The 144,179-nt window shown below is 32.9% G+C and overlaps 1 protein-coding gene and 1 long non-coding RNA gene across 2 annotated transcripts; both read left to right on the top strand.

Annotated features, from left to right (window-relative positions):
* Positions 1 to 44,447: 44,447 nt before the first annotated feature.
* Positions 44,448 to 104,397, top strand: slou (homeodomain transcription factor slouch). The gene is made up of 4 exons (XM_075291939.1): positions 44,448 to 46,409; positions 54,506 to 54,785; positions 103,425 to 103,702; positions 103,871 to 104,397. Exons 1-4 carry the CDS (start codon positions 44,880 to 44,882, stop codon positions 104,084 to 104,086), a joined length of 2,304 nt encoding a protein of 767 aa, XP_075148054.1. The 5' UTR covers positions 44,448 to 44,879; the 3' UTR covers positions 104,087 to 104,397.
* A 13,790-nt stretch (positions 104,398 to 118,187) lies between these two features.
* On the top strand, positions 118,188 to 118,993 carry LOC142219501 (uncharacterized). The gene is made up of 2 exons (XR_012717606.1): positions 118,188 to 118,710; positions 118,789 to 118,993. It is a non-coding gene; the product is annotated as an uncharacterized LOC142219501 (long non-coding RNA).
* Positions 118,994 to 144,179: the final 25,186 nt, after the last annotated feature.

Here is a 144,179-nt window from a genome sequence, read left to right as displayed (position 1 = left end):
AAGTAAGCAAAGTCTAAAGTCGGGCGAAGCCGGCTATATTATACCCTTCACCACTATGTACACAAACATTTGTGTTACAATCTCAACTACTTCACATTTGCTGAGAGCTATATAAAGGTTTGCCTTTCCAAATACAAATACTTTTAATTGAGACATTTTTTTACTACTACAAAAACTCTAGAATTACAATTTAAATCGGCTAACGCCCTGGGATGGAACACTATGTTAATAAAAAAGAAGTAAGTAAAGTCTAAAGTCGGGCGGGCCGACTATATTATACCCTTCACCACTATGTAGACAAACATTTGTGTTACCATCTCAAATTTGCTGGGAGCTGTATAAAGTTTTGCGTTTCCACATACAAATACTTTTAATGGAGACAATTTTTTTGTATTTCTACAAAATCTCTAGAATTACAATTTAAATCGGCTAACTCCCTGGGATGAAACACAATGTTATTAAAAAACAAGTATAAACGACCGTAAGTTCGGCCAGGCCGAATCTTTGCGTAGAAACTTCTACGAAAGACTGTCATCCACAATCGAAATGCTTGGGCTGTGGTATCTTAAAACTTCTTAACATCGTTTTCGAAATTGTGAGTTAGTCCATACGTGGTATATATTAGACAAAAAGTTATGTATAGTTAAGTCTACAATTAATTACGAATCGATATGGACTTTTTGCACGGTACATAGAGAGCCAGAATTGAAATATGGGGGTCGCTTATATGTGGGCTATATACAATTATGAAATTCATATAGACCAATTTTTGTGTGATTGGGGTTCGATTTATCTGAGAGCTATATATAACTATAGACCGATATGGACCTAGTTAGGCATGGTTGTTAACGGCCATGTACTAGCACAATGTACCAAATTTCAACTGACTCGGATGAAATTTGCTCCTCCAAGTGGCTCCAAAACCAAATCTCGGGATCGGCTTATATGGGGGCTATATATAATTATGAACCGATTTCGACCAATTTGTGCATGGGTGTTTTAGGACACATATTAACACCACATACCGAATTTCAACCGAATCGGTTGAATTTTGCTCTTCCACGAGGCTCCGGAGATCAAATCTGGTGATCGGTTTATATGGGGGCTATATATATTTATGGACCGATGTGGACCAATTATGGCATGGTTGTTAGAGACCATATACTAACACCATGTACCAAATTTCAGCCGGATCGGATGAAATTTGCTTCTCTTAGAGGCCTCGCAAGCCAAATCGGGGGATCGGTTTATATGGGGGCAATATATAATTATGGACCGATGTGGACCAATTTTTGCATGGTTGTTAGAGACCATATACTAACACCATGTACCAAATTTCAGCCGGATCGGATGAAATTTGCTTCTCTTAGAGGCCTCGCAAGCCAAATCGGGGGATCGGTTTATATGGGGCCTATATATAATTATGGACCGATGTGGACCAATTTTTGCATGGTTGTTAGAGACCATATGCTAACACCATGTACCAAATTTCAGCCGGATCGGATGAAATTTGCTTCTCTTAGAGGCCTCGCAAGCCTAATCGGGGGATCGGTTTATATGGAGGCTATATATAATTATGGACCGATGTGGACCAATTTTTGCATGGTTGTTAGAGACCATATACTAACACCATGTACCGAATTTCAGCCGGATGGGATGAAATTTGCTTCTCTTAGAGGTCTCGCAAGCCAAATTTGGGGGTCCGTTTATATGGGGGCTATACGTAAAAGTGGACCGATATGGCCCATTTGCAATACCATCCGACCTACATCAATAACAACTACTTGTGCCAAGTTTCAAGTCGATAGCTTGTTTCGTTCGGAAGTTAGCGTGATTTCAACAGACGGACGGACGGACGGACATGCTCAGATCGACTCAGAATTTCACCACGACACAGAATATATATACTTTATGGGGTCTTAGAGCAATATTTCGATGTGTTACAAACGGAATGACAAAGTTAATATACCCCCCATCCTATGGTGGAGGATATAAAAATAGATCGATTGTTGGAAATATTTCAAATAAATTGTTATGGTGGTGGGCATTAAAATGGATCGATTCCGCCCATCTGCTGGTCTGCTATTTAAAATTAAGACAATAAAGTGAAAATAACTATCTCCTTTAAATGCTTCTTAGAAACTTTAGTCATTTTCACAACACATTCATATCTCATTATAAATAAGTAAGACCCAAATGCCTTCTCTCTATAGACATAATCGTTCGGAGAGTGAATATGTTAATTAACACTCATCATAAAGTAGCAATACCAATATCAACACCAACAACTACACCTACACCTACACAACAATACGTTTATGCTAATTAAATGTGACACTTATACCATCAATTTATGAACCCACACTTTAAATTACCCCTCATACAATCAAGTTAAACTCATTTACACGATATCATATCTCATAGCACACATCGCACATCACTGTCCACATTATGTTAAAAAGGAGACAAATCGAGGAAACCAGTGACATAGCCATTATATCAGTCGGTTATTTTTTTCATTTCTCTTCGAATACGATAATAACTACGATACTTATGCCTTTAGTTGTCTGTTGTCATATGAGCTTTTATCACCCACTAGGGTATAATATTCCAACTTTATATTCACGATATACAAATACATACATATAGTGATGTTTGTATGTTTATGTGTACCCATTTTAATATGAGTATGTCGTTGATGGTTATTAAGTGAATGCTCGTTATATGTGTGTTGTGTAGTAGTAATTTAAAGTAAATATGGCATACGAGAATACATTATAAATAGCCTTACACATATACATATGAGTATATATATACACCAATATGTGTGTATGTGAAGGAACATATACATAAGTATACGTACATAGTATATGTCAAACCATTTAATGTTCGTTTAATGGCATGTTCTCATAAAAACACTTCCTAAAAATATTTTAGCAGTGGTCGATGTCAGCCATGATAAACAGAAAGTTGTAGGTTCAAGAGCACAAAACGGTTCTAGAGATGCATACACGATTAACACAGCCAATATATACGGATACGTACTCACAAACAAAACGAGTGATGGCATTGCTGCATGTCATGTACTTAAAAAAAGCTAACCCTCTAGGACACTAAAGCCAATTTAACTCTTATTTCATTTCATTGAATTATTAAGTTTTGAGAAATTTTTCTTAGACTTAAATAATTTTTTGCGTACGTTAGCAAAATTAACTAAAAAATTGGAAAAAAAATATACAAAAACAAGTAAGGAAAGTCTAAAGTCGGGCGGGGCCGACTATATTATACCCTGCACCACTTTGTAGATTTAAATTTTCGATACCATATCACATCCGTCAAATGTGTTGGGGGCTATATATAAAGGTTTGTCCCAAATACATACATTTAAATATCACTCGATCTGGACAGAATTTGATAGACTTCTACAAAATCTATAGACTCAAAATTTTAGTCGGCTAATGCACTATGGTGGAACACAATGTTATTAAAAAAATATGGGAAACATTTAAATCTGAAGCAATATTAAGGGAACTTCGCAAACGTTTATTTATGATTTATCGCTCGATATATATGTATTAGAAGTTTAGGAAAATTAGAGTCATTTTTACAACTTTTCGACTAAGTAGTGGCGATTTTACAAGGAAAATGTTGGTATTTGGACCATTTTTGTCGAAATCAGAAAAACAAATATATGGGAGCTATATCTAAATCTGAACCGATTTAAACCAAATGTGGCACGTATAGCTACAATGATAATTCTACTCCCTGTGCAAAATTTCAACTAAATCGGAGATAAAAATTGGCCTCTGTGGTCATATGAGTGTAAATCGGGCGAAAGCTATATATGGGAGATATATCGATTTCAACCAAATTTGGCACGCATAGCTACAATGCTAATTCTACTCCCTGCGCAAAATTTCAACTAAATCGGAGCAAAAGATTGGCCACTGTGGTCATATGAGTGTAAATCGGGCTAAAGCTATATATGGGAGATATATCTAAATCTGAACCGATTTCAATAAAATTTGGCACACTTGACTACACTACCAATTGTACTCCTAGTGCAAAATTTCAACTAAACCGGAGTTAAAAATTGGCCTCTGTGGTCATATGAATGTAAATCGGGCGAAAGCCATATATGGGAGGTATATCTAAATCTGATCCGATTTCAACCAAATTTGGCACGCATAGCTACAATGCTAATTCTACTCCCTGTGCAAAATTTCAATTAAATTGGAGTAAAAGATTGGCCACTGTGGTCATATGAGTGTAAATCGGGCTAAAGCTATATATGGGAGATATATCTAAATCTGAACCGATTTCAATAAAATTTGGCACACTTGACTACACTACCAATTGTACTCCTAGTGCAAAATTTCAACTAAACCGGAGTTAAAAATTGGCCTCTGTGGTCATATGAATGTAAATCGGGCGAAAGCCATATATGAAATATATATCTAAATCTGAACCGATTTCAACCAAATTTGGCACGCATAGCTACAATGCTAATTCTACTCCCTGTGCAAAATTTCAATTAAATTGGAGTAAAAGATTGGCCACTGTGGTCATATGAGTATAAATCGGGCGAAAGCTATATATGGGAGCTATATCTAAATCTGAACCGATTTCAACCAAATTTGGCACGCATAGCTACAATGCTAATTCTACTTCCTGTGCAAAATTTCAATTAAATCGGAGTAAAATATTGGCCACTGTGGTCATATGACGGACAGACGGACATGGCTATATCGACTCAGGAGCCCACCCTGAGCATTTTTGCCAAAGACACCATGTGTCTATCTCGTCTCCATCTGGGTGTTGCAAACATATGCACTAACTTATAATACACTGTTCCACAGTGTGGCAGGGTATAATGAACCATAAAGTTTTACTAAATTCGCATTTCCCGCAAAATTTTTCAGAATTTCTGAAAATTTTCCATCTTGAACTTCATATGGTGCTAAAGACATTCTTGCAATTTTGAACTCTAATTTTTTCATTCAAACTAAAAAATTGTCTTTATCAAGTGAAAACTATTTCTAAAATACTTTCTTAAATTTTTCAAAAAATATTTTTGTGATATCGGCGTGACATCGACGTTTGTAATACAGTCTAGTTAAAATTTTTCATCCGGTGGGTTCACTGTGTGCTACAAAAACCCTGGAAACAAATGCCCTGCTTCTAACAACATTCCATAACCTATGTCAAAACCACCCATCCACGGTGGTGCAATGTATACCATAATTTTTTTTAACGCACTCAAAAACCAGTGAACCCACCAGGAAGCAAAATTTTGGTTAATTTAAGAAAATTTGGCAAAAATTTGGAAAATTTAGAAAATTGTAAATAACCTGTATTACAAACGCAGATATCACACCGATTTCACAAAAATAAGTAGATATTTTTCAACAAATTCAAGAAAATTATATTATATTACAAATTTGGAGAAATTCGGAAATATTTTGTGGGAGAATAATTTTCCCCTTTTTATACCCTGCGCCACACTGTGGAACAGGGTATTATAAGTTAGTGCATATGTTTGTAACACCCAGAAGGAGACAAGATAGACACATGGTGTCTTTGGCAATAATACTCAGGGTCGGTCCCTGAGTCGATATAACCATGTCCGTCTGTCCGTCCGTCCGTCCGTCCATCTGTCTGTGAACACATTTTTGTGATCAAAGTCTAGGTCGCAATTTACGTCCAATCGCCTTCAAATTTGGCACATGTTCCTGATTTGGGTCAGAATAGAACCCTATTGATTTTGGAAGAAATCGGTTCAGATTTAGATATAGCTCCCATATATATCTTTCGCCCGATATGCACTAATATGGACCCAGCAGCCAGAGTTTTATACCGATTTGCTTGCAATTTTGTACAAACATAACACTTAATCGTATAGTCAAGTGTGCAAAATTTGATTGAAATCGGTTCAGATTTAGATATAGCTCCCATATATATCTTTCGCCCGATATGGACTTATATGGCCTTTGAAGCCAGATTTTTGGCCGAATTTGGTTGAAATTTTGCACAGGGAGTACATTTAGCATTGTAGCTATGCGTGCCAAATTTGGTTGAAATCGATTCAGATTTAGATATAGCTCCCATATATATCTTTCGCCCGATATGCACTTATATGGACTCAGAAGCCATAGTTTTATCCCGATTAGCTTGAAATTTTGCACAAGGAGTACAATTGGTAATATAGTCATGTGTACCAAATTTGGTTGAAATCGGTTCAGATTTAGATATAGCTCCATATATGTGTTTTTCTGATTTCGACAAAAATGGTCAAAATACCAACATTTTCCTTGTAAAATCGCCACTGCTTAGTCGAAAAGTTGTTAAAATGACTCTAATTTTCCTAAACTTCTAATACATATATATCGAGCGATAAATCATAAATAAACTTTTGCGAATTTTCCTTAAAATTGCTTCAGATTTAAATGTTTCCCATATTTTTTACTAACATTGTGTTCCAACCTAGTGGATTAGCCGACTTAAATTTTGAGTCTATAGATTTTTAGAAGTCTATCAAATTCTGTCCAGATCGAGTGATATTTAAATGTATCTATTTGGGACAAACCTATATATATAGCCCCCAACACATTTGACGGATGTGATATGGTATCGAAAATTTAGATCTACAAAGTGGTGCAGGGTATAATATAGTCGGCCCGCCCGACTTTAGACTTTCCCCACTTGTTTAGTTCCAACTTTTACCAAAACTATTATTAAAGTCAAGGATACTTTCTCAAAACAATAATTCCATGAACTAAAGAAATTAAATTGTGCTATACAGAGTTTATTAGGTGGGTTTATACCCTTTCTGTAATGATTGTGACATATCTGGGTATGTCAAAGCTTCTCTAAGTGGTTCTAACACTTTACGAAAAGCTCTGGGACTCGGCTATAGACACACACACACAGAAAAACATGTTCCAAGAGAAAAATGTTATTTTTGGATGGTGACCATGTAACATGTTGGTCGCAAATATTTTGTTTTCTCGCCAAACATAACATGATTGCCGAAATCAGATACATATTTTCCGAGAAAATAATATGGTTGCGACAAAATTTGTACATGTCTACCAATTAAATATGATCCTTCTCTGGGTGTATGAGGCCTCTTTTCACCAAACAAAGATTCAGACAACACTTATTGATGGGAGTGAAGTTTACTATCAGCGACATAATGCACTGAATAGATGAGTCTAAACTAACGGGCTGTCATTATAGCTACAGGAACTAGATTATAAAAGACTACAGGGTCCTTAACGTAGCGAGTCGTTCGACCTTGGACCGCTAAATTTCTAATTAACTGAAGAGATGGATGCATTACTGGCAAAAAATATAATTTTACGTTGCTAGGGCTCCCTGGCCACCAGCCTTTGTTCACTTGTCATGGTCAGCTCAATACTGAACATGATGAGCTTAAGGTGAGAAAAACGACAGAAATGTTAAAATTTCCGTCACCCATTGCACACAGCAATCCTTACACTTCATGAACTAAAGAGTACTCCATTTCCATTATCCATTTGTGATATATCCAAAAATTATCCTAAAGGTTATGGCTGCATTGGGCACAGCAACTTATCCTTAAATATTATGCAGTCGCCTTTTAATACCCAGCTTCGAATTCTATAAACAATGCAGAAAAATTTTAATCTTTTATGAGTCCTAAGTACATCGAGAAGGATGCGCTCTGTGAGAGGCACAGTCATTTTTTCAACCTAAGGAAGCACCTGATCGACGATACTAGTAATAAAAGAATCAATACGGCATTGCGGCAGGCGTACAGAAAATCGGTTGATAAGATAATTTCATACAATCAATCGAATATAAAGGGTGATACGGTCAAAATTTGGTCAATATAAACTTGACGTATTTCTTTCAATTTTGCATTTAAAAAACCTGAACACCCCTCATTTTGAAGGTGTGTGTGTGTAGAATGTTACTTCTATTTTGATTTTGGAACTCACTCTTCAGTTGTCAAAATGCCGTCCAAGCAAGAAGACCAGCGTATCAAAATTTTGCTCGCGCATCGCGAAAATCCGAGCTACTCGCACGCAAACCTGGCAAAATCGCTAAAAGTTGCCAAATCAACCGTTACAAATGTAATTAAAGTGTTTGGGGAACGTTTGTCGGCAGCCAGGAAGTCTGGATCGGGGGCAAATCGAAAACCGGAAGCCGCTGAGACGACAAAGAGAGTTGCCGGTAGTTTCAAGCGAAACCCTAACCTCTCTCTGCGAGATGCCGCAAATGAGCTGGGTGTATCGCTATAACCGTGCATCGAGCCAAAAAACGAGCCGGACTATCGACTTACAAGAAGGTAGTGACTCCAAATCGCGATGATAAACAAAATACGAGGGCCAAAGCGCGATCCCGGAGGCTGTACACGACGATGCTGACGAAGTTTGACTGCGTGGTAATGGACGACGAAACCTACGTCAAAGCCGACTACAAGAAGCTTCCGGGACAGGAGTTTTATACGGCAAAAGGAAGGGGAAAGGTAGTAGATATTTTCAAGCACATAAATCTGTCAAAGTTCGCAAAGAAATATCTGGTTTGGCAAGCTATCTGTACCTGTGGCTTGAAAAGCAGCATTTTCATAGCTTCAGGGACTGTCAACCAAGAAATTTACGTGAAAGAGTGTTTGAATAAACGTCTGCTGCCTTTCCTGAAGAAACACGGTTGTTCCGTACTGTTTTGGCCGGATTTGGCATCTTGCCATTACGGTAAAAAGGCCATGGAGTGGTACGCCGCCAACAACGTGCAGGTGGTTCCCAAGGACAAGAACCCTCCCAACACGCCAGAGCTCCGCCCAATTGAGAAATACTGGGCTATTGTCAAGCGGAACCTAAAGAAGACCAAAAAAAAAAAACTGCTAAGGACGAGCAGCAGTTCAAGGCAAACTGGCTTTCTGCGGCGAAGAAGGTGGACAAGGTGGCTGTACAAAATCTGATGGCAGGTGTCAAGCGTGAGCCACGGCAATTCGGATTTGGAAAAGCGAAAGCCTAACTGAATATTTTTCCTTAATTTTATACTAATTGAACTTGAAAAAGAAATTTAATTTGATTTTTTTAAATAAACGATTTCACCGATTTACACGGGTTTTCCTTTGACCAAATTTTGACCGTATCACCCTTTACATATGTATGTGCATGAAGATGATTATACAACAAAAACAAATATTAATCATCTCAAATCGCTTTATAGGAGCCACCGTGGTGTAATGGTTAGCATGCCTGCCTTGCATACACCGGGTCAAACCCAGCTTGGACCAAACACCAAAAAGTTTTTCAGCGGTGGATTATCTCACCTCAGTAATGCTCATGACATTTCTGAGGATTTCAAAGCTTCTCTAAATGGTTTCACTGCAATGTGAACGCCGTTCGTACTCGGCTATAAAAAAGTAGGTCCCTTGTCATTGAGCTTAACATAGAATCGGGCAGCACCCAGTGATAAGAGAGAAGTTAACCACTGTGGTATCCCAATGGACTGAATAGTCTAAGTGAGCCTGAAATATTGGGCTGCCACTATATCTAACCTAACCTAAATCGCTTTATACCTTTTGAAAAATATTCTCCATTAAGATCTATACACGTTTGCATATTTTTGAACCAATCGTTGAAGCATTTTTGCCACTATGATTGATGTATCTCCAAAACACTCATTTTGAACGCATCAGCCGCTTCTTTAAACATGAAACATTAGACTTCTATTTAATTTGTATGGGATCCAACACGAATACATTATCTTGACAATCAAATGTTCATGCAATATTAAATGTATGCTGGTCTAACTAATGCCTATACTGAAAAAAATATTTACGTGATATTAAAGATAACGCAACCTAAATTTTAGGATGCGAAATAGAGGATGTATGTTTCGAGCAAATTGTAAATTTGTCTTCTATTGACAGAAAATGTAGGCGCTCATGATCTATCCTTAGGTCAGATACACAATGCTCGGAAACCGTATACACTATACCATTGGAATACCCTAATAGTTCCGAATATTTGAATATGTTAAAGGTATACAAAAGTCCACTAACTAAAAATGTCTATCTTTGTAAACAAAGCTGTAAACTACAATCACTCCATCACCATCATATGGAGTCGATATGATATGAACCGTTTAATTTTATCCTTTCGCCACTCGCCCTCTGTATTCAAGCTACATGGATATGTATGAATGGATAACCAAGAGCTTCTTACTATCACCATAATCACACAAACATACATGTGAACATGCCTCTCTGCTTTATAATATTCCATATGCAATGCTCCCACATATACACCCACTCTCTCACATCGATGTGCTCAATTACTGGTTGGTCTTTGTGCTCTTGTATGTTATTCACGTCTGTACGTTTGCGTGTGTGTGTGTTAATGGTATTTATATAAGCACGTGCTGTAATGTGTACTTTAATAATGAATAATGACGAGACAAGCAATTTAAATAATTTGCGGTTGTACTATGCGTATGCGCAACATTTAATAATGCGATGTTAATAACATTAAATGACAGCAGCCAGTAGGCAGGCACTCACAATGTGTTGCCACCACATAAGGAGCAATGCCGTATGCAGTGATCTTACAGGCAAAGAAATGTTCCATAGTTCTTTTTGTGAAGCGATTATTCCCATTTTTACATGTTAATAATATATGGGTCTACAGAATTTGTAATTTATCTTTTGAGATGTTTCAACTAAAGTACCACTGATATTATTATTGAGATTCGGTATTTTTCGGTGTTAAAAAACCGGACTATGATCCTGTATCAGTTGAGGTGTTTTTTAAAACAAATAACCGGCAGAACGGTACAACCAATTTTCAAAAAAAAAAAAAAAAAAAAAAAACATAAAAACACAATGTTTAAATTTTACTTGCATTTTTATGTAGCTCTATTAGACTTTAACTCCCAGTTAACAGAAAGTAAAGTGGACGCAACTTTTCTCCGGTTAACCTTAACTGAAAAATTTTTAGCAGTTAAGTTCTTAACTTGCAATATATAGGCAAGATGACAGATTTGTCCATAGTACGGTCTAAAAGTTCGTTAGCTAACGTAGCACTTAAATGTCATAAAATCAATTTAAACAAGTATATACGGCCGTAAGTTCGGCCAGGCCGAATCTTATGTACCCTCCACCATGGATTGCATAGAAACTAGTACTAAAGAATGTCATACACAATCGAATTACTTGGGTTGCGGTAACACTTGCCGATGGCAAGGTATCTTAAAACTTCTTAACACCGTCTTCTCAATTGTAAGTTAGTCCATACGGGGTATATATTAAACAAAAAAAAAAAGACCGATTAAATACGTAAAAATTCAGTTTGACAAAATTTTCTATAGAAATAAAATTTTCTACCACTTCCACAAAAGTTGAAGGTACCAACAATAATCATAAGTTTTGTTGGGTATAGTAATAAAATTTTGACAAAATTTTCTATAGTAATAAAATTTTCTATAGTAATAAAATTTTGACAAAATTCTCTATAGTAAAAAAATTTTGAAAAAATTTTCTATAGAAAAAAAATCTGGGAATCGGTTTAAATGGGGGTTATATATAATTAAGACCGGTGTGGACCAATTTTTACATGGTTGTTATAGACCATAACACCATGTACCAAATTTCAACTGGATCGGGTGAATTTTCTTTTCCAAGGGGCTCCGGAGGTCAAATCTGGGGATCGGTTTATATGGGGGCTATATATATAATTATAATTATGGACCGATGTGAACCAATTTTTGCATGATTATTAGAGACCATATACTATGTACAAATTATCAGCCGGATCGGATAAAATTTGCTTCTCTTAGAGGCTCCGCAAGCCAAATCTGGGGATCGCTTTATATGGGGGCAATATATAATTATGGAGCGATTTTGACCAATTTTTGCATGGGTGTTTGAGGCCATATATTTACACCACATACCAAATATCAACTGAGTCAGATGAATTTTGGTCTTCAAAGAGCTTCCGGAGGTCAAATCTGGTGATCGGTTTATATGGGGGCTATATATAATTATGGACCGATGTGGACCAATTTTTGTATGGTTGTTAGAGACTATATACTAACACCATGTACCAAATTTCACCCGGATCGGGCGAAATTTGCTTCTCTTAAAGGAGCCGCAAAAAAATTTGGGAGTCCGTTTAAATGGGGGCTATACGTAAAAGTGGACCGATGTGGCCCATTTGCAATACCGTCCGACCTACATCAATAACAACTACTTGTGCCAAGTTTCAAGTCGATACCTTGTTTCGTTCGGAAGTTTGCGTGATTTCAACAGACGGACGGACGGACATGCTCAGATCGACTCAGAATTTCACCACGACCCAGAATATATGTACTTTATGTGGTCTTAGATCAATATTTCGATGTGTTACAAACCGAATTACACGGATGAAAAAGACTGTTTTTCATATGTTTGGCTATAAACATTATATGTTTGGAACACAAATTTTTAAACACAATATTTTTGAGTGCAAGCATATAATGTTCATAAACTAGCATAACATGTTTGGGACATATATGTTAATATGTTAGAACATATTATGTTTGTAAATATAATATGCTTGGATGCAAACATATATTAATTTAGAAATAGCCTATAAACATATATGTGTTTAGTAGCTTGGAGCGCTATTTAACAGGGAGCGATATTGAATTAAGTTGGTGGTTGTTGCTTGTTATTACAAAATTAACATTTTATTTTTCCTTGGGCAATTGATCAGCTACTTCTTTGATCCTTACAAACTGTATGGTCCGCTGTTCGAATCCCCGTCCGGCAAAAGGTAAAATTAAAATAAAAAATTCATAAAATTGAATAATTTCTTCTAAAATGTTTGTATTACAGAAATAGGTGCTAATAACTAAAAAATCTCGTGGAAGTGAGAAAGATGTGGGGGAATATACAATTAGGCAGAAACAAAATTTTGAGCATTCAGTTCGAAAACCTATGTTGTTAGCACCTATATTACCTGTTTATTTTCATAATTCATTATGATTGTAAATATATAAATAAATAAATAAAATTTTGAGCACAATATTGTTTGGGAGAATTTTTTTTAAGCATATAATATTTTTGGGTGCAAAATGCTTCCAAACATATTATATGTTCACATAATAACATATTGTTTTTTGGAAGACAACATTATTGAATTTGGATGCAAAAATACAAAATGTTTGGAAATTGACTACCCAAACATATATTGTTTAGACCAATATGCTTTCAAACATATTATATATTGGAAGAGATCAAACATATAAATGTTTGGGCAATAGCCAAAAATGTATATGCTTGAAGCAAAATATGTTTGGGAGTATATGTTACAGAAGCGATTTTTTGTGAGCGTGTACAAAGTTAATATACCCCCATCCTACGGTGGAGGGTATAAAAATAATTCAATAATTTCTTAAAAGATGGACCCAATGTTAGGTTGGTTTAGGTTTAAGTGGCAATCCATTATTTCAGGCTCACTCAGACTAGTCAGTCTATTGTGATATCACAGTGATCAACTTCTCTCTAACCTGTGTGTGCTGACCGAACGGTGTTTCAAAGTTTAAACACTCAGAGATGTCACCAGTATTACAGTCGAACATGCCATTGTGTTTTTTGTCAGCTGATTTTAAGTGGGTCCTTACAGAGATCCTGTAGTGGACTAAACTTGACTCCAGCATCTCTGTAAGAACCCGCTAAACCGATCTGAATAAAACCACAAGTTTTTAAGTCTATCGAGTTTCAATATTAACTAACTTGGTTCAATTGATTGAATATGACAAACTCTCCAATATGAAGATCTGATGGGAGCAGGCCTTCGGGATGTCGTCAATCTGTACATGATCGGGAGCTTGAATCTTCGTTAAGATGAAGGTGATTAAAAGTTTTTGGTTGGCAACTGAATGGCGATTACGTTGAATATCGGTAAATAATTCTTGAGGTAGATGGAGTATTCGGTTCGTAGAAAATCGGTACCTTATGAGAACTTCGGTTCGTAGATAAGAATGTCAGGTCATTGCTGATCGGTAGTAGATGAAAAATTCGGTTCGTCGATGAAAATTTCGATTCGCTGATGATCAGAATTTTACGAGGATTTCGATTTGTTGACTTTTAAATTCATTGAGATGTAGATGATTGGTCATTGCTGTGTAGGTGGTTCCGTTGATGATCGGAAGTTTTTGAATTGTAGTTCTTCAAGATCTTGGATTTTTAAACGGTTGCTATATGTAGTTGATTCTTGTTATAGTCTCACGTTGGTAACAATAACGTCAACGAATGATCGTAAACTAATTTTTGCAGTGTACATGCACTGCCTGCTTAAACGCATCCCAAAAGGCGCAACTAATCTCTTACTGCTGAATTATTTTTTGCTGGGATACTTCCATGTAATAAAGGCTTGGTTTACCAAAGATGCGAAATCCTCAAAATAAGTTATAGCATATATTTGAAGTTTTTTATCCTTTAGAAAAATTAGATTTACTTCAATTTCCAAAGAAACGTATGATAAAATCATTGAAAACAAACAAATTAAAAAGGATCTTTTAATTAAATTATCTATACTTTGAAAAAATTGTTCCCGAAATGGTTCAGAATCAATGAATTTTATATATAACGGAAGTCGCAGAGATGGTCTGTATCAAGCTTTTTTAGGTTTGCGACTGTCAAAAGTTGTAAACATACGCGTCGTAAATGTAGAAAAAGTAGTAAACGTAGTAGTAAACTCAAAAATTACCCATTAAATATATGATAAAAGCGAGTTATAAAAATTGAATTAAATAAGTTTCCTGTGTGGTTAAAATAAAGAACATCTATGGTAGGACATTTTTGATGTGCCTTAAGAACAATTTCCAATTTTTTTTCTATGTAAGGCAAAATTTATTATCCATTTTTACGGTGTAGTGGATACGATGCAGAAAATATATTTTTTTCATGATTTCCATTATGCAAACCCTGTCAAAGTAATCATTCATCAATAGAGACCAATTAAAGTGAGTGCGACAAAATGTCTCGATTGGCAACAAAAAACGAGAGAAAAATGAACGTATACACCAGCAAGGGCACATACAGCATAATAAGGAAATCTTTACACCATGTCATGTAAGTTTAAAACTAATTATAATGAAGAACAACACTTCATCACTTGCCACTGGGCATGATTGTGGAGTGGGTAGAGGAATCCCAACATTAATAATGTCTCTCCATTTAGTGGTTAATTATAGTAAAATGGAATAGCATCAGAGGCAAGGATGTGAATTGGAGAATTGCGCTTATACCAAGGCAAAGAGCTAAGTGAGGGCACAAGGCACACGGAAAAATTATGAAAAAGAAAAACTCTTTATGACTACTTTTACAATTTTCTGGTAAATGAGCAAAAAATTCTAAAGTTGCCTATAGTGTGAGAGTGTTTGTGTATCTCAGTACTTGTAACTTACAAAGACCTTCTCCATACATACCAGTAAGCAATCACGCCCATATTCTCCAGAATATACTCACCAGCTCACTGTTGAACTCCCTCATATTTCTTGGTTCTACTGAACATTTAGCAAAACACTTAAGAGGGGTACGAACAGAGGCGAATGAAAATTGGAAATCTCCCCATAGACACGGCACTTTTCACTATAAGAATGTGTGAGTGTGGAACTCTGTGTATGTGTATCGTTGTTATCTCTATATACGCTCATATATTCTGTCAAACGTTCTCTCTCTTTGTCTCATTCGTTATAAATAAAAAAACAACAACAACAACAAAAATTTTACATATTCATAATCCCAGCAAACAAATTATGCGCAATTTCATATATATTCGAAATGCATACTTTCGTTAGACTAGGATGCCCAAAATGTCCTGAACAAGTTAGATTGGGAGACCAATCTATAGGAGGGCCACAGCAACAACTTATCGATATAAAAAATTTGACTTATCTCTTTATTTATCGAGAATACCTCTAGATTTCGGGAGGTCGGTTTATATGGGACCTAGACCAGCACATGAACGGATACAACCCCCCCCCCCCCCAAGAATTTGAAAGGTAATTTGTGATTTTCCACCAAATATTATTATCGTATTTTTGAGTGGGGGCTAGATGAAAAAAAGTCTGGATACGCTAATGCTGGAGATCAGTATATGTGGGGCTATACAAAAACATGAACAGATACACACCATTTTCACCACACCCATTATTGGACCCAAATTATCTCTAGATTTATACAATCAGGAAATCGTAGAATCCCAAGAAGTGAAACAGGGAAATCTGTCTATATTAAAACATGCACGCAGAGAAGGAATATGATCACCACAACTACGTTCCAAGAGCAAAATGTTACTTTTTCACGATAAATATTTGTCGAAACCTTCTCGGAAATTATGTATCTGATGTCGGAAAGTATGTTATGTTTGACGAGAAAATAATATTTTTGTGACAAAAAATAATATTTTTGTGACAAAAATGCATGGTCGCTGTGAAAAAAGTAACATGGTGCTCTTGAAACCAGGACTGTGGAGTCGAGCCCATTTAGCTTGACTCCGACTCCAGCATTTTACATCAGACTCGACTCCGGGTAATATAAATAAATCTCATTTTAACACCACTAATTTGTAGTTCTATTGTGGGGGTACCGTAAATGGATCGATATAAATTATAGATTTATTTATGCGTGCAACAAGGATCTTAATTTCAAATTTGATGCCAATTGAACTCTATATATCAAATTTAAGGCAATGTCGGTCCTATGTTTAATAAATAAAATAACGATATAAATATCCATCACAATATGAGCAGATATCTACAGTCTTCAGTATAAGTATTTATAGATAAGTAAAGAAAGTTCAATGTCGGACGCGGCTCGTTGTATAATACCCTTGTGGACCACAATTATTGATACCATCTCAAATGCCTTGGGCACAAGGTATGAATAAATATGGGAAATATTTATAATTTTTTAAGCAATTTCGAAAAAATCCATTTTTGATTCATCAGTTGATAAATATTTATTAGAGGTATAGGAAAATTTGAGTCATTTTTAACGTACAAGTTTTCGTCTTAGCAGTGAGCATCAGTAAAAAATACTATTTTGAGAAAATTTGGAATAGAAATAAAATTTTAACAAAATTTTCCATAGAAATAAAATTTTGACAAAATTTTTTAAAGAAATAAAAATTTGAGAAGATTTTTTATAAAAACAAATTTTTGAAAAAGTTTTTATAGATATAAAATGTTGACAAAATATTCCATAGAAATAAAATTTTGACAAATTTTCTATAGAAATAAAATGTTGACAAAATTTTCTATTGAAATAAAAAATTTTTTATAGAAATAAAATATTGACAAAAATTTCTATAGAAATAAAAATTTGAGAAAATTTTTTATAAAAGCAAATTTTTGAGAAATTTTTCATAGATATAAAATGTTGATAAAATATTCCATATAAATAAAATGTTGACAAAATATTCCATATAAATAAAATGTTGACAAAATATTCCATAGAAATAAATATTTGACAAAATATTCCATAGAAATAAAATTTTGAAAAATTTTCTATATAAATAAAATTTTGACAAAATTTTCTATTGAAATAAAATTTTGACAAAATTTTCTATTGAAATAAAATTTTGACAAAATTTTCTATAGAAATAAAATATTGACAAAATTTTCTATAGAAATAAAAATTTGAGAACATTTTTTATAAAAGCAAATTTTGGAGAAATTTTTCATAGATATAAAATGTTGACAAAATATTCCATATAAATAAAATGTTGACAAAATATTCCATAGAAATAAAATCTTGACAAAATTTTCTAAAGAAATAAAATTTTGACAAAATTTTCTAAAGAAATAAAATTTTGACAAAATTTTCTAAAGAAATAATGTTCCAAGAGCAAAATGTTACTTTTTCACGGTAAACATGTAGAATATTTGTCGGAACCATCTTTACTTCTCGGAAATTATGCATCTGATGTCGGAAAGCATGACGGGAAAAGAATATTTTTGTGACAAAAATGCTGCATGGTCGCTGTGAAAAAGTAACATGGTGCTCTTGAAACCAGGACGGTGGAGTTCAGCCAATTTAGCTTGACTCCGACTCCAGCATTTTACATCAGACTCGACTCCGGTTAATATAAATAAATCTCACACCACTAATTTGTAGTTCTATTGTGGAGGTACCATAAATGGATCGATATACATTATCGATTTATTTATGTGTGCAAAAAAGATCTTAATTTCCAATTTTTAATGCCAATTGAACTCTATATTTCAAATTTAAGGCAATGTCGGTCCTATGTTTAATAAATAATATAATGATATAAATATCCATCACAATATAAGCAGATATCTACAGTCTTCAGTATATGTATTTATAGACAAGTAAAGAAAGTTCAAGGTCGGACGCGGCTCATTGTATTATACCCTTCAACACATTGTGGACCAAAATTATTGATACCATCTCAAATGCCTTGGGCACAAGATATGAATAAATATGGGACATATTTATAATTTTTTAAACAATTTCGAAAAAATCCATTTTTGATTCATCAGTCGATAAATATTTATTAGAGGTATAGGAAAATTTGAGTAATTTTTAACGTACAAGTTTTCGTCTTAGCAGTAAGCATCAGTAAAAAATACTATTTTGAGAAAATTTGGAATAGGAATAAAATTTAAAAAAAAATTCTATAGAAATAAAAATCTGACAAAATTTTTTATAGAAATAAAAATTTGAGAACATTTTTATAAAAACAAATTTTTGAAAAAGTTTTTATTGATATAAAATGTTGACAAAATATTCCATAGAAATAAAATGTTGACAATATATTCCATAGAAATAAAATGTTGACAAAATATTCCATAGAAATATAATTTTGACAAATTTTCTATAGAAATAAAATTTTGACAAAATTTTCTATAGAAATAAAATTTTGACAAAATTTTATATTTCGTCATTTTCGAATTTTAAAAGTCAACCGAACTTCTTGTAAGAGTCTGGTCACCTAATTTTGCATTATTACAATCTCTATTCTCCCATTTATACTTTTAACTTATTCCTCCTCAATTGAAGCTAGTGTTTATTTAAATCGTCTACTTAATCCTGGTTTTATTCCTCTTTAAATTCGCATCTCTTCCATTAATTTAAACTTTTAGGGGGATTTTGAAAGTCATTTTGTTGACAAAAATTCGATACTTAGTCATTTATTATTGGAAGCACTTTTAAATATAGAAGAAATTCCCCACTTTCGTAATATTAATTTGAGAAATTTTTGAGAAACAACATTTTTGAGAAAATTTTTTCTCAGTGATCCCATAATATCAATCGGCCAGCCACCTTATTTAGCCCAACATTAGAAAGCCCCAATTGTTCTGTATCTTTGACATTAGAAAATGTTTGCTTGGCTACTACGACTACGGGGATTTTGTTGTAGTATATTCTCGTATAATTTCATAGAATAGAGTACAACTACGTACAGCTTAGATGAACTAAGGGCCAGTGAGGAGATAACTGCTAGTACCATAATTCAAATTGCTTGAAGTCCACAGACCATTCTACACAACTTTTCGTTGTAGTTCATTAAACAAAGTAGATTCCATTTATCCAATGAGAATTTGTATGTATGTAATGTTTGCGTGTGTATGTGTAGATGCCTTCCTACGATAATAATTCCATTTTCGTAAAATGACATAAGTCATCAAGTAGAATGCCAGAGAAGACACTAAAACGAATGTGTCTGTAAAAGTAAAATCGAAATAGAGAAGGTATAGAGAGTTACAGAAAATGGCCATTCTGGAATATACAAACTTGGACCCAAAGAAACCGAGAAAATTTTATATTGTATAGCCTTGAAATATTTTGGATCCTATGTTAAAGGATTGAATAGGAGGCTCTTCCTCATCCTAAAATGTAACAATTGGGTACTCAATTTTTATTGAAGAACTTTCTTCGATGTTCCATGAAAACCCACAGGAATTAAGTTTCAATAATTGTCATAATTGGATTTTACTTCAAATTATTTAGAGAAATTATGTGTGCACGTTAATTAGAAAAATATAAAATAAAAACAAAAACGAAATTAAAAAAAAATTGAAGAAAAGTTTCATAACTGAGACCTTCTTGGACTTAGGACATAATCGTCCTAAGTGTGGCTCATTGAGCAACGATCTGCTCTTAGTTCGCTTCAAATTTTTAAACAAAGTCAACAGTGCCACAACTCTTCGAGCCTACAGTTTTAACACTAAGAAATTTTGGCTATAGTTCACACACTGTGAGCTTCAGGGCTACATGACCTGTGACCTTGGGACTAGAGCTCTGCAACTGAGTCCTTCGCGGGTTTCAATTCCTCCACTGAGACTTTGGAACCTACAGTTCCCCACGGAGACCTTTGATGCCTACGGTTCCAGCACTGAGAACTTGGTGTCTACAGTAGCACCACTGATACATGCTGATACTGAGATCTTCGGTCCTACAGTTCCTATACACAAATATTTGGGCTTTCAGTTCCACCACTGAAACCTTTGGGCCTGCAGTTCGACCAATGAAACCTTTGGGCTTGTACTTCTCTTATGGAAATATTGACCTACAGTCCCTTCACTTGGGGCCTAAAGTTACATCACTGAGTATTAGGTTAGGTTATGTGGCAGCCCGATATTTCCGGCTCACTTAGACTATTCAGTCCATTGTGATACCACATTGGTGAATTTCTCTCTTATCACTGAGTGCTGCCCGATTCCATGTTAAGCTCAATGACAAAGGACTTCCTTTTTATAGCCGGGTCCGAACGGCGTTCCACATTGCAGTGAAACCACTTAGAGAAGCTTTGAAACCCTCAGAAATGTCACCAGCATTACTGAGGTGGGATAATCCACCGCTGAAAAACTTTTTGGTGTTCGGTCGAAGCAGGAATCGAACCTACGACGTTGTGTATGCAAGGCGGGCATGCTAACCATTGCACCACGGTGGCTCCCTCGGAGTATTTAAAGCCTACAATTACACAACTGAGACCTTAGAGCGTACAGTTCCATCACAGAAAACTTGAGGCCCAGAATTTCATCACTGAGAACGTTGGGCATAAAGCTCTACCCTTGAGACCTTTGGGCTTTCAGGGTTGTAGTTTTACTAACTGAGACCTTGAGTATTTTGGGCTTGCATTCTTCAGGTCTTCACTTAAATCACCCAAAACTTGGGTCCTACAGTTACGCCACCGAAATTTTTGAGGCCTAAATTTACACCCCTATAGTTCCATTACAGAGACTCTTGATCCTTCATTTCCACCACAGAGACCTTCGAGCCTGCAGGGTTAAAGTTCCACTAATAAGACCTTCGGGTTTGCAGTTCCACAACTGAGACCTAGAGTCTTTCGAGTCTGAGATCTACGAGTCTTCACTTCAACCAATGATTAACTTTAAACCACTCAGTGTTTGAGACCTAAATTTACACCATTAAGACCTTCGGTGCTGCAGTTTCACCACTGAGGCCTACAACTGAGACCTTGAGTCTTTCGGGCCTGCGATCTTCGCCTCTTCACTTCAAGCGGCGAGAATTTGGGCCCTACTGTTACACCACTGAGTGTTTGAGACCTAAATTTACACCACTAAGACCATCGATCCTATAGTTCCCCTAAAGAGACTCTTGGTCCTTCAGTTCCACAACTGAAACCCTCTGCCCTATTTTGCTCCCATTGAGACATTGTTTTACAGGTCCTCCACCCGTCTGGACTATAGTTCTCTCTGTGAGAACTTGGCCCAAAGTTTTTCCTCCAACGAGATATACATTTACACAACTAAGACCTTCGGTTCTTTATTTCCTTTACAGATACTCTCGGTCCTTCAGTTCCACCACTGAAACTTTTTGGCATACAGTTGCACCAATGAAACCTTCGGCCCTAACGTTTCCCCTATTGCTCTACAGTTCCACCACTTAAATTTTCGGGTCTATAGTTCGCCCTTGTGAACCTAAATTTACACCACTATATTTCCCTGACAGAGACTATGGGTCCTACGGTTCCACCACTGAAACTTTTGAACATACAATACTAACAATGAATTCTTCGGCCCTGTTGATCTTCCATTGAGACATTGATCTACAATTCCACCACTTATACCTTTGGGCGTATACTTCCATCACTAAAACCTGGGGATGTATGGTGCTCCCATTGAGACCTTGGCCTACAGTTTTTCCTCCAATGATATGTACATCACCACTAAGACCTTTGGTCCTATAGAATCTTGGTCCTTTAGTTGCCCCACAGAAACATTTGGACCCACAGTTTCACCAATGAAACCTTCGGCGCTATAGTTCTCTCATTGATCTACAGTTCCACCACTAAAACTTTCGGGCCAATAGTTCTAAATTTACACCACTAAGACCTTCGGTTCTATAGATCCCCAACATAGACTTTTAGTCCTTCAGTTCCACCAATGCAACCTTCGGCGCTACAGTTTCCTAGTGAGACACTGATCTACAGTTCCACCACTTATATCTTTGGGCCTAGACTTCCACCTTGCGGTCTATAGTTCTCCCTTTGAGATCTTGGCCTACAGATTTCCCCTCAATGAGATGTTAAGGTGACAATTCCACTACTGAGACCTTCGACTCTATGTTTCCTATAGCTTCAGTTCCACCTGTGAAACCTTTAGGACTACATATTCTGGCCTGTAGTTCTCCCATTGAGACATTGATGTACAGTTCCACCACTCGTACCCTTGGGCCTAGACTTCCACCACTATAACCTACGGGCCTTTAGTTCTCCTTTTGAGATCTTGGCCTATAGTTTTTCCCTCAATGATATGTTGACAGCTACAATTCCACTAATGAGAGCTTTGGGTTTACAGTTCCTATAGTTTCACAACTGAGACCTGTAGTCCTTCGGACCAACACTACCATCACTGATGGGTTTGGGCCAGTTAAAAATTTAGCATGCAGATCCACGGACCTATTTTTCTATAACTCACAAACCTACCTCTCTCATGTAGATTAGTGAGGAGGTTAGCTTTCATGAGTAGTAGTCGCTAATATAAAAACCGACCAACGAGTATTTATCGACCCGATACAAGCAATAACTACAGCCTATACCGAAGTTGGGGCACAATCACTCCTACGAGGAATCTCTGAGACATTAACAACAATAAAATCTAGTAACAAGAAGCCGTTTGAAAACAGAAGACACCACCAGCAGTTCCCGATCAACTAAAAATCTTCCAATATCTAAAAATCTAACAATATCTATTATTGTCCTAAAAATTTATAGAGTCCTTCACCCAGAGAAGGAATGTGATCAGCTCAAGCATGTTTCAAAAGCAATATGTTATTTTTATCTGGCAAACAAGTAACATGCTTGGAGCCACCGTGGTGCAATGGTTAGCATGCCCGCCTTGCATACACAAGGTCGTGGGTTCGATTCCTGCTACGACCGAACACCAAAAAGTTTTTCGGCGGTGGATTATCCCACCTCAGTAATGCTGGTGACATTTCTGAGGGTTTCAAAGCTTCTCTAAGTAGTTTCACTGGAATGTGGAACGCCGTTCGGACTCGGCTATAAAAAGGAGGTCCCTTGTCATTGAGCTTAACATGGAATCGGGCAGCACTCAGTGATAAGAGAGAAGTTCACCACTGTGGTATCACAATGGACTGAATAGTCTAAGTGAGCCTGATACATCGGGCTGCCACATAACCTAACCTAACATGCTTGTCGCAATCATGTTATTTTCTTGAAAATTATGTGTCTTATTTTAGCAACCATGTACATGTTTGACGAGGAAACAATATTTTTGCGTCAAACGTCTTCCCTGTTTGTCGTCCAATATAATATTTTGCTCTAGAAATAGGTTTGAGTTGATCATATTCCTTCTCTGCGTGTTACGGATACCCAGGAGGCTACTAAGCTTATTTCGGTCGACTACAAAACCTCGGTAAGAGTACACTGTAAAAAATATTTACGTGATATTAAAGAATACGCAACATAAATTTTAGGATGCACAAGTTTCTTCAAAAATTCATTTTCATTAAATTTAGGACACAAATTTTGAAAATTTACGTCCCTCTGTTAAAGTCACATGTCTTTGAACTAAGGCAAATTTTTCTTAAAATAAAGAAAAATATTATTCATTTAAAAAAATCATCCTTAAAATAACTGAAATATTGAATTTTTAGATTTAAGATAAAAACGCTTCAAATATAAGCTAAGATTTATTTTGAGGATCTAGAATCTTTGGTTTAAAGTTTTTTTTTGGAACTAAGAAAATATTTTTTACTTTGAAGTATCCCTTATAATTTGGATTTTTAAACTGTCATTTGTTTCTACGTGAATAGCTTTATTAGTGTATCGCAAAAAGAGAATGAAAATTCGATACATGAGATCTGTTTGCTTTAATTTTATTGATCCTAACATACCTCAGAGCATCCACTACTGGGATTGAAACCCAAATCTTCTGTTAGAATTATCGTGTTAAATTGCTGCCGCTGCCTTTAAGTTAAGACTTTGAGTAGTTTACAGTTCTTATCAATATATACCCATATACACTCAAAAAAAAGTTTACTTGGATCCAAAGATTTTGACCTTCCCTTAAGGATTTTGGTATTGATTCCGAGCCAAAAATGCGGCTTCTTTAAAATAAAGAAATTTTTTAGCGACCTATCTGGCTTTAAATCTAGGACCAATAAAATTAAAATTAGGATACAGATATAATTTATCAAATTTGCATTCTCACGTACAAATAAATGCCAGTTTAAAAGTCCAAATTAAAACGGATACTTCAAAGTAAAAAAAGTTTTATTAATTCCAAACAAACGTTAAACCAAATCTCCTCAAAATAAGTCTTAGCCTATATTTGTAGCGTTTTTATCTTAAAACTAAGGTTTCTATATTACAGTTAATTTAAAGACAAATTCTTTAAATCAAAAATGTGTTTCTTTACTTTAAGGAAAATTCGCCTTAGTTCAAAGACATGCGACTTTTACGGTGGGATGCAAATTTACAAAATTTGTGTCCTAAATTAAATAAAAAAAAATTGAAGCAAGGATTATAAACTTTATTTTAATTAAAATTTAATTATTATAAAGAAATTTGTCCTTAATATTTCGTAAATTTCGCATCCTAAAATTTAGGTTGCGTAATCTTTAATATCACGTAAATATATTTTTCAGTGTACATATCCACCTTTGAAATTTTTAAACATTGAAGCTAAACCTTAGATATTTGACCCGCTGTGTATAACTATCGCTAATACATTGGACTTTTCTGATCAATTACTTGACAAAAGTTAATCCCGTATAATATTCAAACTGCATCATTAGCAGCAATAAAAGAAAATGGAGGAGCCCAACACACTATGCTGCATGCATGCCTTCCTATATTCAAACACACAGACACAAACACATACACTCCATACGAGTGGACATAGTGACTGCAAAAAGAAAAAGAACTGGGTGAAAAAAAGGCATTTATGGCATCAAAAATGATATCAAGCATATAAACCGCAAATTGGAAGCGATATTAAATTGTTCGTGCAACACAAGACACAAAACAGCAACAATAACGACAACAACATGGGCAGCACAACAACGCAGCGTAATATAGGGGAGACAAAATATATGTACATGTGACAGTCAAATGTTTATGGGTATGGATATGTGTGTGTGTGTGTGAGTTTTGTATGCTCATTGCGCTCTGCCATCGGCAATAAATTTTCGTCAACTTAAATGATTTTTCCGACAAGAAAAACAACAATAAAAGACATTTTTGCTGCAATAAGAACTACGGCGACCATCACATATAAATGCAGATATCTCAATGAGTGATATGACCCCCCTTGTATATGTGGGAAAGCGCGTGCGCTATAATGCCCCCTCTAAAGTCGATTGAGATTGAGTGAATGATAAGAAAGAGACATAAGTAGTTATAGTCTCTCGCTTTCTCTCCCTCTCTCTCTCTCTCTCTCTCTCTCTCTCTATTCGATTCAGAGTAAATAGATTTCCTTTTGAGCACTTACTTACTTTCTCTTAGTCTTGTTATTTCTGTTATTGTTGTTGTTGCATTTGTGTGTTTTTCTTCTTCTTGATATCGTTTAGTGAATGAAGCAGAGCAGATTCATAATTGTAATGTATCTTTGGGATTAAAGTGCTTGCTTGAATCCACTGTGTGTATGTAGTGAGTACTTGAACACACATCAAAAATGTTTTCTGTGTGTGTGTGTGTAGATTTATGTGAGGTTGAGGAGTTTATGCCAAGCAATTTTCGTAAAATTGTTCTCCCCAATTTTCTGCAATGGAGTCCGACATGTTCCACTTTTATTTTTCTTGTCGCTTTTCTATCCATCCAAAGTAAGGACACCGATATTAGGGTGTATAGGGTAATCGTATTACCATTGTAGGATGTGCTGTGATCTTGGATAAATATGTTTAATTGTATGGACAATAGACGAGTCCGAGAGGCTTGCCTATGGTAGCAAGACATTGATTTCCACTTCTTTTTTTTTGGAAAATGATATGAACTTAACCAGAGCAATTTTCTATAGTGAAATGCTTTAAGCCAATTGGGAAAAAAACAGTAGTTCCGAATCGCTTTTTCAATAATTCTGCAACTTTTCAATGGATACAGATGAACATAATGACTTCTTTTTGTGAGAGCTGTAATGGCCTATGTTTTGCAAGTTTTATGTGGGTCCCAGCACGGTTGCCACAGTTAGTAAAATGCTAATTTTTGATTTTTTTTTTTTTTTGCTGTTTGGTAGATTGGTACTATTCCCGATGTTTTGACAGATTCATAATAGTTATCTTCAATAAACAGGTGCTGCACAAATGTTCTATAGAAATAAAATGTTGGCAAAATTTTCTAAAGAAATAATATTTTGACAAAATTTTCTAAAGAAATAAAATGTTGACAAAATTTTCTAAAGAAAGACAATTTTGACGAAATTCTTTCTAGCCATAAAATTTTGACGAAATTCTCTATAGCAATAAAATGTTGACAATTTTCTCTTTAGAAATAAAATTTTGACAAAATTTTCCATAGAAATAAAATTTGGACAAAAGTTTCCATAGAAATAAAATTTTGACAAAATTTTCTATAGAAATAAAAATTTGACACAATTTTCTATAGGAATAAAATTTTGTCAAAATTTTCTATAGGAATAAAATTTTGTCAAAATTTTCTATAGGAATAAAATTTTGTCAAAATTTTCTATAACAATAAAATTTTGACAAAATTTTCCATAGAATTAAAATTCAATAAGCAGGTGCTTCACAACATTTCTATAGAAATAAAATGTTGACAAAATTTTCTATACAATTTAAATTTTGACAAAATTTTCAAAGAAATAAAACTTTGACGAAATTCTGTCTAGCAATAAAATGTTGACAAATTTCTCTTTAGAAATAAAATTTTGACAAAATTTTCTATAGGAATAAAATTTTGTCAAAATTTTCTATAGGAATAAAAATTTTGTCAAAATTTTATTGTTATAGAAAATTTGACAAAATTTTCCATAGAATTAAAATTTTGACAAAATTTCCTTCAGAAATAACATTTTGACAAAATTTTTTTTATAAATAAAATTTTAACAAATAGTTATTTCTTTAGAAATAAATTTTTGACAAAATTTTCTATAGAAATAAAATTATAAAACAATTTTCCGTAGAAAAAAATTTTTGAGAACATTTTCTATAGAAATAAAAATTTTACAAAAGGTTCTACAGAAATAATAATATTGTTTATAAAAATAAAATTTTTACCAAATTTTCTATAGAAATAAAATTTTGAACAAAGTTTCTATAGAAATGAAATGCTGACAAAGTTTTCTATAATAATAAAATTTGGACAAAATTACCTATAGAAATAAAATTTTGACTAAATTTTCCCTATCAATAAAATGATGAGAAATTTCTCTATAGAAAAAATTTAAACAAACTACTCTATAGAAATAAAATTTTGACAAAATTTCCTATAGAAATGAAATGCCGACAAAGTTTTCTATTATAATAAAATTTTGACAAATTTTGATAAAATTTTCTATAGAAATAAAATTTTGATAAAAATTTCTACGGGTATAAAATTTTGAAAAGATTGTCTCTAGCAGTAAAATTTTGACAAAATTTAGTATAGAAATAAAATTTTAACAAAATTTTCTATAAAAATAAAATTTTGGCGAAATTTTCTATATAAATAAAATTGTCATAAAATTGTTTATAAAAATAAAATTTTGACAAAATTTTCTATAAAAATAACTTTTTTAACAAATTTTCAATAGATATAAAATTTTGACCAAATTTTCTATTAAAATTAAATACTGACAAATTTTTCTATAATAATAAAATTTGGACAAAATTTCCTATAGAATAAAATTTTGACAAATTTTAATAAAATTTTCTATAGATATAAAAATTTTCCCTATCAATAAAATGATGACAAACTTCTCTAAAGAAAAAAAAAATTAACAAACTTCTCTATACACAGAAAAAATATCACCAAAATATTTCCAATTAAAAAGTTAATTGAAGATACAATTAACTTTTTAATCAAAGTAGACACATTAAGTTAATAAAGTAAATGATTGAAAATTAAAAAAAAAATATTTAAAAAATTAATTGATACAATTAACTTTTTAATCAAATTCGGAAGTCAGTTAAAAAAGAGATGATTTTTTTTTAATTTTTAATTAAAAATGTATTTCAAACAATCAACTGTTATTTCAAATAAAAACTCTAAGCCACTTCAGAAAGAACTTGAAAATAGTTACCTTTTTTAATAAAAAAAGTAATTGAATCAATTAAAAAATTAATTGAAATCTGCTACTGAAATCAATTAATTTTTTAATCAAGAATTGTTTCTATGCCCAATTACAACTGTGATTGATACTATCATTTTCGTGATTGAAGACATTTCAATTAAAAAATTAATTGGATCAATTAATTTCGTGATTGAATCAGAAAAAAATTTGTTTGTGTGTAGAAATAAAATTTTGACAAAATTTTCTATAGAAATGAAATGCTGACAAAGTTTTCTATAATAAAATTTTGACAAATTTTGATAAAATTTTCTATAGAAATAAAATTTTAGTAAAAATTTCTATGGGTATAAAATTTTTAAAAAATTGTCCCTAGCAGTGAAATTTTGACAAAATTTTTTATAGAAATAAAATTTTAACAAAATTTTCTATATAAATAAAATTTTGGCAAAATTTTCTACATAAATAAAATTTTGATAAAATTGTTTATAAAAATAACATTTTGAAACAATTTTCTATAGATATAACATTTTGACCAAATTTTCTATTGAAATGAAATGCTGACAAAGTTTTCTATAATAAAAAAATTTGGACAAAATTTCCTATAGAATAAAATTTTGACAAATTTTGATAAAATTTTCTATAGAAATAAAATGTTGACAAAATTTTCCCTATCAATAAAATTATGATAAATTTCTCTATAAAAATAAAATTTTAACAAATTTCTTTATAGAAATAAAATTTTTACAAAATGTTCTATTGAAATGAAATGCTGACAAAGTTTTCTATAATAATAAAATTTTGACAAATTTTTGATAAAATTTTCTATAGAAATAAAATTTTGATAACAAATTCTACGGATATAAAACTTTGAAAAAATTGTCTCTGACAAAATTTTCTATAGAAAAAAATTTAACAACATTTTCTACATAAATAAAATTTTGGCAAAATTTTCTATAGGAATAAAATTCCAACAAAAAAATTGCCTTAAGAATTAAAATTGTGGCAAAATTTTCTATAGAAATAAAATTTTGACAAAATTATCAAGAGAAATAATGAATTAAAAATGTTGAAAAATTCTTCCACAGAAATAAAATCTTGATAAAATATTTTATGAAGGTAAAATGTTGACCAAATTTTCTATAGATATAAAATTTTGATAATTTTTTTTATAAAAATAAAATGTTTACCAAATTTTCTATCGAAATAAAATTTTGACAAAATCTCCTAAAGAAATAAAATTGTGGCAAACTTTTTATAGAACTAAGATGTTGATAAAATTTTCTAAAGAAATAAGATTTTCAATACCCGTGTAAAAATTGGATGATCCAATCCTATCTAATAATATCAAATTGGATCTAATTGGATCTGTTCAGATACTGGTTCAGACATAATTAGATATGCACAGATATGCTATATATGGTGCTAGATCTGGTTAGATATAATTGCAGATCTCATCATATATATTATAATATCTAATTATATCTGGCATATCTAATAATATATGCTTGGATAGGACCATATATAGCACTATATCTAATAAGATATGGTAGATATAACATCATATCTGACTATATATGGGGTTAAATACGGTCCAAAATATAATAAAAAAAATCATGAACAAGTTAAAAAGATTTTTGAAATACACGTTTACACCTCAATGTCATTATGTCAAATGTCAACGCCGTCAGGGGCATCACTTCTAAACAAATTTAACGCCAGACTAGCTGAGAAAATTAAGAAATTTAATATAATTGTTTTAAATGTGTTCCTTTGATAAAGTGTATATCGTTTCCTTTATTGCGGAGATTATGTAGGTAAGTAGATTGTATTTGTTATTTCCTTAGTAGTCATTTTCATATTGTTTTACTATTTTCTAGATTTGGAAAAAAAGGAAACCTCAGTGGTGTACTGGTTAACATGTCCGCCTTGCATTCAAAATGTCACGGGTTCAATCCCAGTTCCGACCAACACCAAAAATTATTTCGGCGGTGGATTATCTCCTCGCAGTAATGTTGGTGACATTTCTGCTTCAAAGATTCTCTAAGTTGTTTCAGCGCAACGTGAAATGCCGATAGGACTCGATTATAGCAAGGAGGTCCCATGTTATTGAGTTAATTATTGAATCGAGCAGCAGTCTGCACCCTCAAAAAAAATCGCTTCTTTAACATATGTTCCAAACATATTTTGCAGGAAGCACATATATAATTGGATACTGCCGAAACATTAATATGTTTGTTTTATGTAAACATATTATATGTTTGGAAGCGTTTTGAGCCCAAAAATATTATATGCTTGGAAGAATTTTTCCCAAAGACGATTGTGCTCATTCCCTAACATACTCGTAATTTTCACTTCTACGAAATTTTTTAGTTCTTGGCACCTTTTTCTGTAATACAAATAATGTTGAAGAAATTATTCACTTTTATAATTTTTTAAATTTTACCTTTCGCCTGCACGGAGAATCGAACCGAGGACCACACAGTTTGTAAGCCAACACACTATCCACTGGGCTACGTAGCTGTTATAGTCACCAGTAGATAATTATCGTTATAAGTTATATTTATATAGCATAGTTTGCAGCGCCCACGAGCCCATGCAAACATAACATTATTTAACAGAAACATACATTTGTTTGCCACGTGGAGCAGTGGTTAGCATGTCTGCCTTGCATGCAAAGGGTCGTGGGTTCAATCCCTGCTCCGACCGAAAACTTTGTTTTTTTTTGTATTTAACTTTAAAATTTGGAAGGAATTCAAAAACTCTAACAAAAGAAGAACGTGGAGTCGAGTATAAACATACATAAATAATTATATAATACAAACATAAATTTATTTAGGCGTGAACAGTTTTTTTACTAGCATTTAACACCATCGCTCTAAAATGCCTTTATTTTTCTTTAATAATTCATTTTAAAGAAAATAAACTTTTTAAATTGTTTTAGCTGCAAAACTCGAACTTAATGCCCGCTTTTATATTTGAAGGTGTCCGTCAACTCCTCGTGGACTACTTCTTAATAAAGAGGAACTAAACTTTGTTTTTATACATTTTACTGTGTAATTTTTCACTATTTCCTCTTTATTTCATTTTACTCTCCCAACTCTAAAAAGAGTATAGTGCCCTTTCGTTATTTTTATGAAGACCCCTGATTTCTTTTAACGAACCAAGAAAAAAATTGTGCCCATAATAATTGTGCACACATACATAAAATGCTGCTCTCAAGGCGAAAACATATGCTATTTGTTTGTTAAATGACTATTCTCTTGGTTCCGAATGTCTATTCTCTTTATTCAAATTAAATAATATTTAGACTTAAGCATATTCAATTTTTGTCCTTATCATAAAACAGTTTTCCGAAACAACATACAAGCGGTTTCACAGAAATTGTTCTCTTTTGATTCTTTTGCTGTGTTATGTTGATATTTTTCGTCAACTCTCCCGGTTTCCATCTCTATTTCTTTCTCTATACTCTCTCTCTCTCTCTCTCTCTGTCGCTTGGACTAAAATATCACAACATATGTATGTTTAGTCGAAATTTGTAAATTTATATATGTTTGCATTCACACATACGATTTTTATGAAACATTCATGCCCCAAACATAATATATTCTAACATATTAATATAGATGTCCCAAAGATTTTGTGTTAGTTTAGGAACATTACATGTTTGCACTTAAATATATTGTGTTTTAAAATTGTGCACGAAACACATTTTGTTTATATCGGAACATATGAAAAACATATTTTTCTAACAGTGTGTGATAAGTGAGATGTTGATCACTGTGATGTCATGATGGTCTGAATAGTATGTATCAGCCTAAAATAACAGCCTATCGCTATACCTAACCTAATCCCGAATACACTTTAAATGTGAGTATTAAAAGCAACATAAAATTATATGGCAATTTTTATTGCAACTTAAAGAAGAATGATCTAAAACAATACTAATACTTGCTTACATAGTTCAATATATTCCCATATTTGTTTATTCCTATATTTGTTTAATAATTGTTTTTTACTTAATTTCATTGCAGATTGCCTTAACGTTGTAATACTTTAGTCGCGTGTCTAAGTCCAAAGCAGAAGAAACAAACGAAAAAACCCTTGGACAACACTCTAACTCAACTGTCAATACTCTTAAATAGCTTTGATGGATCAATTTAAATTAAACATATTTATTATGCACATACTTTTTGTCTGTATTATTAAATAAAACTATTGATCTCATTTTATATACAAATTATGGGCTTTTATGTGTTGAAAGATCTCGAAAGATACAATTGTATCAAATAATATACAATTATATCAAATTAGATCTGATTAGATGTGTCTCATTTTTGAGATCTGATCAGATCCAATTTCATAGTATTTAGATCTGACCAGATATAACCATTTTTCGGATCTGCTCAGATCTGACCATATCTTGGCTCAGATCTAACCATATCAAATCAGATCCCCCAATTTTTACACGGGTAGAAATAAAATTTTGGTCAAATTTTCTATAGAAATGAAACGCTGACAAAGTTTTCTATAATAATAAAATTTTGACAAAAATTTTTATAAAAGTAAAATTTTGAAAAAATTGCCTATAGAATCAAATTTTCTCTAGGAATAAAATTTTGACAAAAGAAAATTTTCTGTAAATAAGATTTTTTGACAAATTTTTCTAAAAAAGAAAATTTAGGCAAATTTATGATAAAGTGAATATTAAGTCAACATTTGTAAACATTTTAATTCTCGTTTTAGGTCATACTATCAAAGTCCATTATGTGTAAGTTCTCTCGTTTTGAAGAAGTAACAATTTTTTCTTGTTGCTGTAAACTAAAAATATTTAAAACTTCGATACATTTATAATTCAAGGAATATTTATACCCAAATAAATTGTTGCTATTAGGAGTGATCATAACATAATAAATAAACAAAACAATACAAAAAAAAAAATAAAAAAAAAACTTCTAAAATAAAATATTATATATTAATTATATAATTAATATTTTATATTGTATTTTCATCTGTTCAATGAAACATATTTTTCATAATAGTAACAAAATTTTGATCAGAAATAGCAAAATATTTTGTTTTTTGTATTTGGTAAAATTTTCTTCAAATTGTGAAATTTTGGCTCGAGTGGCAGCAATGGTCCCCTAGTGGGTCAACAGTGGGTTGGCTTATATGCATTGAAAGGTGGTCCCCTCGTGGGTATGAAATTTTGTTTTACCTGTAAAATTCATAATTATATACCGATTTCCATGATTTTTTTAGGTCCTTATAACATTTTCAATATGTTCACTGCAGTTAGTTAGTGCACATGTGAAACTTTTTGGAAAAATATCGGCATAGAGATCTGTGCTTTGTATTTGAAAAAAAAAATTATTTTAAAAGATTTCGATTTTGGGATGAGAAGAACCCATATTCTGCCTAACCATAATACAAAGCTCAAAACGTGTCCTAATTTAGAGTTCTATAAGAAACGAGCAAGAAATAGAAAGAAAAAAAACAGAAAGGATACAGGGGATTATTTTCGGAAAAATTGGATTAAGAAGTTTATAACTTTTAATATAAAACACATAGGCACAAAATTTTTGTTTTTTTTTTTTCTCTAAAATATGTAGAAATTTATAAAAAATTCATTTAAGAACAGAAACTAGCATCCCATCCAAAAACGGTCCTATTTTATACGCTATGTTTCAAGCAAAAAAGTCTTTAAAATAAAGCGTTGTAGCCAAGATAAAAAATCAACAAATTTAAAGATGAATTCATTAATTTGGAAGAGATTTTCTGAATTATTAAAGTCATGTTGATTTTAGTCAAACAAAATTTTCTTCCATGTTAAGATACCCATTTTTAAGACGAATCACTTAAATATAAAGACAAAACGACTTCATTGAACAGGTTATCGACTTTTGGACAAGGAAAAGGGGTTTAATTCCTACATGTTTTCTCCATTAAGTGTTAGCATAAAGGACCCAAATTGAATTATCTTTCCCAGCCAGATCTGTACTAAAGAGTGTGTAAAAATTCAATCCTTAATCTTTTTTGTCCATAAAGCTCGAATAATAATTAATTGTAAATTAAAAAGTAGCAAAAAAACTTTATATCAGAGAAATGCTTCTTCTATTCTAAGGAAAATTCGCATTCGTGTTTTAAGGACATGAAATCCTTAGTATCAGTACAATATTTTTTCAGTGGATATAAATGTTGTAAAAAATATTTATTTTTTATTAGCATTGAAGCATTTTTTCTTAATTTGTCTTTAATTTATATTTATTTCATATAGTATAGCACCTTTACAATATGGTTCTTATAATGATTATATAGCATTGTAAACGTATATTAAATTTTCTTTAATCTGCAATTTTACAGACAGCGTAAATAAGTTGGTGAAAAGTACGTGTAAAACGAACATAATTCATTGAATGAATGCTGCATTCGGCCACAGCTAGTTGAGCATAATGAAGGCAGAACATTTTAATGGCATCCAATTAGCAAACGAATGCAAATGGCCCAGGGCAAAGAGACTGATGTACCGGTTATTTAATTTTTTTCTTCTATTTTTCAAATAATTCAAAGTTGCACAATAATTAATTAACATGACATGTCATACTACACCCCCATTGCCATACATCATAAATCTAATTTCTAAGAAAATTAGGGGGAAGTGGGATGCATAAATCGAAAGGAAGAACTCGCAAAGCAAGAACTCATTGATGCATATATGACTAAGAACAAACGAAGCATTAAGGACATGGCCAAACATAGACACACTCAAAGCTAAAAGCTAATGAGTATTCAAAATATACGAAGAATATATTTAAGAAAAAAAAAACAAAATAGCTTAGGTCAGGACATACCGAATATTAGGTACCCTAAATAAAGTTTACGGACTCGCTGCGCACAAACTGAACTGATATAGGGAAAGAGGAGACGCTGGAGGTGCTATTGGACACACACATTTTCCTGAAAATCAGACGGTTGAACCACGTTGTGGCGGTGCCACAGTGGCTCAGCGGTCATTTCGTATAGAGGAAATTGTATCGTAATCTAAAATAAAATGGGCGTTAAATAGCTTTGGATCATTCAAATTCCCCGGACCTGATGGAATTACTCCGGCGGAGTTACAAGCAGTACTGAAAGACTTATCCCCTGGTTGACGGCGATATATAAAGGATGCATAAACTTAGCATATATTCCAGAAAAGTGGATGGAAACAACAAGTTTTCACACCTAAAGCGAGAAAAGCCTCTCACTCGAGTCCGAAGGATTTTTGACCAATCATCTTATCCTCATTCCTACTTAAGACTCTGGAGAGGATGATAGACATTTATCTTAGAACTAGCGTCGATTCAAGTTTGTTCTCGAAACGACAGCATGTATACTCGAAGGGCAGGTTTACTGAGACCGCTTTGCATGAACTAGTCAGCTTTATTGAAAGCCCACTATTTGTCAATGAATACACAATCGTTGCGTTTCTAGACATCGAGAGGGTATTCAATAATGTCAATCCGAGCTCTATATTAAATGGACTGGCAACTCTGAATGTTGATCCAGGTATACTTAGGTTGCTAGACGAACTGCTAATGAGGAGACGTATTTCAGCCACACTAGGACAAGCAAACATGCAAAGGTATGTGAACAGAGGGACTCTCCAAGCAGGAGTTCTATCACCTCTTCTTTGGAATGTTGCTATAAACAACCTACTGGTTTCCCTAGAAAAAGAAAGGATAAAGGTGGTGGTGTACGCAGACGATGTGGCTCTAGCAGTCAGGGGAAAATTCCCATCCACAACCAGAGATGTTATACAGAGAGCCCTCCGGATGACTGAGAAATGGTCTTGGAGTAACTCCTGCAAAAACAGAATTAGTCATGTACTGCAAAGATCGCAAAACTCCCACGGTTAAGCCCATATCCTTAGGGGGCATTGAAATTCCCTTTAGTGAGTGTGCAAAATACCTTGGCGTTATTCTGGACAGGAAGCTGAACTTTAAGGCAATAGGAAAAAAGTGGGGACTAAAACCGAAAATTGTGCATTGGCTATACACGGCAGTGGTTAGACCTACAATGCTATATGGTGTTGTAGTCTGGTGGACGGCATTTCAGCAACCGACGGGTTTAGATAAAGTTCAGCGTATGGCGTGCTTGTGTATCTCATGCGGTATCAGTAAGACAGGAACAGATTCCCTTAATGTCATGCTGAATCTATTGCCTTTAGACATTTTGGCCAAACAGTCAGCTGCAAAAACGGCTGTGCGGTTGCGCGAGCTATCGTTGTGGTCCTCAAAGTAATGCCAGATGTGCCTAACGTTGTGGGTTACACTCTGGCGAAACCACTTTTCGATAAATAGTTTGAAACTAATTCCCAACAGAGAAGTAGTGTACACAGACCCCGGGGAACAAAAGATATATAGATTTCTATACCGAGGGCTCCAAATTGGATGGACAAGTGGGTTTCGGAGTATATTCTAAAGATCTGGAACTTCGAATAGCGAAAAGATTACCAAATCACTGTAGTGTTTTTCAGGCTGAAATATTAGCAATAAGAGAGGTGGCGAATTGGCTGAGAAGTAACAGGTTGGCTGATAAGTCCCCGGTCTGACGCATGGAATAATTTTTATCGATTATCTTGAGAAGGGAAAAACCATCAACAGTGACTATTATATGGCGTTATTGGAGCGTTTTAAGGTCGAAATCGCGGCAAAACGGCCCCATATGAAGAAGAAAAAAGTGTTGTTCCACCGAGACAACGCACCGTGCCACAAGTCATTGAGAACGAAGGAAAAAATTCATGAATTGGGCTTCGAATTGCTTCCCCAACCACCGTATTCTCCAGATCTGGCCCCCAGCGACTTTTTCTTGTTCTCAGACCTCAAAAGGATGCTCGCAGGGAAAAAATTTGGCTGCAATGAAGAGGTGATCGCCGAAACTAAGGCCTATTTTGAGGAAAAACCGAAGGAGTACTACCAAAATGGTATCAAAAAATTGGAAGGTCGTTATAATCGTTGCATCGCTCTTGAAGGGAACTATGTTGAATAATAAAAACGAATTTTGACAAAAAAAAATGTGTTTTTCTTTGTTAGACCGGGGACTTATCAGCCAACCTGTTAATGTTCCAAGAAATGTTTGCATTAATATATACTCAGACAGTCAGGTTATAAAATCCTTGGAATCTATATTCCTTAACTCGAAAACGACATCGAGTGCCGCAAATCTCTAATCGAGATGACTGAGCAGTACTAATATTCACCTAATATGGGTGCCTGGCCATAGGAACATACCGGGGAACTGCGAAGCAGATGAGTTAGCAAGGCTAGGTACTACCTTACATATTCCAGGACAACTAGAATCTGTTGGTATGTCTTTGGCTACCTGCAAGCTCTTACTGCGTTAGAAGGCTGTCATGATGGCAAATGTTAGATGGGAGAATTGCAAGGCTCGCAACGACACCAAGCAAATATGGCCCCATTTAAACTTGAACCGCACACTATGTTAGATATGCTAGTTTTCTCAAGGCGTCAAATATCACTTCTGATATCTGCTATAACGGGTCGCTGCCTGATAGGCGAATTTGCACAAACTATTGCTGCGAATTATAATGACCACTGTATGAGCTGTCATGATGCGGAGGAAAAGGAATCAATTAAACACCTCTTATGTGAGTGTCCTGCATTTTGTGTAAGGCATAAGCGAATTTTAGGGGCATAAAGCTTTAAATTACTGGCGGACCTGAAAAACGTTAACTTAGCAGTCTGTTAATGTTTTTGGAATAATCTGGTTGGTTCAACAAAAGAAAATAATAGAGAAGGTTCAGTGGTTAAAACTAGAAGTGCCCATATGTAATAGGAACTTTTAGTTAAATGTGGTATCACAATGAACTGAATAGTCTAAGTGTGACTGAATCTTAATCGGGCTGCCACTTTAACCTAACCTAACCTATGTTAACCTAAGAATATATACGAGTACTTATATAGTCGGAAATCGATATTTCGATGTGTTACAAACGGAATGACAAACTTATTATACCCCCGTCACCATTCTATGGTGGTGGGTATAATAATAAAAACAAAAGTGATTTAATTGAAGTTTTTTAATTCCTTCATTCAAATAGGCATAACTTATAAAGCAGTGCAAAGGATCCGAAATAGGAATACTGACGCCCTATGACAAGCACATGTAAAATACATTGGAGATGATCCGAACTTGCGCTACTTCCGGATCACATGTTGTGGTAGATCTTGGTACGCAATCCATGGTATAGGATAAATTAAATACGACCTGGCTGAACTTTCGGTCATATTTAAGGTGACCAATATGTATTGCAACCAACTTCAATTTGCTATCAATTCTAAACGACTCGTTTGACAGCTGACAGAATTATGCCAGTGATAGTGTGTTTTTTTTTTACAAGCTTATAAAAGCATTTTGATATATTCCACTCAGAAATACAGTTAATCCAGTATTTAAAAGTGAAAAAAAATATATTTTATTTCACACACAAAAAAATATCAATTAATTTGATTGTCAATACAATTAAAATTATGTTTAAATTTGAGCTAACAACGTAATTTGTAAATACAATTACGATTTTAGTCACTTTAGCAACCAATTTTGTTATATCAACAAAAATTTTATTGAACTTAAAAATTTTCTGTAACAACAATTTATTGTTAGCTCAAAAATTATAATATTATTTTCTGTGCATCATAAAGGGTGATTCTTTTGAGGTTAGGATTTTCATGCATTAGTATTTGACAGATCACGTGGGATTTCAGACATGGTGTCAAAGAGAAAGATGCTCAGTATGCTTTGACATTTCATCATGAATAGACTTACTAACGAGCCACAACGTCGAATTTTCAGTGAATGGGCCCTAGAAAAGTTGGCAGAAAATCCGCTTTTTTATCGACAAATTTTGTTCAGCGATGAGGCTCATTTCTGGTTGAATGGCTACGTAAATAAGCAAAATTGCCGCATTTGGAGTGAAGAGCAACCAGAAGCCGTTCAAGAACTGCCCATGCATCCCGAAAAATGCACTGTTTGGTGTGGTTTGTACGCTGGTGGAATCATTGGACCGTATTTTTTCAAAGATGCTGTTGGACGCAACGTTACGGTGAATGGCGATCGCTATCGTTCGATGCTAACAAACTTTTTGTTGCCAAAAATGGAAGAACTGAACTTGGTTGACATGTGGTTTCAACAAGATGGCGCTACATGCCACACAGCTCGCGATTCTATGGCCATTTTGAGGGAAAACTTCGGAGAACAATTCATCTCAAGAAATGGACCGGTAAGTTGGCCACCAAGATCATGCGATTTGACGCCTTTAGACTATTTTTTGTGGGGCTACGTCAAGTCTAAAGTCTACAGAAATAAGCCAGCAACTATTCCAGCTTTGGAAGACAACATTTCCGAAGAAATTGGGGCTATTCCGGCCGAAATGCTGGAAAAAGTTGCCCAAAATTGGACTTTCCGAATGGACCACCTAAGACGCAGCCGCGGTCAACATTTAAATGAAATTATCTTCAAAAAGTAAATGTCATGGACCAATCTAACGTTTCAAATAAAGAACCGATGAGATTTTGCAAATTTTATGCGTTTTTTTTAAAAAAAAGTTATCAAGCTCTTAACAAATCACCCTTTACCATTGCTCCTGTGAGTGCATCATGACCACAAAATTGGACAATAAAAAGGAGGAACAACACCAGAAATTATGAACAAAATTATCGGGTCTACTTGTCAACGAGTTCAGCTGAGTGTCAGAACTCAAGTTCCACCGAAGAAAATTGATTGGGCCGCCATAACGCTGTTATTTATGACCGTGGGGTCATACTAAGTACCGAATATTATCAAGAAAATTTCCTAACGACAGTAGGGAGATTGGACCTAAGCCCAAAAAAAGGCACAAAACAAAGTTAGACTGGAAAGTGCCAAGAAATGGCTTCGCTTGCACGAAAGTGACCGGTTTTTGTTTTGTATTCTCCGATAGGAATCCATTCCAAAGTGGACAGTCAGAATTCAAGCGCCACCGAGGGAAATGGATTGGGCCGCCATAACGGTGGATGGTCGTTCTCAGCTGGATTTCATCGAGCGTAGGGTGAAACTAAGTACCGAATATTATCAGGAAAATGTCCTAACGACAGTATTCTCTTTAGAACAGGTAATGGACATTACAGTAGTACTCAGCAACATGTCAACCATGAATGCCTTAAAAAGTAGGTTCCTCACTTCATTTCTACCGAACAATGGCCACCATAATTTTCGAATCTCAATCGTTGAACTTTTTCGTCTAGGACAATGTGGCGAATAAGGTTAGAACTAAAACGGCTCTTCCTCGGAAATATGCCAATATACCGCAGAGTTACTATCGTGTGAAGGCTACACTAAAAAAAAAAAAAAAAAGTTTGCTTGTATCCAAAAATTTTGACGTTCCTTTAATAATTCTGTTATGGATTCCACGCCAACTTTTTGGCTTCTTAAACAAACAATTTCTAGGGATTTAACCAGCTCTAAATCTACGGTCTACAAAATTAAAAATTTTAAGGAAATTTGTCTTTAATAATTTGTAAATTGCACATCCTAAAATTTAGATTGCGTAACCTTTAGTATCACGTAAATATTTTTTCAATGTAAATTGTGGGTTGCATAGTTCTTCAAATTAGAATTGGATTTATTTCATAAAGGGTGATACGGTCAAAATTTGGTCAATATAAACTTGACGTATTTCTTTCAATTTTGAATTTAAAAAACCTGAACACCCCTCATTTTGAAGGTGTGTGTGTAGAATGTTGCTCCTATTTTGATTTTGGAAATCACTCTTCAGTTGTCAAAATGCCGTCCAAGCAAGAAGAGCAGCGTATCAAAATTTTGCTCGCGCATCGCGAAAATCCGAGCTACTCGTACGCAAAGCTGGCAAAATCGCTAAAAGTTGCCAAATCAACCGTTACAAATGTAATTAAAGCGTTTGTGGAAAGTTTGTCGACAGCCAGGAAGTCTGGATCGGGGGGAAATCGAAAACCGGAAGCCGCTGAGACGACAAAGAGAGTTGCCGGTAGTTTCAAGCGAAACCCTAACCTCTCTCTCCGAGATGCCGCAAATAAGCTGGGTGTATCGTCTATAACCGTGCATCGAGCCAAAAACCAAGCAGGACTATCGACTTACAAGAAGGTAAACAAAATGATAAACAAAATACGACGGCCAAAGCGCGATTCCGGAGGCTGTACACGACGATGCTGACGAAGTTTGACTGCGTGGTAATGGACAACGAAACCTATGTCAAAGCCGACTACAAGCAGCTTCCGGGACAGGAGTTTTATACGGCAAAAAGAAGGGGAAAGGTAGCAGATATTTTCAAGCACATAAAACTGTCAAAGTTCGCAAAGAAATATCTGGTTTGGCAAGCCATCTGTACCTGTGGCTTGAAAAGCAGCATTTTCATAGCTTCCGGGACTGTCAAGCAAGAAATTTACGTGAAAGAGTGTTTGAATAAACGTCTGCTGCCTTTCCTGAAGAAACACGGTTGTTCCGTACTGTTTTGGCCGGATTTGGCATCTTGCCATTACGGTAAAAAGGCCATGGAGTGGTACGCCGCCAACAACGTGCAGGTGGTTCCCAAGGACAAGAACCCTCCCAACACGCCAGAGCTCCGCCCAATTGAGAAATACTGGGCTATTGTCAAGCGGAACCTAAAGAAGACCAAAAAAACTGCTAAGGACGAGCGGCAGTTCAAGGCAAACTGGCTTTCTGCGGCGAAGAAGGTGGACAAGGTGACTGTTCAAAATCTGATGGCAGGTGCCAAGCGTGAGGCCCGGCAATTCGGATTTGGAAAAGCGAAAGCCTAACTGAATATTTTTCCTGAATTTTATACTAATTGAACTTGAAAAAGAAATTTAATTTGATTTTTTAAATAAACGATTTCACCGATTTACACGCGGTTTACCTTGACCAAATTTTGACCATATCACCCTTTAATTAATTCTAAAAGTAGCCAATTCGAACAAATCTAAACTGAATCTAAAACATGATGTTATCTCCGACAATTGAACAACAAAAAATTTTAGAAATACAGCTCTTTACTTACATACATATCAGCCACCCTGTATATAATATTTTTATATAATACGATATTACAATGGGCTGATTAATCTAAGTGAGTCTGGAATAAAACACACCTAACCTATCATATGATGTCTTAATCCAAGATTTCATTGTGTTACCAATAGAATGACAGAATTAGTAGATCACATTAGGGGCGAAGGCCAATCCATAGTAATACTTGCAGCAATAGGGCCAAAAATGAAATGAAGCAATTTTCATTTTCGATTTAGTCAAGCGTATAAACAAACAAATTTTGCGCTAAATAATTTGACAATTACTCACATTCTCTCTGGGGAAAATGGGAAGGCATAGCGAACGTTCGTGCTTTCTACAATTCTAGGAGGCCAAAGGTTTACTCACTCTCTCGTTGTTAGGGGGGAAAAGAGGGCCTGGAATTAAACAACGAAAATAAGCATGAAGCAGAGACTACAAAACAGCACAAAAAAAATTAAATCATTTAGATTTTGTTATAGATCTTTTTAAGATAAGATGTAAGTAATATTGGAGGGATATAGCCATAGCTATGGTATGCGTAGTTGTTGTTGTTGTTTTTTGTCCTGGGGATATATAAGACCTCACACTCATTGCTCACAATCAAACGCACACACACACACTCAAAGTCACATATTCTTTCCGCAAATAGAAGAACAGAAAAGATGTGTTCACTAAGGCCAGACGTCAGAGGTGGCTAACGAGAACGTTTAAAAGGAAATGGAGTGCTAAGGATTTTATTACAAGCCGAAAAAAGCGGGTCTAACCACAAACAAAAACAAGCATCTGAAAAAGCTAATGGAGCTGGAAGATTAAATCGTTTGGTTGTTTTTTTTTTGTGTTTTTTATATCCAAAAGAGATTTAAAAATAGAAGAAAAAATAAGATCCATACAAAAGCACTCATTTTTTGTGTGGGGGGAGGAGCCTGTTAGATTTTTTAAATGGAGAATAAACTAAAAAATCTCAAAGAGGCGGTCTTTATACCAATGAGAGAAAATACTCACAATTCCTTTGAAATGTAGGAAATTTTCTGGGGTGGAATTATGCTACTCAAAATATGAGCAACATGGATTTTAGGAGAGAAATTTATAATATTGGCTATTTTGAAGAGAGAATATAAAAACCCTCCTTCCTAATACCTCTCTCTCTCAGTTTTTAGACTTAAATATGAACCAATGCATATTGACACAAATACTAAGGGATATATACACCCTCACACTATTTCTCAGCTAAATGATCTCTCTCTCCCTCTCTCAGTTTATACACTCAAATATGAGCCATTACATATTAACACAAAAACTATGATATCTATAAACACTCCCCACACTCTTTGAAAGAGAATTCTCATTAAGTCATCAACACTCAAAGTACTCATTGAGAATATGAGCCATCCACCATACAGGGATGCTGTGAGTATTCTTGACAAGGCTGAGACTTTTTACTGTTCTTGTTGTTTTCCTCTAGTATGCACATTGGATATTTCACAGATAATATGAGAGAGAATTGATTTTCAAATTGGATTTTGTTGTGAGGGGTGAAGTTGGTGACCAAATCATCGTACAGACTCTCACTCTGAAATCAGAGCAACTTCAATTTGCTACACAACAACAACCCTTAGTTGGAGATTAGTTTTAAACAGGATTATCACCGCAGCAGATATCCACAAACGGATGTTCATGGTGTAAACAGTCGATTGGTTGACTTTCAAGTGAACACAACCACCGGAAAAGGCAACGCTAGCTACGGTTATCCCATAAAAAAAACTACAAGAAAATCGTGAAAACAAAAGAAAAACAGAGTGAAAAATATTGAAGAGAAAATTTTTTAAATAAAAGAATAAAAATAAATAAAATTATTGAGAATATCAAATATGGATAAAATTACAAAGTGACACCAATTTAATTAAATTGAATATAAAAATATTTTTTCTTAAAAAAAAAGTGGACAAAAAATTACTTTCAAAAATTACAACTAGAAAAAAACAGTGACCTTTTGAAATAAAAAAAAAATCTCAAAAAAAAAATTTCTTTCAATAAGTGTTTCGTTATTGTGTTTAGGACCTATACCCATAAAAAAGATCATGGTGATGTTACAGTCACCAACAAAAACCTCCACGGATACGGCTCCACAGACTCCGGTGAATGGATCACAAATGAGTCCCAATTCTCAACCGGATTCACCAAAATCCAATACTTCACCCGAAGTAAATATCAAAGCTAATACCGGTAATGAAACCCTTATGACGGCTCCCTCACCGCCTACAGCTAAACCCTTATCGCCAACGGCAAAGATTCCCAAATTTATTATAACGCCACAGACAAATCAACAGGCTGTTGCTAATAACAACAACAACAACAACAACAATTTGAATAATATTAGCAATAACAACAATAGCATTAATATTAAATCCAATGAGGATAGTTTACGTTATTCGATGGAAAGACTTAAACAAATGACTGAACAACAAAAACGGCCCTCCTCACCAAATGGTGATGATCAAGATTCGGATATGGCCAATGGACGGCCCAATAATAACAATAGCCGAAGATCTCAATCGCCGGCGGGTAATATTTCTCAACCACCACACTCGGGTTCACAAGCTCCCACACAAGCCCCACAACAACTGAATTTTATTACCGCCACACCACAACGTAAACTTATGGAATTGAATAGCGTAAGACAATTGGCCCGTCCGGAACCTTTGCAACATCCTCATGCTGCCCTATTGCAACAACATCCGCACCTATTACAAAATCCTCAATTTTTAGCAGCCGCCGCTCATGCCCATCAACACCAGCAACATCATCATCATCACCATTTACATGGTCAACAACATCCGGTATTCCATCCACATTTACCGACGGCTGCTGCTGTAGCAGCTACAGCTTTTCATTTAAGGGGTCCCCCTTTAACGCCCACGGCCACTTCAACTCTGAGTCTACCGGGTCATACACATCCATCACCAGCTCATTCACCCTTATCTCCACCCACATCACCACCACAACATTCCGACCAACAATCGGGAAATACTGGACATTCAATAACCTTGATAAATCCCATGGCCACAACAAATCCTACATCATCCGTTGCGGGATCTTTAAACAATAACAGCAGCAGCAGCAACAATACCTCCCAGCATCATTCCCAAAGTTTGTCAACAATACCCTTGCAACCCTCATCATCATCAACATCATCTGGTCAACAACATCCATCCATGATGGCCACATCTGCAGCCCATTTATCTTTGAGTCCCTCATCATCTTCGACCACAATATCATCGGTTTCGGCCTCACCATCTTCACATGATATGGATTTGGAAAAATTGAAATTGGTTGCCCAGGCTCAGGCCGCAGTGGCTGCCCGTTCCGCAGCCGCCGCCACTCAAGCGGTCAATTTAAATGGTGGTCAAAATATTGCAAACCGTCCCGATTTAAGTGATTATGGTTTTAGAATACAATTGGGTGGTTTAGCAGCGGCGGCAGCAGCAGCTGCTGCCACTTCAAGACAAATTGCCGCCGCTAATTATGCTCGCAGTGATACCAGTGAAGAGCTCAATGTTGATGGTAATGATGAGGAGAGCAATGATGAGGGATCTCAGGGACCACCGTCGGTAAGTTTATGTGGCGAATACATACTATACTATACATGGACATACTATATATATGGATCTACACTAAACAAACAATTTATAAACTCGTTAATACTGACTCGATCTTGATTGGGTTATCTGTACATACACTGGAAACAATATTTACACATTATTAAAGATTACGCAAGCTAATTTATAGAAAGTGCAATTTACCCAATATTAAGGACATATTTCTTCAAAATAATGAAATTTCAAATAAATTCAAAATTTGTGTCCTAAATTTAATAAACAAAATTTTTTTGAAACAATGATTATAAACTTCATGGTATCAAATTTTTTTATTAACCCTAGCTTAGGCACCAATGTTTTTCTACATTATCTGCCACTATTTACAAATGTAAATATTTTGTTTCCTTTGGTATTTTTAACTTCATAACCGCTTTTTATACCCTCCACCATAGGATGGGGGTATATTAACTTTGTCATTCCGTTTGTAACACATCGAAATATTGCTCTAAGACCCCATAAAGTATATATATTCTGGGTCGTGGTGAAATTCTGAGTCGATCTACGCATGTCCGTCCGTCCGTCCGTCCGTCCGTCTGTCCGTCTGTCCGTCTGTCCGTCTGTCCGTCTGTCCGTCCGTCCGTCTGTCCGTCCGTCCGTCTGTCCGTCTGTCCGTCCGTCTGTGGAAATCACGCTAACTTCCGAACGAAACAACTTGGCACAAGTAGTTGTTATTGATGTAAGTCGGATGGTATTGAAAATGGGCCATATAGCCCCCATATAAACCGATCCCCAAATTTGGCTTGGGGAGCCTCCCGGAGCAGCAAAATTCATCCGATCCGGTTGAAATTTGGTACGTGGTCTTAGTATACGGTCTCTAACAACCATGCAATAATTGGCCCATATCGGTCCATAATTATATATAGACCCATATAAACCGATCCCAAGATTTGACCTCCGGAGCCTCTTGGAGGGGCAGAATTCATCCGATCCGATTGAAATTTGGTAACTAATGTTAGTATATGGTCTCTAACAACCATGCAAAAATTGGTCCATATCGGTCCATAATTATATATAGCCCCCATATAAACCGATCCCCAGATTTGACCTCCGGAGACTTTTGGAGGGGCAAAATTCCTCCGATCCGGTTGAAATTTGGTACCTGATGTTAGTATACGGCCTCTAACAACCATGCAAAAATTGGTCCATATCGGTCCATAATTATATATAGCTCCCATATAAACCGATCCCCAGATTTGACCACCGGAGCCTCTTGGAGGAGCAAAATTTATCCGATCCGGTTGAAATTTAGTACGTGGTCTTAGTATACGGGTTTTAACAACCATGCAAAAATTTCTGTAGAAAATTTTGTCAACATTTTATTTCTATAGAAAATTTTGTCAAGTTTTTATTTCTATAGAAAATTTTGTCAAATTTTTATTTCTATAGAAAATTTTGTCAAAATTTTATTTCTATAGAAAATTTTGTCAAGGTTTCATTTCTATAGAAAATTTTGTCAAACTAGATTATATACGTATTTAATCGGCCTTTTTTTGTTTAATATATACCCCGTATGGGCTAACTTACAATTTAGAAGACAGTGCTAAAAAGTTTTACGATACCTTGCCATCGGCAAGTGTTATCGCAACCCAAGTAATTCGATTGTGGATGACAGCCTTTAGTAGAAGTTCCTACGCAATCCATGGTGGAGGGTACATAAGATTCGGCCTGGCCGAACTTACGGCCGTATATACTTGTTTATGTTTGTTTTGCATTCTGATAATCGCTACAGAAAAAATATTGTTGTTTTTGAACATTATATGTTCGACATTATTGAAATCGGTTCAGAGTTAGATATAGCTCCCATATATATCTTTCTCCCGACATACACCCATATTACCACAGACACCAAAGTTTTGCTCCGATCTACGTGAAATTTTGCACTGGGGGTAGAATTAATATTCTTACTATGAATGCCAAATTTGGTTGAAATCGTTTCAGATTTAGATATAGCTCCCACATATATATCTTTAGCCCGATTTATACAGATATGGCCACAGACTTAAATTTTACTCCAATGTACGTGAAATTTTGCACAGGGTGTAGACTTAACATTCTTACTATGCATGCCAAATTTGGTTTAAATCGGTTCAGATTTAGATATAGCTCCCATGTATATCTTTAGTCCGATTTATACACATATGACCACAGAGGCCAAATTTTACTCCGATTTACATGAGCATGAAGTGGGGGAATATTATATGGAAAACGACGGTGAACTATCTGAATTAGACAGGTAGCAATTTTTGGTTAGTAAAAACGGATTTAAATTGGATAAAAATCCTCAATGGAGCGAAAACATGAAATTTTTCGTGAATCTTGTTTTAACGGCTCTAAACCAATTACAAAAACCAAATTGAACATTGTAGACACATTATCGGCGAACCTATACAATCGTTGCCTATTTCTTTTATGCCTGATGAAAGTGATAGAGGATATTCAAAAGTAAAAACCGTTTTCTATATGTGCTACCATGGTGAGAAAAAAAGGAAGCGTCCTACAAGGCAAAAATGTGGGCAATGTAAAAATTCAGTCTGTGTGGAGCACACCTGGGTGCAAACCAAATGCTACAGTTGCCCAAAATATATATATATATTTTAAGTTGTTATTTCCTCTTCTTTTATTTGTATTATTTTCATATGAAATAATTTAAAACAAATCAACTAAAAGTATCTTAAACCACAATATTTATATTTGTAAATAGTGGCAGATTTTGAAGAAAAATACAAAAAATGTATTGAAAAATTGCGATATTGTAAATACATTGTTAAATTTGTACATATTATGAAAGAGCACGAAAAATTAGCCACTGAGTCCAAATTTCATAAAAATCGGATAAATATTGTTGAAATGGCAAGAGTGTCAAAAATGAAATATTTACATTTGTATATAGTGCCAAAGCTAGGGTTAAATTTAGGACATAAATTTTGGAAATTTGCATCCCTCGGTTAAAGTCGTATGTCTTTGAATTAAGACCAATTAAAGTATAGAATCGCAATTTTTAATTTAAAGAAATCGTCCTTAAATTAACTGTAATATTGAATCTTTCCATTTAAGATAAAGACGCTTCAAACATAGGCTAAAACTTATTTTGAGGGTTTTGCATCTTTGGTTTATGTTTTTTTTTTTTTCATTTTTTGAAGTAATAATTCGGATTTTTAAACTGGTGTTATTTTGTGGATTTTGCATCTTTGGTTTAAGTTTTTTTTTTTTTTTTGTGAATTAAGAAAACATTTCTTACTTTGAAGTATTCGTTATAAATCGTATTTTTAAGCTTTATTAATACCGGGAAAAGAGAATGAAACCCAGATGGAAGCTAAAAATGACGCATTTTTGTATCGGAAACAATATCAAAATCCTTAAGGGAAATCAAAATCTTTGATCCAAGCAAACTTTTTTTCCATGACTGAAATAGTATTGCTGTTGCGCTACTTTAATGGCCAATTTAGCCATTTATTTAACTTACCATTTTGCATTTTTGTTTACCCCTTTTTGTAATAGTATGCTCTTTTCAATTAAAACCGGTTTTATGCAGAGATATTGCCTGCGCCTGAAAGTATGCAACAAAATTTGGTGTACTATGAATTTGTAAAATTAATTTTATATTAAATGGATATAACATAATTTAACTATTAGTTAAGATCTAATTTAGTGCAAACAGGTGAATTCATAATAAGAATGAATAAATGGACTTTATTGGAGTTTGTTTTTTGCAAAGGAAGGTAACTTTCGTGTCATTATACCCTTCACCACTACTGTGGTACAGGGTATAATAAGTTTGTGCATTTGTATGTAACGCCAAGAAGGAGTAATCATAGTATACGGATCGGCTTAGAATTAAATTCTGAGTCGATTTAGCGATGTCTGTCTGTCGTCTGTCTGTCTGTAGATGTATTTTTGTGTGCAAAGTACAGCTCGCAGTTTTAGTCCGATTGTCCTAAAATTTGGTATAGGGTCTTGTTTCGGCTCAAAGACGATCCCTATTGATTTTGGATGTATTGTTGATGTATTTTTGTGTGCAAAGTACAGCTCGCAGTTTTAGTCCGATTATCCTAAAATTTGGCATAGGGTCCTGTTTCGGCTCAAAGACGATCCCTATTGATTTTGGAAAAAATCGGTTCAGATTTAGATATAGCTGCCATATATATTTTTCACCGATCTGGTCATAATTGGCGTGTATATCAACCGATCTTCCTCAAATTCCGTACATCCGAATATTTTATGAGTCTCGAAAAACTTGCAAAATATCAGCCAAATCGGTTCAGATTTAGATATAGCTCCCATATATAGCTTTCGCCCGATTTACACTCAAATGACCACAGAGGCCAATTTTTTGCTCCGATTTAGTTGAAATTTTGTACAGGGAGTATAATTAGCATTGTAGCTATGCGTGCCAAATTTGGTTGAAATCGGTTCAGATTTAGATATAGCTCCCATATATAGCTTTCGCCCGATTTACACTCATATGACCAGAGAGGCCAATTTTTTACTCCGATTTAGTTGAAATTTTGCACAGGAAGTAGAATTAGCATTGTAGCTATGCGTGCCAAATTTGGTTGAAATCGGTTCAGATTTAGATATAGCTCCCATATATATGTTTTTCTGATTTCGACAAAAATGGTCAAAATACCAACATTTTCCTTGTTAAATCGCCACTGCTTAGTCGAAAAGTTGTAAAAATGACTCTAATTTTCCTAAACTTCCAATGCATATATATCGAGCGATAAATCATAAATAAACTTTTGCGAAGTATTCTTAAAATTGCTCCAGATTTAAATGTTTCCCATATTTATACCCTTCACCACTATTGTGGTACAGGGTATAATAAGTTTGTGCATTTGTATGTAACGCCAAGAAGGAAAAGTCTGAGACCCATCGTTTAGTATACCGATCGTCTTAGAATTAAATTCTGAGTCGATTTAGCGATGTCCGTCTGTCTGTCTGTCTGTCTGTCCGTCTGTCTGTCTGTCTGTTGATGTATTTTTGTGTGCAAAGTACAGCTCGCAGTTTTAGTCCGATTGTCCTAAAATTTGGTTAGGGTCCTGTTTCGGCTCCAGCGTTGCCAGAATTGTTTCACCAAAAACCGATAGATTTGCCCAAAAAAATAGCTAAAAAAGGCTAAAAAATGCTAAAAAATAGCTAGAAAAAAAAGCTAAATTTTTTTGTATCAAAAGTCACATTTTTGATTGAAATTTAACAAACTTAAAGGCTTTATTTCACTTACAATGCATATTATGCTCATTTTAATTCCACTTCTGTGAGACTGTAACAATATCTAAGGCATATTAGCTCTGTTTGCGTATTCGATACATTTTGATTACTATCACAAATTTTTTACTGGAAGTCCTTCGTTTTGTGGGAGCTACCTTCCCAACACCTCTATTTTATTTACTTGTTATTTTAAAATATTAAATGATCTAAGCATGCTTTGGATTTGGTAAAAAAATGATTTGTCATTTTTTTAAATAAAATTTTAGTTTGGATTTGAAATTGCGAAAAATTCGAAATGCATTACTTTTATTTAAATAGTAGAAAATACCTATAGTTTACATTTCCTAGTAAAAACATTTTTCTTTTCTTCATGAGCTATCAAAGTGCTTTAAAAACGTGCTAACGCCAACATAAATTTCCAAATTCAGACTCGACTTCAAGTAGAAATTATTGTATATATACGTTTTTAAAATAAAGTGTTGAAAAACATCTTCTATTTTTGAACGCTATTTTGGTTTGTGGTTAAGATGCAAAAACTCCTCACATTTAAAGACTATTTAATTAATTCTTCCTTCTTTCATGAAAACATACCCATTTTTAAGTTGAGTCAAATGATAATATTCCCAATAATTTACTGACAGTTTATCTAACAAATTTGTATGGTAATAGTAGATTTAAAGTTTACGATAACTTTTATGTATATAATGAAAAAAACTGTACAACAAGGTGTATTTGCTACAAAAATGCCTGCATAATGGCTGGACTCATTATTAATGTTTCAACTGAGCTTTGAAATATGTGGAAACACTTATACTTGCAGCAAGGCTTAGATAAAAACGTCGATTTATCCATATTTCAATAGAAACATGTCGAAAATAAAAAAAGCCAAAACTAGCTAAAAGGGTCGGGAAAAAAGCCAGAAAAAAAGCTAAAAGCTAAATGCATTTTTTTCCCGCTAAACGACTTCAAAAAAAGCCAAATCTAGCGGGAAAAAAGCTAAATTGGCAACGCTGTTCGGCTCAAAGACGATCCCTATTGATTTTGGAAAAAATCGGTTCAGATTTAGATATAGCTGCCATATATTTTTCACCGATCTGGTTTTTTACTAACATTGTGTTCCACCCTAGTGCCTTAGCCGACTTAAATTTTGAGTCTATAGATTTTGTAGAAGTCTATCAAATTCTGTCCAGATCGAGTGATATTTAAATGTATGTATTTGGGACAAACCTTTATATATAGCCCCAACACATTTGACGGATGTGATATGGTAGCGAAAATTTAGATCTACAAAGTGGTGCAGGGTATAATATAGTCGGCCCCGCCCGACTTTAGACTTTCCTTACTTGTTATTTATACTTTTTTATGATTTTTAATGCATTCTAACGCTTGTTTGAAACGTTTTTTTTTTTTTAAATATTATCGATTTTCTATAATGGATTTAGCATTTTTGTGGCAAAATTTGAATAATTTGTACCATTTTATTTATTCTTAATCTTTTTTTAAACTATTTGAAAAAAGAAAACAAAAAATTACGCATTAAAATATAAAAAAAAACGAAGTAAAAAAACTTCCTGTGTAGTTAAAATAGTTAACTTCTTTGTGAGGACATTTTTGGAAGTGCTTTTAAAGTTGTGCCTTTAGAACAACTCCCATTTTTTTGCTGGGAAAAGTGTGGAACTACCCTACGAGAAATGGATCAACCACAGAACTGTTACAGGACTAGTCCCTGGTGTGTATGGACGTATGGAAGGGACCGTCCACTTTAACATGGGTTTTTCATTGACGGAGTAAACTTACATTTTAGGACGCGTCTTGGACTCATCCCAAAGGACACGTCCTGGGACAATTTAGCAGGAGCAACCCATAAACAGGTCTTCAGGAACCAGTCTCGGACAAACTCTTAGAAATCTCTTTCAATTTGGGCTCCTAATCGAACCCGAAATGAAAAAAAAAAACTTTTGAAATATTTCGAACAAAAGGTTATTCTGATAATTTTATTTCACTAAATGTGAAAATTGCAACTAACTAGAGCACAGGTACCAGTTCTGTGATAGGTCCGTCAGTGGCAATTTGCACCAATTTCCCGTAGGGTACTTTTAGTTGCTTTATTATAAATTGATTGTTAAGTTATTTTGATGTCTATTTTTTTATTAAATTTTATGAAATAAACATTAGTTGAACCTATAAGTTCAGTCTATAAAGTTTTAGCTAGGGGGGCTATAGCCCCCCCCCCCTAGAACAATTGTCTAGCTACGCTAATGGTTCCACCCTAGTGCATTAGCCAACTTAAATTTTGAGTCTATAGATTTTGTAAAAGTCTACCAAATTCTGTCCAAATCAAGTGACATTTAAATGTATGTATTTCGAACAAACCCCCCAACACATTTGACGGATGTGATATGGTATCGAAAATTTAGATCTACAAAGTGGTGCAGGGTATAATATAGTCGTCCCCGCCCGACTTTAGACTTTCCTTACTTGTTTTATATATAGTTTTATATATAGTTTTCAAATATATAATTTTCAAATTTAAATTGTTGGTCTACAGAATGAGGCAGTATTTAAAACATTCGGCCACACCCGACATTAGACATTCCTTTCTTGTGTTTTTTTTTTATTAAAAGTCGGATAGTGGCAAAGTCAATTTTCGTCTGTTGACAAAAGATATAAAAAGTATATTTCGATTTTTTTTGACAATAAAAACGCCTTTCGCCCAGCGATCATGATAAACAGAGTATTTTACTAACCTTTTTTTATTACATTCCATTAATTAATTTTCGAAATGATTTTATTTAATTCCTATATTTAAACCAAAATAAATATCTTTTTCCTCTAAATAGGTTTGTCCAGTTGACTTAACCCGTTCAGTGCCGAATGGACATGTTACCTCGACAACAACATCGCCTACATCAACCACATCCGCCCCCACAACAGCCAGTGATAAAGAATCACAAAAACGTTTGGCATTTTCTGTGGAAAATATTTTGGATCCAACAAAATTCACGGGTAAAATGCAACAGCAACACTATGCCAATCAAAGGCAATGGAGTTGTAGTGGTAGCAGTAACTACGATCGAGATGAGGAAATGCATGATGACGAGCATAGTGAGGATATGTCGGGTAAGTGGAAATACAATCATCGATTTTTTCTTTGTCTTCTCTGTCGACCATTGCAAACTTTGCGAAAAAAACCGGACAAATAAATGTTCAATTGCTGAGAGGGGCATTTACGCATACTGACAATTCTAAAATATAATCCCAATTTTTTTTTTTCAATTTGCCAAGCCAGTGATACCTGTTTTTGATTTTCCATTTTTTGTTTTTTTGCTATGGAAGATTTATTGTTGTTTTGTTGCTCTTATTGTGGACTAGGAAGTTTTTTTTGGGTATAGCCTGAAAAAGCAATTACAATATTTCTTTCTATGATGCATTGCCAAAGCACAAATTTCTAGGATTCTAATACTGTCCTATACACAAAGGATATACACACATGTACAAATTTATTACCATGGCTAGCTATGCATATGTATTTGTTGCACATTCATATAAATTCTATTCTATGTGCCAGTGTGCAAATATTCTACCATCAAAAGCACAAAATTCGTAAAAAAACGAACTTATTTCAATCAAAATTCTATTTACTTTTTACTATGCACAAGAGATGATAGGGGCGGGGGGAGGCGAAGGAGTACATGCCATTGTATATTTGTGAATTCCCAAAACATATGGAATACAAATACTCGAGCATTCAATCAAATTGAAAACTTTTCTATCCAAAAATCTTTTTTCATTCTCTATGGTACCGTAGCATTTTTTTTTCTCCGTACAGCTTTTGGAATTAAAATCATCTCAAATCTCAACAATGTAATGTATAAACATGTTGCAGAATTTTTATTTATCTACTTTGGTTAAGAGTGAAATGATTTTTATTTACTAGTTAGTGCACATTAGGATGGGTCATAAAATTTTGGAAATAGGACGAAAACCTTTATTGTTAATACCTCCCCCATTTAATATTATAATTAATTATGATTTTAAAATGTTCAATAAATAAATAAAATTCGAATTTTGAAATATAAAAGTTCATCATTAAATTGAATTTAAATGAAAATATTTTTGTTGCAATTTTTATTTGGTTTTATTTATTTTTATTTTTGTTTTTTGATTCTAAATTTAAATATATATTTTTTATTTTATTTGAATCTCATATTTTTTTAATTTTCCACAGCCAATTTTTCTTACCCTAAGTGTGTCTCAAAAATTCTACAAACTAAACTAGGGTTTAAAATTTAATGGCCGTACAAATAAATTCACTATAAACTTAGACCAAAAAAATGTCGTACAATACCCAAACAAAGTATGTTAGTAAGTGCACGATTAGAATAGGTAGGATTTTGTGCCAATGATTTTTTCTTTAGTTTTTTTTTTTTATATTTGGTATTAATTTTTTTGCTTTAATAATGCATTGTGGAAATCTAAAAAATACAATTTGGTACAAGTACAATTTGGTTCAATTTTTTTCCAGAGATATTTCACCTTTTTTAATTTTTTCTATGACTATGGCTTGAAGCTCCCTAATACCCAATGATGAATTTTTTTTTTGTTTTATTATTGTTTTAATTGAGTTACAATTCCGGTGAGATGTACTTTAGAATTTTTAGCACGTTGAAATCAGGGTCATGAATGCCATTCCAAATACCGGTAGAGATAACTAAAAATAAAAATTGAAATAAATCTAAATCATTTTGTCTTGTAAAAAGCAGTGTTACAGTTGTAAAAATTGTTGTTGTTATGTAAAACTTGGTACTTTTTTATAACGTGTGCCACTAAATACCATACCTTTTTTAATTTTTGTGCTACTTTTTTCTTATCTTGTGCCACTTTTTTTATTATTATTTTCTATATTGTAATACTTTTTGTGAAAGTTGGACCCAAATCCAATTAAGTTCCATGGTTGCCACTGTTGAATGGATAACCTACTAAAAGTTTAAGAAAAATTACCAAAAATTTGTCAAATTAAAAAATTTTATTTTTAAGTTTTTGACTTTCGTCAATGGACTTTCATAGTATGACTTCAAAAGAAAATCTAAATTTTTGATAATATTGAATTTATGGAAAATTTTTACAAAATTTTATTTCTATAGAAAATTTTGTCAAAATTTTATTTCTATAGAAAATGTTGTCAACATTTTATTTCTATAAAAAATTTTGTCAAAATTTTATTTCTATAGAAAATTTTGTCAAAATTTTATTTCTATAGAAAATTTTGTCAAAATTTTATTCCTCTAGAAAATTTTGTTAAAATTTTATTTCTATAGAAAATTTTGTCAACATGTTATTTCTCTAGAAAATTTTGTCAAAATTTTACTTCTATAAAAAAGTTTTTCAAAATTTTATTTCTTTAGACAATTTTGCCAAAATTTTATTTCTATAAAAAATTTTGTAAATATTTTATTTCTATAGAAAATTTTGTCAAAATTTTATTTATATAGAACATTTTGTCAAAATTTTATTTCTACAGAAAATTTTGTCAACATTTTATTTCTATAGTAAATATTGTCAAAATTTTATTTCTTAGAAAATTTTGCCAAAAGTTTATCTCTATAGAAAATTTTTTCAAGATTTTATTTCTAAAGAAAATTTTGTCAACATTTTATTTCTATAGTAAAATTGTCAAAATTTTATTTCTTAGAAAATTTTGTCAAAATTTTATTTCTATAGAAAAGTTTCTCAATTTTTTTATTAGAAAATTTTGTCAAAATTTTATTTCTAGAAAAAATTTTATCAATATTTTATTTCTATAGAAAATTTTGTCAAAATTTTTTTATATAGAAAATGTTGACAAAATTTCAGTTTTAAAGAAAATTTTGACAAAATTTTATTTCTATAGAAAATTTTGACAAAATTTTATTTCAATAGAAAATTTTGTCACAATTTTATTTCTATAGAAGATTTTGTCAATATTTTATATCTATAGAAAATTTTCCCAAATTTTATTTCTATAGAAAATTTTCCCAAATTTTATTTCTATAGAAAATTTTATTTCATTTCATTTTAGTGAGTACCTACACAACAAGATTAAAATCGTATAATTACAGCGCAGGATTATAAATGTTATTTCTATAGAAAATGTTTTCAACATTTTATTTCTATAGTAAATTTTGTCAAAATTTTATTTCTATAGAAAAAATGTTATTTCTTTAGAAAATTTTGTCAAAATTTTATTTCTATATAAAATTTTGTCAAAATTGTTTTTCTATAGACAATTTTGCCAAAATTTTGTTTCTATAGAAAATTTTGTCATAATTTTATTTCAATAGAAAATTTTTTCAAAATTTTATTTCTATAGAAAATGTCAAAATTTTATTTGTATAGAAAATTTTTGCAAAATTGTATTTCTATAGAAAATTTTGTCAAAATTTTTTTTCTATAGAACATTTTGTTAATTTTTTTTTTCTATAGAAAATTTTGTCAAAATTTTATTTCAATAGAAAATTTTGTTAAAATTTTATTTCTATAGAAAATGTTGTCAAAATTTTATTTCTATAAAAAATTTTGTTAAGATTTTAGTTCTAAAGAAAATTTTGTCAAAATTTTATTTCTATAGAAAATTTTGTCAATTTTTTTTTCTATAGATAGGTTTTCAATTTTTTTATACCCTGTTCCACACTATGGAACAGGGTATTATAAGTTAGTGCATATGTTTGCAACACCCAGAAGGAGACGAGGTAGACACATGGTGTCTTTGGCAAAAATGTTCAGGGTGGGCTCCTGAGTCGATATAGCCATGTCCGTCTGTCCGTGAACACATTTTTGTAATCAAAGTCTAGGTCGCAGTTTTAGTCCAATCGATACAAGTATGTGTTTTGGCTCAGAATAGATCCCTATTGATTTTGGAAGAAATCGGTTCAAATTTAGATATAGCTCCCATATATATCTTTCGCCCGATATGGACTTATATGGCCCCAGAAGCCAGAGTTTTACCCTAATTTGCTTAAAATTTTGCACAAGAAGAACAATTAGTACTATAGCCAAGTGTGCTAAATTTTATTGAAATCGGTTCAGATTTAGATATAGCTCCCATATATATCTTTCGCCCGATATGGACGAATACGGTCCCATAAACCAGAGTTTTAGCCCAATTTGGTTGAAAATTTGCACAGAGAGTAGAATTAGCATTGTAGCTATGCGTGCCAAATTTGGTTGAAATCGGTTCAGATTTAGATATATCTCCCATATATAGCTTTCGCCCGATTTACACTCATATGACCATGATCAGATTTAGATATAGCTCCCATATATATGTTTTTCTGATTTCGACAAAAATGGTCAAAATACCAACATTTTCGTTGTCAAATCGCCACTGCTTAGTCGAAAAGTTGTAAAAATTACTCTAATTTTCCTAAACTTCTTGTACATATATATCGAGCGATAAATCATAAATAAAATTTTTTGAAGTTTCCTTTAAATTGCTTCAGATTTAAACGTTTCCCATATTTTTTTACTAACATTGTGTTCCACCCTAGTGCATTAGCCGACATAAATTTTGAGTCTATAGATTTTGTAGAAGTCTATCAAGTTCTGTCCAGATCGAGTGATTTGTGACAAACCTTTATATATAGCCCCCAACACATTTGACGGATGTGATATGGTATCGAAAGTTTAGATTTACAAAGTGGTGCAGGGTATAATATAGTTGGCCACGCCCGACTTTAAACTTTCTTACTTGTTTATTGTAAATCTTTTAATAAATGTATAAATAAATTTGGATTTTTAAACTGGCAGTGGTTACTACTACCGCAAAAGGGGAATTAATTTTAATTTTATTGGTCCTATATTTAAAGCTACAAATGACCATAAAAAATGACCTTATTTTAAAGAAGCCTCAGAAGGCTCAGAATCCATGTAAACTCTTTTTGTTTAGGTACCCCAACGTTATCGACGGTAAAGCCGAATGTTCATGGAAATAAACTATAAACTGTGTATTTGGACCAGCTGGTAGGGGTCACATGATTTTTGTATCGAACCCCATTGATGCGTTTGGGCCAATAAAATCGTGATAAACTGGCACAATATTTGGAAAGGCACGCTAACAAACAAATATTTTTTTCTGATTTAATCAAGAAACTATTTGATCAAATTTTCTAATTGAAATGTCTTCAATCACGAAAATTATAGTATCAATCACAGATTTATTTGTACATAAAAAAATACTTGATTAACAAATTAATTCATTTTAGTAGCAAACTTAAATTAATTTTTTAATTAAAAATTTAATTGATGTCGATTGCAAAACACAAATATTTTGTTAATTAAAAACGTAACTATTTTTAATTACTTTCTTAACTGACTTAGTGCTTCAAGTTTGATGAAAACATTAATTGTTTGAAATAAATTTTTAGTTAATAAAAAAAAACATCACTTTTGTTAATTGACTTAGTCTTCTGAGTTTGATTAAAAATTTAATTGTATCAAATAATTTTTTAATTAAACATTTTTATATTTTCAATCATTAACTTAATTACCTTAATGTTTTTATCTTGATTAAAAAGTTAATTGTATCAATTTATTTATTGAACTTGAATCAATTTTTTAATTGGAAATATTTTGGTGATATTTTTTTCTGTGAAGGTGAATTTTTTGCACGACAAAACTTATTTGAAAATACCCAATGTGAAGTCCAACCCACTCGTCGTATAGCCCAGGCATTCCGATCAATGACACATGACCAAGCTGATGTTCATTTTTGTTCTTATGAGTAAACCAACAATTGTGTCGATTCGCGGATTAAGTCAAAAGACTGGGGTTTTGCCGATTGATCATTAATCATTCAGTTGCATTTTTTCGGCATAGATTGTCAAACATTTGAAAAAATCCTGCGTCTTTAATTTGCGTTCCCAGTGAGCTACCGTGGTGCATTGGTTAGCATGCCCGCCTTGCATACACAAGGTCGTGGGTTCGATTCCTGCTTCGACCGAACACCAAAAAGTTTTTCAGCGGTGGATTATCCCACCTCAGTAATGCTGGTGATATTTCTGAGGGTTTCAATTTCAAAGCTTCTCTAAGTGGTTTCACTGCAATGTGGAACGCCGTTTGGACTCGGCTATAAAAAGGAGGTCTCTTGTCATTGAGCTTAACATGGAATCGGGCAGCACTAAGTGATAAGAGAGAAGTTCACGAATGTGGTATCACAATGGACTGAATACACTAATAGAAAAAAAACGGACGGTGACAAAATGAAACGGAAATGTTCACAAAAAATCAAAACGGAATGTTCACGATTTCGTCCACGGGCGTTTACGATTTCATGAATGGCATTTTTTTCCTTTGGACATGAAAAGTCTTAAAATAATCCCTAGAAGTTGTTATGACAACTCCGCCTGTGGTGCAATGTTCTCAGGCGACTGTTAAATGGTATGGTGCAGACAACACAGGTTCGAGTCACGGTAGCGATTTTTTTTTAAATTTTGTTTATAAATTTGTAACCATTACGTTGTCAGATCATGAATGCTGGTTGTTGTCACGGTAGCGGATTTTTTTTAATTTTGTTTATAAATTCGTAACCATTACGTTGTCAGATCATGAATGCTGGTTATTGTTTTGACAACGCATGGTGTCATATTACGTTGTCAGATTGACCCCGTCCGTTCTCAGTTTGGCAACACATGTGTGTTGATTCACTTTCATGAACGGATCGTTTTGAAAAGACCACGCCGTTCATGATTTTTTCTATGGGTGTAGTCTAAGTGAGCCTAATACATGGGGCTGCCATCTAACCTAACCTAAATAAGTTAATTTCGGAGAGAAATGGACAAAAAATCGTTTCCTATTAAATCCCTTAGAACGCTGTAGTTGGAGCACATTATCTGACTTAAACCAAGCTATCTACTATGCCATCAAACCTTTTGTCCCCAAATACTAAATTCGATTACATAGATTTGTCATTTTTAATCGAAACTCCACCCCCCCCCCTCGCCATCAGTATTTCTTTTACACAAAACGTACCTGCTGCAAAGTTTATGAAGTGATTAAAACTTTGAAATATTAAAAGCCTTTAAATTTTCGTTTCGTACGACATAACCAGTGAACCATCGTCACTATAAGACCTTAATCAAACCCACACTCCATCACGGTGGGTTATTATAAAGAATGGGATGTTTATCACAAATTGCCAATTATGTAAAATTATGCTACCAACACCAAAAAGGAATACAATTAGTTGGCATATCATCATGATAGTCATCGCTCTGCCTCTCACTCTCATCATCGTCATCATCATCAGTGGCTGGCAAGCAATCATCAAAAGTGGAAGAAGCATCGCTGTTGACGGCATCAAGAACATGTTAACGCCATTGTTTGTGTTAATAAAACACAATTAACTTCATCAATGGCTGGTTTAAATCAACACACACACACACCGAACACTCACTCATATACAAGTTCATTTATATTTACACTCTCACAAACTCTCATTTATTTGGAGTAGGAGCATCAGTAGCAACGACAATGCCATTTATGGTACACGCACATAAAGCCCTAATTTTGCCATAACGGACAAATCCATAAATTGGCGTTAAGTATACGCCACAATGAACTTCAATAATAAAACATGACATAATGGTGCGTGGGAGAGAGGGGGAGGGGTGTGTGTGTGTGCTCCTCTGTGTGTAATGTTATCGTGGTGCTTCATGTTGGTTGCTTTTATTCTCGACTCTTGCTATTGATATTCCTATAGACTCACCACAGTTTATCAAGTTCGTATGCCTTTTATTCATGGATATATGGCTGTCACATGAGAGTGTATGTGTTGAGTATAGATTCACATCCAGTTATATTTATGAACTATGAATGAATGAGCCCTCATCACCAAAAATCTCCGTAACCAAAGTTAAAAGACAAACAAATTTCCACTGTAAATCGAAGACCTTTAATAGAGCCAACAGTTTTGTGGGCTAGTGAAGAGAATGACAAAACCTAGGTATACGTACCAATGATTTTCATTTTCAAAAGAACCTACAGCATTTGGTACAGGAATTAAGAAATAAGGAATCGTATAAAAATATTTCTTATATTTGTATGTATTTTTTTGTCGCACATAAATATAGAGGTGTCGGGATGAGTTATAAAGGAAAATATAAACTAATTAAAAAAAAAAAATATTATGGTAGCACCATGCCCCAGGAAAAAGATTTTCATATTGTAAAAACTATATAAAAAATTAAAAAGTTTAATAAAAAATTGGTTAAAAATAAAAACAAGTTGGAAAATTTTGAGAAAAAAGTTTTTAAATTCGTGAACTTCCAAGGCATAACTGCAAGGCAAAGGAACCTAAAACGAACATTAAAAAAATATCAACAAAAATATGTCCAATTATTTTTTAATAATATTCAAAGATAAACTCAATTAAGAGGTTTAACATACAGAAGTTTTTTTTTACATTTTTAACTAAGATATTAATTATTTCAATTGAATAAACAAAATAAATGTTTCCAACTAAAAAAGGAATTGGAAAATTTATTATGAAATTATTACCCAGGATGTTAAGATTCTTTCTAAGTCATTACTTTAAAAGTACATCCAAACGTTGTCTTCTAGAGATAGACTAGAATTTGCACTTCGCAAGGAGTTCTTTTGAGGTGACATATAAAAATTCTTTTATATGTTTTATCGCAGATTCTAAGTTTGTTGAGAAATGGATCGGTACAGTTTTCATGTATTTTTTAGAATTGTTTTCTTTTTATTGGCTACACACAAAAAATATCAATTAATTTTTTTGTCAATACAATTAAAATTATGTTTAAATTTGAGATAACAACGTTTAACATGTTTAACATAAAAATTTTCTTTAACAACAAGTTATTGTAAGTTCAAAAATTATAATATTTTTTTGTGTGTATGTTTTATGCAGAGTAAAACTCAGAAAATTCAAATTTATAACTGAGTAAATAAATTTTCTAAATTCTGTACATAAAACACAGCAAGAACAAGAAGACATTTCCAAAAAATACATTTCTCGACTAACTTCGAATCAGGAAATGAAAGGATCCATGTTCAATTCCCGTATCCGCCAATTTTGCTATCGTAACTTTTTTATTTAGATAAAATTTTTATTAAAATTGAAAATATTTTTTTGGATACGGAAGTAGTGCAAAATTGCCTCAGAAGCAATGAATTTCACATGGGCTTGCCAAAAAGTCAAATCAGAAGATCGGTCTATATGGGGGCTATATCAAAATATGGACCGAATCACACCATATTCGGCGCACTTATTTATGCACCCAAAGTACCTCTAGATTTTGAAATTCAGGCAAATCGGATAAAATTTCGATTGTCTTGACGTTCAATTTCCTAAATAGGGAGTCCGTTTGTATGGGGGTTATATCAAAATCTGGACCGATATAGCCCATTTACGAACTTGATCTGCCTGTAGACAAAAGACGAGTTTATGCATATCGGTTCGATAGCTTCATTAGTGACGACTGTAGAGTGTTGTAATCACATTACAGACGGACATGGTTATATCGTCTTAGAATTTCTCTTGACCAAGAATATATAGTCGGAAATCGGTATATCGATGTTTTCCAAACGGAATGAAAAACTTATTACCCCCCATCACCCTTCTATGGTGGTGGGTATAATGAAGAACGCAGGTTTAAATGTCACCAGCGGCAATTTTTTGTTATAATTTTCCCCCCAAAAAAATGTTTTTTTATTACACATACTTTTTATTTTGTTATTTTCTGTTATACTTATTTTGTATAAATATTTGTTTAGTATGCAAATTATATAATAAATTCATGTTTTTTCAAGCTCAAGGTTTTTTTAAAGTTTAAAGTTTATTTATTTTCCCCAATATTTCGCGATTACGTTTTGAGGTAAAAACATTAGGAAAAATTCTAGCAGATAATTTATGACAAATTCTACGTTCACTTTTTTTAAACACACATTAAAAGAAAAGACTTAGGAAAAACTTCCAATTTTATTGCTGGAATGATCTTAAAAATCGTTATAGATGACCCAAATTTTAACTACATCTGTATCCTTTGATGGGGATCCAAACTACTTTTTTTGAAAGTTGTTTTTGCTTGGATATATACACTTACAACAAAGTTTACTTGAATCCAGAGATTTTGACCTTCCCTTAAGGATTTTGGTATTGATTTCGAGACAAAGATGCAGCTTCATTAAAATAAAGACGTTTTTAGGGATCTTTTTAGCTTTCAATCTAAAAGCAATACAATTAAAATTAGAATACAGATCTCATTTATGGAATTTTATTTCTCTAAATGCCTTACTAATTCACGTTGAAAGAAATATCAGTTTAAAAATCCAAAGTATAATGATACTTTCAAGAAAAAATGTTTTCTTAATTCAAAAAAAAAAAAAAAAAACTTCCAAATTAAAAAAAAAACTCTCAACCTACACGGCCGAAAAACTGTTTTTCATATGTTTGGATGTAAAAATTGTATGTTTGGAACTCAAATATTTTAACACAATATTTTTAAGTGCAAGCATATAATTTTCATAAACTAGCATAACATGTTTGGGACGTATATGTTAATATGTTAGACTATATTATGTTTGTGACATAAAATGTTTGTAAATATAATATGCTTGGATGCAAACATATATTAATTTAGAAATAGCCTATAAACATATATGTGTTTAGAAAGAGAGACCTAGAGAGTCTGCTACAAGTAAAATAATGGAAGTAACCAATTGGCGCCTTAAAAATATATCCACACAAAAAAAATTACATTAAATTTTTTTTCTACCAGTGTATGCCCTAAAGTGAAACATAATATGTTTGAACAATACAAACAATATTTTGTTGGGCCAATCCTGAAAATATATATGTTTTAACCCATGAAAAAAGCGTTGCCAAAAAAGTAGTGAAAATATTCCGGAAGTGGTGCAAAATTGGCGCAGAAGCGATGAACAGCCGTTGCACTGAATTGGCATCACTTCTTAAGGGGTAGTGCGAATTCAGTGTTTTGGATGTGAATTGAGAAAGTTTGTGATATTTTGGCAAATAAATAATTTGTACAATATTTTAAGATTTTTAATGCATTCTAATGCTTGCCTGGAACGTTTGACATCAAATGTTTTCAAAAATTCACAATTTTTCTAGAATGGCTTTAGAATTTTATACGGCATAATTTAAATAATTTATCCATTTTATTAGTTCATAATCTGCTTTTATCCTATTTGAAACAAAAAAAATTAAATTTCCCATTAAAAATTTGAAAAAAGCGAGTTATAAAAAAATTGGCTCAAATGAACTTCCTGTGCAGTTAATAAAAAGAACATTTTTGGGAGGACATTTTTGGAAGCGCTTTTAAAGTTGTGCCTTTAGAAGAACTTTAAAATTTTGTAGCTGGGAAGCAAAATGTGTTTGGGGTATATGATACAGAATCGATTTTTTTTAGGGTTATTATTTGAAGAGTTTTTATTATAAATCTAAAAATTCTATATCTTAGTTAGTTTAAGGACGACTTCTATAGCTCAAAAATGTTTTCTTTACTTTAAAGAAAATGTTCCTTAGTTCCAAGACATACGACTTTAACGGGGGGACACAAATTTACGAAACTTGTGTCCTAAATTTAATAAAAAAAAAAATTTTTTAAGCAAAGATTATAAACTTTCTATTGAATAAAATTTCATTCCTTCAATTCAGATTTCGTAATCTATAATAACACGTAAATATTGTTTTCAGTATACAATACTCTTCAATTTATTGTTTCCTCTCTCGTGAAATGCTAAAAATTTCTCACAAGTTAGAAATTTGATTATGAGCATTATTAGGGATTGTATAGACATCCATACGATTATGGTCATAATTCAAATGCTCATGCCTAATTTCCCAAAAACCAGAATCGATAAACATGACCCGCCAATTTGTGGTGTAGCTATATAGAAATTTTGGGAATTTTACATTAATTGGGAAGTTTGTTAATTATGTCGACATTTATGTTATCAAAAGCAACAGCACAAACACTAGAAGGAAAGTAGCAACTAACATACACACACCCTAATACAACAAAAGAGTGGTAAGAGAGAGATATAGAGCGAGTAGGGAGAAGAGACTTTATCGTAGCCTACGTATGTCTGCACTCACTAATAAGTTTGTTTTGTAAAGTTCCAAACAAAACCTATGAAACCCCAAAAGTATACTTAAAAATCTCTGTCGATGTGAACGATGGTAGCTTGGTAAACTCTAAATGGATGCTTTAGCCAAAGCACTAACATCAACCATAATGAGGACTTCATCATCAATGCAAAAGCAATCTACTTTGGACCAAGGGAGGAAAATAAGCAAAGTCATATTTTGCAGGATACCATTTCCATCTTCCATATGGAGGAGAATTTGCTTGTGTCTGTGTGTAGATGTTTGAAAGAGAAGGTGAGGGGGGTCGCCTGTTATGGTGGTATATATGCTCCCTGTTTCTATATCTGTGAATTTTTGTCATTGTACGATCATGCGCACTAGAGCCCTTGATAGGCAGCCATAGGACAAATGACATAGCCTTAATGACGTTAAAACGATAAATTACGTTTTATTATGTTTTTAAGGTGTTAAGTGCTTATATGATGGTCGGCCATAATTAGCAATTTGGGGCAATTGCTATGAATGGATGGATAGATGGCTTCCTTGCTTCATTTATGGTTGCTTGGTAGCGAGGTCGTTAGCTATGTCATGGCATTTAATATCCGCAAGGCAAAGGAGGGAGAGTTTAAAATCCTTTTGTTAGTTGGAATTTATTATTAGATCACCAACCAACCAACCAATAACCACTACCACTACTACAACCCTTGGGGCATAATGGCCATATTGTATGATGTGGTGATGCCAATGAAGTTGGAGCCAGATAACGATTATTATTATTATTATTGCTAAAGCCTAAAATCTCCTCCCATTCCCTATCATACCATAGTGATTTTTGTGAACTAATCAAACAGCAATTATTATTGTTCGAAACCAGCTATCTGCAAAACTCACGATTCTATTGTTCCCTCTCTCTCTCTCTCTCATACCGGATATACGAAACAATAGAAGCAAACCGGTTAGTGAAACTAAAATTTGAATATAAATTAATGTTTTAGTGTTAATTGTTAAACAAATGATAAGACTTTGCCAATAATGGAATGTAAACATGCCTACCCTAATAACAAAATAAATATTTGCATACAAGATAATTCCAGTAAATGGCGTTTGACTGGTGTCAATGGCAAATTAAAATAATAGAAATTATAATAATACAAAGATAGAAAATTTAATTAATCGAACAATAGCATAAGGTGTCAATGGTAATGGTGATAATTTATTTAGAACGATGAAAAAAGAGAGATAGGGAGGGAGAGTTAGGAGGATGAAGGGATTAGTTTTATTTGCACATATTTTTCTATGTTTCTCTTTTAATCCGATAAATAAAATTTATGAATATCTATAAATTGTACAGAGAAAAAAATAGTTTTTCGTTTCAATTTCGAAATTAATTGATCACGAAGTTGGCAATACTTGGGAATAATTTAACACAAAAAAAAATAATTTTTTCTTTATATGTTTGTGAATGAGTTTTGTTTTCAATGAGTATTTAATCGAGTTTGGTTAAATACAAAATCTTCGTTTCAGAGAAATGAGTCTTTTATGCTACCCGAAAATCGCATACGTACACAGAAAAAACTTTCAACCACATATTTCTAATTAAAATTTTAATTGTATTTTTAAAAATATTCGATTAAAAATTTAATTTTTTAATTAAAATCAAAATGAATAGTATCAATTAATTTTTTAGTTTTTCTCGGTGATTGATACTATAATTTATGTGATTGAAAACATTCCAATTGAAAATAATTGGATCAATTAATTTATGGATTGTTTCAAAATATTTATTATGTGTGTATTTAAAGGTTCTAAAATTTTTGAGTTTATGATTCCTGGTCATGTACACAACCTTCTGAAAACCAAAAATCTCTGATCTTTTTGAACAAAAGTAAACCCTCCAAGGCACTAAAGCCAACTTAAGATATTTTTTTATACCCTCCACCATAGGATGGGGGTATATTAACTTTGTCATTCCGTTTGTAACACATCGAAATATTGCTCTAAGACCCCATAACGTATATATATATATATATATATATATATATATATATATATATATATATATATATATATATATATATATATATATATATATATATATATATATATATATATATATATATATATATATATATATATATATATATATATATATATATATATATATATATATATATATATATATATATATATATATATATTCTGGGTCGTGGTGAAATTCCGAGTCGATCTGAGCATGTCCGTCCGTCCGTCTGTTGAAATCACGCTATATATATATATATATATATATATATATATATATATATATATATATATATATATATATATATATATATATATATATATATATATATATATATATATATATATATATATATATATATATATATATATATATATATATATATATATATATATATATATATATATATATATATTCTGGGTCGTGGTGAAATTCCGAGTCGATCTGAGCATGTCCGTCCGTCCGTCTGTTGAAATCACGCTAACTTCCGAACGAAACAAGCTATCGACTTGAAACTTGGCACAAGTAGTTGTTATTGATGTAGGTCGGATGGTATTGCAAATGGGCCATATCGGTCCACTTTTACGTATAGCCCCCATATAAACGGATCCCCAAATTTGGCTTGCGATTGCTCTAAGAGAAGCAAATTTCATCCGATCCGGCTGAAATTTTGTACATGATGTTAGTATATGGTCTCTAACAACCGTGCAGAAATTGGTCCATATCGGTCCATAATTACATATAGCGCCCATATAAACCGATCCCCCGATTTGGCTTGCGGGGCCTCTAAGAGAAGCAAATTTCATCCGATCCTGCTGAAATTTGGTACATGGTGTTGGTATATGTTCTCTAATGACCATGCAAAAATTGGTCCACATCGGCTTATAATTATATATTGCCCCCATATAAGCCGATCCCCAAATTTGACCTCTGGAGCCTCTTAGAGGAGCAAAATTCATCCGATCCGGTTGAAATTTGGTACGTGGTGTTAATAGATGGTCTCTAACAACCATGCAATAATTGGTCCATATCGGTCCATAATTATATATAGCCCCCATATAAATCGATCCCCAGATTTGTCCTCCGAAGCCTCTTGGAGGAGCAAAATTCATCCGATCCGGTTGAAATTTGCAACGTTGTGTTAGTATAAGGCCGCTAATAACCATGCCAAAATTGATCCGTAGCGGTCTATAGTTATATATAGCCGATCCCCAATCACACAAAAATTGGCCCATATCGGTTCATAAACATGGTTGCCACTCGAGCCAAAAATAAACTACCAAAATTTTATTTTTATAGAAAACATTGTCAAAATGTTATTTCTATAGAAAATTTTGTCAAAATTTTATTTCTATAGAAAATTTTGCCAAAATTTTATTTCTAAAGAAAATTTTTTCCAGATTTTACTTCTATAGAAATTGTTGTCAAAATTATATTTTGTCAAAATTTTATTTTGCCAAAATTTTCAAATTCAGTATTGGTCCAAACAAAATATTGTTTGCATTGTTTAAACATATTATGTTCACCATAGGGCATACACTGGTAGAAAAAAATTTTAATGAAATTTTTTTTGTGTGAATATATTTTTAAGGCGCCAATTGATTACATCCATTATTTAGCAGCATACTCTCTAGGTCTCTCTTTTTAAACACACATATGTTTATAGGCTATTTCTAAAACTGTTCCAAATATATAATTTTCACACCCAAAAATATGAAAAGCAGTCTTTTTCGTCCGTGTATACGTTAAATACTCAATTTTATTGTACACACAAAATTTTTTTTTCTGATTCAATCACGAAATTAATTGGTCCAATTAATTTTTTAATTGAAATGTCTTCAATCACAGAAATGATAGTATCAATTAAAAATTAATTGACAGTCAATTAAAAAATTAATTGATCCAATTAAATATTTAATTGATACTATTAATTTGTGTAATTGATTTTTATTTCAATTAAAAAATTTGTTGAATGAATTAAATTTTTAATTGAATATTTTTTAAAACTCAATTAAGATTTTAATTGGAAAAAATTTCGTGAAATTTTTTTCTGTGTACTATTTTTAAATTTAGTTCATATTTTTTAAAATGAGTTAATGCTACTTAAATTGTGTGCTTTAAAGCTATACTAAAATGTTTATATCCAAATGTTTTTTTTTTTTCAAAATATGAGATTTTCTTAAACAATGGGAAAATATGCATTCATTTTAAAAAATATCCTTTAATATGTTATTATTTCTAATTTATTTCTATAATTTTGCATATTGTAAAATATTTTAGCTAACATTTTCTAAAATATTTCTTTTTTATGGTGTAGATACGAGTACTTCCTCAATTTCTTTTTATTTTAAAGAATTCTCATCTTTGACTTAAAATAAGTAATAAAATTCAAAGTGAAAATCAAAGACTAAGTAAATTTGTTTTTGTTGAGTGAATCGATTTTCAAATAGAAATGGCTTAAAATTTTGAATAAATTCATTATTCAGTATGATCATGAACCACTGATTTATACGTGTAGGTTTTAAATAAACAAAAAATATTACGTTCCTAATTATATTATATTATATAATTATATAAGGATATAAAACACCCAATATTTCCCCCGAAACAGTAGAAATTTTTAATGGCTTATATATTTAAACAAAACGAGAAAAACCACAATTTAATTGACTACCCACTTTACAAGTGATGCTCAGGCCAAGCCATAGATGGCTGACTGCCGCTTTTACGATAATTAACTTAAAAGCTCTTCAACAGTCATTAAACAAACCGTACCGTAAAATGACATTTATGAAAATTACACAAAATGAAAATGAGGAAAACGGGCAGACAACTACAAGAACATTAAGCCATGGACAAATACAAACAACAAATTTCACCTCTCTCTCTCTCTCCTAATCTCTTCTCTTACATATAAACTCAAAGTCACAGCATCATCATCACACAAATATCAGAGACACAAAGGCAATCAACATTAGTTAATCAGCAAGGTTACTCAACAAACTCTCCTATTCTCTTTCCTACACTGGAAAGAATATTGTCGTAAGGCCAAAGATTTTATCTTACCCTTAAAATACGAATGTGAATTTTGCTTAGCATTTTTCTATTATAAAGTTTGTTCCTTTTCCAAACTTCGATAAACTTTAAATGAAGTCATTTGTGTTAATATTTAAGTGATTTGACTTAAAAATGTTTAGCTTAACATAAAATCTAAAAAATTAATTTGTCATAAGGGTATCCTAACTCCGCTACTTTGACTCGGAACTCAATTTGATAGCACAATGGACTGAATAGTCCAAGTGAGCCTGAAATAAATAGGGCTGCCACTTTAACCTAACATTAGTGTAGATATAAAATCTTTGAAACTGGGTAAGCTTTTTTTTTCAGTGTACTTATTTAGTAAAAAGTACTTTAAACGTCTATCACCATAGACACAAAATAAATGTCGGTTGCTTTCATTAGGATACCTAAAATGAGGAAGGAACAGCTTCTGCTGCCTTATTAGAGGTATGTGTAAGGATAATAAACTGGTAAATTCATCCCATTTCGTAATAAAAATGAGTTTGTCATTGTGTAAAGTCATAAACTTAATTATAAAATCAGAGAGTGTTAATTACCGGTACCATATCCATAAAAATGTTACATCTCTTGCAAACAGATTTATCGTCTCCAATTTCCCTCTTGTAAAAGGTATTTCAAACATCCTTATTAAGCTTAAGAAGCTTCTTCTGTTTTTTTTTAACCAGCATAGAGACACTGTCACCATCTACTTTTATTTTATTCTTCTTAGAGAGAGAGAGAGAGAGAAATTGAAGCAGTGTATTATAGTTTGCCTGTAGATGCTATCTCTGGTTGTAACTCTAGTTTGTGGCTTTTTGTAAATGACTTCCAATTATTATGGCTGCAGCACATCTAAGAGCATGGCAGTTTTATGGCAATGGGCCCCAAGGGAGGTTTTTAGTTTAGGTTTTTCATTTCCTGCAGAATTATAAATAACAACATGGACATAATTATGTTGAAATTAGTAAAGTTTGTTTTTTTGAAAGTTGTAAGCAGTGATGGTAGGAGGATAAAAAGGAGACAAAATGTTTGCTTTAGGAAATTTCTCTATTGAAAAAGAGAATAAATAGAGAAATTTCCTTAGATAAGCTATTAAATAAGAATATTTCATATTTAAAAAAAATATAAAAAAATCATTATAATAATTTAAAAAAAAATGAAAAAAAAACAGTATGAACAATCCACAACCGGGCGGGACGGACTATAATATACCCTGTATCACTTTCTATATCTACATTTGCGATATATATGGTAGCTATATCTAAATCCTTGATGGATTGATCCTTGATGGAGCTTCATCGCTAAAAAATGAATAAAGTATATTGATACCCTGTAATAGAATTAATCCATGACGAAAGTTTTAACAAAATTATCGCACGAAAATGTTCAGGATTTAATTCAATTTTTGGGCGAGTTTGTGACTTTTAAGTTTTTGTAAACAACACAAATAAATGGCCCTCGTATATCAATACGTTCTGATTACCTATAATTTTAAAAATGTCAAGCTTTATGAAAGAAAAGAAAAGAAAGTCAGTTGGCTGATTACAATACTGCGATAAAGCCAACCCTCGTATAGATCCTTTCATCACTCATCAATCTCTTCACTAGATTGGCCCTCTGATTAGAATAAGTCCTAATTGACTTAACCCTCTAATGCCCCATTTTTTGCCGGCTGATTAAATATTCAATGTTAACGACACAAAAGCAAGAAAACAAAACAAGAAAAATGTATGCGGTAAAATTCAGTATATGCTACAAAGTCTCTTGACCAGATTTTATTAAGTTTTCTTTTTATTAAACCCATTTAAGTTGTCTTAAGGTGTGTTTTACTAAAAGCTTCCTGATTTTACGAAGCCCGCCTAAAGGTGGGATTGGGCATTAGAGGGTTAAGTTGAAATCTTTGTTGTATTAATATCACTATCGTATATTTAAAGTTTAAGCCGCATTTTGATCCTATACCAGAAATCATCGAAAAATTAGCGAAACATTAACCCTTTCACTACTGATGTCCACATAGAAGGACATTCGAAAAAGATACCAAATTCTATTTTCCCACATAGTTTCGATTTATTTTTCGATGTTATTTTAAAGTAGAGGCTTTCATCTAAATAAGCTATATATATTGTCCATATTGGTGAGGTCTAAAATACATTTTTATGAACTTCTTTAACAATAAACGGAAAATACGACAATTTGAGACAATTTTTGTACTGTATGTTTCTAGTAAATGGACATTTGTACAAAATTTATAGCTGATATTTTTACGGGTTCTTTTTTGTATTTTTCTCACACTTTGAAAGATATTATAGGCCAAATAACGTTTATTTTCGTAAGGTCATTTGGTCACAATTCAAGAATCAAGTTTTCAGAACAAAATCATATAGCTCTTGAAGTAATTGAGGTAGGTTTTCAAAATGAAAATTTTTGTTCTACATGCTGTTAGTACAAGTAAAAAAAGAAGAAAAATAAAAGTTTTTATCATTAGGTTTATTTCGGTAGTGAAAGGGTTAATAAGACGAATACACACTCGTATCATGAACTCAAAAACAAAAAATACTTGGATCCAAAATTGTTGACTTTCCCTTATATATTTTAGTATTGATTCCAAGCCAAATATGTGGCTTTTTTAAGACAATTTTTAGGAACCTCTCTGGCTTTAAATTAAGGATCAACAAAATTAAAATTAGCATACAGATCTAATTTATGGAATTTTCTTCCTGCTTTTGCGATATTTTAATAAAGCTCTTCACGTACAATCAAATGCCAGTTTAAAATAAATTTTTTTCTTATTCCAAAAAAAAAAAACTTCAAACCAAAGATACAAAATACTCAAAATAAGTGCTAGTCTATATTTTTATTATAAATCTAAAAATTCAACATTTCAGTTAATTTAAGGACGATTTCTTTAAATGAAATATGTGTCTCTCTACATTAAGGACAATTTTCCTTAATTTCCCCAGAAGCCAGAGTTTTAACCTAATTTGCTTAAAATTTTGCACAAGAAGAACAATTAGTACTGTAGTTAAGTGTGCCAAATTTTATTGAAATCGGTTCAGATTTAGATATAGCTCCCATATATAGCTTTCGGCCGATTTACACTCATTTGACCATAGAGGCCAATTTTTTGCTCCGATTTAGTTGAAATTTTGCACAGGGAGTAGAATTAGCATTGTAGCTATACGTGCCAAATTTGGTTGAAATCGGTTCAGATTTAGATATATCTCCAATATATAGCTTTCGCCCGATTTACACTCATATGACCACAGAGGCCAATTTTTAACTCAGATTTAGTTGAAATTTTGCACAGGGAGTAGAATTAGCATTATTGCTATGCGTGTCAAATTTGGTTAAAATCGGTTCAGATTTAGATATAGCTCCCATATATATGTTTTTCTGATTTCGACAAAAATGGTCAAAATACCAACATTTTGCTTGTAAAATCGCCACTGCTTAGTCGAAAAGTTGTAAAAATGACTCTAATTTTCCTAAACTTCTAATACATATATATCGAACGATAAATCATAAATAAACTTTTGCGAAGTTTCCTTAAAATTGCTTCAGATTTAAATGTTTCCCATATTTTTTTACTAACATTGTGTTCCACCCTAGTGCATTAGCCGACTAAAATTTTGAGTCTATAGATTTTGTAGAAGTCTATCAAATTCTGTCCAGATCGAGTGATATTTAAATGTATGTATTTGGGACGAACCTTTATATATAGCCCTCAACACGGATGTGATATCGAAAATCTAGATCTACAAAGTGGTGCAGGGTATAATATAGTCGGCCCCGCCCGACTTTAGACTTTTCCTACTTGTTATACCCACCACCATAGAATGGTGACGGGGGTATAATAAGTTTGTCATTCCGTTTGTAACGCATCGAAATATCGATTTCCGACTATATAAAGTATATATATTCTTGATCAGGGAGAAATTCTAAGACGATATAACGATGTCCGTCTGTCCGTCTGTCTGTCTGTCTGTCTGTCTGTCTGTCTGTCTGTTGTAATCACGCTACAGTCTTCAATAATGAAGCAATCGTGCTGAAATTTTGCACAAACTCGTCTTTTGTCTGCAGGCAGGTCAAGTTCGAAGATGGGCTGTATCGGTCCAGGTTTTGATATAGTCCCCATATAAACCGACCTCCCGATTTGGGGTCTTGGGCTTATAGAAACCGTAGTTTTTATCCAATTTGCCTGAAATTTGAAATCTGGAGGTATTTTGTGACCTTAAAGAGGTGTGCCAAAAATGGTGAGTATCGGTCCACGTTTTGGCATAGCCCCCATATAGACCGATCTCCCGATTTTACTTCTTGGGCTTATAGAAACCGCAGTTTTTATTCAATTTACCTGAAATTGGAAATCTAGAGGTATTGTCGGACTACAAATACGTGTGCCGAAAATTGTGAGTATTGGTCCATATTTTGGTATAGCCCCCATATAGACCCATCTCCCGATTTTACTTCTTTGGCTTATAGAAATCGCAGTTTTTATTCAATTTACCGGAAATTGGAAATCTAGAGGTATTGTAGGACCACAAATACGTGTGCCAAAAATTGTGAGTATCGGTCCATATTTTGGTATAGCCCCCATATAGACCGATCTCCCGATTTTACTTCTTGGGCTTATAGAAACCGCAGTTTTTATTCAATTTACCTGAAAATGGAAATCTAGAGGTATTGTAGGACCACAAATACGTGTGCCAAAAATTGTGAGTATCGGTCCATATTTTGGTATAGCCCCCATAAAAACCCATCTCACGATTTTACTTCTTTGGCTTATAGAAATCGCAGTTTTTATTCAATTTACCGGAAATTGGAAATCTAGAGGTATTGTAGGACCACAAATACGTGTGCCAAAAATTGTGAGTATCGGTCCATGTTTTGGTATGTTCCCCATATAAAACGACCTCCCGATTTGGGGTCTTGGGCTTATAGAAACCTTATTTTTTATCCAATTTGTCTGAAATTGGAAATCTAGAGGTATTTTAGGACCATAAAGAAGTGTGCCGAAAATGGTGAGGATCGGTCCATATTTTGGTATAGCCCCCATATAGACCGATTTCCCGATTTTACTTCTTGGGCTTCTAGAATCCGAAGTTTTTATCCTATTTGCCTGAAATTGGAAATCTAGAGGTATTTTCGGGTCATAAAGAGGTGTGCCGAAAACGTTGAGCATCGGTCCATATTTCAGTATAGCCCCCATAAGAACGATCTCCCGATTTAACTCCTTGGGTTTCTAGAAACCGTAGTTTTTATCTGATTTTGCCTGAAATTGTAAATATTCTGGTATTTTAGGCTCACAAAAACGTGTATCGGATTAGGTTTTTATAGGTCCATTTGGTAATGCCTCCATATAGACCGACTTCACTTCTTGAGGGTGTAGAAGTCGCACTGATCATGAAAATTGCTTGAAACTCAATGTAAAATTTCCAGATTTTAGTTCTACAGATTTAAGATTTCAAATCAAGACGTTATTTTATAATTTTCTTGCACACTTACAAGAGATGTTAATGATTCCTCTAAAACTCAAACAAAAATGGTTCTTATAAATCCAGAATCTGATATAGTCCTCATGGATGAAATCTTTAAATTTATCTTCGGGAAGTGTCCTCAAGTCCTCAAGCCCTCCTGAAATTTCAAAGGAAACCCTAATATTTGGTTCATGGTGGTGGGTATTTAAGATTCGGCCCGGCCGAACTTACTGCTGTATATACTTGTTTTTATTCTAAAGAAGTGGCATTCTTTCAGAATCAAAACCAAAATCCATGAGGAAAAGCCAAAATCTTTGGAACCAAGTAAACTATTTGTGAATATACTTTGTTTGATTTTGCAGATATGAGGAGTACAAAGTTAAGAACCAAATAAGGTTAATTAGCCTCAAAAAATTCCAACTTTCCAATTTACAAAAAAAAAAATTGTTCGATACCAATTTTTTCTACTTTATATTACTCACCCGATTTTTTACAAAATTTTCTATTTAAATCCTCAGGCATTACAATCATGGTCAATGGCCTACAAGGGCCAATGCTTTTTTTATTTTATTTGTTCTCGTTGAAGGACCAACATTACTACGTTTTTTTCTTTCGGCAAAATCTCATGCATAAATGATGATATGCATTTCAAAATATAAATAAAAGTAACAATTTTTTTTTTTTGTTTTTCAAAAGAAAAGAAATCAAGAAATAAAATTGTGAAAAACGTGAAAATGGAAATCGGAGAAAAAAATCGTTATTCTTAAACTACATCACAAGCAAACACCCTTGTTGATACAATCATACAAAAAATTATACACCCACACACTTGTGCACAAATCTAGGGGTTGCTTGCAGCCATTGTGGTACCCGTAGTTGAAATAACAACAACACTGACTCCCTCACTCACTCATTCAGTTATTCGTCCAGCCCCCCTCCACACCAAAAAGAGAGTTGGAAATATTTTTTGATATGGCGCCATTTAAAAAGGGAAATGTGTTTTTGTATACATTTTTATGTGCGGGGGTGTAATTCTTAGTAGACCCATTATGAAGAGTGCTGGTGGTGGGGGGTTCAAAGAGAATTTGGTGGAGGATTTTTAACCTCCTTGGGGCTGTAGATGTAAAGCTAAAACGATAACATTATGACTGGTATATTTGTGTATGTGTGTATGTTTGTTTCTTTTTCTCTTGATTCTCTTCATTGTATTAGCAGACCAGAAAATCACCGTAACCATAGAAGCATGGAATATGCGAAGGTCTTGATAGTGGTTTTGTTTTTTTTCTTTTTTTTTATGTTGAGGGGATATTTTATTTTGAAGGATGAGGAAATATATGCGTATTTTTAAAATGGCTGACAAATTGGTACAAAAAAAGGAACTATCATAAATATGAGAAAGAGAGAAATTTCTTTAATGTACTTTTTCAAAATTTAGATACGGTTTAAAGATAAATATGGAAATATAAATCAAAGTTTAAGGTATTTTTCCAAGCATAGGAATCCATGATATTCTAGGGGTTGAAACGTGAATTTCCAAACATATTTTAGCCCCTCGCGAAACCATCAACAGACGTCTGTTAAAACCCATAATTTGATTTCCCCCAAAAAATAATGAAAATGAAACTAGCTTATAAGAGAGATTAAAATCTATAAATAGATATGAAAACAGCAACTCGCTCTTTTTGATTCTAGCTTGTTTTGGTTCTAGTTATGGTAAACCTAATATTTTTGGAGAGCTGTACTTATTTTTCGACTGCTGGTATGCTTGCACTCAAGTACTTTCCTCCAATGACGTGCCCATGTAGAAGTATTACTGCTGATATATGTACGAAGAAGTTGTTACCTATTTGGCGCAGGCATACTTGTACTCATACCTGGTAATAGGAGTTTTTGCTGGAAATTCTCTGTTTTAAAGAGGTTTTTACATGAAACAGATACCACAGTGGTGATATTCTATGTTAAGCTAAATGACATGAGATCTCCTTTTTATAGCCGCGTCCGAACGGTGTTCCACATTTCAGTGAAACCAGTTAGAGAAGCTTTGAAACACTCAGAAATGTCACCAGCATTACTGAGGTGGGATAATCCACCGCTGAAAATTTTTTTTGTGTTTGGTCGAAGCTGATTTTGAACCAGGGTTGCCATTTTGTTGCCGATCGGTTGCCATTTTGTTGCCGATCGGTTGCCAATTTGGTCCAAAAAATTATTAATTTTTAAATTTGGTCAGATGGTCAGACCAAATGGTATTTGCTTGATTTTGGTCCAGTTTCGTCAAATCGATATTTTTTCAAAATTTTTTATAGGAATAAAATTTTGACAAAATTTTCTGTAAAAATACAATTTTGACAAAAATTTCTATAGAAATAAAATTTTAACAATATTTTCTTTAGAAATAAAATTTTGCCAAAATTTTGTACAGATATAAACTTAAAAAAAAAATTTTGTATTGGAAGAAAATTTTATAAAAATTTTATATAGAAATAAAATTTTGCGATAACTTTCCATAGAAATAAAAGTTTGACAAATTTTCTATGGAAATAAAATTTTGACAAATATTTCTATAGAAATAAAATTTTGACAAACTTTTCTCTTGAAATAAATAGAAATAAAAATTTGACAAAATTTTCTATCGAAGTAAAATTTTGTAAAAATTTTAACTATTAATTGATATTAATTTAATTTGGAAAAATGGTCCACTGGTACGAATTTTGATCCAATTTTGGAAAAATGTTGGTCCAAAATAAAAATTAATTGTGGCAACGATGGTTCGAACCCACGATCTTGGGTATGCAAGGTGGGCATGCTAACAATTGCACCACGGCGGCTCCCTCAGTAGATATATCAAGGAGTTTCATGTGAGCAATGAATTAAACAAGACTTTCAAACCCTGTGATAAGGTATGACTACATAGAGAAATCAGATCGATGCTGATCAGGTATCTGTACGTGCCTAAAAACCTACCTCTTATTTACTCCTTTCTCAAGGCAAGATAACATGTATGATAGAAAAGTGGACATTCACCTTACATAATGAGACATCTGCTAGCGTGCCCTGCGAACCCTAAAAAAACTGACTACTACTTCACTCTGGGCTCACCCAGCATAGGCAGTTATTCAATCTTTAAAAATTAAGCATTTAAAAAAGCTGAAAATTGCTAGCGATGTAATATTGCACATGGATGATTTTTTGATGTTCATATAAAGCGGAATCACAACAAAGTCAGCATTCTGACAGGTATCCCAGCAAAAAAATGGAGCACTATTTCAGCAGGATTGTAAGGGAGAGAGGCAGTACCAACTGCTTACAAAACAACCAAATCAGCGCTGATTTTTGTGGGCGATGTCCCGATTTAGAGCAGCTTCTATATAGCGCTGTTATAATTGTACATTTCAATAGAAATATTGCACAGAAGTGATATATAATCTTGAGTATAGCATTGTTGGTGTGAAGGAAAACAGCACTATCTTTCATGTATCTATACTGCATGAATTGGTTGCAATAACGCAAACGAATGATCACAAACTAGTTTGATTACTCGTTTACATTATTGCCACCGGTTCATGTAGTGTGGATGCACTGCCTACTTTATTGTATGCCAAAATGCGCAACTTAACTCTTACTGCTGAAGTATTTTTTTGCTGGTATGTATGTTATTACACTGCGTGTCGCATGTCTGAGTTAACAAGGTGTCGTTGACCGCGCTCAAGTGACCCCAAGATCCCAAGATCAACTGGCTGTGTACTGTCGCAGGATTAACCACCAGAACCAGGGCGTCTCCAGGAGAGCACCTTGTACATGAGTCGATCCCGTCCGATTCAATTTCAAAAACATGTGGCATACAGACGTGGTTCAGGGAGCTGTATCATTAAACTATTGAAGTATTTTACTCTAGAAAGACCATATCCCGCGCACCGTATCCCGCCTGGAGCAACCAGATCGATGCTGGACAAGTATCTGTAGATACCTAGGTTAGGTTAGGTGGCAGCCCGATGTATCAGGCTCACTTAGACTATTCAGTCCATTGTGATACCACAGTGGTGAACTTCTCTCTTATCACTGAGTGCTGCCCGATTCCATGTTAAGCTCAATGACAAGGGACCTCCTTTTTATAGCCGAGTCCGAACGGCTTTCCACATTGCAGTGAAACCACTTAGAGAAGCTTTGAAACCCTCAGAAATGTCACCAGCATTACTGAGGTGGGTAATCCACCGCTGAAAAACTTTTGGTGTTCGGTCGAAGCAGGAATCGAACCCACGACTTTATGTATGCAAGGCGGGCATGCTAACCATTGCACCACGGTGGCTCCCAATAGATACCTAAAAACATAACGCTCTCACGCTAGCTAACATATATTCCAGAAAATTGGACATTCGCCTTACACCACAAGGCACCTCCTAGTGTGTCCGTAAACCTGAAAGACTCCTACTTCACTCTAGACTCGACCAACAGAGATAGCTTTTCACGCTTAAAAAATAAGCGATTGACGAAGAAGAAGCCTATTGCCTGTTGACATTGTGATGATGTAGATTCAAGTCGAAAATCGCCTTGTGAACTAAGTAACTTTTGTTAATCGTAGAAATGAACTAAAAGACCGTTGTTCTTTGTCAAAAACGACAATTCTATCCTTTACAGCGACCAAAATGAATTCAATTAAAAAATTAATTGATTCAACAAATTTTTTAATTGAAACAAAAATCAATCACAAAAATTTATAGTATCAATTAATTTTTTAATTGGATAAATTAATTTTTTAATTGACTTCCAAGTAATTTTTTAATTTATGCTATCATTTAGGTGATTGAAGACATTTCAATTAAAAAAATATTGGATCAATTAATTTCGTGATTGAAGATAAAAAAATCTTTTTTTTTTGCAGTTATTAGATCCCAACGTCTTCAGAATGGTAGTTTAATTTTACCATTATTCCAACAAAACGCTTTTGTTTTATTAATATTCATATCTCAGACATTTTCAAAATTTCTCACCCCCCCAACCCACCTAGGAGGGCATTAATGGACAATGACCCCATATCCTACACTTCAAACTTGACTTGACGCTTCATATTCGTGGAATCAGCATATCACTGTTTAAATATAAACAACCCTAGATCGTGTCTGCTTAACTACCTTCTCAACCTCGAAAACAATCATGTGAATTACCGTGAGTCCTTATTCAAATGCAAGGGAAATATCCACACATATCCATGGTCCATGGGCAAAAGTAAATGTGGAAACATTTGGAAAACGTTAACACGTCTGAAGCCAAAAAAAAAAAAAAAAACCGACAACACAAACCTAGCAAGTATCAGTTAAATACTAAGTGAATTTTCCTGGTATCTTAACTGGTATTGATGGAGGTCAATATCCCCCACCGTCCCATCAAACCAATGGAGAGATATTTTTAGCAAATGCAATAAACTTTTGCACCCTCCAAAATAGATCGATTCTTCTGTGTGTGCGTGTGTTTTTTTTTTGCTTCTTGTTTGCCGGGCAATTTGCCAACAAATTTCACAAATGTCGGGTGGGTCGGTCGTTAAAGCAGGAATTTAGGAAAGAGTTGTGCAGTTGTTCAATTGCTCACGGTGGTTGGTGTTGGTGCTACCATGTCTGTGTTTTTATAGCGCAATTCAATCACCAGCTCCAACATCCATTTGGTGGGCAATGTGGCTAATGAATAAGCCGCGATTCCAGGCTGGTTTGTTTGTTTGTGTTGGTAATCGTGTGGTCATGTTTGAGCAGGAGATGGGCTAGGTGCAAATTTTCGCTTTGTGTTCTTTGGCGGAACGGCTATTCAATTGCTGTGGCGCGGGCACATAGACACTTTCATTGCCACAAAATCAAATTAAATGCGGCTGGAAATTACTACTGTTTATCGTTTTAAATTGAGTGTTTGGTGTTGGATGATATTGGCACCATTTGGGGAATGGTGGTGATGGATGGGGCCATTAAAGGGCAATATTATTGCATCATTGATGAACATGGAATAGGATGAGTATGAGAGGGATGATGCAAATGTTAGCTATCTTTAACGCAGGGGGTGCACAAAGCAAATTGAGTTGGGAAGCTCTGCTACAGAACATAAAGAGCATCGCTTAAATTCCTGGGTGGTGGTTGCCTAGTTACTGCTGGTGGCAACCCAGTTGATAATGATCATCTTCTCCACATAATGATGATCTTGGGGTGTACGTCCGAAACATCCTGTCGCAGTTCTAAGGGCAGCGTTCGGATAGATCTGTATGTTCTCCCTTGGCTTCGGTGTCCATATTGGCGCTGTATAGTTTAACACAGACCGCACGCTAAGTGCTGCCGTCAAGCGAATTTAGGACCTTGTTTCTACACAGAAAAAAATTTCACGAAAATTTTTCCAATTAAAATCTTAATTGAGTTTTAAAAAATATTCAATTAAAAATTTAATTGATTCAACAAATTTTTTAATTGAAATAAAAATCAATCACACGAATTAATAGTATCAATTAAATATTTAATTGGATCAATTAATTTTTTAATTGACTGTCAATTAATTTTTTAATCGATACTATCAATTCTGTGATTGAAGACATTTCAATTAAAAAATTAATTGGATCAATTAATTTCGTGATTGAATCAAAAAAATTTTTTTTTGTGTGTACCGGGGAGCTTATCACAAATTGCAGTGGCGTGGGCACACGACTTGAAACGGCTGTCGAATGTAACCCCGAAAATCTACACACACAAAAATCAATGAATTTTCTTGTCAATACAATTAAAATTATGTTTAAACTTGAGCTAACAACGTAATTTTTAAATACAATTATGATTTTAGTAATATTTTGTTACATTAGTAACCAATTTTGTTATATCAACAAAAATTTTGTTGAAATTAAAAATTTTCTTTAACAACAACTTATTGTAAGTTCAAAAATTATAATATTATTTTGTGTGTATGGGTAGTTGGAATTATGTTTCGGACTTTGACATTGAACTGCCTGCGTATTTCTGCATAACTACATTGTCAATAGTGTGTCTGAGGATTTGGTGGTGGATATTCTCAAATTTCTAACATTGAAATAGCGGACGGGCAAGGTAGATTTTTAATCAATCGTATATGTCATCAAAATTGGCGCGGACGCCATTACTGTACAGCCGCCCACATAAAATACAAACTAAAATTATTTATTTTTGAAAAATTTGTACTTAATATTGTGTAAGTTGCGTATCCAAAAATTTATGTGTCATGTAAGGTATTTTTTTTTTTGATTTTAAAGAAACAGAAATATGCTCCTTTGGCATACTCAAGAAGTCATACCTGGAGATTGGATTATTTTATTATACATTTGCAATCCCCTAGATCCTATTAAAAAATTTTGCATGATTTTGGAGATTAAGAATTCCTGGGACTGTGACTAAGATTTCGACCAAGTGAGCGATCGTCATAATCATCAATAACATGTCTTAAAAATACCATTTTTTATTAAAGAACAGTTTCATTCTTTCTATAAATATGATTCGTTATACAAATTTAACAAAGCCCAACGAGCGTTTTTTGATATTTATAAAAATGTATTTGATTTATTTGCAACTGAAATAAAATGTTTCCCTATGTAATTTAGGTTGAATAAATAAATAATTAGGTTCTCAATAAATTATGATAAATATTTGTTTCTAAAATAGTAATCATCAATTTCCTTAGTTATTTTTATAGGTTTTGTTTTTTTCAGAAATCTCATAAAAAGATATTCTTCAAATTCATTGCCTATATTTAGGCTGTGCTATTCCCCCCACCATACAATTTTATTACACACATATTTACAGCTTATGGCAATTGCCAAATAGGTTTTCAATTAATACCCTTTATGATGTTTATCTTTCACTTTAGATCGGTTGTGCTGTGCACATTCTTTGGCTCCCCATCATCAACAACAACACCAACAAACCAGATTTCTTTCTTTTCATAGCTACACAAGCATAAAATCCTCTCTGACTCTCTAAACACAAGCGACGCATGCATGCATCCCTGCAGACATAAAGACAAGTCTACACAAACAATCACTCTCTCCACTTGTTCTTAAACCAAAGGCTCTCACACATAATGGTAGTTAACTACTATTGCGGAAGAAACAAAAGGTGTATCTGCATGATGTGTGTGTGTGTGTGAGTGATGGTGAGTTTCATTTGTATACACAAGAAATGAAAATTCACTGCTGGTTGTTTTTAGCTTCTGAATTTTGAGTGGGAGTAGTTTTATGTAGGCAACGACCAACAATCTGTTTGCTTGTTCATTCAAACAGACATCCATTACAAAAGTAAACCTATTTATAAATGTTGTTTATCCAACATTGGTATTTTATGCAGATCCCCATATCTATGTGTATGTGTGTGTGTGTGTGAGGGAATGCGTGGGCGCCTGTGTGTACAGCCTGAGACGGCAAATAATTGCAAAATGGTGATATGGTGGGATAGGGATGGGGTATGGATGGTTGTATTAACTGCAATAAAGATAGCACTTAATAAGATTCACTAAATTTACAGATAATGGATGACTGGGTGAATTTGTGGTAACAAAAAAGCTGTAGTCAATGGCAAGTGAATGAAAACGCTGTTTTAAAACAGTGCCAAATCTCAAAAAGATCGAGTATGATAGCGAAAATCAACCGTATACAAGGTTGCCACTCGAGCCAAAAATAATCTACCAATTCTGAAGAAAATTTTACAAAATATTTTTCTATTGAAGAAATAAATTATTATTATATTTTTGAGGAGTTTACTTTTTACATTTATTTTGATGCATTTATCATCTGTGATGCGCATTTAGACTGATTGTCTGTATGAAGTACAAATAGTGTACCGTAGTACCTGTAATGATATAATGGCTTATTTATTAGACTATCATTACTGGTTATTTTTATGGTGTATGGAATCGTGAAAATGTTGTCCAAAATGGTTGGGAAGACAACTGTTTCGGATTTCCACATCCTCATCAGTTCCTTTTATTGGATGATAAATGCATTTAAAAATAAAACAACTGAAAGAAAAAAAAACAACAAAAACTATTTATTTTGATTTATAAATAATTCTAGAATTTTAAATACGTCGAAATTTTTAATATTTTTACCTTGCACAAACAAGGGAAAATTGGTACTTCTACAAAATGGGAGAACTTACCCACAATGGACTTTCGTTCGTACTATCGAACTAACACGTGAATTAATAATTTAGTTTTATACATTTAGTTTTAGAGTTCCTAGATAAATTGTTGTCAAAATTGTATACCTAGAGAAGATTTTGTCAAAATTTTATTTCTCTAGGAAATCTTTGTCAAAATTTCATTCCTAAAGAAAATGCTGTCCAAATTGTATACAAAGAGAAAACTTTGTGAAAATTCTATACCTAGAGAAAATTTGTCAAAATTTTGTTTTTATAGAAAATTTTGTCAAAATTTTATTTCTATAGAAAATGTTGTCAAAACTATTTCTATAGAAAATTCTATTTCCATAGAAAATGTTATTTCTATGGAAAATTTTAAGAAAACTTTGTCAAAATTTTATACCTAGAGAAAATTTATCAAAATTTTGTTTTTATAGAAAATTTTGTCCTGTGGAACAGGATATTATAAGTTAGTTCATATGTATGTAACACCCAGAAGGAGACGAGATAGACACATGGTGCCTTTGGCAATAATGCTCAGGGTGGGTCCCTGAGTCAATATAACCATGTCCGTATATCCGTCCGTCCGTCCGTCTGTCTGTGAACACATTTTTGTGATCAAAGTCTAGGTCGCAATTTAAGTCCACTCGCCTTCAAATTTAGCACATGTTCCTAATTTGGGTCAGAATAGAACCCTATTGATTTTGGAAGAAATCGGTTCAGATTTAGATATAGCTCCCATATATATCTTTCGCCCGCTATGGACTTATATGGCCCCAGAAGCCAAATTTTGGCCGAATTTGGTTGAAATTTTGCACTTGGAGTACAATTAGTAGTATAGTCAAGTGTGCAAAATTTGATTGAAATCGGTTCAGATTTAGATATAGCTCCCATATATATCTTTCGCCCGATATGGACTAATATGGTCCTAAAAGCCAGAGTTTTGGCCCAATTTGGTTGAAGTTTTGCACAGAGAGTAGATTTAACATTGTAGCTATGCGTGCCAAATTCGGTTGAAATCGATTCAGATTTAGATATAGCACCCATATATATCTTTCGCCCGATATGCACTTATATGGACCCAGAAGCCAGAGTTTTATCCCGATTAGCTTGAAATTTTGCACAAGGAGTACAATTGGTAGTTTAGTCATGTTTGCCAAATTTGATTGAAATCGATTCAGATTTAGATATAGCTTCCATATATATTTTTCGCCCGATATGTACTTATATGGACCCAGAAGCCAGAGTTTTGGCCCAATTTGGTTGAAATTTTGCACTAGGAGTACAATTAGTAATATAGTCATGTGTGCCACATGTGATTGAAATCGGTTCAGATTTAGATATAGCTCCCATATATATGTTTTTCTGATTTCGACAAAAATGGTCAAAATACCAACATTTTCCTTGTAAAATCCCCACTGCTTAGTCGAAAAGTTGTAAAAATGACTCTAATTTTCCTAAACTTCTAATACATATATATCGAGCGATAAATCATAAATTAACTTTTGCGAAGTTTCCTTAATATTGCTTCAGATTTAAATGTTTCCCATATTTTTTTTACTAACATTGTGTTCCACCCTAGTGCATTAGCCAACTTAAATTTTGAGTCTATAGATTTTGTAAAAGTCTATCAATTTCTGTGCAAATCGAGTGCTATTTAAATGTATGTATTTGGGACAAACCTTCATATATAGCTTCGAACACATTTGACGGATGTGATATGGTATCGAAAATTTAGATCTACAAAGTGATGCAGGGTATAATATAGTCGGCCCCGCCCGACTTTAGGCTTTCCTTACTTGTTTCTATAGAAATTTTTGTCAAAATTTTATATCTATAGGAAATTTTATTTCCATTGTTTTTTTTTTTTAATTTTATTTCTAACGGAAATTTTGTCAAAATGTTATCTCTATAAGAAACTTTACCAAATTTAAGTTCTGTAGGAAATCTTTGTCAAAATTTCATTCCTAAAGAAAATGTTGTCAAAATTTTAAACCTTGTCAAAATGATGTTTTATAGAAACTTTTGTCAAAATTTTATTTCAATAGAAAATTTTGTCAACATTACTTCTATAGAAAATTCTATTTCTTTAGAAACTGTTATTTCTATAGAAAATTTTGTAAAAATGTTTTGTTAAAATGTTAATTCTATAGAAAATTTGTCAAAATTTTATTTCTATAAAAAAATTTGGCAAAATTTTGTTTTTATAGAAAATTTGTTTAAATTTTATTTCTATGGGAAATTTTTGTCAAAATTATATTTCTAAAGGAAATTTTGTCAAAATTTTATTTCAAAAGAAAATTTGGTCAACATATTATTTCTATAGCAAATTTGTGAAGTACCTCTTAGGTGAAGTTCTACCAATCTACCAATAGACAATAAAAAATCCACAATTTCGGTAGAATTCTACCAACTGTGGCAATCGTACCTATTTAAGCAGCTTGGGAATTTTTTTGAGTGCATTTAAAAATAAGTTTTTAATTAAATACACTGAAAAACTGTCGTGAGACCAAAGATTTCATGTTCTAAAAATAACCATGCGAATTTTGTCCAGCATGGATTTAAAGTTTTTTTTTTGCCTTGTCCAAAAGTTGATAAACTTTTCAATTTTCTTTTAGGTAAGTGATTCGATTTAAAATTGGGGTCACGAAAGATTTTTTTTACTATGGTAAACTTAGGTTTAATAATCCTGAAAAATTCTTCAGAACTGAATGAATGAAAATGTTTTTAAGTTTGTGGTCTCTTTGCATATTGACTACAAAATAAAAAAATTAAAAAAATAAGAGATGTTTTTCAAAACTTAATTTTAAAGACGTTTGCTGGAAACATACCATAATTTCTACTTGAAGTAGACTCTGAATTTAGAAATGAAATTTGTCGTTAACACGTGTTTAAAGGACTTTGATAGCATATGAAGAAAAAATCAGAAAAAACCCGTAAATTAAAATTTGTTTCCTAGCCTTAAACACGCAGAACTTAAATTGCAAAGAGAATTGTGTCTTAAATGTATCCTTACTTTAATTCTCCGCATCTTTGGCTCGGAATCAAAACCAAAATCATTTTTTTACAAAATCTTTAGAACCGGGTAAGCTTTTTTTTCCAGTATGTACTCAAAAAATATTTTTTCCTTCGGTAGACTTTAAGTCTTCTCGACGAAATTTTTATTTTTTTATTAATTTTTTCATTTACTAGGGGTTTTCCCCGGGAACAGGGAATGAAAAAGTTTAAGTAACAAAAAAGTACTTAAAACATTTTCCGAAAATCTCTATCCCATTTCATTTGCCATGACCTGTAATCGCACTCTTATCTTATATCTACAAAAACGTATGCGTATTTATATCAATGCGTATGTGTCTGTATGTCGGTGAACATTTAAGTGTATGCGCAACGACTGTTGGTCAATAAATGTTCAATATTAAATGAAGCATTGCTGTTAATTAACTGATTAATTACCGCAATGTTTGCATAGAGTCCAACGCTTCTGCCATTTCACAATTTATCCGACTCTAGGTATCTATGCCAATGTGCGGGTGTGTGTGTGTATTTGCATGTATATGTCGATTTGAGTTTACGTATATGCACTATATAAAAGCCAGCCTACAGGCAACGAGCCATAAATGAAATTTAAGTGCAGTGGTTTAGGTGCAATTAAAATAGCTGATTATTTGCCTACTTTTAGGCTAAGGCCTAAATTACACACCTAAACTAATTAGTGGTAAATAACTTTACACTGCCAGGAGATTATAGAGGAGAGCATTATATGATGTATTTTGTATGGGTGGGGGAGACGGAGGTTATGTCTGTGTCTGTATTAGCTAATGGAAAGAAAATAATGTCTAATGGTTTATTTGCCTACAAAGCGGTAATGATGTGTTTGATTTTATAGCAATAGATAATAGGAGGGCCGTTTATATAATACAAGTGGTGAAATGTTATTGTGAAAGATTAAATCGCATATTTAACAATATCCTAAATATAGGACATTATTAAAAGAGAGTGATTATATTAATTAAAAAAACAAGAAACCTAAATTTTAAGACGTGCAATTTACTCATTATTAGGAACATTTTTTTTTTTGAAATTTAAATTAAAAAAAGTTCATAATATATTTCTTAATTTTTTCTTTAAATTTATAAATATGAAATTTGCGTCTTTCCCTTAAAGTCGCATGTCTTTGAGTTAAGGAAATTTTTTCCTAAAATTAAATAACACCATTTTTGATTTAAAGAAATAATGTAAAAGTTAACTGAGATAAAGGATCTTTGAATTCAAGATAAAAAAACTTCAAAAATGCACAAAAAATTGACCTATTCGACACAGCTATTTGTGGTCCTAAAATGCCTCCTGATTTCTAGTTTCATGTAAATCGAATGAAAATTGCGGCTTCTAGAAGCCCAAGAAGTCAAATCGAGAGATCGGTCGGTTTATATGGGGCCTATACGCAAACGTGGACCGATACTCAGCGTATTCGGCGCAGTTACTTGAGGTTCTAAAATATCTCTAGATTTCCGATTTCAGGTAAATCGCATATGAATTGTGGTTTCTTGAAGCTCACAAATTCAAATCGGGAGATTGGTCTATATGGCGGCTATAGCCAAACGCCAGCCGATACACACAGCTATTTTTGGTCCTAAACTACACATATATTTTCAATTTCACTCAAATAGGAGAAAAATTGAATTTTCGTAGAATCCCAACAAGTCAAAACAAGAGATCGGTCTATTTGGGTGCTACATCAAAACATGGACCGGTACACATCATATTAGGCGCAGCTATTTGTGGCCCTAACATATCTCTATATTTCCAATTTCGTGTTAAAATTGCGACTTCTAGAAGCCCGAGAAGTCCCGGGAGATTGGTATATATTAAGGCTATACCAAAACATGGACAGGCACAACTATTTGCGGTCTTGAAATGCCTATGGATTTCCCCTTTCAGTCAAATCGGTTAAAATCTACATTTTCTAGACAATGTGAAATCCTATATTTATGCCATATTATGACACGTATCGGTCCATATTCTTACCATAGGCTTACCTCAAGAGTTTCTTTCCTACAAGCCTTAATTCTAAGAAATTTTGAAAAAAAAGTCCTTTTGACGTACCCTTTCAATTGGCAGCCTAGATCGTAACATTTAATGCCTTTAGAATATTTTTTTATGTGAGGTTATGTCAATACAGACAATGTCGCTTCAATTGAGGCATTAGAAGAAAACATTGAAGCAACTATTCGTGAGATACCGGCAGAAATGTTGGAAAGAAGAGAAGTAAATTTCAAGCGATCCGGCTGAAATTTGGTACATGGTGTTAGTATAGGGTCTCTAACAACCATGCTAAAATTGGTCCACATCGGTCCATAATTATATATAGCCCCCATATAAACCGATCCCCAGATTTGGCTTGCGGAGAAGGCTCTAAGAGAAGAAAATATCATCCGATCCGGCTGAAATTTGGTACATGGTGTTAGTATATGGTCTCTAACAACCATGCTAAAATTGGTCCACATCGGTCCATAATTATATATAGCCCCCATATAAACCGATCCCCCGATTTGGCTTGCGGAGCCTCCAAGAGAAGCAGATTTCATCCGATACGGCTGAAATTTGGTACGTGGTGTTAGTATATGGTCTCTAACAACCATGCAAAAATTGGTCTACATCGGTCCATAATTATATATAACCCCCATATAAACCGATCCCCAGATTTGACCTCCGGAGCCCCTTGGAAGAGAAAAATTCATCCGATTCGGTTGAAATTTGGTACGTGATATTAGTATATGGTATCCAACAACCATGCACGAATTGGTTCATATCAGTCTATAATTATATATAACCCCCAAATAAACCGATCCCCAGATTTGACCTCCCGTGCCGTTTGTAGAAGCAAAATTTATCCGATCTGGTTGAAATTTGGTACGTGGTGTTGGTATATGGTCTCTAACAACTATGCAAAAATTGGTCCACATCGGTCAATAATAATATATAGCCCCCATATAAACCGATCCCGAGATTTGGTTTTGGAGCCTCTTGGAGGAGCAAATTTCATCCGAGTCAGTTGAAATTTGGTACATTGTGCTAGTATATGGCCGTTAACAACCATACCTAACTAGATCCACATCTTTAGTTATATATAGCCCTTAGATAAATCGATCCCCAATCACACAAAAATTGGTCCATATCAAGTTCACAATTGTATATAGCCCCCATAAAGGGCGATACGGTCAAAATTTGGTCAAGGGAAAACGCGTGTAAATTGGTGAAATCGTTTATTTAAAAAATCAAATTAAATTTCTTTTTCAAGTTCAATTAGTATAAAATTCAGGAAAAATATTCAGTTAGGCTTTCGCTTTTCCAAATCCGAATTGCCGGGCCTTACGCTTGACACCTGCCATCAGATTTTGTACAGCCACCTTGTCCACCTTCTTCGCCGCAGAAAGCCAGTTTGCCTTGAACTGCTGCTCGTCCTTAGCAGTTTTTTTGGTCTTCTTTAGGTTCCGCTTGACAATAGCCCAGTATTTCTCAATTGGGCGGAACTCTGGCTGGGAGGGTTCTTGTCGTTGGGAACCACCTGCACGTTGTTGGCGGCGTACCACTCCATGGCCTTTTTACCGTAATGGCAAGATGCCAAATCCGGCCAAAACAGTACGGAACAACCGTGTTTCTTCAGGAAAGGCAGCAGACGTTTATTCAAACACTCTTTCACGTAAATTTCTTTGTTGACAGTCCCGGAAGCTATGAAAATGCTGCTTTTCAAGCCACAGGTACAGATGGCTTGCCAAACCAGATATTTCTTTGCGAACTTTGACAGTTTTATGTGCTTGAAAATATCTGCTACCTTTCCCCTTCCTTTTGCCGTATAAAACTCCTGCCCCGGAAGCTGCTTGTAGTCGGCTTTGACGTAGGTTTCGTCGTCCATTACCACGCAGTCAAACTTCGTCAGCATCGTCGTGTGCAGCCTCCGGGCTCGCGCTTTGGCCGTTGTATTTTGTTTATCATCGCGATTTGGAGTCACTACCTTCTTGTAAGTCGATAGTCCGGCTGGTTTTTTGGCTCGATGCACAGTTGTAGACGATACACCCAGCTTATTTGCGGCATCTCGGAGAGAGAGGTTAGGGTTTCGCTTGAAACTACCGGCAACTCTCTTTGTCGTCTCAGCGGCTTCCGGTTTTCGATTTCCCCCCGATCCAGACTTCCTGGCTGTCGACAAACGTTCCCCAAACACTTTAATTACATTTGTAACGGTTGATTTGGCAACTTTTAGCGATTTTGCCAGCTTTGCGTGCGAGTAGCTCGGATTTTTGAGCAAAATTTTGATACGCTGCTCTTCTTGCTTGGACGGCATTTTGACAACTGATGAGTGAATTCCAAAATCAAAATAGGAGCAACATTCTACACACACACACCTTCGAAATGAGGGGTGATCAGGTTTTTTAAATGCAAAATTGAAAGAAATACGTCAAGTTCATATTGACCAAATTTTGACCGTATCACCCTTTATAAGCGACCCCCATATTTCAATTCTGGCTCCCTACGTACCGTGCAAAAGTCCATATCGATTCGTAATTATTTGTAGACTTACCTACACATACATTTTTTGTCTAATATACGAGTATACCACGTATGGACTAACTCACAATTTAGAAAACGATTTAAGATACCACAACCCAAGTAATTCGATTGTGGATGACAGTCTTTCGTAGAAGTTTCTACGCAATCCATAGTGGAGGGTACATAAGATTCGGCCTGGCCGAACTTACGGCCATATATACTTGTTTTAACTACGAATTTCGATATTAAACATGATCATAAAAGTAAAAGTAAAAATGAACTGAAAGTTATGACAAAAAATTAATGGCGCCCAATAATGACCATATTTACGGTGCAGTAGTTCATCGTTGGGAATCATTCGAAAATTTTCTTCTGCTTTAGTTTAAATTGAACTTTTTTGTACGGTTATTGAATTTTATACCTACGTTTAGTTCAACAAATTTTTGAGAAATACTTGGGATAAGGTAACTTACTCTGGACTGTGGAAATTTTCCAGAGAGCTACCGTAGTCCAGTGTTTAACAGGCCCTCCTTGCACAAATTTATTAGTGGTTCGATTCACTCAGTTTCGACCAAATACCAAAATGTTTTCGATTATTCCCTCACAGTAATGCTGGGGTATTTCCGAGTGTATCAAAACTTCTCTAAATGGTTTTCTGATTTAATCAAAATAAAAATTTTTGTGTATGTTGTAAATTGCTTAATTGATAAACTTGACCTGGACAGAATGACAAAGTCAGTATGGCTGGGATTAAAAAAAAAATATATTGCTCTATAGTACTTCATTTTTTTTTTCCTAACAAAAGTTATGCTAAATACTAATGATTTTTTTTTTTAAATAAATCAAACCTTAAAAAACCTCTTCTTCTTTATTTTACCCTTTTCCCTTAATACCTTGAATTTTCACTTTACATCATATAGTCCTTGGTGACAATTTCTAAAGCCTTTTAGATTTACACATCACACATAGTTAGAAGAACTATGGGTGATGCTTTCATACTCAACCGCATATTGCTCACAAAAAGCTATAGAACCCTTTCGATTTTAAACTGGCTACGAACTTTTTGAAAAGGGTTTGACATTTTTCTTTACTCCATACAAACCCGTTCATCCCTTGTGGTAGTTAGTGAATTATTTAAATCTTTACCCCCACCCCTCTCCATGCCACTTCTTGTGAATAACATCGTAGTCGATTTGATTCCAATTCCAATTTCTCAACTAATATCCTTAACAATGAGAAATTGTTGTTGTCAATCTTGTCTCGTTTATAATTCGACTACTGCTGTTGCTTTTCTCTTGATGCTTGAGTGCATTTGGAACGCTACTTAATGTCTATTAAAAAGGACTACGAACAACCCTATTTACCCTATCTTAGTGGGTGAGAGCAAAAACAAAAAAAAAAAAAGGTTTTAGAACGATTTAATTGTGGATGTTGTCGCTTGGTTGGTTACTGGCTTCATTGCAGGTTGGTTTTCTTGGGTTCGGGGCCTAGGGAGTGAGCGATGGTATACAAGCTCCAGAATATTTAACCTTGCCTTAGGCAACTAAATTGTTTTGTTGTGTAGTTAATTTGTTAACAAGTAAACTTTTTTTCCTTAAATGTCCTTGTACGCAGGATAATTGTCCTACGAAAGAATTTTCGAAGGAAAAGGTTAAAAGTTGACTACCGAAGGGGCCTTTTGCATTGACTTAAGTTTGGCTTAATTTTAGTCATTATAAGAATATTAGAGAGGAATTAATGTAGATTAGCTGTAAGATGTTTTAAGAATATTTTCTACTTGTACAAAATGCAGTGGGAATAATATATGGAATTTGAGAACACACTGGAAATAATATAAGAAACCAAGTAAGACGTTTTTTTTGAGGTATCCACGTCTCTTAGTGTTATTTCTGTGGCCAAAACCCAATGAAAGTCATCAACACAGAATAAAAGTAAATTTTTCCATGAAAAAAAAAAACGAACTACTCAATGGAAAAATTAACTAAATATTACACTCTTCTTTTAATGGCCTATTAGACTTTTTCGAAATGATTCCTTTTTCTCCTACTAATATGAATAAGAGCTATAGAAAATTTTAATTATTTCTATAAGTTTTTGATGCGATTTTACAAGGAAATATGTATAATTTGGCCATTTTTACCCACATCGGAAAAAGATATGTAAAAGGTTGGCAATGCATATTATTTTTGTATAGTACCAACCTTCAAATGATTCGTGTCAAAATTTGACGTCTGTAAGTCAATTAGTTTGTGAGATAGAGCGTCTTTTGTTATTGTGAAAAAAAATGGAAAAAAAGGAATTTCGTGTTTTGATAAAATACTGTTTTCTGAAGGGAAAAAATACGGAGGAAGCAAAAACTTGGCTTGATAATGAGTTTCCGGACTCTGCCCCAGGGAAATCAACAACAATTGATTGGTATGCAAAATTCAAGCGTGGTGATATGAGCACGGAGGACGGTGAACGTAGTGGACGCCCGAAAGAGGTGTTTAACGACGAACACATCAAAAAAATCCACATAATCATTTTGAATGACCGTAAAATGAAGTTGATCGAGATAGCAGAGGCCTTAAAGATTTCCAAGGAACGTGTTGGTCATATCATTTATCAATATTTGGATATGCGGAAGCTCTGTGCAAAATGGGTGCCGCGCGAGCTCACATTTGACCAAAAACAAGAACGTGTTGATGACTCTGAGCGGTGTTTGCAGCTGTTAACTCGTAATATACCCGAGTTTTTCCGTCGATATGTGACAATGGATGAAACATGGCTCCATCACTACACTCCTGAGTCCAATTAACAGTCGGATGAGTGAACAGCGACCGGTGAACCGTCTCCGAAGCGTGGAAAGACTCAAAAGTCCGCTGGCAAAGTAATGGCCTCTGTTTTTTGGGATGCGCATGGAAAAATTTTTATCGATTATCTTGAGAAGGGAAAAACCATCAACAGTGACTATTATATGGCGTTATTGGATCGTTTGAAGGTCGAAATCGTGGCAAAACGGCCCCATATGAAGAAGAAAAAAGTGTTGTTCCACCAAGACAACGCACCGTGCTACAAGTCATTGAGAACGATGGCAAAAAATCATGAATTGGGCTTCGAATTGCTTCCCCACCCACCGTATTCTCCAGATCTGGCCCCCAGCGACTTTTTCTTGTTCTCAGACCTCAAAAGGATGTTCGCAGGGAAAAAAATTTGGCTGCAATGAAGAGGTGATCGCCGAAACTGAGGCCTATTTTGAGGCAAAATCGAAGAAGTACTACCAAAATTGTAACAAAAAATTGGAAGGTTATAATCGTTGTATCGCTCTTGAAGGGAACTATGTTCAATAATAAAAACGAATTTTGACAAAAAATGTGTTTTTCTTTGTTAGACCGGGGACTTATCAGGCAACCTGTTAACCTAACCATTTCAAAATTATTTTATATTGAGGTGATATCCCCTTTTCATCACCAAGTCTAAATCCAAACCAAAATCTAAATACAGAATTATTTCGTCAATAAAATAAAATATCTACTAAATCCCAGGACATTAATAAATATTCTCTATACACTGAAAAAAAAAGAAGCGTAGAATACAAGTACGGATACTTTTAAGACACAATTCTCTTCTAAATTTGGGTTTTGTGTACTTGCTTCTAGGAAGCAAATTTTAATTTTTCGCTTTTTCAGATTTTTTTCTTCATATGCATATAGAGAAATGCGTCTTCTATGCTAAGCAAAATTTGCATTCGTGTTTTAAAGACATGATTTCTTGGACCTCATGACAATATTTTTTTTTTTCAGTGTAGGAATATTAAACAGCATAAGGGCTGTTTTCTTTTAGCACTGGATGCAACATTTGTATGAGCTATCCAGAATATTGTTGCACTGGTGTTCTATCCAGAACATCTCATCAGTGCAAGTCGCGCCGATGTTGCCAGATTGTATTTGGATAAAGTGACGCTTCTTCGATTCACAATAGCAATTTATTGTGACTATTTTTATCGAAAAACCTGAAATTCAAAGTTATACAGTGTCATAAATAATCGCAGCAGTAAATATTTATTACTAATGCTCCAATTTCATACATTAAAAATGCAAGATTTCACTTCTTTTTTGTGATTGTTTTTAAACAGCTGATGACAGTGTTGCATATTTTTGGAGATGTCCTGGATAAACGAGTACTCTGTTTTCTTTTAGTCCTTAACGGCTTAGCAGATCCAGTGCTAAAAGAAAACAGCCCTATAGTTACATTTCCAACATGCGATCAAAATAAAACTTAACAGTCACACTTTTGGCATTCCAAGAATACACACATCATCATGCATGTGATTGATGTCATAAACCTTGACCCACACTTCGGTATTCGGTAAGAGCGATTACATTGAAATAATAAATTTTTTCTTTGAAATTCCAACATCGAAATAAGTAACAAGTAATTGTCTGTTATTAATAACTGCAAACAAGGATAAATGGGTAGTTAGTGTTTACGTCACTGGACCCCCAACAAAAAAAGCTACATTTAATGGCATAATTTGTCTGTAACATGGCAAATAATTTGTTGCCATAATAACGTTGTCCTTAACAACATCCTTATACCTGCCAGCCTACCTCCCTCATAATACAAAAACCCCTGAAAGTGTAACGAAAAAAATGTCATCAACACAAAAAAATCAGACCATAATCTATTTTAATTGAATTGGATTGAAATGCACAACTGTGAAGGTAAATGTGTGTGTTTTTGGGAAGAAAAGAGAGCACAGAATGGCCCACAAACAAACAACAACAACAACGACACAAGAGGCCTTTACAGATTTATTTCCAATTAATTTTGTCCTTGTATATTCAGTATGGGTATGTGACAGAACAAAAAATAGAAATTGATTGTATATTTTTGCTACAACATGAGGGATATATGAAGAGACTTTAATGTTAGAGGTGTCGAAGTATCTCTCTTCGAAATAAAATTAAGGGTATTTCACAACTTATTTATGTTTTTTTTTTTATAATTCTATAAAATTCTTGTAGCTATATCTTATTCTGAACCAATATGGCAGACATTTTATATAGAGGGTAGCCCTATGACATAACAAACGACCGCTACGAAAACACTATTTAGAGTCAATTGAAGTCATTAAATGTGAATCGGATTACTTCAGACCAAAAACAGAGCTGGAAATGCCAGGGCTAGATAATTCCGACTTGAATAATTTCGAAGGAATTCTAGATGCAGGCACGGCGCAGTCAGTCCATACGTTTCCAAATTGTTGTATGTCCAGTACACTCATGTGTACGTGATAACAACATAGAAACTGAAACGGACAGACGTTGCGAAGGAGGCATCTACAATTCCTTTGGAATTGTCGAATTGAAACGTGTTTGCCAAAAGTTTTGCTTTTTCGCCAAATATAAAATGGTTGTCGAAGTCAGTTAAAATAACATGGCTGCCGTCTAAAAATAACATTTTGCTTTAGGAGATGATCATACTCCTTCTATGGGTGTGAGTGCGTTAGTGCTCAGTCTATTTGGAATATCCATAGCGTGCGGCCGAAAAGTTTATCTGCCCAGCGTTTCAATACTGCAATTTTCCCGATAATATTCGGCATTTATTTTCATCTCACCATTACCATCGACGGCGTTTGAGATTTGGTGGGCAATCGTAGTTGTAAATTTTCAGTTGACCTGAAGGAGGCCATATTGTATCTTCACAAACTGCTCAACTTGGTATGGCTTCTCATCAAAGAAAACCAAGTCAGCATAACATTTGCATCGTTGAACTCTTGTAATTTTTAGAACTCCAATGGTTTTAGTCCAAACCCAATTTGCAATACGTATGCATCCGATCTCACGATATACTCACGTGCAAAATATCTATCACTCCGATAAATTTTCGGATTATTTTTGGTACTGCTATAGTTTTTCTACGTACACTTTTTGAACGCGATGTCAGCATCATGGTAACATACAAGGGAACGAGAAACAAAAGAATCATTCACATATACATGCTAGATGGCTCCCACCTCAGTAATGCTGGTGACATTTCAAAGCTTCTCTAAGTGGTTTCACTCGAATGTGGAACGCCGTTCGGACTCGGCTATAAAAAGGAGGTCCCTTGTCATTGAGCTTAACATGGAATCGGGCAGCACTCAGTGATAAGAGAGAAGTTCACCACTGTGGTATCACAATGGACTGAATAGTCTAAGTGAGCCTGATACATCGGGCTGCCACATAACCTAACCTAACCTAGATGGCTCTAATAATAGCTACTTGTGATTTTCTAGTGAAATATAAAACTAACACTTTTGAATTCCATTACGAATAACTTTTTTGATTGCAATAATCCCAATGTTCTTGCAAGCTTGTAAACATTAAAATGAACTGTCGCTGAAAAAAATCACACGAGTGGTTTAGAAATGGAAGCAACCTAAAATTGGTTGCAATACTCATCAGTAAATCCTGTAAAGAGACTATAGAATATGGGATAATCCAGAAGTTTTCCAATTTAAATTTCAGTAGGTCTACGTCCTTGAATGAAGAATATCATGATTAGAACCATGGTTGCCACTCGTGTGATAAATAATCTACCAAAATTTTAAGAAAATTTTACCAAAAATCTACCCACAATAAATTATTTTGAAGTTTCCCAAAATTTCTCTAGAAAATTTTGTGAAACTTGTATTTCTATAGAAAATTTTGTGAAAATTTTATCTCATTCGTTTTGTTTTTGTTGGTTTATTCTTCAAGCATTTTGTTGCTGGAATCAAAAACAAACAAAAAATATTTCTATAGAAAAGTTTGTAAAAATTTTATTTCTATAAAAACTTTTGGCAAAATTTTACTTCTGTAGAAAATTTTAGTAAATTTTATTTTGTTTTTAATTTTATTTCTAAGGAAAATTTTGTCAACATTTTATTTCTATCGAAAATTTTGTTAAAATTTTATTTCTATCGAAAATTTTGTCAAAATTTTATTTCTATCGAAAATTTTGTCAAAATTTTATTCCTATCGAAATTTTGTCAAAATTCTATTCATATAGCAAATTTTGTCAACATTTTATTTCTATGGAAAATTTTGTCAAAATTTTATTTCTATAGAAACTTTTTTTTTTTTAATTGTATTTCTGTAGAAAAATTTTTAAAAATTGTATTTCTGTAGAAAATTTTGTCGAAATTTTATTTCTAAAGAAAATTGTGTCAAAATTTTATTTCTATAGAAACTTTTGTCAAAATTTTATTTCTATAGAAAATGTTATCAAAATTTTATTTCTATTGAAAATTTTGTCAAAATTTTATTTCTATAGAAAATGTTGTCAAAATTTTATTTCTATAGAAAATTTTGTCAAACATTTATTTTTACAGAAAATTTTTTCAAAATTTTATTTCTGTAGAAAATCTTGTCAAAATTTTATTTCTAAGAAAATTGTGCCAAATTTTATTTCTATAGAAACTTTTGTCAAAATTTTATTTCTATAGAAAATGTTGTCAAAATTTTATTTCTATAGAAAATATTGTACAAATTTTGTTTCTATGGAAAATTTTGTCGAGATTTTATTTCTATAGAAAATTTTGCCAAAATTTTATTTCTATAGAAAATTTTGTCAAAATGTTATTTTTATAGAAAATTTTGTCAAAATTTTTTTCTATAGAAAATTTTGTCAAAATTTTGTTTCTATAGAAAATTTTGTCAAAATTTTGTTTCTATAGAAAATTTTGTCAAAATTTTATTCCTATAGCAAATTTTGTCAAAATGTTATTTCTATAGAAAAATTTTGTCGAATTTTTTTTTGAAAATGTTGTCAAAATTTTATTTCTATAGAAAATGTTGTCAAAATTTTATATCTATAGAAAATTTTGTCAAAATTTTACTTTGGTGGAAATTTTTATTTCTATACAAAATTTTGTCAAAGTTTTATTCTTATAGCAATTTTTGTCAAAATTTTATTTCTATGGAAAATTTTGTCAAAATTTTATTTCTATGGAAAATTTTGTCAAAATTTTATCTCTATCGAAAATTTTGTCAAAATGTTATTTCTTTCGAAAATTTTGTCTAATTTTCATATCTATAGGATAAGTTGGCATAATTTTATTTCTATAGAAAATTTTGGCAACATTTTATTCCTATAGTAAATTTTATTTCTATGGAAAATTTTGTCAAAATTTTATTTCTATACAAAATTTTGTCAAAATTTTATTTCAATAGAAAATTGTGTAAAAATTTTGTTTCTATTGAAAATGTTAATAAAAATTTATTTCTATCCAAAATTTTATTTTTGTATAATTTTTTTTTTTTAATTTTGGCAAAATTTTATTCCTATAGCAAACATTTTATTTCTATAGAAAATTTTGTCAAAATTTTATTCCTATAGCAAACATTTTATTTCTATAGAAAATTTTGTCAAAATTTTATTCCTATGGAAATTTTTATCAAAATTTTATTTCTATGGATAATTTTGTCAAAATTTTATTTTTATAGACAATTTTGTCAAACTATAGAAACTTTTTTTATTGTATTTCTGTAGAAAATTTTTTAAAAATTGTATTTCTGTAGAAAATTTTGTCTAAATTTTATTTGTATTGAAAATTTTGTCAAAATTGTATTTCTATACAAAATTTTATTTCTATGGAAAATTTTGTCAAAATTTTATTTCTATGGACAATTTTGTCAAAATTTTATTTCTATAGAAAATTTTGGAAAAATTTTATTCCTATGGCAAATTTTGTCTAAATTTTATTTCTATTGAAAATTTTGTCAAAATTTAATTTCTATACAAAATTTTGACAAAATTTTATTGCTATGGAAAATTTTCTCAAAATTTTATTTCTATGGATAATTTTGTCAAAATTTTATTCCTATAGCAAATTTTGTCAACATTTTATTTCTATAGAAAATTTTGTCAAAATTTTATTTCTATGGACAATTTTGTCAATATTTTATTTCTATGGATAATTTTGTCCAAATTTTATTTCTATAGAAATTTTTGTAAAAATTTTATTTTTATAGAAAAATTCTACCAATCTACCAAACAGTAAAAAATCTACAATTTGTGGTAGATTTTAGATTAGAACCCATTCTAATCGTGGCTGGCTGATCCACCATTATTGCAAAATTTATTCAATTGGTGCTTTTCTAATAACCACAAAAAGATAAATGGGAATGATTGATTTCCAATTTAGTTTTACTTTTTCATTTAATGACCATCATTGATTTCTAATTCAAAAATTTGCCAAAAAAAACCATACACATACACAACCTCCCGCATTCACTATCCCTTGAATAGTCGAAAAATTATGCTCCTCTTCTTGCCCCTGGTGATTGATGACTATGATTTTATAACAATTTCCTATGATTGTTAGTTAAACTATATCCTTAATTGTTAATTTGCTTTGTCTTGTTTGTTTTGACCAAATGGTTACTGTGATTTTAATGTGCGTTTTCTCTTTTTCTATTCCAGCCCAAGATCTTAATGACATGGATCAGGATGACATGTGTGATGATGGCATGAGCGATATTGATGACCATGCTAGCGAAACGGATTCCAAGAAGGGTGATGGTCGTTCCGGTGATGGTAAATCGAATAGCAGTGGTGGTGGTTCAAAGCCTCGACGAGCCCGTACCGCATTCACATACGAGCAATTGGTGTCCTTGGAAAATAAATTTAAGACGACACGTTATTTAAGTGTATGCGAGAGATTAAATTTGGCTCTCAGTTTATCGCTAACAGAAACACAGGTAAATATATACCCTAAATATATTGCAATGCCTAAAATATTTGAAAAAATAAACATAATAAAAAAAATTATTTATTATTCAAAATTCAGTTCAAAATATTCTTTATATATTTTTTAATATTAAACTATTTGGCTTTACTAATTTTGTCTTTAAATTATTTTTTTACAGGTTAAAATTTGGTTTCAAAATCGTCGCACTAAATGGAAGAAACAAAATCCTGGTATGGATGTTAACAGTCCCACAATACCACCACCTACTGGATCCTTTGGTCCTGGAGCCTATGCCAGTAGCCTACTGTATTCACATACAATGCCCTATTCACCATATGGTCCATATTTTCATCCCTTGGGGGCTGCACATCATCTAAGTCATTCACATTCATAAAACTGCAAGATGCAACATAAATTGTTGCAAATAATGGAAATGCGTAAAATGCAAGGACATATAAGGGATTAGAAAGAATAATCAAGCAAATCCTCTAGATGGCCCATTAAAATACTAAACAAAAAAATGTGATGATAATTGTAAAGAAATCAAAGAAGAAAAAAAGCACGAAACAAAGAAATATCTAAAAATATTCCAAACCAAAAAATGAAAATAAAAAAATCGCTAAATATTAAGACCCAGTGCAATTTTTGCCCATATTCTTTTATCTTAAATCACTGTACAGTTATTATCAATTAAGAATAAAATATGAAAACACACAGAAAATGTTTATACTTCTATAGCTTTTAAATTTATTTTTAATTTTTTAATTTTGTAAATAAATTTTCGCTTTTAGTTAAAATATGTTTTGTATATTAATATTATTACTATTATTTTTTAATTAAGTTTTATTATATAAGTAACTTATCTAATGAATAATAATAAAAATTTATAAATATATTATCAATTGTAAATGTTCTTAAATTTAATTTTGTAAATGAAAATTATTATCAATAACTTCAATGCATTGGAAACCAAAGAAAATCAAAATCATTATAAATTTAATAATAAAACAAATAAATTTTAAGCATTATTGAAAAATTAAAATGTTGTTTCTTTTTTATAATAAAATAAGTATATACGGCCGTAAGTTCGGCCAGATCGAATCTTATGTACCCTCCACCATGGATTGCGTAGAAACTTCTTCTGACAACTGTCATCCACAATCGAATTGCTTGGGTTGTAATAATACCTGCCGCTGGCAAGGTATTTTAAACCTCCTTGACATTGTCTTCTAAATTGAAAGTTAGTCCATACGGGGTATATATTATATATTAACAAGTAAGTAAAGTAGAAAGTCGGGCGGGGCCGACTATATCATACCCTAAACCACCATTGCAGAATTAGTAATCATAAGCATTTGTGGGGTAACATATAGGTCTGGGAGATAAACCGCAGTTGCATATTTAAGAAAATTAAGGGGTACATGTCTGTGGGTGCTTTGTGTCAATCTGACTATAGCTCATAGTCAATGTTGCCAGGGAAAATTTTCGGTTTACCCTACAAGGACAAAAAAAGTTCCCTACTTTCCCATACATTCCCAAACAATTTTCCCTATTATATTTTTCGTTAAATTTAAAAAATTTTACAAAACAAAAATGGTTCCAAGTACTTTATTATCTTAAAACATGAATATGCAACGTGTATAACTTAGAATATAAATTTGTATTACCACCACGGTACCCAAATTTTTGTGAGAAATTTTTTTATAATTTTAAATTTTGACAATAAATTCTATAGAAATAAAATTTTGAGAAAAAATTCCACAGAAATAAAATTTTGAGAAAATTTTTTATAGAAATAATATTTTGAAAAAAATTTCTATAGAAATACAATTTTGTTAAAATGTTCTATAGAAATAAAATATTGACAAAATTCTCTACAGGAATAAAGTTTACCACACATTGTTAAAGATCAAGCCTTGCCGGCTTCTAATTTCCTCCTCTAGAGCCACCAAAATGTAAAAATTATTACGAAATGTGTTGAGTGAAAATGTACTACAGTGTGGCCCTACGTCCCTACAAGACGCTAAATATTAGAAAAACCCTACATATAGGGAATTTCCCCTACTTCTAGCAACACTGGCTGTGTTGATATTGCGCCTACGGATTTAGTATGCCACTAATATTGAGCCCATTATTAAAAAAGAGAAAATCGTTAAATTAGTGTGGGCAATAAATACAAATTTGTAAAAATCGAGCAATATTGTTATGTAAGAGCTACAAGTACGTATAATTACGATCGGCTAGTACATCAAAATTTGAAATTTGAGTAACATTGGTTAATAAATAAGAGTACTATGGCCAAATTTGGGAAAATCGTGCGATGCATATATATGGAAGCTATATCTAAATCTGAACCAATTTGCATAATATTTTGCGGGTTTGATTAATACTGCAAAAGGTTACCTTGTGCAAGATTTGAGTAAGATCAGTTAAGAAATGAGGCCTGTATGGTCAAACATAAGGTTATTAGGGGCGAATTTTTCAAAATAGGGCGATACATATACGGGAGCTCTATCTACATCTGAACCGATTTCGATGAAATTTTGCACATATAGTTAGTACTATAGAGGACTGGATCTAGCCAACTTTTAGTAAGATCGGTTAATAAATAAGGGTTCTATGGCCAAATTTTTGAAAATCGGGCTATACATGTATATGGGAGCTACACAGTCTCACATAAGTTAACATACCCTTGAGGTTTTTACCTTATAACTAAACAGGTTTCTTGTTGTTGTTTAAAATCCGGACTAAAAAAATCTTCTTGAAAATTGACAGACACTTTGTTTTTCAAATTAATGTACAAAATCTAAAGCATATATATGCATATTTTATTATATTTTATTTATTAAAGAAAATACAATTTCTTAAACCGTATGTAAACTTGTGTAAGACTGTGTATATCTAAATCTCAACCGATTTCGATGATTTTTTGCACATATAGTTAGTGCTATAGAAGACTACATTTAGCCAAATTTGGGTAAGATCGGTTGATAAATAAGGGTTTTATGGCCTAATTTAGAAAAATCGGGCGGTACATATATATGGGAGCTATAGCTAAATCTGAACCGATTTCGATGATTTTTTGCACATACAGTTAGTGCTATAGAAGATTATATTTAACCAACTTTGAGTAAGATCGGTTGATAAATAAAGGTTTTGTGGCCAAATTTGGGAAAATCGGGCGATACATATATATGAGAGCTATATCTAAATTTGAACCGATTTGGGTGAAATTTTGCAGACTTGAAGGGCGATGGAAAATATTACCTGCCAAATTTGGTGACGATCCGTTTGAAAAAAAGCGCAACGTGACCCCATTTGTCGAAATCGGGCGATACATATATATGGGAGCTATATCTAAATTTGATCCGATTTCTTCCAAATTCAATAGCGTTCGTCCTTGTGCCCTTGTGCCCCTTACGAAATTTCATCAAAATTCGTTAATAATTGCGACCGGAATCCTGTGAACAATAAATACATGGACAGACGGACGGACGGACGGACGTACGGACACCAAGCGCTAGATCGACTCAGGAGGTGATTCTGAGTCGATCAGTATATATTTTATGGGGTCTAAAATCAATATTTCTGGTAGGCAAATTTTTTGGCCGATCAAACTTATTATACCCTGACCACTATGTGGTTTAGGGTATAAAAACGTTTATTATTCAGTCTTTGACCGGTATGAATTTTTGCGCGGTAAAAGAGAGACAGAAATGAAATATCATTATATGGGGGCTATATACAATTATAAGCCCAGCAAAAAATTTGGAAGTTCTTCCAAAGGCACAACTTTAAAAGCACTTCCAGAAGATGCACTCCCAATGATGTTCTTTATTTTAACTACCCAGGAAGTTTTTTTAATTCATTTTTTTTTTTATAATTTGGTTTTTTTCATACTTTTAATGGATAATTTTAATTTTTTATACCCACCACCATAGAATAGTTTGTCATTCCGTGTGTAACGCGTCGAAATATAGTTTTCCGACTATATATATTCTTGATCGGGGAGAAATTATAAGACAATATAAGCATGTCCGTCTGTCTATCTGTCCGTCTGTCTGTCTGTCTGTTGTAATCACGCTACAACCTTCAATAATGGCGCTATCGTCTTGAAATTTGGCACAGATTCGTTTTTTGTTTGCACGCTGGTGAAGTTCGAAGATGGGCTATATCGGTCAAAGTTTTGATATAATCCCCATATAAACCGATTTCCCGATTTGGGGTCTTGGGTTTATAAAAACTGTAGTTGTTATCTAATTTGCCTGAAATTGAAAATCAAATAGAGGTACTTGAGGACTATAAAAAGGTTTGCCAAAAATGGTGCCCATCGGTCCATGTTTTGGTATAACCCCCATATAGACCGATGTCCCGATATTGCTTCTTGGGCGTCTAGAAACTTATTTTCTATCCGATTCGCCTGAAATTGAAAATCTTTAGGTATTTTAGGCCCAACTCTAGGACCATAAAAAGGTTTGCCAAAAATGGTGCCCATCGGTCCATGTTTTGTTATAACCCCCATATAGACCGATGTACCGATATTGCTTCTTGGGCGTCTAGAAACTTATTTTCTATCCGATTCACCTGAAATTGAAAATCTAGAGGAAATCTACATCAAGAACAACTGAGGTGTATCGGTCCATTTTTTGGTATAACCCCCTGGGCTGTGGAGTCGAGTCTATTTTGCTCGACTCCGGCTCCAACTCCGACTCCAGCATTTCTAATTAGCCTCGACTCCGACTCCGGAGTCGACTCCAGGTTGTGTACCTATACCCATTTTAACAGAATTCTAATAGTAATTTTAAGGTGTAGTGTTCCAAAAATAGACCGATATATGTCCAAAAGAACCCTAATTTTAAGTTTTGATACGACTCTACAACATTTTAGAATTTTAGGGATGAAAAGAACTCTACATTTTAATTTCAGGCTTATAAATTAAAATACGACACAAGACTATATAGAGACCACATCGTAATATGGGTAGATAACAACAATGAATTTATAAAAACACAAAATTTCAAAAAATAACTACGCTTCCAAGTAAAATAACTAGGCTAAAAGTAAAAATCCTGGTATTGGTCTATATAGCCATTTTATAAAAAATAAATCTATATAATACAAGTAAGGAAAGTCTAAAGTCGGGGGGGCCGACTATATTATACCCTGCACCACTTTGTAGATCTAAATTTTCGATACCATATCACATCTGTCAAATGTGTTGGGTGCTATATATAAAGGTTTGTCCCAAATACATACATTTAAATATCACTCGATCTGGACAGAATTTGATAGACTTCTACAAAATCTATAGACTCAAAATTTAAGTCGGCTAATGGACTAGGGTGGAACACAATGTTAGTAAAAAATATGGGAAACATTTAAATCTGAAGCAATCTTAAGGAAACTTCGCAAAAGTTTATTTATGATATATCGCTCGATATATATGTATTAGAAGTTTAAGAAAATTAGAGTCATTTTTTCAACTTTTCGACTAAGCAGTGGCGATTTTACAAGGAAAATGTTGGTATTTTGACCATTTTTGTCGAAATCAGAAAAACATATATATGGGAGATATATCTAAATCTGAACCGATTTCAACCAAATTTGGCATGCATAGCTACAATGCTCATTCTACTCCCTGTGCAAAATTTCAACTAAATCGGATCAAAAAATTGGCCTCTGCGGTCATATGAGTGTAAATCGGGCGAAAGCTATATATGGGAGCTATATCTAAATCTGAACCGATTTCAACCAAATTTGGCACGCATAGCTACAATGCTAATTCTACTCCCTGTGCAAAATTTCAACTAAATCGGAGCAAAAAATTGGCCTCTGTGGACAAAGGAGTGTAAATCGGGCGAAAGCTATATATGGGAGCTATATCTAAATCTGAACCGATTTGGCTGATATTTTGCAAGTTTTTCGAGACTCAATCAATAGAGATCGTCTTTGTGTCGAAACAGGACCCTATACTAAATCTTAGGACAATCGGACTAAAACTGCGAGCTGTACTTTGCACACAAAAATACATCAACAGACAGACAGACGGACAGACAGACAGATGGACATCGCTAAATCGACTCAGAATTTAATTCTAAGACGATCGGTATACTAAACGGTGGGTCTCAGACTTCTCCTTCTTGGCGTTACATACAAATGCACAAACTTATTATACCCTGTACCACAAAATTTTGGGCTACTCAGATAGAAAGTTTAGATGTTAAAAAATGTAATGTGTCGGATATATAAAACAAACATAAACTGCCAAAAATTAGGACGGCCGAGTTTTAAATAACCACTATCATACAACAGATGACATGCTCGGTTCTAGAGATTTTGTCTTTACTTTACAAATGTTGGTATTGATTCCGAACCAAAGAAGCGGAGAATACAAATAAGGATATTTTTAAGACACAATTTTCTTTTAAATTTTTGTGTAGTGTACTTGCTTCTAGGATGAAAATTTTAATTTTTCGTTTTTTCAGCTTGTTTTCTTCATATGCTATCAAAGTCCTTTAAAAACGAGTTAACGACAACTTTATTTTCCAAATTCAGACTCGACTTTCTGTAAAAATTATTCTATGTTTCAAGTAAAAAACGTCTTTAAAATAAACGTGTCCTATAATTGAACCATTTTTCGCTTTGCAGTCAAGATGCAAAAAGACAACAAATTTAAAGACAATTTCATTAATTTTAAAGATTTTTTCTGAATTATTAAAGTCAAGTTGACCTTAGCCCAAAAATGATTTCTTTCGTGTTATGATACACATATTTAAGTCAAATCACTTGTATAGCCCCTATATAGACTAATGTTCCGATTTTACTTCTTAGGCCTCTAGAATTCGTAGTTTTCACCCAATTCGTCTGAAAGTGGAATTCGAAAGGTATTTGAGGAACATTAAGAGGTGGTGAGTATTGGTCCATGTTTTGGTATCGAACATTCGATCGAACATGAGGAACATTAAGAGGTGGTGAGTATTGGTCCATGTTTTGGTATCGCCCCCATATAGACCTAACTCCCGAATTTATTTCTGGGACTTCTGGAATCCGGATGACCACAAATAGGTCAGCCGAATATGGTGTGTGCACAGAGAATACAGATTGGTTGTGACAATCGAATTTATTGCCGACCTCCTTTTGGCAGTTGTAGCAACTACCAGTTGGCAGTTGTGACACCCAACAAATTCGGTCGACTCAATCGAATGATGGGAAACCCAACTAATACTATATACGGAGTTGGTTGTGTCAGACGATGAAATTGGTCGTTGCTCCCTTCTTCATTTAGTTGTATCTCCCAACTTTAAAGCACCATGACCGAATTGAATAACAAAAACCCACAAAATACTGAATTTTATTTATATTTTTTAGATGATAGGAAGATACATATACTTAAATACAATATATTAATACATTATAAAAAATGTTCACCCTTAAAAGTATACCCTCCAGCATGAATAGGTTGGGGAATCGACAGATAATGGAGCTAAATCTTTGGTACTCTTCGCATATTAGTATTTATAGATGGTGTCCGAACTGTCTATAGCATGTCTAAAACACACAATAAATTAAGTAAAGAAATTAGTGTGGAGTTTTATAAACGACATACGAACCTATCCCTGATGGTCACTTTCTTCGGGTTTCATATATAGAAATGGATTTTTTCAGAGCCGCCAATGAAATTATTCCATATTGAGGATGCGCACCGTAGCAGTAAGTACCCTGAAGCTATTTGTTTTTGCCAATGTTGCTGTGTATTATTTTCGTTTCACAGCCAATATAGTGTATTAAGGCCAGTTTCGGCGCGAGTTGTTCACGACAATATTTTATAGGCTGTCCACGGATGAGAAACTTCGAAACGAATAAGAAATATTCCGTTTTCAGTTCTAGTTATTTGATATTAAAAAACACACTATACTTAAACGTTGATGGTAATAATTTTATTGACATTTCAAAAATATATTCAAAGGAATTCGGCTGTGAGTACCAAACGAAAGTGCTGACTACTAAATGACAGTTACAAAGGTTTTATAAGGTTGGTTGTGCCTATCGAATTCGATCAAATTTTTTCAAAAGAGAGGCATTTAGTTTAGACAACTAATTGTCTTGTATTACAAACAACAAATGGTATAAGGAACGAAATAACGATTGTAAATAAAGTAAAATGAATGACACAACTGTGATTTGATTGTAAATGTAGAATTTTCGTTACAATAATCGATTTTCAACCTATCTGTTTTCTGTGTGCACAGAGAATACAGATTGGTTGTGATAACCGAATTTATTGCCAACCTCCATTTGGCAGTTGCAGCAACCATCAGTTAGCAGTTGTGACACCCGACAAATTCGGTCGACTCAATCGAATTATGGAAAATAGACGATAGAATTGATCGTTGCTCCTTTCTTTATTTGGTTATATCACCCAACTTTACTAGTATCTTAACCGAATTGAAAATGATGTTTTTCCTTCAGAATATTGTATTTTATTCATATTTTTTGAATGATAGAAAAGTACATAATATTAGAATACATTAACAATTAAAAAAAAAAACACATTTGAAAGGACACCCTCCAGCATGGATTACAGAATTTGTAGTTAAATCTTTGGAACTCTTATGACCAGTTTCTCATCCTCCGATTAATTTTAACTTTTATGTGAGCAGCTGTTTTATCGACACGATAAATAATAACAAGACATTGAGAAACTGGCCCTTAGTATACAAGTATTTATAAATGACGTCCGAACTGAGCACAAAATAGTATACCATAAAATGGGATGACATAGCCAGTCTAAAAACGCAACAAATTAAATCAGAAAATTAATGTGGAGTTTTAAAAAATAAATAAGAACATACTCCACCATCACTTCCATAGGAGTTTCATAGATAATAGACGTGGAGATGAATTTTCCCATTATGGAGATGAATTTCCCATTCCCATTTAAATTTGTAACATGGTTCAAACACTATAAAATTGTTCCACATCTCAAACTCGATACTAAACAATTGAAGATATATGACTCGTAGCAAATAAATATGGTGTACTTAGAACAGTTTCACACTGCGCGAGTTGTTCATGGAAATATTTGATAGGCAATCCACCAAGAGTTCACTTAGAACCGGCAGAAAATACTCCGTTTTCAGTTATTTTTATTGTTTTAAATTGAAAGGACACGTTTCTTTCAACATTGAATAATTTTTAACAATGTTAATGACATTTGAAAAATATTTCCGAAGGAATTCGATTGTGAATATCAATTGTAAGTTCTGAATACTAAATGACAGTTATGAAGGTTTTTAAGGTTGGTTGCGCGTATCGAATTAAATAGAAATTTTTAAAAAGAGAGACATTTAGTTCAGACAACTATTTGACTTGTATTACAAACAAAACTGTATAATAATAATCGTCAAATGGCAGTAGGAACGAATTAAGGTTGTAAATAATGTAAATTGATTGACACAACTTTGATTTCATTGTACATGCAGATTTTTTATTACAACAATCAATTTTCAACCAATATGTTCTCTGTGTGTACTTGTTTTGTTTCAAATAGGTTCAAAATAGAGTAAGAATTCATAAAATGGTACAAATCATTTAAATTTTGTCGAAAAAAAGCTTAATCCCATCTGAACAAATTGTGAATTTTTGAAAATATTTGAGGTCAAACGTTTCCGGCAAGCGTAAGAATCCATTAAAATTTTTAAAAAATTATAAACATTATTTATTTGACAAAGTATCACAGAATTTTTTAATTTACATCCAAATCATTCAATTCGGATCATACCTAAAGAAGTGATGAAAATTCAGTGCAACGGCTGTTGAAATGGAGGACTTCCGTCCTATGACAAGCCCATGTTAAATTCATCGCTTCTGCGTCAATTTTTTCACCACTTCCGGATCCAAAAAGAACATTTTCATCCGGCTGAAACTTAATACATGGGGTAAGTATGTGGTCTCTAACAACTATGCAAAAATTGGTTCACATCAGTTCATAATTATATATAGCCCTCATATAAACCGATCATAATTATATATATCCCTCATATAAACCGATCCCCCGATTTGGCTTGCAGTGCTTAAGCCTTGCCGAACTTTCGCCCGTATATACTTGTTTTTATTTTGTAATACCCATGATGGTCTTATTAACTTATTTCTGTCATTTTGAAATTAATAAAATATTTTTTATTTCACATTTTCTAAAATAAACCTACACATTAATTTTTTGGGATGTATCGAAAAACAGTACTCCAACAATTTTCTCCCCGAATGTTTTCGACAAAATCTTCATATAATCTTCATTTTCTTATTAACGAATTTGCATATCCCATTGTCAACATACTCGTATATCGCTTCAAATTTCCTATGAATGAATGCGAATGCGGAGATGTCCTCACATGCCATCGCCCACACATTCAAGGGTTTGATGTTTGTGGTCAAGTTCTTTTTGGTGGTGTGTCAAATAAGCCGCTTATGGAATTTCATTCTTTCATTCATTCGTTCACTTTCACATAATTGGATGTTGTCGATGTTACCCTGACTCCTCGACACATTTTTTCTGCAATTGGATATGTTGCTGTGTCCTTGTTGAATATTGTCTGTGTGCTGCATACCATTATCATTATTATTATGATTATCCTTGCTGGGTGAGAGAAATCTGATGGCACCATTTATTTTTTTGGAAGTTTGTGTTGGTAAGTCCTTTTGTGTATTAGTATATTTGGATATATGAGTGTGTGTGTGTGTGTGTATGAGTTTATCTGCAGACACGAACAATTTTAAAATTTTCCACTCGACTTACTTTCTGTTGTCAAACAATTTGCCCATTTTTATTAAACAGAGATAATTTCGCCTGATGGCAAATTGCAATTATAAATGTGTCTGGAAACATTTCAAGCTATATCATTTGCATTGCCATTATGTCTTTGAATCGAAATAGATGAAGTTAAATGATGATAATCTTAATTCAATTTTTGTCAATGATGTGAAAAGAACTAAATTAATAATGAAAAATTTGATATATATCTAAGAATAAAAACCAAATCGGATGCATTACGTCTGCCTTATCAATGAATACTGTTCGACTTTATCTCAAAGACATCGATTTCGAATAACAAGACCTATGAGCAGAGCTTGGAATAGATTCCGTGACCATTTATACGCAAGTCGAATTTACACTCAACCAGTGTTGCCAGAAAAAATGGTCACAAATGATCATATTCTTTGTTTGCGTGCGTATAGACCGATCTCCCCATTTGACATCTTGGGCTTCTAGACACCGCAATTTTTATCCGATTTGCGTGAAATTGGAAATCTAGAGGTATTTTAGGTCCGCAAATAGTAATCTTAAATTTATCTTTGGGAAGCGTACCATTTGTAATGATTTACTAGGAAGGGTATCTGTCAACAACATTTTTTATACCCTCCATCATAGGATGGGGGTATATTAACTTTGTCATTCCGTTTGTAACACATCGAAATATTGCTCTAAGACCCCATAAAGTATATATATTCTGGGTCGTGGTGATATTCTGAGTCGATCTAAGCATGTCCGTCCGTCCGTCTGTTGAAATCACGCTAACTTCCGAACGAAACAAGCTATCAACTTGAAACTTGGCACAAGTAGTTGTTATCGATGTAGGTCGGATGGTATTGAAAATGGGCCATATCGGTCCACTTTTACGTATAGCCCCCATATAAAGGGACCCTCAGATTTGGCTTGTGGAGCCTCTAACAGAAGCATATTTCATCCGTTCCGGCTGAAATTTGGCACATGGTGTTGGTATATGGTCTCTAACAACCGTGCAAAAATTGGTCCACATCGGTCCATAATTATATATAGCCCCCATATAAACCGATCCCCAGATTTGGATTTCGGAGCCTAAAAGAGAAGCAAATTTCATCCGATCCGGCTGAAATTTGGCACATGGTGTTGGTATATGGTCTCTAACAACCATGCAAAAATTGGTCCACATCGGTCCATAATTATATATAGCCCCCATATAAACCGATCCCCAGATTTGGCTTGCGGAGCCTCAAAGAGAAGAAAATTTCATCCGATCCGGCTGAAATTTGGTACATGATATTGGTATATGGTCTCTAACAACCATGCAAAAATTGATCCACATCGGTCCATAATTATATATAGCCCCCATATAAACCGATCCCCAGATTTGGCTTGAGGAGCCTAAAAGAGAAGCAAATTTCATCCGATCAGGCTGAAATTTGGTACATGATGTTGGTATATGGTCTCTAACAATCATGCAGAAATTGGTCCACATCGGTCCATAATTATATATAGCCCCCATATAAACCGATCCCCAGATTTGGGTTCCGGAGCCTCAAGGAGAAGCAAATTTCATCCGATCCGCCTGAAATTTGGTACATGATATTGGTATATAGTCTCTAACAACCATGCAAAAATTGGTCAACATCGGTTCATAATTATATATAGCCCCCATATAAACCGATCCCCAGATTTGGCTTGCGAAGTCTCCAAGAGAAGCAAATTTCATCCAATCCGGTTGTAATTTGGAACATGGTGTTAGTATATGATCTTTAACAAGTGTGCCAGAATTGGTCCATATCGGTCCATAATTATATATAGCCCCCATATAAAACGTTCTCCAGATTTGACCTCCGGAGCCTCTTGGAGGAGCAAAATTCATCCGATCCGGTTCAAATTAGGAACGTGGTGTTAGTATATGGTCGCTAACAACCATACCAAGATTGGTCCAATCACACAAAAATTGATCCATATCGGTTCATAATTATGGTTGCCGCTAGAGCCAAAAATAGTCTACCAAATTTTATTTCTATAGAAAATTTTGTCAAAATTTTATTTCTATAGAAAATTTTATCAAAATTCTATTTCTAGAGAAAATTTTGTTAAAATTTTATTCGGTTCATAATAAAATTGTCATCATTGTCAAAATTTTATTTCTATAGAAAATTTTGTTCAAATTTTATTCGGTTCATGGTTGCCACTCGAGCCAAAAACAAATCAACAAAGATTTTATTTCTATAGAAAATTTTGTCAAAAGTTTATTTCTATAGAAAATTTTGTGAAAATTTTATTTCTATAGAAAATTTTGTTAAAATTTCATATCTGTAGAAAATTTTGTCAAAATTTTATGTCTACTTTGTCAAACTAAATTATATACGAATTGGATAGAAACTGAATTATATACGTATTTAGTCGGTATTTTTTAATTTCAAATAGACCACGTATGGACTTACTTACAATTTAGAAGACGGTGTTAGGAGGTTTTAAGATACCTTGCCATCGGCAAGCGTTACCGCAACTTAAGTAATTCGATTGTAGATGGCAGTGTTTAGAAGAAGTTTCTACGCAATCCATGATGGAGGGTACATAAGCTTCGGCCTGGCCGAACTTACGGCCGTATATGCTTGTTTCAAATTAAAGTTTCATATAAAGGGGTGTAATATTAATAACGTACAATTATAATTAACAAATAAATTTATACAGTTTATACAAAATTCAGCGAAACCTAAGGACAGCTTTGTCTGCTGAAATCACCGTGGACTATTATTATGTCGGAGGTATTAATATTTTTAGAATCAGTTTAAATTTGTTCGAATTGCAGGTAAAGTTATCATACGCTGCACGAAAGTGGGTCTACGGAATTTTAGCTCAACAACATCTTTGACACCTTGGTATTTTTTAGTCCCAACTTTACTCTACAAAACGTCCTAGCCGCAAAAGACCAACGGATTGAGATCTATTGTGCGGTAGAAATGAATCGGGGAACCTCTTTTTATACCCACCACCATAGAATGGTGATGGGCGGCATTATATTATAAGTGTGCCATTCCATTTGTAACACATCGAAATATCGATTTCCGCCTATATAACAGGTTGGCTGATAAGTCCCCGGTCTGACACATAGATGGCGTCGCTAGTATTAAATGCATATTATTTTTATATAGTACCAACCTTCAAATGATTCGTGTCAAAATTTGACGTCTGTAAGTCAATTAGTTTGTGAGATAGAGCGTTTGTGAAGCAACTTTTGTTACCCGTGTAAAAATTGAGAGATCTAATCATGTCTAATAATATCAAAGTATATATAATTATATCTGCTCAGATATGGTTGTAGATATAAATAGATCTACGGAGATATGTTATGTATAGTGTTATATATGATTAGATCTGATTCAAGATCTCATTATATATGTTGCTATATCTATTTATATCAGTCATATCTGGTAAGATCTAATTATATATCTTCATATATGACATCATATCTAATTATATATACTATATATAGCTCCATATCTTATTATATATATCGCATTAAATCATGAACCAGTTGTGTAACACGGATAAAAAATATTTGTATATGTTTGTGTGTAAAAACAATGTGTTTGTTACGAGAATACTAACGTGATATACTTGGTTCCAAGCACGTATGTTTGGTCGCACATCAAAACAAGTGGTGAACATAACCAAACAATCTTTGTATGTTGTGACAGTTTCAAGAAACCCTTTTAAAAATAATTTTGAAGTGTCTTCATAAAATGCTTAACTTTCAGACACAACTGTCTTTTTGTTTTCAAAAATGTCACCCCATAACTATCACCATTAGCAACGCCTGTTGTTATTAAATTTAAAAAAAAATTATATCAAATATTTGATAATTCGAGTTTCATATATTTATTTCATATAAAAATCGAATGTCTTCTCATTTTTCGAGGAAGATAAAGGAGTATGAGAAGCTGTGATAAGGTAAGTTTTTTGTTTTGTTCCTATTTTTAATTATGAATATTTTCTCTGTTTTAGGAGGATGAAATTGTGATAGTCCAGGAAAAGATTAAAAGAAGACAGCGGAGCAACGTAAAGATTTGTGACCAGGCCATATCCGAAGTTGCGACAGAAGGAAGTATTATCCAATATCAAAAAGAATACAAATTTGGAGATGATATGCATTGTGAACCGGATACATTCCCGTGCAATTATTCATAGCGCTGGTTTAAATTATTGGGTACGAGAAGCACATTTTGGTAAGTATATGTATTATTTGCAAATATATGTATCTCTAAATAGACTGATAATTCTTCTGTAAATTTTATATTTTTCAGAGTTTTCATTCCGAGTAGCCAAATAAAGGAATTGCGAGACTCATTTAAAGAACTGTTTGCAGAGAGCAATGTACTAACGCCTTGGGAAATTTGAATGCCAGAACCCTTCGTGGCTATGTATATATATTTTGTTTTTGTTGTTTTGTTGTTTGTTTTTTAATTCTCAGACTTTTATACCTAGACATATATTAATGTACATATGTTTGATCCAACTTATAATATTAAATACTCTTTTCATTATAAAACCATAAAATAAATCTTTTTTATAAATTACTGTAATTTCACTAATTTTGGAAATTTGTAGATAAAATTATATATAATTAGATATATTAACATCTAATTATATCAAATTAGATATAATTAGATGTGGGCCAAATTTGAGATCTGGTCAGATCTAATTCCTTTAGAATTAGATCTGATCAGATATTACCATTTTTCGGATCTGTTCAGATCTGCCTACATATACTATCATATCTAATCAGATATGGCAGGAGATCTAATAATATCTGGCCAGATCCACCAATTTTTACACGGGTATTGTGAAAAAAAATTGAAAAAAGGAATTTCGTGTTTTGATAATATACTGTTTTCTGAAGGAAAAAAATACGGTGGAAACAAAAACTTGGCTGCGCATGGAATAATTTTTATCGATAATCTTGAGAAGAGAAAACCATCAACAGTGAATATTATATGGCGCTATTGGAGCGTTTGAAGGTCGAAATCGCGGCAAAACGGCCCCAAATGAAGAAGAAAAAAGTGTTGTTCCACCAAGACAACGCACCGTGCCACAAGTCATTGAGAACGATAGCAACTATTCATGAATTGGGCTTCGAATTGATTCCCCACCCACCGTATTCTCCAGATCTGGCCCCCAGCGACTTTTTCTTATTCTCAGACCTCAAAAGGATGCCCGCAGGGAAAAAACTTTGGCTGCAATGAAGAGGTGATCGCTGAAACTGAAGCCTATTTTGAGGCAAAACCGAAGGAGTACTACCAAAATGGTATCAAAAAATTGGAAGATCGTTATAATCGTTGTATCGCTCTTAAAGGGAACTACTATGAATAATAATTAAAACGAATTTTGACAAAAAAATGTGTTTTTCTTTGTTAGATCGGGGACTTATCAGCCAACCTGTTAAAGTATATATTCTTGATCAGGGAGAAATTCTAAGGCGATAAAACCATGTCCGTCTTCTGTTGTAATTACGCCACAGTCTTCAATAATGAAGCAATCTCGATGAAATTCTGCTCGTCGTTTGTCTTTGTCAGGCATGTCAAGTTTGAAAATGAGCTATATCGGTCTCCATATAAACCGAACTCCCGATTTGGGTCTTTGCCTTATAGAAACCGTAGTTTTTATCCAATCTGCCTGAAATTTGAAATCTAGAGGTATTTTAAGACCATAACAAGTATATACGGCCGAAAGTTCGGCCAGGCCGAATCTTATGTACCCTCCACCATCGATTGCGTAGAAACTTCTACGAAAGACTGTCATCCACAATCGAATTACTTGGGTTGTGGTATCTTAAAACTTCTTAACATTGTTTTCTAAATTGTGAGTTAGTCCATACGTGGCATATATTAGACAAAAAATGTATGTGTAAGTAAGTCTACAAATAATTACGAATCGGTATGGTCTTTTGCACTGTACGTAGAAAGCCAGAATTGAAATATGGGGGTCGCTTATATGGGGGCTTATATGAACCAATTCCTGCATGGTTGTTGAATACCATATATTAACATCACGTACCAAATTTCAACTGAATCAGATGAATTTTGGTCTTTCAATAGGCTCCGGAGGTCAAATCTGGTGATCGGTTTATATGGGGGCTATATATAATTATGCACCGATGTGGACCAATTTTTTCATGGTCATTAGAAACCATATACTAACACCATGTACCAAATTTCAGCCGGATCGGATGAAATTTGCTTCTCTTAGAGGCTCCGCAAGTCAAATCGGGGGATCGGTTTATATGGGGGCTATATATAATTATTAATCGATGTGGACCAATTTTTGCATAGTTGTTAGATACCATATAATAACACCATGTACCAAATTTCAGACGGCTCGGATGAAATTTTCTTCTCTTAGAGGCTCCGCAAGGAAAATATGGAGATCGGTTTATATGGGGGCTATATATAATTATGGACCGATGTGGACCAATTTTTGCATTGTTGTTAGAGACCATATACTAACACCATGTACAAAATGTCAGCCGGATCGGATGAAATTTGCTTTTCTTAGAGGCTCCGCAAGCCAAATTTGGGGGTCCGTTTATATGGGGGCTATACGTAAAAGTGGACCGATATGGCCCATTTGCAATACGATCCGACCTACATCAATAACAACTACTGGTGCCAAGTTTCAAGTCGATAGCTTGTTTCGTTCGGAAGTTAGCGTGATTTCAACAGACGGACTGACGGACGGACATGTTCAGATCGACTCAGAATTTCACCACGATCCAGAATATATACTTTATGGGGTCTTAGAGCAATGTTTCGATGTGTTACAAACGGAATGACAAAGTTAATATACCCCCATCCCATGGTGGAGGGTATAAAAAGATGTGACGAAAACGGTGAGTATTGGTCCATGTTTTGATATAGCCCGATTTTACTTCTTGGGCTCCTACAATCCGTAATTTTTATCCAATTTGCCTGAATTTCGAATTCTAGAGATATTTTAGGACTACAAATAAATGTACCGAAACTGGTGTGTATCGGTCCATGTTTTGGTATATACCCCATGTAGACCGATCGTTTGATTTTATTTCTTGGGCTTGTAGAAACCGTAGTTTTTATCCAACTTGGCTAAAATAAGAAATCTAGATGTATTTTAGGACCATAAAGAGATCCATGTTTGCCATTAGAACCACAAATAGGTGTGCCGAGTATATTGTGTATCGGTACTGTTTTCGATATAGCCCCCTTATGAACCAGCCCTCCGATTTGTGGTCTAGATTCTAGAACTACAATTAGATGTGCTGAATATTGTGTATATCCGTTCATGTTTTTGTCATAGAATAAATATGCTGGTATTTTAGACCCCCATAAACGTGTATCGGATTAAGTTTTTATCGATCCATTTGGTAAGGCCTCCATATAAACCTATTTCACATCTTGAGGGTATAGAAGGCGCACTGATCATTAAAATTGCTTGAAACTGAATGTAAAATTTCCAGATCTTACTTCTCGCAATTATTTTAAATAATGGGGGTAAAAATCTACATATTTAAGATTTCAAATCAAGGCGTTATTTCTAATTTTCTTGCACGCTTACACGAGATATTTATGATTCCTCTAAAACTCAAACAAAAATGGTCCCGAATCTGATCTAGTCTTCATAGGTAAAATCTTTAAATTCATCTTCCGATCTGCTTGAGAGAATATCTGTCATCAAACTCCCCTGAAATTTTCAAAGGAAACTATAATATTTGATTCATGGTGGTGGGTATTTAAGTTTCGGCCCAGCCGAACATACTGCTGTATATACTTGTATTAAGCCATTCTTGGTTGACGCGTTCTGAGTACAATGGTGCCGAGTCTTGTTTGTCAAGGTATTCAATAATATCTGTAGGACATCCATCTCCTGATAATATTTGGTACCACTACCATCAGCAAGCCAAATCTGGGGATCGGTTTATATGGGGGCTATATATAATTTGGACCAGTGTGGACCAATTTTTGCATGTTTGTTAGAGACCATATAACAACACCGTGTTCCAAATTTCAGGCGGATCGGATGAAATTTGATTTCCTTTGAGGCTCCTCAAGCCAAATCTGGGGATCGGTTTATATGGGGGCTATATATAATTCTGGACCGATGTGGACCAAATTTTGCATGGTTGTTAAAGACAATGTACCAACACCATGTACCAAATTTCAGCCAGATCGGATGAATTTTGCCTTTCTTTGAGGATCCGCAAGCCAAATCTTGGGATCGGTTTATATGGGGGCTATATATAATTCTGGACCGATGTGTACCAATTTTTGCATGGTTGTTAAATACCATATACCAACACCATGTACCAAATTTCAGCCAGATCGGATGAAATGTGCTTTTCTTTGAAGTTCCGCAAACCAAATCTGGGGATCGGTTTATATGGCGGATATATATAATTATGCACCGATATGGACCAATTTTTGCATGGTTGTTAAAGACTACATACCAACACCATATACCAAATTTCAGCCGATCGGATGAAATATGCTTCTCTTAGAGGCTCCGCAAGCCAAATCTGGGGATCGGTTTATATGGGGGCTATACGTAAAAGTGAACCGATATGGCCCATTTGTAATACCATCCGACCTACATCAATAACAACTACTTGTGCCAAGTTTCAAGACGATAGCTTGTTTCGTTGGGAAGTTAGCGTGATTTCAACAGACGGACGGACATGGTTAGATGGACTCAGAATTTCACCACGATCCAGAATATATATACTTTATGGAGTTTTAGAGCAATATTTATATATGTGTTACAAACGGAATGACAAAGTTAATATACCCCCCATCCTATGGTGGAGGGTATAAAAACAAATTCGGCTAAAATTTTCCACTTTCGTCCAAGCTTTTGCACTTTTTGGTACTTCAATGTCTTTCAAACCCATTTTGTAATATATAGCATACGCTCTCTCGGTAAGCTCACGAGAAAGTTTTCTACTACTGTGGCGTAAATTTCGATCAAATGATAACCAATTTTGCACGCAAAAAAAAACACGTTTGGAAAACGTGTACCGACATTTTTCTATTGTTAGATTTTTTGCATTTTTTAGAAAATTTCAAACTTTAATCACAAAAACAATTTTTTGTTAAAAAGTTTTTATTTTTGCAATAAAACAAAAAAATTGATCCAAAAACACATTCCGTTTCGTTTATATCAAGCACTCTTCTTTTCTTTAGCCCTTTCATAAGACACATTTGGAGGTGTCATAGAAAAAACTTATTGTCGAAGGTATTTCCAGAACCTTCCGAACATTTTTGGTATATATGTTAAACAAAAAAAAAAAAAAAAAACTTTTTGGTCTCCGTTCGAATAAGGAATTGAACCCACAAGGCTTTGTATGCAAGGCGGGTATGTTAACCATTTCTCCACGGTGACCAACTAAATGAATGTTTCTGTTAAATAAAATTTCTTTACATCGGTCCAAAACTATGCTATATAAAAATAAAAGCTTAACCGTAGGCGTTGCTTCTGCGTTGATGGTTATAGCGATAATTGTCTGCTACGTAGCAGCTAAAGGGTGATTCTTTTGAGGTTAGGATTTTCATGCATTAGTATTTGACAGATCACGTGGGATTTCAGACATGGTGTCAAAGAGAAAGATGCTCTGAATATAGGAAAATTTATTCAAATTTTCTGAATATAGAAAAAAATTGTCATAATTCTGTCGATAAGAAATCAAAAAAAAAAGAAGTTAAAATTTTCTGTCTTTAATAAATTTTATAAAAAATTTCTGAATATAGCAAATTTTGTCAAAATTTTCCGTATATAGGACATTTTGTCAGCATTTTCTGTCTGCCGATACTTTTTGTCTATAATAAATTTTTGAAAATTCTTTGTCTATAGACAAGTTTCTCCTTGTTTACTGTCTATAGAAAATAAATACAAATTTTGTGAAAATTTTCTGTCTATAAAAATGTGGTGAGCATTATTTTCTATAGGAAATTTTATGAAAATTTTATTTCTATAAGAAATTTTGTCAAAATTTTCTTTCTATAGAAAATTTCGTTAAAATTTTGTGTCTATGGGAAATTTGGTTAAATTTTTCTGTCTATAGAAAATTTTATCAAATTTTCTGTATATAGGAAATTGGGTTGAAATTTTATGTCGATACGAAATTTTTTTAAAAAAATTTTATATATAGGAAATTCGGTCAAAAATGTCTGTTGGTAGGAAATTTTTTCATAATTTCTATAGAAAATTTTATCATAATTTTCTGAATATAGGAGATATTGTAAAAATGTTCTTTCTATAAGAGGTTTTATTGAAATTTTCTTATATATGGTCAACATTTTCTGTACATATATATAAGAAATTTTGTCAAAATGTTCTGTCTATAGAAAATTGTATGTCTGTAGAAAATTTTATGAAAATTTTATGAAATTTTTTCAAAATTTTCTGCCTATCGAAAATAATTGCTGCTCAATTTCTATTCTGTAGGACCCATGTACAAATTGTTCAGGAAATATCATCAACACTGTGTCGCGTTTTTGCTGCAATGGTACAAAATTTTGAAATTCTTCAAGTGTTCAAGGGAATGTTGGCAATGTTGTCGAGTATTTTACCCCACTTTGGGAGTTGTCGAGACATAGGAGACCAACACAAAAAAAGAGACAAAACTGAAATGAAAATAAAAATTCATTGAAATAACATCAGAGTTGTGGCAATCAAGTAAGACGACCGACACATTGATACACAACAACAATTTGAGGGATTCTTTAGGCATCTCTGTGTAAAGCCTTGCCTGAATGTCGCTTGAGATGCATAAGAATGTCAGTGGATTGTTCCACTTGAATTGTTTGCAGCATCAAATGTCATAGTACCGCTACAAAGTGAGGGTATGTGAAGCAAAAAATTTAAGAAAATTATTTATTATGTGACTGTTTTTTGAGAACGGCTAAATGGGTTTAACTTTTTGGCAATAAATGCTGCATTGTCACAAATTGTTTTTTAAATTTTTGTAAGAAACCAAATTTGGTCAATGGTATATTCTTTTATATAAAGATATCCAACTTCGAGCCCACACTCCTAACTCGTGGGATAAATCGTCTTCAATTAAAAGTTTATTAGCTTTTCGCCAAGGAAATAGTCCTTGTTAGTCAAAGAAATAGTCCATTTGTCTTGCTATAAGAAGAAGATTTTCTATTGAAAGTCGATCTTAGTTTTAAAAATAAAGTAAACTATGTCCATATTTAAGTTGAATCCCCTCGACGCGAAGGAACGACTTCAATTAACAGATTATAGTCTTTGTTCTATAAGAAATTTCGACAACATTTTCTATTGGAATAAAATTTTGACCAAATTTTCTATAAGAATAAAATTTTGACAAAATGTTCTATAAGAATAAAATTTCGACAAAATTTCCTATTAGAATAAAATGCTTTGACATTTCATCATGAATAGACTTACGATCTGCCACAACGTCGAATTTTCAGTGAATGGGCCCTAGAAAAGTTGGCAGAAAATCCGCTTTTTTATCGACAAATTTTGTAGCGATGAGGCTCATTTCTGGTTGAATGGCTACGTAAATAAGCAAAATTGCCGCATTTGGAGTGAAGAGCAACCAGAAGCCGTTCAAGAACTGCCCATGCATCCCGAAAAATGCACTGTTTGGTGTGGTTTGTACGCTGGTGGAATCATTGGACCGTATTTTTTCAAAGATGCTGTTGGACGCAACGTTACGGTGAATGGCGATCGCTATCGTTCGATGCTAACAAACTTTTTGTTGCCAAAAATGGAAGAACTGAACTTGGTTGACATGTGGTTTCAACAAGATGGCGCTACATGCCACACAGCTCGCGATTCTATGGCCATTTTGAGGGAAAACTTCGGAGAACAATTCATCTCAAGAAATGGACCGGTAAGTTGGCCACCAAGATCATGCGATTTGACGCCTTTAGACTATTTTTTGTGGGGCTACGTCAAGTCTAAAGTCTACAGAAATAAGCCAGCAACTATTCCAGCTTTGGAAGACAACATTTCCGAAGAAATTCGGGCTATTCCGGCCGAAATGCTCGAAAAAGTTGCCCAAAATTGGACTTTCCGAATGGACCACCTAAGACGCAGCCGCGGTCAACATTTAAATGAAATTATCTTCAAAAAGTAAATGTCATGGACCAATCTAACGTTTCAAATAAAGAACCGATGAGATTTTGCAAATTTTATGCGTTTTTTTTTTTAAAAAAAGTTATCAAGCTCTTAACAAATCACCCTTTATTATTGTCAGTGTGTTGGCTTGCAAACTGCACTCAAAAAAAGTGATAATGCTTTGTGAAATTTTCGGATGCGGCAACCATAACCAAACATGTTGTTTTTCTGTGTGTGCGCTTTCAGTTAAAATTCGAACCCAAAAAACTTCTTTGTCCTAAGACGACAAGAATAACATGAAACAAATTTTGTATTTTGTTTTTCCCGAAAATACTTCCAAATTTTTTTACTTCAAGTGGAACCAATTTTGTTAGTCTTCGCTTTTCCAAATATCTTCAATTTACTTATTTTTTGCTTAAAACATTTTTTTTGTAGATTTTTTCATTGCGTATTTGAATTACAAAAAGCAAATTGTAATACCACAATTTTAAAATTCCATCAACATTTCGTTCGTTATGCTCTTATTTAATCGAGCTTATAAGTAAATACAAATACGAATGCATGATATACAGTATGCACTTCATTGTGATGCCTCCTGTTATCACACCAATCCACACAGGATCCAAAATTAACAAATAAAATAAGAAGAAGAAGAAGCTCTTCGAATGGGAGGAAACAAATCCATTGTAAAATAAAGTGAAAGTCCATATATTCGAAATTTGTGCAGAAAATACAAAAAAAAAAATTGGGTTTTGTTAAATTGAATTTATTCGTTACGGAATTTATTTGCATACCGAAATGAAATTTCCGTACAGGATTGTTTGAGTGTATTCCGCAGATTCCATTTTCACTACAGGCATATTTACTTATTAGAGTTGAATGAAAATGGGATATTTTAAGGCCTAAAGTGAATAAAAGAGTAATGCAATTGTTTACAAAATATATATAAATGACCATTTATACTTTATTTCAAAAAAAAAAAATTGTTGTTCTTGGAGTAAAAATCTTGAGGAATATTTTCAAGAAAAATAAAATACAATTTTTTTTGGCCTGTTTTTCCTGCTCTTCTCATAAATCTGATCCACATAGGGCATCCCTTAGGAAAAATACGTCATTTCGTCTATAGAAATAATATTTACAAAATTTGTTTCTATAGAAATAAAATTTTGAAAATTTTTTTTCTATGGAAATAAAATTTTGAAAATTTTTTTCTATAGAAATAAAATTTTGAAAAATTGTCTAAAGAAACGCAAAATTAAATTTTGAAAAATGTTTCTATAGCCATAATAGTTTGACTAAATGTTCTATAAAGTCTATATTAAGTCAATATCTTAAAAAAAAAAATTAATTCTCTTGTTACACCGAAAGAATTTTCTTCGTAAAAAGAACAAAAAAATTCGTTCAAAGTACGAAATTTGTCATTGTTTTACAACCAAAGAAACTTTTCATTAAAAGTAGGAAATATTTCGTACTTTTTACGAAGAAAAGTTCTTCCAAATTTTCGTAGTTTGTACGAAAAAAAATCGTACTTTTTATGAAGAATCTTCGTACTTTTTATGAAGAATCTTCGTACTTTTTATGAAACAATTTCGTTCTTTTTGTAAAAATGTTTCGTACTTTTTATGAAAAATTTTCGTAGTTTTTATGAAAAATTTTCGAACTTTTTATGAAAAACTTTTGTACTTTTTTTTCAAAAATGTGCGAACTTTTAGAAAAAAAATTATTGTCGAAAGTGCATTTGGTTGTAGTTACAAGTGTGCATTTTTCACATCACTATTTTACATTTTAAGTTTTTGAATAATTTTTAGTTTTATTGCTTCACTTTTATTTATGGCGCGCTATCACCCAAATGAGAAGTAGCATAGACTTGCATAAAAAAAATAGAATAAAGGAATACACTCAAGCACATTATAATAGACAATTTAATGCCGCGAACGGAAATTTTACAACTTCAATGAAACTGCTTCGTTATTTCAAAGAAAATGTTTCGTACTTTTTATGAAGAAATTTTAACGCAGAATGTTTCGTAAAATATTCGTAAAAACTTCTTCACAAAATTCATGAAACTTGAAGAAAGTTTCGTTAAAAGTACGATTATTTTACTAAGAAATGTTAATATAGAATAATTCGTAGACGTTTCATATATTCGTAAAATGTTCTTCGTAAAATTTACGAAAATTAACGAAAATTTCGTTGATTTAATGAAGAATTCTTTGTAAAATTAACGAAGAGAATTCTTTCGGTGTAGAACAGTATCATATTGTATACACACACTGAAACAAATATTGACCAAATATGCATCCTAGGGCACCTTTTTTATTAAATAAAGAAATTTTATCAAAACAAAAATCGTCGTTAAGGAGAGGGTGGTGTTAATCATTATGATTATTGCGATGATTTAATTTGTTATACCTTCCACCATAGGATGGGGGGGTATACTAACTTGGTCATTCCGTTTGTAACACATCGTGGTGCAATGGTTAGCATGCCCGCCTTGCATACACAAGGTCGTGGGTTCGATTCCTGCCACGACCGAACACCAAAAAGTTTTTCAGCGGTGGATTATCCCACCTCAGTAATGCTGGTGACATTTCTGAGGGTTTTAAAGCTTCTCTAAGTGGTTTCACTGCAATGTGGAACGCCGTTTGGACTCGGCTATAAAAAGGAGGTCCCTTGTCATTGAGCTTAACATGGAATCGGGCAGTACTCAGTGATAATAGGGAAGTTCACCAATGTGGTATCACAAAGGACTGAATAGTCTAAGAGAGCCTGATACATCGGGCTGCCTAACCTAACCTATAACCTAACCTAACCTAACCTAACCTAACCCCTACACCGTTTGTAACACATCGAAATATTGCTCTAAGACCCCATAAAGTATACATATTCTGGGTCGTGGTGAAATTCTGAGTCGATCTAAGCATGTACGTCCGTCCGTCTGTTGAAATCACGTTAACTTCCGAACGAAACAAGCTATCGACTTGAAACTTGGCACAAGAAGTTGGTGTCTGATGGTATTGCAAATGGGCGATATCGGTCCACTTTTACGTATAGCCCCCATATAAACGGACCCCCAAATTTGGCTTGCGCATCCTCTAAGAGAAGCAAATTTCATCCTATCCGACTGAAATTTTGTACATGGTGTCAGCATATGACCAACAACCATACAAAAATGGTCCACATCGGTCCATAATTATATATAGCTCCCATATAAACCGATCCCCCGATGTGGCTTGCGGAGTCTCTTAGAGAATCAAATTTCATCCGATCCGGCTGAAATTTGGTAAATGGTATTATTAGTATATGGTCTTAATGACCATGCAAAAATTGGTCCACATCGGTCACCAGATTTGACCTCCGGAGCCTCTTGGAAGAGCATTGAAGAGCACTGATTCAATTGAAATTTGGTACGTGGTGTTAATATATGGTTTCAAATACTCATGCAAAAATTGGTCGAAATCGGTCCATAATTATATATCGCCCCCTATAAACCGATCCTCAGATTTGACCTCCGGAGACTCGTGGATGAGCAAAATTCATCCGATTCGGTCGAATCGGATGAATTTTTTTTTCTATAGAAATTTTCTATAGAAAATTTTATTACTATAGAAAATTTTGTCAAAATTTTATTACTATAGAACATTTTGTCAAGATTTTGTTACTATAGAAAATTTTGATAAAATTTTATTACTATACAAAATTTTGTCAAGATATTATTTTGTAGAAAATTTTTTCAAAATTTTATTTCTATAGAAAATTTTATCAAAATTTTATTTCTATAGAAAATTTTGTAAAAATTTTATTTCTATAGAACTTTTTGTCAAAATTTTATTTCTATAGAAAATTTTATTGCTATAGAAAATTTTGTGAAAATTTTATTTCTATAGAAAATTTTGTGAAAATTTAGGAATAAACTTTTGCCGAAATTTTTTTAGGAGTAACATTGCGACAACATTTTGTCTAGGAATTTTCCTATGAACATTTTGTGAAAATTTTCTCTGGGAATAACATTGTGACAAAAGTTTCTCTGGGAATAAATTTTTGAAGTTTCCTCTAGGCCTAAAATTGTGACAAAATTTTCCTTGGGAAAAAATGTTGACAAAATTTTCCCTTATTACTATAGAAAATTTTGTTAAAGTTTTATTACTATAGAACTTTTTGTCAAGATTTTATTACTATACAAAATTTTGTCAAGATTTAATTTTTTATAGAAAATTTTATCAAAATTTTATTTCTATAGATTCTGTTTCTATAGAAAATGTTGTCAAAATTTTATTTCTATAGAAAATTTTGTCAACATTTTTCAAGATTTTATTTCCATAGAAAATTTTGTCAAAATTATTGTCGAAAGTGCATTTGGTTGTAGTTACAAGTGTGAATTTTTCACATCACTACTTTACATTTTAAGGTTTTGAATAATTTTTAGTTTTATTGTATAAAGTATATATATTCTGGGTCGTGGTGAAATTCTGAGTCGATCTAAGCATGTCCGTCCGTCTGTTGAAATCACGTTAAGTTCCGAACGAAACAAGCTATCGACTTGAAACTTGGCACAAGAAGTTGGTGTCGGATGGTATTGCAAATGGGCGATATCGGTCCACTTTTACGTATAGCCCCCATATAAACGGACCCCCAAATTTGGCTTGCGGATCCTCTAAGAGAAGCAAATTTCATCCTATCCGACTGAAATTTTGTACATGGTGTCAGCATATGACCTCCAACAACCATACAAAAATTAGTCCACATCGTCCATAATTATATATAGCTCCCATATAACCCGATCCCCCGATGTGGCTTGCGGAGTCTCTTAGAGAATCAAATTTCATCCGATCCGGCTGAAATTTGGTAAATGGTGTAAGTAATTTTTGCATAGTTGTTAGAGACCATATAACAACTATGCAAAAATTGGGCCACATCGGTCAATAAATATATATGGGCCCCATATAAACCGATCCCCAATTTGGCTTGCGGATCCTCTAAGAGAAGCAAATTCCATCCGATCCGGCTGAAATTTGGTACATGGTATTATTAGTATATGGTCTTAATGACCATGCAAAAATTGGTCCACATCGGTCACCAGATTTGACCTCCGGAGCCTCTTGGAAGAGCAAAAATCATCTGATTCAGTTGAAATTTGGTAGGTGGTGTTAATATATGGTTTCAAATACTCATGCAAAAATTGGTCGAAATCGGTCCATAATTATATATCGCCCCCTATAAACCGATCCTCAGATTTGACCTCCGGAGCCTCGTGGATGAGCAAAATTCATCCGATTCGGTTGAAATTTGGTACGTGGTGTTAGTAATGGTCTCTAACAACCATGCAGGAATTGGCCCGTATCGGTCCATGAAAAAATTTAGCCCCCCATATAAACCGATCACCAGATTTGAACTCCGGAGCCCCTTCTTACTATAGAAAATTTTATTACTATAGAAAATTTTGTTAAAATTTTATTACTATAGAACATTTTGTCAAGATTTTGTTACTATAGAAAATGTTGACAAAATTTTATTACTATACAAAATTTTGTCAAGATAGTATTTTTATAGAAAATTTTTATAAAATTTTATTTCCATAGAAAATTTTATCAAAATTTTATTTCTATAGAAAATTTTGTAAAAATTTTATTTCTATAGAACATTTTGTCAAAATTTTATTTCTATAGAAAATTTTGTTATAATTTTATTGCTATAGAAAATTTTGTGAAAATTTTATTTCTATAGAAAGTTTTGTGAAAATTTTATTGCTATAGAAAAAATTTTATTTCTATAGAAAATTTTGTCAAAATTTAGGAATAAACTTTTGACAAAATTTTTTTAGGAGTAACATTGCGACAACATTTTGTCTAGGAATTTTCTTATAAACATTTTGTTAAAATTTCCTCTAGGCCTAAAATTGTGACAAAATTTTTCTTGGGAAAAATGTTGACAAAATTTTCCCTTATTATTTACTATAGAAAATGTTGTTAAAATTTTATTACTATAGAACTTTTTGTCAAGATTTTATTACTATACAAAATTTCGTCAAGATTTATTTTTTTATAGAAAATTTTATCAAAATTTTATTTCTATAGAACATTTTGTCAAGATTTTGTTTCTATAGAAAATTTTGTCAAAATTTTATTTCTATTGAAAATTTTGTCAACATTTTTCAAAATTTTATTTCTATAGAAAATTTTGTCAAAATTTTATTTCTATAGAAAAATTTGTCAAAATTCTATTACTATAGAAAATTTTGTGAAAATTTTATTGCTATAGAAAATTTTGTGAAAATTTTATTTCTATAGAAAATTTTGTGAAAATTTTATTTCTATAGAAAAATTTGTCAAAATTCTATTACTATAGAAAATTTTGTGAAAATGTTATTGCTATAGAAAATTTTGTGAAAATTTTATTTCTATAGAAAATTTTGTGAAAATTTTATTTCTATAGAAAATTTTGTCAAAATTTTATTTCTTCAGAAAATTTTGTCAAAATTTAGCAATAAACTTTTGACAAAATTTTTTTAGGAATAACATTGCGACAACATTTTGTCTAGGAATTTTCCTATGAACATTTTGTGAAAATTTTCTCTAGGAATAACATTGTGACAAAACTTTCTCTGGGAATAAATTTTTGAAAACATTTTCTCTAGGAATAAAACTGTGACAAAATTTTCCTTGTAAAAAAATGTTGACAACATTTTCCCTTATTACTATAGAACATTTTGTTAAAATTTTATTACTATAGAACTTTTTGTCAAGATTTTATTACTATACAAAATTTTGTCAAGATTTATTTTTTTTATAGAAAATTTTATCAAAATTTTATTTCTATAAAACATTTTGTCAAGATTTTGTTTCTATAGAAAATTATGTCAAAATTTTATTTCTATAGAAAATTTTGTCAACATTTTTCAAGATTTTATTTCTATAGAAAATGTTGTCAAAATTCTATTTCTATAGAAAATTTTGTCAAAATTGTATTTCTATAGACAATTTTGTAAAAATTTTATTGCTATAGAAAATTTTGTCAAAATTTTATTGTTATAGAAAATTTTGTCAAAATTTTATTTCTATAAAAAATTTGCCAAAATTTAGGATTAAACTGTTAACAAAATTTATTTAAGAATAACATTGCGACAACATTTTGTCTAGGAATTTTCCTATGAACATTTTGTAAAAATTTTCTCTGGGAATAACATTGTGACAAAATTTTCTCTAGGAATAAACATTGTGACAAAATTTTCTCTGGGAATAAAATTGTGACAAAATTTTCCTTGGGGAAAATGTTGACAAAACTTTTCCTGGGAAAAAATGTTGACAAAATTTTCTCTGGAAATTTTCCTGACAATTTTGACAACATTTGCTCTAGGAATAAATTTTTGAATAAAATTTTGACAAAAATTTCCCTATCAAATTTTGACGAAATTTTACGTGAGCATAAATTTTGACAAAATTTTCTTTAGGAATAAAAGTTTGACAATTTTTTCTATACAAATAAAAGTTTGAAAATTATTTCTATACAAATAAAATTTTGATAAAATTTTCTATAGAAACGAAACTTCTATAGTTTTGAATTTTTTTTCTATAGAAATAAGACTTTGACTAAATGTTCTATAAAGTCTATATTAAGTCATTGTCTTTAAAAAATTGAATTCTCGTTTTTGGTCATATTATCGAAGTCCGTTATTGGCAAGTTATCCGAACGAAACAAGCTATCGACTTGAACTTTGGCAAAAGTAGTTGTTATTGATGTAGGTCGGATGGTATTGCAAATGGGCCATATCGGTCCACTTTTACGTATAGCCCCCATATAAACGGACCCCCAAATTTGGCTTGTGATTGCTCTAAAAGAGGCAAATTTCATCCGATCCAGCTGAAATTTGGAACATGGTGTTAGTATATGGTCTCTAATAACCATGCAAAAATTGGTCCATATCGGTCCACTTTTACGTATAGCCCCCATATAAACGGACCCCCAAATTTGGCTTGCGATTGCTCTAAGAGAAGCAAATTTCATCCGATCCGGCTGAAATTTGGTACATGGTGTTAGTATATGGTCGCTAACAACCATGCAAAAATTGGTCCATATCGGTCCATAATTACATATAGCCCCCATATAAACCGATCCCCCGATTTGGCTTGCGGAGCCTCTAAGAGAACCAAATTCTTCCGATCCGGTTGAAATTTGGTACGTGGTGTTAGAGTATGGTCTCCAACAACCATGCAAGAATTGGTCCATATCGGTCCATAATTATATATAGCCCCCATATAAATCGATCCCCAGATTTGTCCTCCGGAGCCTCTTGGAAGAGCAAAATTCATCCGATCCGGTTGAAATTTGCAACGTGGTGTTAGTATAAGGCCGCTAGTAGCCGTGCCAAAATTGGTCCATATCGGTCTTTAGTTATATATAGCCGATCCCCAATCACACAAAAATTGGTCCATATCGGTTCATAATCATGGTTGCCACTCGAGCCAAAAATAATCTACCAAAGTTTTATTTTTATAGAAAACATTGTCAAAATGTTATTTCTATAGAAAATTTTGTCAAAATTTTATTTCTATCGAAAATTTTGTCAAAATTTTATTTCTATAGAAAATTTTGAAAAAATTTTATTTCTATAGAAAATTTTGTCAAAATTTTACTTCTATAGAAAATGTTGTCAAAATTTTATTTTATCAAAATTTTATTTCTATAGAAACTTTAAACTTAATATATACGTATTTAATCGGCCTTTTTTAGTTTAATATATACCACGTATGGACTATGTGGTATATATTACGGTGTTGGGAAGTGTTTAGATACCTTGCCATCGGCTTCAGTAGAAGTTTCTACGCAATCCATGGTGGAGGGTACATAAACTTCGGCCTGGCCGAACTTACGGCTTGTTTTTCATTAAATCATAAAAGTTTGATCAAAAAATGCAACATATTTTTTTTTTTTGTAAAATTTTAAATATATTTTGGTAGATTATTTTTGCCTCGAATGTCAACCGTGATGCCAACCCCATATTTTCTCCAAGTGCTAATTCAAACGGTAGTTTTTTGTATTTATTACCAACCAACCAACCATCTCACATCACTTAACACAAATTTAACTTTAAATAACCATGACAGAGGCGGCAAACGTATATCATAAAATCTTTTGTAATTTTAATTGAGTTTCTTTGCTCCTTCATTCAAATGCAAAACGATTCGAGTTCTTAAAATAAAAACAATTGCTTTTCAATTTGGAAGATCCACGACAACAACAACAACAACAACATCAGCAGCAGCAGAAACATTGCCAACTTTAAAAGATTGTCAAAGGCCTACTCACTAACTAATTTATGCAAGAATAACGCCTACCAAATTAAATGAAATCCTGAAACGAGCAGACAAACATCCACCGAACAGGCAGTGGAATCCTTGTTAAAAATCCGTGAGACAATTAAGGCATTTTTATGACAGTGTTGTCGTATTCACGCGTATTTGTTTTCGGAAAAAATAAAATCCGTTTCCGCCAAAAGCTCAGAAAAAAGTAAAAGCGGCTCACTTTCCTTTTGTCAATGGTCTCGAGAGTGTGCGGGAGTGGTAGAACAAAATAAAGCGACTGAATTAATGAAGATTACGAACACGACATAGTTGCAGGCTATCCTGTTGCCATTCACACACACACCCACCGACGAAGTTAGTCCTTGGTCCTTTCCATATATGGCGAATGAATGATTACAGATTTGGAGCGTTTTTTCCCCATCCTTCTTTCCCTTATTGTTCAATGTTCAGTCATTGGATTTTGTTTTGGCTGTACAACCAAATAAATGTCAGTCAATACTGAGAGTTACCATGCCATGCTTTGTTGGATAGGTGGTGTGTTGCTCTATGGATCCAAGAACGAGATGCGGCCGCATACCATTTCATTTGTACCATTGACTTTTCTTTCGCATTAAAAAAGTTAAAATTTTTTAGCTATTAGAAACATTGTCTTGTTTTAAGAGAGATGCACCAACGCTTCACTATCACAAGAACATAAAGTTATACACCAAGAGAAAGTTTTTAGTTAGCGGTACTAATCCTACGGGAAATGGGAATATGATCAACTCCTAAAGCAAAATGTTGTTTTTGGACGGTAAACATGTAACATGTTTGTCGCAACCATGTTATTTTCTCTGGCATTATGTATCTGATTTCGACAACAATTTTATGTTTAGAGAGAACAACATTTTTGCGGCAAAAGTTTTGTTCTTAATGGTTCATTTTTATACCGACCACCATCGAATAGTGATGGGGGCATAATAAGTTTGTCATTCCATTTCTAACACATTGAAATATCCATTTCCGACTATATAAGCATGTCCGTCTGACCGTCTGTTGTAATCACTCTTCAGCCTCCAATAATAGTGTCATGGTCCTAAAATTTGGCGCATATTCGTTTTTTATTTGCACACATGCCAAGTTCGAAGATCGTCTATATCGGTCTAGGACTTGATATAGTCCCCATACAAACTGATCTCCCGATTTGACTTCATGGGCTAAAAACACACCGAAATTTTTATCCGATTTGCTTTAAATTGGATATATAGAAGTATTTTAGGTCCGCAAATAGGTGTGCCTAATAGGGTGTGTATCGATCCATAGTTATTATAGCCCCAACACATACTTTAAAGTTTACTTGGATTCAAGGATTATGACCTTCGTTTACCGATTTTGGTATTGATTCCGAGCTAAATATGCGGCTTCTTTAAAATAAAGAAAATTTAAATTTAATTGGTTAAACAAATTTTAAATTGGAACAAAAATCAATCACAAAAATTTATGGGATCACTTATCATTATAATTGGAACAATTTGTTTATTAATTGACTTTGGTGGTTGATTCTATCATTTCTGTCCTTGAAGACATTTAAAAAAAAATTAATTTTGTGGTTGAAGACAAACAAAATTTTTTTCTGTGTAGGAATCAAATTCTGACAAAATTTTTTTATAGAAATAAAATTTTAACAAAATTTTCAATAGAAATAAAATTTTGACAAAATTTTCTATAGAAATAAAATGTTGACAAAATTTTTTATAGAAATAAAATTTTGACAAAATTGTCTATAGAAATATAATTTTAATAATAAAAGTCAATAGTTTTTTCAAGCTTAAGATCTTAGTTTCTTTTATATATTTTTATTTTTAATCCATTATTCCTGATATTTCGCAATTTTCACTGAATTGCTTCTTCAGAGGGTTATTTGATATATGAGACAATGATCACAAAACAATTATTATTCTAATGGAGCATCACTGCTCTCGTCTACTTTTTCTATTGACAAAATTTTCAATACAAAAAAAAATCTCGACAAAATTTTCTATAGAAATAAAATTTTGACAAAATTTTCAATAGCAATAAAATTTCGACAAAATTTTCTATAGAAATAAAATTTTGACAAAATTGTCTATAGAAATAAAATATTGACAAAATTTTCTATAGAAATAAAATTTTTACAAAATAAATAAAATTTTGACAAAATTTTCTATAGAAATAAATTTTTTACAAAATAAATAAAATTTTGACAAAATGTTCTATAGAAATAAAATTTTTACAAAATATATAAAATTTTGACAAAATTTTCTATAGAAATAAAATTTTTGTCGAATTTTTCTATAGAAATAAAATTTAGGCAAAATTTTCTATAAAAGTAAAATTTTGAGAAGATTTTCTATAGAGATAAAATTTTCCATAGAAATAAAATTTTGACGAAATTTTCCATAGAAATAAAATTTTCTATAGAAATAAAATTTTGACAAAATTTTCTATAGAAATAAAATGTTTACAAAATTTTCTTTAGAAACAAAATTTGGACAAAATTTTCTGTACAAATAAAATTGTGACAAAACTTCCATAGAAGTAAAGTTTTCCATAGAAATTAAATTTTGACAAAATTTTCTATGGAAACAAAATTTTGACAAAATTTTCTATAGAAAAAAAAAATTGAGAACATTTTCTATAGAAATAAAATTTTATTGTTGTTTTTGATCTCAGCTTAAAGCCATGCATTGACTAAACTACAAGTGTAGCTTAACCAACAGAGGAAAAGTATGCTTGTCAAATTTATTTGAGCAAAGCCCTATAGACTACAAGATGGTTGGATGGACGCACGTTTCGGAATTACCACATTCCTCATCAGCATCTTCTACTTGCAGCAACACTATCAACCAATTATCACAATAAATTCGGGTAATTCACTCAACCCTTATTGTTGGCTTCTCATCAATCGTTATTGTTGTTTTTGATCTCAGCTTAAAGCCATTCATTGACTAAACAAGCATACTTTTCCTCTGTTGGTTAAGCTACACTTGTAGTTTAGTCAATGTATGGCTTTAAGCTGAGATCAAAACCAACAATAACGATTGATGAGAAGCCGAAATAAAAATTTCAATAGAAATAAAATCTCGACAAAATTTTCTATAGAAATACAATTAAGAAAAATTTTCTATAGAAAAAAACTTTTGAGAACATTTTCTACAGAAATAAAATTTTGACAAAAGTTTCTATAAAAATAAAATTTTGACAAAATTTTCTATAGAAACAAAATTTTGATAAAATTTTCTACAGAAATAATATTTTGACAACATTTTCTATAGAAATAAAATTTTGACAAAATTTTTACAAAATTTTCTATAGAAAGAAATAAAATTTTGACTACATAAAATTTTGACAAAATGTTCAATACAAATAAAATTTCCACAAAAGTTTCTATAGAAATAAAATTTTGACAAAAATTTCTACAGAATTAAAATTTTGAGAAGATTTTCTATAAAGATAATATTTTGACAAAATTTTCTAAAGAAATAAAATTTTGAAAACATTGTCTATAGAAATAAAATTTTGACAAAATTTTCTGTAAAACTAAATTTTGAAAAAATTTTCTATAGAAATAAAATTTTGACAAAATTTTCTATAGAAATAAAATTTTGACAAAATTTTCTATAGAAACAAAATTTTGATAAAATTTTCTACAGAAATAACATTTTGACAAAATTTTTCTGTGGAAACAAAATTTTCACAAAATTTTCTATAGAAAGAAATAACATTTTGACTACATACAATTTTGACAAAATGTTCAATACAAATAAAATTTCGACAAAATTTTCTATAGAAATAAAATTTTGAAAAAATTTTCTACAGAATTAAAATTTTGAGAAGATTTTCTATAAAGATAACATTTTGACAAAATTTTCTACAGAAATAACATTTTGATAAAATTTTCTACAGAAATAACATTTTGACAACATTTTCTATAGAAATAAAATTTTGACAAAATTTTCAATAGAAATAACATTTTGACAAAATTTTAAATAGAAATAAAATCTCGACAAAATTTTGTATAGATATAAAATTTGGACAAAATTTGCTTAGAAATAAAATTTTGACAACATTTTCTATTGAAATAAAATTTTGACAAAAGTCTCTATAAAAATAAAATTTTGACAACATTTTCTTTAAAAATAAAATTTTGACAAAATTTTCTATAGAAATAATATTTTGACAAAATTTTCTGTAAAAATAAATTTTTGACAAAATTTTCTATAGAAACAAAATTTTGATAAAATTTTTTACAGAAATAAAATTTTGGCAACATTTTCTATATAAATAAAATTTTGACAAAATAAAATTTCGACAAAATTTTCTATAGAAATACAATTTTAACAAAATTTTCAATAGGAATAAAATTTTAACAAAATTTTCTATAGCAATAAAATTTTGACAAAATTGTCTATAGAAATAAAATTTTGACAAAATTTTCTATAGAAATAAAATTTTTACAAAATAAATAAAATTTTAACAAAATATTCTATAGAAATAAAATTTGGACAAAATTTTCTACAGAAATAAAATTTTTACAAAATTTTTTATAGAAGTTAAATTTTGAGAAGATTTTGTATAGAGGTAAAATTTTCTATAGAAATTTTCAATAGAAATAAAATTTTGACAAAATTTTCTGTAGAAATTAAATTTTGACAAAACTTTCTATAGAAGTAAAATTTTGAGAAGGTTTTCTATAGCGATAAAATTTTGACAAAATTTTCTATAGAAGTAAAATTTTACAAAATTTTCTATAGGAGCAAAATTATACAAAATTTTCTATAGAAATAAAATTTTGACAAAATTTTCTATAGAAATAAAATTTTTACAAAAATTTCTATAGAAATAAAATTTTTACAAAATTTTCTATAGAAATAACATTTTGACAAAATTTTCTATATAAATAAAATTTTGACAAAATAAATAATATAAATAAAATTTTGACAAAATTTTCTGTACAAATAACATTTTGACAAAATTTTGTACAGAAAAATTTTGACAACATTTTCTATACATGCAAAATTTTGAGAAGATTTTCTATAGAAATAACATTTTGACAAAATTTTCCTAGAAATAAAATGTTTACGGCATTTTTCATAGAAATAACATTTTGACAAAATTTTCCATAGAAATAAAATTTTGACAAAATTTTTCATAGAATTTAAATTTTGACAAATTTTTTTAAAAATTTTGACGAAAATTCCTATGGAAATAAAATCTTGTAGAAGAAGCCTTGTTGGTGCAAAAAATTGTTAAATTGTTATTTATACATCCAAATGGGATGTACAAATTTTTAAACAAATTTTTTCATAATAACCACAAAAATTTTGATCAAAAACTGCAAAGTAAGATTTTTTGGATTTTTGGAAGATTTGATCGTTTTTTCTTCAAATTTTGGTAGAATATATTTGACAAAAGTGGATGCAACAGTGCCAGTATCACGTTAACGAGTAATGGTATGAGAAACAAACGATTTATTAATATCTAGAAGCGGTGGTTTTCCAATAAACATAAAGGAATCACACTAAATATTAACCTAGAATTCCATGACGAATAACTCTGAATACATTAGGTCAAAATGCCTGTGAAAGCTTGTAAACAATAAAATGAACTGACTAATAAATAAACCTTTTAACTTTTTACAACATAGACTTAGTGCGCACCATGGACTTTGAAGCAATTGGAGAGACCAAAACAAAATAAATAAAATTTTGACAAATTAAATATACTTCTTCAAAATATTAAATATTTTTTCCAAGTGCACCAGAAACTCACAAAAAAGCACATACACTTAACTTCTAATCAACATAAGTGTATGTGTGTGTGTGCAAAAGCTAAGAGTTGTCACCCTCTCTCGACTCATCAGCACCCAGCAACATCTATGCATGACTCTTTGCTGTCCCACATTTGTTTCTGGTTCTCTGATTGAGAATTCTATGCGGATGTTTAGTTTTCTGTAGTTATCGCTGGGATTTATCAGTGAAAAAGTTATTGTGTTTGTTTAATTGAATTTGGATTGTTATAAGCTTTGCGTCTTATGTCTCTAGCAAATCTCCCCCACAAAAGCATTTTAAGGAAGAGGGCTGCTGCACAACGCTTTCTGATGAGATAATTTTTAAATGCTTCCGTTTTTTTTTGTGACATCTCCCCTACTCAATCTGACTCTAACTCAGAGCTAAGCATTAAGCGTGTGAGCTTAAGCAGCAGCCAAGAGCTTGAGCAGCATACCATGAAATTCTAAAGAGCATCCATGTCCATAGCAGTGAGCAAAAGTGGTGTCATTGTTTTGGAAAATCGTTCTTGTGATTATGTCCTTTTGATGTGATTTTGTAGTCTTCGTAGAGTACCAGAATCGGGAGGGGAAGGGAAAGCAATGAGAATAATTGTCTGGCTAAAGTTCGCAACATTAGATTTGGTATTATTTAAGTGGAAATTAATTGCTGAAAAAGATTGATAGCACCAAAGCTAAAAGAGAGATTTTCCAATTAAATCTACCCAGTTCTCATGATATCCATTTGGCACAATTGCTGGATTTTTTTGGGAATGATTAGAACAAAGTTTAGAAAATAGAATGTCTTTTAATGAAGTGTGCTTTCATTCTATTTATACCTTATCGATTACATTCTTCATGTCAGTCAAGCAAACACGCATTAATTGGAACTGTTAGTTAGAAAGAAATCTTTTGGAAATATATCAATTTAGAAGTCAATTGTGAAGTCAGAGTATTTTCCGAGAAACTTTGAAGTATATCGGCCCACTTTTTATACCCTAAACCACATAGTGGTCAGGGTATAATAAGTTTGATCGTCCAAAAAATGTGCCTACCAGAAATATTGATTTTAGACCCCATAAAATATATACCGATCGACTCAGAATCACCTCCTGAGTCGATCTAGCGCTTGGTGTCCGTCCGTCCGACCATCCGTCTGTCCATGTATTTGTTGTTCATAGGATTCCGATCGCAATTATTAACCGATTTGGATGAAATTTGATACAGGGTGTTTTTTGGGCACAAGGACGAACGCTATTGAATTTGCAAGAAATCGGATCAAATTTAAATAGATAAAGCTCCCATATATGTATGGCCCGATTTGGACAAATGGAGTCACGTTAAGCTTTTTTACAAACCGATCGTCATCAAATTTTTCACATAGTAAACTTTTTCATCACCCTTTAAGTCTGCAAAATTTCATCGAAATCGGTTCAGATTTAGGTATAGCTCCCATATATATGTATCGCCCGATTTTCCCAAATTTGGCCATAAAAACCTTATTTATTAAGCGATCTTACTCAAGTTTGGCTTACTCTAATCTTTTATGGTACTGACAATATATGCCAAAAATAATCGAAATCGGTTCAGATTTAGATATAGCTCCCATATATATGTATCACCCGATTTTGCCAAATTTGGCCGTAAAACCCTTATTTATCAACCGATAGTGCTCAAAGTTGGCTAAATATAATCTTCTATACCTCTAACTGTATGTGCGCAATTTCATCGAAATCGGTTCAGATTTAGATATAGCTCCCATATATATGTATCGCCCGATTTTGCCAAATTTGACCGTAAAACCCTTATTTATCAACCGATCGTAACCAAGGTTGGCTAAATGTAATCTTCTATAAAGGGTGCTACGGTCAAAATTTGGTCAATATAAACTTGACGTATTTCTTTCAATTTTGCATTTAAAAAACCTGAACACCCCTCATTTTGAAGGTGTGTGTGTGTGTAGAATGTTGCTCCTATTTTGATTTTGGAATTCACTCTTCAGTTGTCAAAATGCCGTCCAAGCAAGAAGAGCAGCGTATCAAAATTTTGCTCGCGCATCGCGAAAATCCGAGCTACTCGCACGCAAAGCTTGCAAAATCGCTAAAAGTTGCCAAATCAACCGTTACAAATGTAATTAGAGTGTTTGGGGAACGTTTGTCGGCAGCCAGGAAGTCTGGATCGGGGGTAAATCGAAAACCGGAAGCCGCTGAGACGACAAAGAGAGTTGCCGGTAGTTTCAAGCGAAACCCTAACCTCTCTCTCCGAGATGGCGCAAATAAGCTGGGTGTATCGTCTACAACCGTGCATCGAGCCAAAAAACGAGCCGCACTATCGACTTACAAGAAGGTAGTGACTCCAAATCGCGATGATAAACAAAATACGACGGCCAAAGCGCGATCCCGGAGGCTGTACACGACGATGCTGACGAAGTTTGACGGCGTGGTAATGGACGACGAAACCTACGTCAAAGCCGACTACAAGCAGCTTCCGGGAC

The sequence above is a fragment of the Haematobia irritans genome, chromosome 1 (genome assembly GCF_050003625.1).
Source record: "Haematobia irritans isolate KBUSLIRL chromosome 1, ASM5000362v1, whole genome shotgun sequence".
NCBI classification, from domain to species: Eukaryota; Metazoa; Arthropoda; class Insecta; order Diptera; family Muscidae; genus Haematobia; species Haematobia irritans.
This window is presented reverse-complemented; position numbering and strand designations above follow the sequence as displayed.

Excerpts from the sequence above, each read along its gene's own strand:
- slou (XM_075291939.1), top strand. The coding sequence starts at position 44,880 with ATGGTGATGTTACAGTCACCAACAAAAACCTCCACGGATACGGCTCCA. Across the intron at positions 46,410-54,505 it reads GATCTCAGGGACCACCGTCG|GTTTGTCCAGTTGACTTAAC; the intron begins GTAAGTTTATGT and ends TCCTCTAAATAG. Across the intron at positions 54,786-103,424 it reads GCATAGTGAGGATATGTCGG|CCCAAGATCTTAATGACATG; the intron begins GTAAGTGGAAAT and ends TTTCTATTCCAG.